This window comes from Cricetulus griseus, chromosome 5, assembly GCF_003668045.3.
Source record: "Cricetulus griseus strain 17A/GY chromosome 5, alternate assembly CriGri-PICRH-1.0, whole genome shotgun sequence".
NCBI classification, from domain to species: domain Eukaryota; kingdom Metazoa; phylum Chordata; class Mammalia; order Rodentia; family Cricetidae; genus Cricetulus; species Cricetulus griseus.
Genome location: NC_048598.1, coordinates 25,980,709 through 26,090,321, shown reverse-complemented (window position 1 = coordinate 26,090,321; position 109,613 = coordinate 25,980,709). Strand labels below are relative to the sequence as shown.

At 40.6% G+C, this 109,613-nt stretch overlaps 1 protein-coding gene and 1 pseudogene across 1 annotated transcript; both read right to left on the bottom strand.

Annotated features, from left to right (window-relative positions):
• Positions 1-56,826: 56,826 nt before the first annotated feature.
• LOC100772446 lies at positions 56,827-73,707 on the bottom strand (annotated as a pseudogene).
• A 10,130-nt stretch (positions 73,708-83,837) lies between these two features.
• On the bottom strand, positions 83,838-98,226 carry LOC100773198 (flavin-containing monooxygenase 5). The gene is made up of 8 exons (XM_027418093.2): positions 98,092-98,226; positions 96,888-97,076; positions 96,292-96,454; positions 93,687-93,829; positions 92,250-92,449; positions 88,701-89,050; positions 86,708-86,780; positions 83,838-84,558 (listed from the first exon to the last, which is right to left on the bottom strand). Exons 1-8 carry the CDS (start codon positions 98,224-98,226, stop codon positions 84,195-84,197), a joined length of 1,617 nt encoding a protein of 538 aa, XP_027273894.1. The 3' UTR covers positions 83,838-84,194.
• Positions 98,227-109,613: the final 11,387 nt, after the last annotated feature.

The following is a 109,613-nucleotide window of genomic DNA, read 5'->3' as shown; positions in this document are numbered from 1 at the left end:
TTGGGTGGGGCTAGGGTGTCTCCCTACAACTTTTCATGAGGATATCATTACTAGGCTTAAAGATCATTGGGATGCCTCAGAGACAGAATCACTCCAAAATGAGGCACCTACTCCACCCAGGTATCATGACTATTCTTCTAAGGTTGTTACTCATACAACATTAGTATACCCAGCTACCATAGTAGAAAAGTGAGCTTCTAAGAAACACCCTCAGGGATAGATGGCTTATGTATGCTAACCTATACAGCTGAAGGATCTTAAGAATATTAAAGAATTAGTTGTCTCCTATGGTCTCCATAGCCCATATGTAAAACAGCTGTTACATTCGTGGGCAGCCTTTAACAGGGTGATGCCCATGGACTGGGAAAGACTGGTAGCAGCTGTGCTTGAGAATTTATGCCAAATCCAGTGGAAGGCATTGGTTAGGTAAGAGGCAAGGCTCCTTGAGCATCAAGGCATAAAGGAAGGTTTTGAAGCCCCCCTAGATAAGATTCTTGGTGAGGGTGTTTATGCTAACCCACAGGCTCAGGCTGAATATGATGACCATATACTGTCCCTATGCAGGAAAGCAGCATTAGATGCCTGGGATAAGGTTCATGAGCCAGGAGAATGCTAGAAGCTTATACCAGAATAGAACAAGTACCTACAGAACAGCTCCACGACTTCTTACAAAGGTTAACTAGGGCAGTAGAATCACAGGTTACAGATCCGGAAACAAGATAATCAATTATATATACAATAGCTTATGAAAATTCAAACCCAATATGCAAAAGAATAATTTTGACTTTAAAGACCAGATCATCTCTGCTAGAAGAATGGGTTTTCCATGCAGCCAACATTGACTATAATGTGCAAGATACTGGAGCATGGGTAGGAGAGGCCATTTCAAAAGGTTTAAAAAGGCAACAGGAGATTAAAAGTTCTAGAGGTGAGGACACAAGGGCTTGGGAAGGAGAAGCACCCTATAGAGGTCCACATAGGTACCAAGATGCTGGAGGTTACTACTACTATGAACCAGAACCTTGGGTAGGAAGAGCCTTCCCCAGGAGACCACGAAGGCACCAGGAACCTAGATGTTTCAACTGCGGGAAAATAGGACATACTAAGAGAAATTGTAGACAAACGAATTCTAACAATGCCTCATATGGAAGGCCACTGCCTTCTGGATTGTGTAGAAGATGTGGTAAGGGCAGACACTGGACCAATGAATGTAGATCAACCAGGGACATGCAAGGAAACCCGTTAATGCTGGGGAAACCCGAGGGGGGACTCAAGAAGTCCCCCACATTGAGAAAGGTTTGGTCATTTCCAGCAGCAGTGGGAGACAATCTCTCACAGGACCAATAGATAGTTCTTTGCCTATTGTGAAAAACAATACTGCTCTAGATGGTAGTTTGAACAGAGATGAAGAATCCAATGTGACTGGACAAAATGAGAAACGCATATTTTGGCAAACTTCTATTAATGATAAAAGACCTCAGTTAAAAGTGAAAATTAATAATAAAGTTATTTCTGGCTTAGTAGACACTGGGGCAGATGTGACTATTATTACCCTCTAAGAGGCCTCAGAAATGGCCTCTTAGGCAAATGTACAATTTTTAGGAATTGGAATTCTATCTAGAGTTCGACAGAGTGTTAACTCGGTGGCCTGCATTGGACCGGAAGGACAGAAAGGGAGACTGAAACCATATGTGGCAGATATAGCTATAAATCTCTGGGGTCATGATCTCTTACAGCAATGGAATACTCAGATTAATATTCCTCCAGTGTCGGATACAAATTATGTACAATCTTTAGATAGTAGAAAAGATCTGGTAAGACGTTATGGAAAATGATTACTGACCATCCAGGCTGTACAGAAACTAGGTACAAATGATAGACCTTCAGAGGAGCCAAAGGCCCTGCCATTGAAGTGGCTTACAGATGAACCAGTTTGGGTAGGACAATGGCCTATGAACTCTGAGAAGCTAGAGGCTTTAGAAAAGTTAGTATAGGAACAGTTAGAGGCTGAACATATTGGTGAATCTATAATCCCTTGGAATTCTCCTGTATTTATATGAAAAATAAGTCAGGTAAGTGGAGAATGCTGACAGACCTGAGAGCCATAAATAAGGTAATTCATCCAATGGGCTCTCTGCAACCTGGAATGCCATTGCCTTCCTTGATACCTAAAGGATGGCTGATCATAGTCATTGATCTGAAAGACTGTTTTTTCACAACACCTTTACAGGAAAATGATAGAGAAAAATTTGCATTTACTGTACCAAATCTTAATAATTCACAGCCAGTTAGAAGATATCAGTGGAGGGTTTTGTCACAAGGAATGCTAAATAGTCCTACTTTGTGTCAGCACTTTGTGCAGCAACCTTTGGAAGTAATTCCTAAGAAATTTTCACAATCTCTTGTTTATCATTACATGGATGACATTCTTTTATCAGATTCTAATAAGGAAACTTTGGAATGTATATTTGAAATGGTGAAGGAAGTTCTGCCTAGATGGGGGTTACAGATTACCCTGGAAAAGATACAAACAGGAAGTTCTATTAATTATTTAGGATATAAGATAGACTTACAAAGAATCAGGCCACAGAAGGTACAAATTAGAAGGGATCATTACCAAACTCTTAATAGTCTTCAGAAGCTGCTAGGACAAATTTCTCAATTACAGACTATTATTGGGGTAGAAGAACATGACTTAAAGCATTTAAAAATGTCCCTTAAAGGTAAAAAGGACCTAAACAATCCGAGAATATTATCCGCTGAGGCAGAAAAGAGTTGCAATGGGTAGAAAACAGAATATTGGATGCACATGTAGATCAGATAAACCTTAATTTAGACTGTATTCTGATTATCTTGCTATCCAGAGAATACCCTTCTAGGTTTCTGATGCAGAGGGATGACACCATTTTGGAGTGGATATTTCTGCCACATAAACAGAATAAAAAGTTAAATACATATATAGAAAAGATTTCTGATTTGATTTTAAAGGGCAAATTAAGACTTTGTCAACTGACTGGAAAAGATCCAGCAGAAATTATAGTACCTTTAACTAATGAGGAAATTTCCTCCTTGTGGAAGGATAATAAATATTGGCAAATGCCTCTTACTGTCTTCTTGTGAACTAATAGCAACAACTCTCCCAAAACCGACAGAATTAAATTCATAAAAGAAGACAGTCTGGATTCTTCCACGTATTGTAAGACAAACTCCCATTTCTGGAGTTCTTACCTTCTACACTGATGTGAACAAATCAGGTAAGGCTGGTTATAAAGCAGGTGAGGTAAGTAAAGTAGTTCAAAGTCTGTATATATCTGTTTAGAAGGCAGAAATTTGGGGGACGGAATATCGGGTCCCAGGTTCTGGCCACCATAACAGTGGTGGTGCCAGGAAACTCAGGCCCACTATTGTATTGTTAATGTCAGCAGGGGTACTTTTGTTTACCATGGCCTGAGGATAATATGCCTCTTATTTGCATCTGTATGTGCCTAAGCATCTGAATAGGCCCTCACTTGGGCAGAGGGCGAGAGGTATGTGAGTTAGGACAGAAGGTGAGGAGCAAAGGGGCAAAGAGCAGGAGAGAGGAGAGAGGAGAGAGGAGAGAGGAGAACAAAGAGAGAAATGGTTGCCTCGTAGTATTAGCAGGATGGTTAAGAGACACCAGAAAAGATGACTAATAAAGAAATAGCCCTAGTTCCACAACATGGAACTGAGAGCTCTCTGAAGATGATAAGATGCCTGTGTTTGGTCTTTCTCACCGTTGGGTTCCTAGAAGTTTCCAGGTTCACACACCCCCCACTCAGGTAGAACCTCATGGCTGTCGTGGTCTAAGGCTGAGACATGCTGGGCCACAAAACAGAATTATATGCAATTCTCATGGTACTTATGGATTTATAGAATCTCTTAATATAGTTACTGATTCTCAATATGCAGAGAGAGTCGTGTTACACATTGAGACTGAAGAATTCGTTCCTGATAATACAGAATTAACTTCACTGTTTATACAATTACAGGAAACAGAATCAGAAGTAATTCTCTATACATTACACATATCCGATCCCATAGAGGTCTGCCAGGCCCACTAGCACAAGGCAATGATGAGATTGATTGTTTATTAATTGGAAGTGTGCTAGAAGCCTCAGAATTTCATAAGAAATATCATGTAAATAGCAAAGGTTTGAAAAAGGACTTCTCCATCACTTGGCAACAAGCCAAGGAGATAGTGAGAAACTGTCCTACTTGTTCCTTTTATAACCAAACTCCATTGTCAGAAGGTTGTAATCCTAAGGGTGTTTGGAGAAATGAGGTTTGGCAGATGGATGTCTTTCACTTTGCAGAATTTGATAATTTGAAATATGTACATCATACTATAGACACATTCTCAGGGTTCCAATGGGCTACTGCTCTTAACTCTGAAAAAGCTGATTCTTTTATTACACACCTTCTAGAGGTGATGGCAGTTATGGCTATTCCTGCACAAATAAAAACTGACAATGCTCCAGCATATGTCTCTACAAAATTGGAACAGTTTTTCAAATATTATAACATAAAGCATATCATCCGTATGCCACACAATCCTACAGGACAAGCAGTGGTTGAGAGATCTAATAGGACACTAAAGGAGATGCTCCACAGACAGGGTTGGAAAACAAAACCACCCAATCATAGGTTGCATAATTCTTTATTGACACTATACTTTCTTAATGCCAATGAAGCTGCGGAAAGACACTGGACTGTGGAGAAAACTGCTGAACTGAATCAGCCAGTATACTTCAAAGATGTACTAACCTCTGTATGGAAACCAGGGCATGTGTTACGATGGGGTAGGGGTTTTGCATTGGTTTCCCCAGGAGAAGAAAAACTTTGGATACCATCAAAGTTGATCAAGATTCGAGTTGAAAAGGAAAAACCTCTCAACGAGGAGAAATGACAGGTGTTCTACTATGTTATATCTCATAAACTAAACAGAAACCTCCCAAAGGAAAGGGAAGCGTTTTGCTTTTATCTTCATAGGAAAACTCATCATCAGAAGTCAAAGGACACTGCATGGGTAGATGCTTAAGAAGAGAAGGTAGTTATAACCATCAAACAAAAGGAACGTGTCATATAGTAAACGTTACAGCTGTCTCTCAGAGAACTCTATTTCTCTATTTCCTAATCCCTATTCAATTAAACCAATGCTGGATTTAGAGGTGGATTTGGCTTTCTTCCTCTAAAATCCAAGCACGTTGTTTAACTAAACTTTAGTTTCTGTATTGTATCAAGAAGTCAATTGATGTAATACAAAATAAGAGAAGAATTTGGGGACTGTCTTTGTCTTTTCTTGGCTCTTTCCTTCAAGGTGTACACCCTGTCATAATAGTTACCCTCCCATGGTTGCTTTTTCTATTATACGTACTTACACAAGCAAACATTTCTCTGCTAGCATTTGTGTTTGAGCTCCATACAGCTAATGAAGACCTGCCTGGCAGCAATCCCTGGACACCCTGGAAAGAAAATGGGCCACACCTCTTCGACTGCACTGGATCCAACTTTCTCTATTTCAACTGACACTCCGGCCAGAGGTTTGGGTACTGACTTCAATCAAGTTGAGGATTTCAAGCGAGATCTTCAATAAGCGAATCCCATCTAACATGGACTGGATAGAATCCATTCAAGACTTTCTCTATACAACATTTTCTTCCTACAGGAACCCACAAGGCTATTGCCATCCCATTTCAGCAGGAAGTAACTTGGAGGCTGCTATGCCCCCTTTCCCCTATTGTTGTCACTTGGGATAGTGTATATACCTAGTTAGGAATAGCTTCCTATTGATTATGGTTGGGGTTGGAAGTAGGTGTTCAGGCTTGGACACCGCTTTCCAATGACTTTAGGGTTCAGTTAAAATAGTTAGGATGTGACATAAGCAAATTGTTGTATCTTCTTATATTTCACCTTTATGATTGTTAATTTTGGATACTTTACACTGTCAAGTTTTAATACTCTTTTAGACTAAAAGGGGAATTGTAGGGGATGCTATAGCCATGCCTGCTTAGGGGCTGGCTACCAGTTTGCCTGACCACGCCTGCAAGGGAAAGTTGAAGAGTGAGGGATGCTTAGGTGGCGGCCATGCTTTTGCTTTTATCTTCAGCTTGCTGTACTTCTGCTGCCCTGCCGGCTGGCTAGGTGGCTCTGGAAGAAAGGCTTTTTCCTATTAAATTCCCTTGTATTTTTACCTGGCTCCATAATGGTAATTTCCCACATTACTGTACAATAAAGGAACTTCTGGAGGCATCACCATCCCTGACTATGTAATTAATGTAATGAATCTTTAGTGGTGCTGTCAGTCTTATTTCATTCTTAGTCCTATTGAATTGTAGTAACACCATACCATAAGATTCCAAAAGGCGGGCCTGGAGAGATGGCTCAGGGCTTAAGAGCAAGTGTAAAGACAGGTAATAAGCTGGGTATAGTCTATTAGCCATCTGTAGTCCCACATTGCAGCACCAATATTTAGTAACCCATCTTTGTGGGGCTTCAGTCGGATCCAGCTGACTTGCCCAGTTTGTACCTGGGAGGGGGAGTGTGGATTGCGAAACAGCAGGTAAAAGATACTAAAGAAAAGATTGAGACACAGAATAGTGTCAGGAGGATAATCCAGTGAATACTGAATGCCTCAAGTTTATTCTTCCAACATTCTAATATACCTCAACCAAAACAGGGAAAATGGTAAAAGACTTCTTTATCATGATATAAAGAGGAAACAGACTTCCTAAATCCTCCAGACATTCAGTAACCACACCTTAGGCCAAATGTCTCATTATCCGGCCTTGAGGGTTAAGCATAACCACACCTTAGACCAAGTCTCTTGTTATTTAATTAAGACATCCACGCTGGAGACCAAACATCCTGTAGTAGCCATGCCTTAGATCTTATGACTTTAACTTTGGAAGAGCTAAGGATAGTTTTGAACTCTTTGACCTTAAGACAAGATGAAGCAAAGCCAGAGGTTCAGAGCAAAGCCATTTTTATGGACTCGGACAGCATAGTTCTGTGCAAGCCTATAATCCCAGCACTGAGGAGACTAGAAGCAGGAAGGCCACTGAGGCTTACCTACCACCTCCCAGCCTCTGAGAGGGTGTAAGGCAGGATAGTACACACACACACACACACACACACACACACACACCTGAGTTCCTGGTCCAGGGAGAGAATCTACCTTAAAAAGAGTATGGTAGAGAGTGGTAGAGGTGGACATTGGACCTCCTCCTGTACACCAGCTTCCACAAATTCCCCAAAGTTTCTAATGCCACAAAATACTTTTTTATATTTTTTATTTTTTAAAATTTATTTATTAGTTCTAGTTAGGGAACAAGCTTCTTTCACATGCAAGTCCCTTCTCCCTCTCCCTGCCCTTACCTCCATCCCTCCTCCCCCACCCCAAGCCTACCCCCCACTCCATCCACCCACCACTCCCCAGGCAGGGTAGGGCCCTCAACGGGGGCTCTGCAAAGTCCACCAAATCTTCCTGTGCTGGTCCTGGGCCCTTCCCCATGTGTCCAGGGCCAGAGTGTAACCCTTCACATGGGATGGGCTCTCAAAGTCCCTTCTTGCACCAGGGAAAAATACTAATCCACCACCAGAGGCTCCCTGGAGTGCAGAGGCCTCCTTATTGACATCCATGTTCAGGGGTCTGGATCAGTCTTGTACTGGCCTCCCAGACAGCATCTGGGGTTGATATGTTCTCCCTTGTTCAGGCCAATTGTTCCTGTGGGTTTCTCCAACCTGGAACAGACCCCCTTCTCTCTTCATTCCTCCCTCTCTTCAACTAAATTCCCGATTTCAGGTCAGTGTATATCTGTGGATGTCTGTCTCTGCTTCCATCAGCCACTGGATGAGGGCTCTAGGATGGCATAAAGAGAAGTCATCAATCTCATTTTAGGGGGAGGGCTTTTAGGTTATCCTCTCCACCATTGCCTGGATTGTCAGATCGTGTCATCCTTGTAGGTCTCTGGAGATCTCCCTGGTTCCAGATTTCTTCTCGGAGATACCATATCAGAGGGAGCCACAAAATACTTTTGACTGAAGTGGCTCTGATAAATGTAGGGGGAAATGCTGACCACGCCTGCTTGGGGGCTGGCACAGGTGACGTTGTCCATGCCCACTTGGGCATGGCCAGAGTGATGTAGCAAGGCTTTAAATATCAGAGACACACGCATGGCTGAATGGATGAGCAGGCATCGGTGTGAACCTGGTTGCTGGCTCCGTTGCTTGAATACTTTCCTAATAAACCATCTGTTATCAATCTTGTTCTGGCTCCATTGCGTTCTACTTTAGATGAATGTGGTTTTCTGACCTTGTTCAGTGGAGGCTTCAGAGCACTTAGATCAGCATGGCTTCTGGTCCACTGTCTTCTGTTCTCTGGTACTTCGGTAGGTTGAACTAATCAAGTCTGTCCTTTGTGTCCCCATGGTGCTGTTATACATTGTGCTATTGCTGAGGTGTTTTGTGCAGAGTGAGCTTCAGTGCCCCATTCACTTGGCATGGTCATGTGATGCACTTTGGCCAATAGGGTGTGAGTAGAAAGGACCCTATGTGACTCCTGAGTGGAAGTTCTAAGAGGTTTAGTCTGCCTCCACGTGAACCTCTGAGAGCTGATGACCTCTGCCATGACAAAAGTGTTGAATCTCACTCTCCTTCCTTCTTGGTGTCTTACTTTTCTGTTGCTGTAAAGAGATTCCATGGCTGAGGCGACTTATAGAAAAGACAGTTTATTGGGCTTACAGTTTCAGAGGCTGAGTCCATGACCATCATGGTTCGGAGCATGGCAGCAAGTGGGTGGTTAAGGACTTACATTTTTATCGGCAAGTAGGAGGCAGAGAGCTAACTCCAGAGATAATTGCATGGGCTTTTGAAACCACAAAACCTGCCCCCAGTGAAAGATCACCTCCAACAAAGCCACACCCACTAATCCTTTCCAAATGGTTCCACCAACTGGGGACCAAGAATTCGAATAAGCCTATGGAGACCATTCTCATTCACTGGGTATAGAATGAGATTTGTTATAGATGCTCCCTGGGTGACTCAAAGGTAAATAACTATATGTAGAAATCATCACTATTTTCAAAGAACCAAGTGCTGACATGTTTTAGAGTGAGAGATCCAGGCCCCAGCAGATCTCTGAGCACAATCTCTGAGCACCCACATTCTGAACCCAGAGCCAGCAAAAGAAACACATCCAGGATCTGGAACCTGAGCCATCCAAAGATATCCCTGAATCCAGAACCAGAGAAAAACACCATGACCTTGAAACCAAAGCCAAAGAAAAACACTTGCCCCTAGAATCAGAGCCAGTTAAAGAAATACACCTTGACCCTAAAATTAGAGCCAGAGGCTAAAAAGGACCAGTGAAATAAACACAGTTTGGCCCTGAAAGCAGAGCTGTCTCTGCCTCTCATCAACTGAAACACAAAACTAACCAATCCCTGAGCAGGAAAACCCAGCCAATCCCTGAACAGGGAAGTAGCTCCCTCTAGTCTGGAGGTGTGACCTCTCCCCGACCTTAGCCTAGGGAAGTAGCTCCCTCTAGTCTAGAGGCATGACCTCTCCCTGACCCCTGATTGGCTCCTCCCAGAATCAGAAGTGGGCAGCTCCTCACCCCATAGGGAGCAGCCAATCCCAAGTCTGTGTCTATGCAGGTTTGGGATTCCCTAAGTTCTCCCCTTTTTGCCTGACCACTATAAAAACTCTCCCATTATTATAACTGAATTGAGGTTTCAGTTCTCTGAGAAGGGCAAAACAGGTGTCTCTCCCAACAACGAGTCATTTATCTACAACATCCTTGCATTCAGGGGTGAGGGAGAGAACACATACAAGGCCTAAGTCGGCCCCACAATGCCTCAAGAACAAATCCTGCAGCTTGTGCAAATATGTTAAAAAATGATAAAACTAAACCCCAGCCCATTAAAAGTATACTAATGTAACTGCTGCTTGCTTAACCAATTATGTTTTAAGTGACCTAACTTCCTGCAGTTCCTCTAGAAGTGCTCAAAAGGACTCTGCTCGTTCCTTTCATGGTCGTCGCCATTTTGTACAGGTGAATGACCTGTATGGATGCTGAAATATTAATAAACGCTCCTGGCTCTTGCATACTATTTGAGTCTGGGGCCTTCCTTTAGCGTTTTCTCGGACCCTACACTTTCTGACTCTGGCAGAAAAGCAGCAGCAAATGACCTTGCAGGTGTAATTTTAAGAGAATGAAAAGGAGGTACGTGTTCGAACGGGCTAGGATGCAGTGTTAAAGTGAGGGAGAAGAGGAAAGGGATGAGGATATTTGTCCCAGATGGACAAAGGACTGTCTATGGATAGAGGGGAAGACAGACAGGGCACATAGGCAAATGGCAGTTTATAAAGGTAAAGAGGAAAACCCTGTGTTAGGACGAGGTATTTAATTTTAATTGAGCATGTTAATTAGGTGATCCAAAGGGGGCTTTTGATTGCTGGACTTTGATAGTCAGCCTCAGGAGGAAGAAGAGGCCAAATAAGGGAATAGACTTTGGTGTCTAGTGTTAGGAATGTAATCGAATGGTTTTTAGCAGGGCAGAGGGAATGGGGAGAAGGGTAAGGCCTGTCAGCACCACATGCTCGAGTGGGCTAGTGTCCCCTAGGGTCTGCACATTGATCTTTCGTGGTTTCTCTATCTGGGATGAATAAACATGTTTGTTGTGCCTCCCTAGCAAAAAAGATTATCACAAAACAAAAACCCCACTGTCCAAAACACCAATCCTTAGTTTCTACATATCTATTGTGTGTGTGGGGGAAGTTCCCAGGAAAAAGCTGCACCTTCTAACTGAACCTTCTGCAAGGCTGATTAACGTATTACAACTTCAGTGACTGTGGATTGGGGTGTTGCAGATCTGGAGTCTAATGCCAAAGATCTTTGAGTATCTTTAGCCCTCCTACAGACATTTATTGCTATCCTCTGTGCCAGATTTTAGGGCTTTGTGGCAATTTGGAAAGTCCTTTGGAATGTACAAACAAGAGTACTGGTTTTCCAACCAACCAAAATCTCAATAGACTGTCACATCGAATCTGAGACCTATGACAGGCTTCCCTCTTGCTTCAGCCCTCCTTAATGTTATCTCCAGGGCAATTGAAATGTATCTTGATCTATGACTTATGTTCTGTTACTATGAAAACACCACAAAACTGTTACCATGTTGGAACATGGATTCTGGAATGACCTAAATCTGTTTTTCTGGGGCCTAGTTACTTATATTAGGCTTCAGAATAAACTACCTATCATTCCCTTGGATGTGAGAGTTGCATTTTTGTTTTGACAACACTGATATCCCACTGGCCAGATACTTCTAGGGGCCAGGCTTGAAGTCAACAGACATAGAAATGCATTATTCTGACACCCCCTCCCCCGGCAATGCACAATGAGGCCATGACACAGGTGCTAACAAATAACACTGCCACAAGGAAATGGAAAAGCAGGAGCCATCATTTGGTATAAACATTATATCTGAGCTCCTTCATGCAAACAAAATGTACCTGTAGTCATTTCAACATCTCCCAAAGCCTCGTCTAATCATAGCATCTACACAAAGTTCAAATTTTAATGGCTTTTATCAGGTTTACTTGGTCAGATTTATGAATTAAGAAAATGGGTTAGGGACAGGATAACAGAAACAATGATTTCATTTGAAAAATGGAGATGGTAGAAGTTTAAACAGTCATATTCATAGCAATTCTGAATTTCCAGTGGACAAGTGTTGATGGATCTGTGAGCGTAGACTGTCCTGTGGGTCCTGATTCAGATCTGTTCTGAGTGCCATGAAAATCTATTATTATGGGAGGTCCTTTACCATCATTCTCCTTAGCTCTTCTGAAGAGATCGATGGGAAATGCATCTTTCTTGTTGACAGAACCTCTTAGACTGATGGTTTCCTTCTAACAGGGGTTCGAAGCCTGCAACTCCTCTAAAATATTCTGCAGAAGCCAGGGTTTCTCTGGCTGTCCTGGCACTCGCTCTGTAGACCAGGCTGACCTCAACTCACTGAGATCGCCTGCTTCTGCCTCCCATGCTGGGATTAAAGGTGTGCACCACCTGGCTCAGAAGTCAATTTTAAATATTTCTTTTTATTTTTGTGTCTATGAGTATTTTGTCTGCATTTATGTCTGTATACCATATGCATGTAGTGGCCAGGAGAGGGTATCAGATCTCTGGGACTGGAATTCAGACAGTTGTGGGCCACTCTGCATGTTCTGGGAATGGATCCTGGGTCCTCGAAGAGCATCCAGTGCTCTCAGCTATGGAGGCGGCTCTCCAGCCCTTCCATTTATTTTCGTATCATGCTTATAGAACACTCTTTTTTTTTTTTTCTGACATAAGACTCTTAAAAATGTTTGAGTTTTCTAAGTATTTCATTCCAATTGGTATTACTAGCCAAAGCCACATCTACTGTTCTTTTGGGGACAAAATTCTCTCCCTTAACCCAAGTAAGAATATTTTGGTCATTTCAGGCTTCTGAGACAAGATGTTTAAATGTCTCCATCAATCCTCAGATGCATCTGAAAGGATATACTTGAGTCCTTTCTAAGGTCCCATCAAAGAGCATACTTTTGATCTTTAACTCTAGAAAGTGCCTAAAGTGGCTGAGCCTTTGTGACAGTCTTTTTTTTCTTATCTTTCCTGTGTGTGTGTGTGTGTGTGTGTGTGTGTGTGTGTGTGTGTGTGTGTGTGTTAGGGAAGAGTGCAGAGGGATACAGAAGGTGCTGGAACGCAGGCCCTTGAGCATTCTAGGCAAGTGCTCTGGCACTGAACTATGAACCTTACCCATATTGTTACTAAAGCCAAATCTCTCTGCGCAGCTCAAGTCTTGGCTTTCCACATGCTGAATTACAGGTGCATAGCCCCATGCCAGGTTGGAGCCGGGTTTTCCTGACCATTCTTGCAGTTTGGTGTGAAATAGTTTTGTTTTCCTAACTTGGTGTCTTCTGGGCACTTGGGGTCCATTTGTGTTGACTCACAAACCATTCCTCCCCTCATTTGGACTGTTTGCCCAGGTACTTTACCAAATGCATCTGGCAGCAGCTAGTTCACCACCAACAGTGGGACTTAAAGTCACCTCATTAGATGTGATGATGCCAGTCTTTCTGGCATCCACAGGTGAAAGATTAACCACGGCCTATCATAGCATCTTCTGCCTAACATCCCGGCTTCTTGCAATGGATGCTGGTGCCCCTGCTACCCAGTCAGAAACACGCTGTAATTTTTTTGTCTCGGCACCAGCACACTCCTAATTATGTGAGCTTCTCTCTTAGCATGACTTCTGTTGTGCACCCCAGCTCTTGACATCTTCATTATCACTTATCCCAAGACATAAAAAACATCTTTAGTAGTTTCTCTACTGCATCACTTAATTATTAAGAAGTTGTATTAACTTACACATATTTGTATAGTTCACAAAAGTTTTCTTGCCATTCATTTTTAGATTTATTGTCTTTTAGCTAGAAAAGTTCATACTGTTTCAATTTAACAAGTGTTAGAAGTCACTGTTTTGTGGCCGGTCATATGACATGTCCTGGAGAATGGTAAACATGACATTTAGAAGAATACATGTTTGCAACTGTTGGGCAGAATCCTTGTAGATGTCTGTTAAGTCCATTTTGCCCAGATGCAATTACCTCTGGTGTATTGATTTCCTGACTGAATGATCCATCCATAATGAAGGTGATGTGTTTAAGCCCTATATTGTTACTGAACTGGTTTGTCTTTCCATTCAGATTTATTAAAATGTACCTAGATGTCTAATATTGGGTTCATGTTTATAATTGTTCTTCTCTCTGGTTAAATCAACACCTCCATCATTATATCTTTATATGTTCTTTTCATACCTTGTAGATTTTAATGTTTAGTATATATACACTTTTATGTTTTAGACATATTATATTATTTTTCTTTTGATCTTTATTTTAAAGATTTAATTCCTTCATGCACTGTGTTTATGCCATTAGACATTCTGAATCTGTCTGCATAGTCACTCCTACCAGCCAGTTTTAACTTTCTAATTTTTCCCCCTGGTTACTGTTTCCATCTTTCAATGAAAAGATTCCCATTAGAATTTCTCAGAAGACTGAGTGCAAATAAATCCTCTTGGCTTTGTTTGTCTAGGGATGTCTTTTCCTCTCTTTCATTTCTGATGGATCACTTTGCTGGGTAGGCTGGCCGATTTTGTCTCTCCTTATGGTATGAATATCTCATTCCAGTCCCTGCTGTCCCGTAGGGTATCTGTCGAGAAGTCTGATGTCAGGTGAATCAGAACACACATGTAGTATTTGGGAACTCTCCCTCTTTCTTTGTGTATGTGCCTGTGTATGCAAATGTGGTGTGTGTGTGTGTGTGTGTGTGTGTGTGTGTGTGTGTGTGTGTGTGATCATGTATAACAGTCATGCATGTGTGTGCACATTTGATTGTGTGTGAGAGATCATGTGTGACAGCCATGCATGTGTGTGTGTGTGTGTGTGTGTGTGTGTGTAGACCAAAGGATGACATTGATTATCTTCAGATGCTATCCACCTTTTTTGAGAGAAGGTCTCACTGGCCTGCAATTCCTCATGTAGGCTGGGCTGACTGGCCAGTAAGCACACAGAAATTGTCTCTCCAGGTCTGGGATTAAAAGCATCTGCCATCACATTTCTTTGCTTGGGTTCTGAAGATTGAACTCAGGTCTTTGCCCTTATAGGCAATCACTACCAAGTGAACTACCTCCTATGCCTGAATTGAACTGGTTACCTGTAACCCTTTCTACGTCTGGATGTTTGCACTCTCTTCTACACTTGGGAAGTTTTCTGCCATCTCTTTGCATGAGCTCTCCACCCTCTGGCATTCTCAAAGCCCCCTTGAGCTCCAGCAATTTGAGTATTTATTTGTTCTTGTATTTCTGTCCTGTAGTATCCATGGGATTTAATCAGTTCACCTCCTTCATTTTTCTCTTTTCGTTATTGTCAAATAGCCTTCTTTGAGCTCACTGATGGTCTTCTGTTTGTTGAGTCTGATAATGGCGTCTCATGTAATAGTTTCCATTCAATTTTGAGTACTTCTCTGCTTGAAGATTTGATTGTAAAAATTGCTGTCTGACATCTCTGATGAATTAGTGAATTTTCTTAAGATTTATTTTACACACACACACACACACACACACACACACACACACACACACGTTTTATCTGCATATACATATGTGTGCCTGGTGCTGGTGGAGATCAAAAGAGTGCATCATCGGATCCCCTGCAACTGGAGTTCCAAATGGCTATGAGCTGTTGTGTGGGTGCTGGGAACTGAACCCAGGCCCTCTGCAAAAGCAGCACCTCTTAACCTTTGATCCATGCATCTACTTAATGTTTGCTGAATTTATTATAATATGGCCATTCGAATTCTCTGTCAAAGAGTTTGCACATATCCACTGCTTTCTGATCTGTTTTAGGCGCCTCACCTGTAGGTAAGGTCATGGTCCCCTGGGACTTCTTGATGCTTTGTGCTATGCCTGTTCTTTGAGAGACTAGGAGTTCATTCCAGACTCCACAGTATGGGTTTATTTGTGTCTCTATTCATCTGGAAATTCTACACAGACTGCCCTAACCCCCACCCCCAGCCTCTTGTCACTGCTCTTACTCTAACACTAGATGGTGGACTCAGTACAGATTTCCTAGAGCCATGGCTGGTGTGTTAGCAATGTTTTAGCACTAGAGGGCACCCCAAACCCATATTTGTAGCAAACAGCAGTTGGAGTTGAATTTCAGGATAGACAGGGTGCTAAACTGATTTCTGCTTATTAATTTAGAAAAATTTAAAGAGGGTATTTCATGTTGGCAGGATGGCTCATTTGGTAAAGTCTCTTGCTGCCAAACCTGACCACCTGAGTTCTATCCTGGGACACATATGGTGGAAGGAAAGAACCTACTCCCTGAGGTTGTCTTCTGATCTACACACACACACACACACACACACACACACACACACAGAGGTGTATACACACACACAAATGTTGCACACATGTACACACAGAGGTGTATAGATACACATACACACTAAGTGATTATAAAATAAAAGAAAGGATTTTCAAATATTAAAAAGGGAAGACAGAATATACAATGTGAGAAACTGTGTTGAGAGCTTCTAATCCCCAAGGCAGCTTATTTGGAACAAGATCTTCAGAAGATTGTGGATAACAGACCCTTCTCTTTTAATCATTCATTTTTTGCATTAAAACTTTTTCTTAGTTGAGCAGTGTTGTTTTGAGGTGTCCACAATATACTGTCATTCTTCAAAATTCTTGTAAATAGCAAAAAGAACATGCTGTCTAATAAGTTCTGCTGGACTCACACATGGCCTTGGCAGAGGCCGAGGCTCTAGCCTCCTGTAACTGTGTTCTGTCCAGAGTAACAAACAGTCAGAATTGAGAAAGGAATGGTAGCATCTCCTAGCCCACACTTCACAGAGGCTGCCAGTATTACAGTTCTGACAGGAAACTGAAACAGAAACAGGAAGTAAGGGATCTGGGCCACTGATGGTAAGATTATGGTAAGATTAGATTTATTAATTTTCAAAGGCAGTGTTTTTTTTTCTTTCACTTCCCTGTTTTAGTTGGAATTGGCACACCACTGCTTGAATTTGGGGTGACTCTGTATGTGGTTCTCAAATCCTTTTTCCAGGTCTTTGCATTATTATCTTAAGTTTGTTAAGGCATTTTAGGCTCTTGAAACATTGCCCTGCAATGTAAAGTACCGAGTATATGCAGGATGTGGCATCTCTTTCCCCTGCATGGGGTTTTCCCCACGTTGACACTGGTGAGTCATATGTACAAAGGCTTTGATATCTTGGGACACCTCGCAATCCCAGATCTTTTCTTTTGACTGCTACAACAATCCTATGAATAGGTGTTATTTTTGCTGCTTTACATGTAAGAAATCCTACACATAGGTAGATTAAGTGGTCTTTGGTATGGATTTGAGTGCAGAGTGTAAATAAGTCGAAACAAGAGAAGGGGTTGATGAATATATCTCTACTTTTCCTTCATTCAGATCTGTGGAAAGGGTTACAGGAGTCTATGACAGAAAATAAAGCCTGAGAGCCCAAAGGGTGTTTCAGGAGACCTTCAGGTAAAGAGGCCATTCAGTGTGAATAATTACAGTTACAGAAAATTCAGTACATTTGAAAGGTTAATTGATACAAGTAACCAGGTGTTGTAGAACTGTCCTCTGGGCATGACATGACCACTGCTCCTGAAGTCAGACCAGGTTTGATTATCATGATAGTTTGACTGTCCTTCAATAGTGGCAGAGGAAAAATACATTTGTTTCCTTTGTCATGGTCCTCTCTCTAGTTTCATAAACAATACCCACATATGAAAACATATATTATGATCTAGGATCAGATATGAGAAAGTACATGCAATATTTGCCTTTCTTAGTCTGGGTTATATCACTAGATATAATAATTTCTAGATCTATCCATTTTCTGCAAATTTCATTTTTTTCATGGTTGAATAAAATTTCATGTGCCATGTTTTCATTATCCATTTATCTGAACACTGTAATTTATGAGGTCTGACCCGGCCATCCCTTCCTCACCTATCCTGGCCATACGGAACATGGTTAATTTAGCAACAAAAAGACTTGGGATTGAATCCAGGCCCTTCACTATTTACTAGCTGCAGGACTTGAGGCAAATTACAGTGTTCTGTCTGCAACACAGGTCAATACCAATTTAACTGCAAAGGGCTGGTCACTGGCGAAAGTGAAATGCTGTCTATAACTCTGCTTCCATATGCATCCATATATGTGATGATATAGCCTTACAATGATAGGCAGCTGATAGTCCCCTCACTTCTCACACCAATAACTTTCCTAGACAGGCCAATCTTCTTGCTGGTCTCAAATATATTTTCCTCATTTACAGCCTTAGATAGTGAAGGACTAGGAACACATCAAGGAGACAGAATACCCTTCCCCCAGTCTTCATCTGTGCACATTTTTCTCTTGAGATTCTTCTAAAGAATGGCTTTCTTTTTCTCATCATTGTGTGTCTTAACATTTTACAGACACACACACACACACACACACACACACACACACACACACACTCTTTTGATTGGAGGCAAGATGAAACTCACAGGACACCAGATTATGTCATGGATTTAACTGAGTACCCCAATGAATCTAGCACAATACTAGGCATGTGGAGATTTATAATATTTAAGGATTTGAACTAAAACTAACTCATATAATGTGTGTGCATGCTCATATTCACATATTGCACATGCACTCACACATATTGTTCCAGTTAGTTGTAATTATCAACTTGAAAGCCTAGGGTTGTCCAAGAGAAAAGCCTTGATTGAGGAATTGTCTAGTTCAGATTGTACTGTGGACATGTCTTTGGGGGACTGTCTTATTAAGTTTTAAAAATTCTTACTTATTTTTTATGTGTATGGGTATTTTGCCTGCATGTATGTTTATACACCACATGTGTGTCTGATCTCCACCAGATGTCTGAGGCCAGAAAATGCAATCCTGAGACTGGAATTACACACAGCTGTGAGCTGCCAGGTGGGTTCTTGGAATTGAACTCAGGATCTTTGAAAGAACAGAGCAGTGCTCTTAACTGCTGACCATCTGGCCCTGATGGTCACTCTAGACCCTACCTTGATTATTAATTCACACAGGAGGGCCCAGCCCACTATGGGCAGCATCATCCCTAGGCAAGGGGTCCTGGACTATATAAGGAAGCTAGGTAATCATGAGCCTGTGAGTGAATGAACCAGAGAGAAGACAGCAAGCAATGTTCCTTCATGGTTTCTGCCACAGTGCTTGAATCTCCACCTTCCTGCCTTGAGTTCCTGCTTTGACTTCCATACATGATGCATTGTGAATTGGAAGTACAAGCCAAACAAGCCTTTTCATCCACAAGCTGCTTTTGGTTAGAGTGTTTTATCACAGCAACAAAAATAGAATATACACACAATAATAAATAATAAAAAGAAAGTGTGGAATAATATGACAAAGGCAGGTTTTTTTTCTAGCTTTTGTATGTATGTATTTATTTCTCTCTTTTATGGTGTTTTGAGACAAGGTCTCTCTATAGCTCAGGAAACGTGGTATTCACTGGGTAGCCTAGGCTGGCCTTTTATGATTCTTCTGCCTTAGTCTCACAAGAGCTGGGATTACAGATGGAGCTGTCACTACCATGCCTGGTTTGTACAGTGTTTTCTTGAAATAATTTGATTTTCTTTTGTTTTGTTTTTGGTCATTAGAAGACACTCAGTGGGTTTTCACTCTGCTATTTGAGATGGTTCAATTTGTCCCTTTCCAGCAAGGATCTCGAGTGTCTGTGAATATAGACACTTAGAACCTGCAGAGAACACTACTCTACTGGCCAGAGCGAATGATGCTTACCACCTCAGAGCTGCCAAGGGCAATTCTACAACAGACTGTCTGCTGTGTATCCTTGTGTCACCGATTCTGGGTCCCTTCTTCTCTCATCAGGTCTCAGTCAATGGATCTTTTCTCATAATGGTGAAGTGTGTTGAGATCTTTCTTCAGGACCCTAAGATCAGGAAGTTTTGAACACTTGGATATTCCAATATCCATTTACTCTGACATCGTATTCCACAACCACCACACCATGAGCAGTGTCTTTTGCCCAGCTACGAGGACCAAGTGAGCCATTCTTAACTCACTCTCGGAGGAAAGAGGAACCCGTGGGCCTGACTAACATCCAAGTAAATCACACCAAAATGGATGAACAAGTAATGCTATACAAAACATGTTGGAAATTTCTGAACTTAAAAAGCTGCAGTACAGTAATATATTAGTGACACACCCATTCTCTCTTGATTTTTGTAGCACATTTCATGCTGTTTTTTTTTTTTTCAAAGTTTTATAACTCTAAGAATATTGAAGTCTGGGTACATAATAAATTGAATGGCTTTTATTGCTTTCTGTCACTATGTTTCAAAACTTGGTCTGTTAAGAACAAAGCATTGCCATGCAAGTAAAATCTATACCACTTGTAATTATGTAACTATTTCAAAATAAAATTTCCCTCAAATGTCTTGTCTTGGCTTAGCAGATACATGGATAGATAGAAATAGCAGAAGCGGACCGATATCTCTCTTTATGTGTATGTACACATCTATATAAAACATAAAATGATTTATTATATTTTATGTAGTTTATTTTTTATTTTAACACATGTACACTGTGGTTTGAATCTATTCTCTTCTCAAAAATTCTGGTGTTGCTTAGGTGATAATGGCCAGAATTGAGACTTCTAAGAGTTGATTGAAGACATATGCTCTTTTCTCTAGTGAATGGGGACTAAGGCCCATGGAAAAGACTCTTCATTTAGCATTTGTCTGGTTGGCCTTTCTGCCTACCATCATGTGAAGGCACAACATCAAGGTACCATCTTGGACATGGGAGTGGCCAACTCCAGACAACTGTGTCTGTCTGCATCTTGTCTTGGACTTTTCAGCCTTCAGAATTGTGAGAAATAAAATTCCGCCATTTATAAATGCTTCAGCCCATGGCAATTCTGTTAGAGAAGCCTGGGCTAAGACAATACATGCATGCTAGGATTTAGTCATTACATTCTATGCTGAGTGTGTCCCTGGCACTTTCCCACAGTGCACACAACTCACCACTTGGAGATGTCATTGTCTGTGGTCTTAGTTTTGCTCACAACGCAGAGGAATTCATAGAAGAATGATTAGGGCTTTGTGGTCAGACAACTCTGTTCATAGTGCTGATGCTGCCTCTTACTAAAAGCCTTGGTTTTCCTGTTAGGATCAAAATGAATTTAGCAGTCCCTATCTATTGCACTGTTGTGAGGACTAAATGAAATATCCATGCAAAATGTTCAGCACAAGACCTTCACCTCTGATAGTAATTATTAGTAGCATTACATCAATATATCTTTGTTTTTTCTTTCAGATAATGTGTCTTACAATTTGGTAATGCATTTTCTATTCATCTTTTCCATAATTATTGTGCCCTTTCCTGCCTTTTGTCCATTAAGCAGTTTTCTGATAATCCATTTCCTCTTCTTTGTCATCTTTTGGCCAAATAGGTCTACATTATTATTCTAGTAATTGCAGTTGAGATCACAACTTATATCATTTGTGTGTACAAGTTGTGTGCATGTGTGTGTATGCATGTTCTAATGTGTGTATCCATGTATGTGTACACATATGGAGGTCCAAATTTGATGCTGGATGTATTTCTATATTGCTTTCTATTATGTTTATTGAGGCAGTCTCTCACTGTACCTGGAGCTCACCAATTCTGTCTATTCTAGGTAGCTACCTTCTGAGTGCTGGGATTGTTAGCTATTCTGCCTGATGGCTTTTACATAGGTCCTGAGGATCCAACCTCTGGTGCACATATGCACAACATCATTTTATCCAGTGAACCATCTCCCCAGCTCCAGTCTACCTTAAATTAGACATTTGTCACTTTTCAAACAAAGCAATGGTCCTATGGTAGTTTAATCTATTTCTTTCCCTTCCACATGTGTTATTTCCCAATATTTCATGTCTATCCATTTTATTAATGCCTCAAGAATAGTTATTCTAACTGCTTTCCACAGTATATTAATTACTTTTTTGAGACTGTGATGAAATACCATGACCAAAAGCAACTTATGAAAGTAAGTGTTTATTTTGGTCTGCAGTTCCAGAGGATAAGAATCTATCATGGTAAAGAGGGATGGCACCAAGTGGCAGGCATGGTGACAGAAGCAGGGAGTTGAGGATTCACATTTTCTATCACAAGCACAGAGCACAGAGAACTGGATGTGGGGCAAAGCTATAAATTCTCAAAGGCCACCACCAGTAACATACTCTCTCCAGCAAGGCTCTGCCTCAAGATTCCATAACCTCCACAGACAATGCCACCAACTGGGGACCAAGTGTTTAAACTGCCTGTGATGGGTGTTTCTCATTCAAACCATCACAGACTTCAGTCAGAATACCATAACTAAACTGATTAAATGCAGAGCAAATACTAGAATCCAGCTGTTCTTTCATCAAGCCAGACATAAAGGGGTTTTGCAAAAAATGCAAATCAAATGATAATCTTTTCATTAAAATGCCTTTGTTCTGAACAGAAAAGTATTTTCCTAAAGTGTGTTATTTATGCCCACATACATTGCACTATTATTTTTAAATGAGCAAGTACTGTAAATCTTTAAAATGTCCATTTAATTTCCAATTATAGTAAGTATCCATAGGCATAAATCACATAAAGAATAGTTCTTTTATGGTCTTTGACAGCTTCAGGAGCACAGAGGAGGTGGAGAGATGTCATTTTCTAGATGGTTAAAAGTTTAGGTTGGTTTTTGTGTCATTTGGATAACATATAGGTACACATATATGTGCATTTCCTTTGTGCAATAAATTGCTATATAATTTGTTTTGTAAGGAATATTACTCATTAGGGATAGCTTAAGAATATGTTTAAATATTAATGGCAAATCACTACACAACAAAACAAATCAAGGCTAGGAAGGAAATAAAGTAATCTTCTACATTTAAAACAAAAGAACCAAATAGACACACAACATCCATTACCAAATCCCCAAAGGCAGACTTTTGGATTTAGATGACTGCAAAGCAGGAAATGCTAAGATGGGATGTGTGTGTTTTATGTAACGTGAGCTTCTATCCTCATTGAATGGAAATCTGGGTCATTAACAACAACTGTTTTACTGATTGTAATTGCTGCAATGGTAGAAATGGAGGCAGAAATTAAGAATTTCTCATGGTAAATATTCATGCTGTAGTGTTACATGCAGCTTAAATATGCCAACCGCTCTTGTCTGAACTGTAAAACTAGATTCCAGTCAGAGAATGCTAATGTGAGTCACATCTTAAATTGGAGCTCAGTGGGCCCTCTAACATCCCAGAAGTCCAACTACTGTTGTCACTGTCCTTGTGAGTCATTGGTTAATAATAATAACTGGGTGATGGGGAAGGTTTTGATCTTCCTTTATTGTGAAGCCATAAAGTGCCAACACATTTGTAATGCAAATTGGAAGTTCCACATTTAAAGAGATAAGATACTCTTCTCTACTTTCAGATTTTTAACGAGATTTTATTTTTATTTTAATTAGGTGTATGTGTGGGCATGGCTTGTCAGTACAGGTCCTATGCAGGCCAGATTCAGAAGTCATTAGATATCCTGAAGCTGGAGTTACAGGCAGCTGGGAGTCTGCTGATGTGGGTGCTGGGACGGGAGCTAAGTCCTCTGCAAGAGCAGTATGTGCTCTTAACTGCTGAGCCACCTCTCTAGCTAGCCCCTACTTTTAGATCTTTAAAATCTAGTGTGTGTGTGTGTGTGTGTGTGTGTGTGTGTGTGTGTGTGTGTGTGTGTGCGCGCGCGAATGTGCACTCGAGTCCTTGGGCGTTTGTGCCCAAGTGTGTGTATAGTGGTCAGAGAAAAACTTTTGGGTGTCAGCTTTTTCCTTCTACTATGTAGGTCCTCGGATGAGACTCAGGTTGTCAGGGTTGGCAGCAGGCGCTTTTTACCACTGAAACATCTTGTTGGCCCTGCTTTTACAGTTTTGAACGTAGCAAAACAGATTTGGGGTGACTTTATAAATGTAATTCATCTAAAATCCTCAGGGAAAATGTCTGCATAAAGCTCATTTTACACTGGGGGCTTCATGCAATTAAGCTTGACTAAGACAGAAATGTATTACATCACATTCCATTGTATTTCATTGATAAAGAATTGGTAGCAATCAGAAACAAAGGGTTGAGAAAATGAAGTGTGTCCATTGGGTGGTGGCTGTAGTGAGAGATCCAACGAGCCACACCTGTGGTGCTGACCACGCCCATTTGGGCATGGTCACAGGTGTGTACATGACCTTGTGGTATTTGGTCTGGGGTCCGGGACAGTCTTGCTCTCTCTTGGTTCCGGTTGGCTCACAGACAGAATCCTGGGTGTGGATCTTCAGAGCAGGAACTTGAGGTTCATCGGTTTCTTATGTAAGTGACTTCTCCACGAATAAATTCAACTTATATTTAACCCAGTCCCATGCATCTACAGGTGTCATGTGTTAAAACCTTTCAAACTGGCATTGAAAAATTAGCATTCACGGAGGACAATTCGGCTGGGGGGAATAAAATTTAGACAATGACATTTTAAGATCGTTTCCTCATCCTTGCAATTTACAAACCATTTGTCACAGACTAAGTAGGAAGGGTATTGTAAAACTAGAAATAAATTATATCAAGTGTGTGAGGTGTTGCTCTTCCATTTTTATAGCTAAAGATACTGAGTATGTTTGCATAGCTTATTCAAGGGATCTGCTCTGATGGGGTCTTGTAGGGTTGGTTTTGGAAACTTACCTTCCAAAGCTCCTCCCTAGTAACATCTTTATTGATAAATTACTCACACAGCTCTGTGGTAGGAAGCCTTCGAAGTATTAACTACAAATCAGGGACGATACCAGAAAGAGTATGAATGGGTGGTCCTCATCCGGTGGGAGCAAGAAGTGGTTAGATGAAGTTCCTGTATTCATTGTAGCGGTCTCTCTGTAATGAGTAATGGAACCCACAGATGAGAGGGCTATTTTTTCCCACGGGCATTTTCTCTTTTATTGTGTTTTAAATTTAAATATATTTTGATCATATTCTTCCCCTCCCCCAACCAATAGCCCAGGGACCTGTTGGAAAACCAAATAATACTGGCCTATGAAGCATATTAATAAAAGTACTCCTAATGAATTTCAGTATACTCATAGATCGGTGCCTTGCTCAGCCATCATCATAGAAGCTTCCACCTGCAGCAGATGGAACAAACACAGATACCCACAGCCAGACATTGCATGAAGAGGGAGAGACCTTGGAACACTCAGCCCTAAATGAAATGTTTCCATGAAATTCATGTCCTCAGAGCTCAGGTAACCCCATAGAAGAGGAGGTGGGGAATAGTGTAAGAGCTTGAGGGAATGGAAGACATCTAGAATACAAGGAGAGGGCTATTTCTAAATAAGCATGTAGATGATACTCTGGCTATATAAACAGAAATTTAACCAGATAGTGGTTAGATTTGTGGGTTTTGCCATATTTTCTCATTTGTTACTGGAAGTATAATTAGTTTCATCTGAAAGAATTGAAATTTTTATTTAAAATGACATATTTTTGGATGCTTAGTAAAAACAGCTTTGAAATATTTTCTAGTCTTTGGGCATATTCTAGGATTGGGTTGTGTGCTCCTCACTGTTTCTCAGCATCCTTTGAATATCTTAGTTGCCCCGAGTGAGCTGTAACTAAAAGAGCATCCAGGCCTTGGGCTAGGTGCTGGAAATACAAAGAAAATGGCGATTCATTCTCTCCTACTTGTACTGACATGGCTATTTGGCTGTCTCATCGTTGTCAGAGGGAGCCCAGAAATATGTCCAGGAGAAAGGGTTCATTTCACCTCAGTTCTATCAAAGCAAAGAAGTCAAGGTGGAAGGGACCTAAAGCAGCTAGCCTCATCACATGCATGGTTAAGAGCAGAGAGAATAATTGCATGCATGCTTAGTGGTCAACTCGCTTTCTTCACTCTCATACAGTCTAGGGAACACTGCCACCCAGAGTGGCCTGGGTTTTTCCCACATTGACTACCATAGTCAAGACAATCCCCTACAGGCATTCCAGCAGGCCAGCCTGATCTAGGCAAGCCTACATTGAGACTTTCTTACCAGGTGATTTTTTTTTTTTTACATGTGTCAAGTTGACAGTTAAAAAGAACCATCACAAGGTCTAAAGAGCAACTGTCCAGCTGGAGAGAAGCTCTGACACTGGAGGATAGTCTGACTCCTGACAGCCTCCATGTTGTTATAAAGACACTCGGTTAGACCACATTGAAGAACTGAATGCTGCACAGAGAGGAAAAAAAAGGAATATCCCATACCCCCAGCTCTAGCCACCATCTGACTGCAATCTAATGAGAAACTTTAGCCAGAGCTTTCTATTGAAATAAGGAGAGGTGATACAATTTTTTTTCAGGTGCTAAGCCCTGGGTTGATTTATTATGTAATAATAGCTAACTCAAGTCAGTACCATGCATTTTTCAAATCTTGAATTATTTGTTTTTGTTTTATCCACTGGACTAAAAATCATTTAGGAGAATCATTTTTGTCACCGTGTCTTTTTCTTCTCTTTTTATTTATTTATTTTTATTGTACCCGAAGAGAGAGTGCTATGTAGAGGAGAGAACTGTTGGGTGCCTCACATAAAGCATGCTATTGACTCCACCATTGATGTACAAAGAGTGACTAACTGGCTTCTGTTCCTGACTTAAGGCTGACTTGACAATCCTGTGACGGTGAGAACGTGATATAAGGTTGGAAGAGTTGGGCTTAATCCCTGTACAGTTGTGAGTCATTGTGGCTCCTGAGGCCAAACTACCCAATGTATTAGTTTTATGGCTTCTGAGATGATAAACAGATATTAAAGCTTGTCAGCATGTGAGAGCTATGATGCAGGACAGTCTCTGGCACATACATAACCACCTCATGCTTATAAAACCTGGACCTCAGAACAGACTCTTTGGCAGAGAGAGACAAACCACAAATTCAACTTAAATCTAATTAAAAGGTTAGTTCCTTTAGGCACACATGAATTCAGCTAGGGCTCATCTGGGCTCTCGACGTCATGGTGAGAGCATATGGTGTTATTACTGTGTACACAACAAAGGACTTGGAGAACAAACCGAAACACCCTTTTAAGGAAATAATAATTATGGTAGAGTATATCTCTATGACTTCATAGTCTCTGATTGGGCGAGGCCTGTTCTACAGCAGAGGAATGCAAAGGAGAGGACTTGGAGGTAGAGGGGGACATGTTGGAGAGTGTCATTTCTTTCTCGCTTTTATTTTCTGTCAGCAGGAGGTTAGCAGCCTCTGCCTTTACCCCTGCTGCTGTGATGTCATCATCATGGGACCAGGGCTAATGAGGCTGAGGACCATGGGCTGAGGCATCTGAAACCATGAACAAACGTCTTTCTGCTCTTTGGTTATTTATGTTAGGTCTTTTGTCATAGTGACACAAAGTCTGACTAATAACACTGCATTTTTCAAAAGCATTGCTTTCCTGAAGCAGCGTCACCCCTCTCTGGGCACATGGAATGCTATTAACAGGTGCATAATTAGAAACATGTCAGTTTTAGCTAAGTAAGCTCACATTAATCACTTTCCTTTTCACACTAAATCGACTTAAACTCTATTTTTCAGATTTTAGTTGTGGTTGACTAAAATTGTATTTTCTTGTGTTTTCTACTTACCATGCCTTAAAGAAGATCAATCTTAAAAAATTGTAACAAATTATTATTTTTGTTGTTGTTGTTTTTTCCGAGACAGGGTTTCTCTGTGTAGCTTTGCAGACCAGGCTGGTCTCGAACTCACAGAGATCCACCTGCCTCTGCCTCCCAAGTGCTGGGATTAAAAGCATGCACCACCACTGCCCGTCATAACAAATTATTTTTACAAATTATATTTTCTTTATCCTTTGAGGATTTCATACATGAGGATGATACATACATTTTTATCATACTTCCTGACATCTCTGTCTTCTCTCAGACCGCCCATATCCTGCTCCTAACTTCATACCCTACTTAAAAACAGTAAACTATGGATACTAGTTAGAGCTATCCATCTGTACACTGCTGTCCAGTCATCCATAGACAGTGGGCAGTGTAGAGGAGTCCCCAGCCCTAGAGAAAGCTGACTCTCACAGAAGTGTGACAGTTAAGTTCGGTTGTCAAGTAGACTTTGAATCACCTAGAAAACATATCTATCAGCATTTCATTGAAAGTATCTATGTGTGTGTTTTAAAAATACATTTTTTTTTGTTTTTAGTGTATTGGTATTTTGCCTGAATGTGTGTCTGTGTACCATGTGTACACAGAGCCTGAGGATGGCAGAAGACATTGCTAAATCCTTTGGAACTGGACTTACAGATGGCTTTTGGCCACTATGGTTGCTGGGAACCCAATCTGGGTCCTCTGGAAGAGCAAAGCATGCTCTTAGCCTCTGAACCATCTCTCCAGACCATTAAGAGTGTTTAACAGGTTTAACTGAGAAGATCCAGCTTGATTTTGGGTGACATTATCCATGGTTTGAGGTCCTGAGCTGAGTAACAATGGGGAAAGGAGGAAAAGTCAGCTGATAGGGGCATTCTCCTTTCTTTGCTTTGGGATCGCTGCAGAGGTGAACAAGCTCTCCTCACCACAGCTACACGTTATCAGCCCATTGTCATACATTTTTCTGTCATAGTGGACTGTACCCTTAAATTATCGGCCCAAACAAATTCATTTCTAATGTTGTTTTACAACAGTTATCTTGTTATAATTAATAATTGGAAACAGTTAATACAGACAAGGTCAGTTTCAAGGGGGTTGCTGTGATAAATTGACCATAGAGCTTTTAGGTCTCTGGATCCAGGAATAGGGACTGTCATCTTGGCTTAGTCTATCATCAATTTATCAAGTCCCTGATCCTATCTACTTACATTTCATATATATATATATATATATGTATATATATACATATATATATATATATGATTAAACAAGAACAACTAATTTCTAGTTTATACAGATCCAGAGAGAATTGATTTTTTAAAAATAATATTAATTTTTATCTTTTATAAGAAGAAATGTCTTACTAAGAACTTACTATATGCTTAACTTCTTGTAGGAGTGTATGTGCATACATGTGTGTTTATGTACACGTGTGTGTATTGATCTGAATGCTCATGTGTTTATATGGAGGCAAGATGATCACTTTGGATGTCATTTCTCAGGCACCGCTATCCATCTTTTAAAAACAATATTTTTTTGAGATATGGCCTCAGTATGTAGCCCAGGCCTGGAACTTGCTCTGTAGACCAGGCTGGCCTAGAAGTCACAGAGATCCACCTGCCTCTGCTTCTCAAATGCTGGGATTAAAAGCACACACACACACCATGTCTATAATAACCATCTTCTACTTTTAAAACAGGATCTTTCATTGGCCTGGAGCTTGACAAGTAGTCTAGACTGGAGAGCTATCCCTAAGGATCTACCTGCGTGTATGTTCCCAGCTCTGTGATTACAAGCATGTACTCCATTCCTGGTCTGCAGAGCAAATTCCAGGCCTACACAGTGAGGTTCTATCTCAAAAATACTTTTAAAAGATGGATAGTGCCTGAGAAATGACACCCAAAGTAGTCTCCTGGACACCATGCACACACATGTACTTTTGCATCAAGGGTACATGTACACATGAACACAGACACTTTAATGCACATTAGCCTTGGGGTCTAATGCTTTCAAGTGTGAGTGGAAGTTTCTGTCCTGCCCAGTCCCACCGCCATATAAATAGTCCCAAATAAACACACAGAGGCTTATATTAATTATAAATGTTTGGACAATGGCTTGGGCTTCTTATTGGCTAATTCTCTCTTTATCATGAACCCATTTATATTAATCTATGTATCTCCTCTTGGCCTTGGTTTACCAGTGATGCCCAGGTATCTTGCTTCTTCGGCAGCTACATGGCATCTCTCTCGAGACTCACTCTCTGTTTTCCTCTTCCCAGAATCCTCTTAGTCTGGTAGCCCCACCTATACTTCCTGCTTGGCTATATCTTACCTGTCCATTGACTGAAACAGCTGCATTCATAAACCAATAAGAGAAACATATATTCACAGCATACAGAAGGACATCCCACACCATTCAAGGCAAGCACTTAACCAACTGAGCCATACCCCTAGCCCAACACTGAGAAGTGACGATGTCTTGACCCCTTTACATAGACTTTTGACTTACTCCATTTCCAACCTGGGCAGCTTCACCCCTCCTTAGGCAACCTGGTGGTCCCCCGCTCCTGGGAGGGACCATATTGATGCTGAACTTAGTGCAGACAGGCGATCAGAATAGCTCACTTCATCTCAGAACTGGACTCAAGCGATCCTCCTGTCTCAGCCTCCCAAGTAGCTGGGACTACAGGCATGTGCCACTGTGCCTGGCTACACAGACTTCTGAGACAGGAGATAGCTTAGCTGAGGAGACCAAAGACTTGGGGAAGTTAAGTGAGGTATTATGGTTAACAGATAAACATGGAGGCAGAGGACCATGGTTTGGGCTTTTTTTCTTTTTCATGTTCTAGCTGTGTGTCCTTAGGTCAATGAACGAATCATTCTGAGCCATGGCTTATCATTCCGGGGAACATGGATTATATTTAGTGTGCATAGGCCCTCATGAGTGTTATTCTTTTGTTTGAAAAGAAGAAAAGAGAAATGCTGAGACATAAGACATGTTGACTGTAAGTTTATTATAAGGCCCGGCAGAGTAGGGAGACTAAGAAGAGGAAAGGAACAGGGATAATGGCTGACCGCCATGGCCGGTTGCCGCAGAGAGTGTGCATAGGTGAGAGAGAGAGTAGAGAGGAAACAGAGAGGAAGCAGAGAGAGTAAATGGGCAGGGATCTGTCTTTTTAAAGGGGTCATCTGCCCCTGCGTGCAGACTTAGTTCCCATGGAACTTTGGGCTGACCAGGGTACTGCCTGTTCCACCAGGTAACAGGGGCAGGCCAGCATAATGCCTGAACCTCTCAATGAGGCTTATTATTTTCCTTCCACCCAAAGTCACAGGATTTCGTGGGTGATAGGAGATAGAATTCACGTTTCCTTCTGTAATCCTGGAGTGACTAAACTGCATTCCGAGACAGGGAACTCTTCCTTTCACTGCGTTATAACATTTCATTTCCTTTAAGTTTAATGTGCCCTTGCAATATATTTATTCCCAGTAATAAGATGGGTTTTGTTCTGTTTTCCTCCTGGAAACACTGAGAAAGTGAAACAGCCTCTGCTCTACCAGCCTGACTTTCCCCTAGTAGGTGTGGCTAATAGCTCCTGCCAGCATGGTTCTCTGAAGGAGCAAAACAGTGCTGGGCAGCATGCTGCTTCAGAAGCTCAGGGTCTGATCATGGACAAAGCCTTGTGATGGAACCCTCCTATCCCTGGTCCCAGTGTCTGTTCTGGGACTGGGTTGGCCAGATTGTCCTAGACCCACGGGAAATAATCTCATGATCATGGCATGGATGATTTCATGGAATCTCAATGCTGCTTGTTTTTTTTTTTCTTTCAGTCTAAAGTGCACTAATACTGCCAATGTTATAAGTGAACAAACAGCTTTCCCAACTTTAATCTTTTTAAACTAGTGTGGGAAGAAGGATATTTGTATCCATAATTCTTTTAAAAATTTCCTTGGTTTCAAATGATCAGTTGTGTCTTGGGATATAAGAATAATTAATGTTACCAAGCAGAGAACACCATCAACACAGAAAAATTTTAATTGGTACATGTAAGGGAAGGGCGTTTGAATATATAATTGAATTAAAAGCTCAGGGGGATTACTTATTCAAATGAGAGGCCAGTTCTGAAGACATGGTTTTGTGACTTATATTTCAGGGATAAATCTACTTTTACAAGACTTAGATCCTTGATGGTGAGAACAGAAATATGAAAAATATAAAAAGTAGAAACAAATTATGACCAAGACAGTTCTGATCTTGTAGTGTGGGAATGGATATATTATTCTATATTTATTTATTCATTCAAAAAACTGTGACACATATGATACATATAATAGAAATAGAGCTGTTTTAAGTCCAGCACAAGTACAGAGATTTCCACATATTTCTTGTTCTTATATATGTTTAGCCTCCATGATTATCAAAATCTCCTACCAGACATATTGGGTTTACGTTTTCCATATGAAACCCATAGGCCACTATTCAACTCTGGAAATTAAAACCCAAATACCTACTTATTGTGGCTATTGCCATGCTTGGGGTAGTGCAACACATATTGCATATGACCCACTTTCAAAGAAATGGTAGTTTTTGATATTTCACTTGTGATATGTAAGACAAAGCTATCCTGAGGTGTCAACATTTTCCTAACTCACGCATCCTCAACATGAAACAAACAATAACAATAATTGACTTCTTGTTTCCCCGTATGTAGAATAAGCCTTATGTTTCAGCTATATATTAAGTATGTTCTTAACTTGGAATATTCTTGTTACTGTATTTCTTTATTTTGTTTGAAAAATTCTGAGGGCTAATTCTTTAAAATATGACATATTTCCAATGTAAGTTTTGGTAAATGGTTGTGTTTATTCTGACATTTTATTCTGTCATTTATAGTTTATCCTGGATTATAACTATTAGTTAAGATTTCAAGTAGGCTTGCTAGTAGTGTTACTGCATAATAGTAGTTGCATAACTTTGCATTTTTTGTTTCTATTCTAATATGCTTTTCTTTCCATTTGGTGTATGTATAAAAGTATCTTATTAAAGCACTCAACACTGTTGACTACTCAATGTGGAAATATCAAGAGACTATGGAATTCTCAGCCTTAAATGGGACATGTATCCCACTCTCCTTCTCCCAAAGGATCAGAGGTTATAGCAGGATAGGTGGAAAGATTTTAAGAACCAGAGATCAGGGAGGGCTGCTGCAAAACAGTGTTTTCTGGACATGATAGGGCTGTTGCACACATGAACTCAAAATAATAGGGACTGTATGCACAAGTCCTGCCCAAGATTAAACCAGCCCAAATCCTCACTATTGATGATTTGGGGGCTTATTAAGACCCACCCCTAGCTGAAGAACCTATGGGCATGTTTGCAGCTGGTGAAGGAGGGTCACAGCTTGCTTTAGAACGCCACTCCTGATTAGTTGATCACGTGCTTGTGGATGTGGATGGCAGCATGCACACACTGACAGTGCGGAATGGACTCAGTGGGCTGGAGAGTACAGGAAGTTGGGAGGGATGGTGGTAGGAGATGTGGGAGGATTTGATCCAAACATTGTATTCATACATGAAATTCTCAAATAATAAGCAAAAAGGAAAAGCATTCATTCAATACCTTGCTTACTGTCTCAGATTCTACATTTAAATTCTCCATGGGTAGGGATATTTGTGTTTGAAACTTATAAGTAGTACTTAAGTTTGTTCCTTTTGCTCATTCCACCCTGTCTTGATCACTGTGATAGAGCTCCCCCAGTCTGATGGGTGTCATCATGCTGATTACTCTTAGGCTCTCTTTCTGTTCTGCCTGCATTCATACCCGAAAACAGGCACGAATTGCTCAAGGATGTGTTGGGAGGCACCTGAGAGACGATTATGCAATGCCCTGATGTAGGAAGAGATTTCCTGAGGTTTGAGATTCTATCTTGCCAAATGATCGCAGGTGGTTGTGTGAAGATGCTATTTCAGGACTCTCTTCAATATAAAACACGCCTTCAGTTCTTAAAAAGCCACAACCCCTGTTTACTTTTCATCTTGTCATTCCATGAACCCAGACCATATCAAGTGCTCTTTTAATTAAAATATATTAAGTACAGATATTTCTCAGACCTTCTTACTCAGGGTGTGGAGCACTTTGGCTAAATCCCAAAATAGGATTTTTTACAAATAGGCTTCCTTGAGATCCTTAACAGATAAACACTCTCACATTTAATATAGTTTCTTTGAAGCATGTGTCTTTTTTGTTTTATATTTTGACAAAGCTTTTCTAGTGTCTCCTGGTTGAGAAGAAGTCAAGAGCTTTGGTCTCACCTATGTCTTATTTTCTAATGTCCTAGAAACTTCAAGGCCAATGATACACTAAGATACGTAGCCTGTGTATAGGCATTATTGTCACTGGTGGAGTTGAGAAGAATTTGCCAGTGCCATTTGACTTCAGAAAAAAGCCAGCAGTCTTTAAACATTTAAGATCTGTGCTAGTTGGAACCCTGTTGACTCAAGACAAGTTGAATCTTAGCTTCCAATCGGTACAGTGTAAAGGACAGCTGTTTTCAGGGAAGGCTTCTTTCTGCTGATTACATGCACATTTGTGATAGTGATTGACTATGTTTTAATTCTACAGTTACACAAATCTTCCTCTTATTAGTCATTTGTTGAGACACAGCCCTGCTCAGCTTTGCTTTACAGGGGCCAACGCAAAGTGAAATTTTATTGATAGTTTAGTTGAAGCTATATCAAGCTTCTAAATTCAATGTCTTGATTCTGGTGGCTGTGCTCAGGTTTTTATTTTTGTTTGTCTGCACAGTATAGATGTGTGTGGTAAAGGATCAGGGGTTTCTGCTCCTAGGAAAGTAGCTTTCTGTGCCCTTGAAGACTCTCGTTCTTGACACAGAACCATCTCCCTTGAAAGAGTTTGAGAATGCTGTGAGCCACCTGTGACTATCTATCAGCTGAAACAGAGTCATGCAACACTTGTGTAACAACATAGTCCCTGCATTTGATTGTGGCTTTGTTTTGATACTATACATACTGCTAATAGAAATTTACACTTGGCAGAAAACCAATGTGTTTCAGTCACAGTTGAAGAAGAACCTGGTTCCAACTTCAAAATGGACTTATGTGAGTTTTCTTCTAATCTGGTTGTCCAGAGGGGAAGTGGACACAAGACCCCATCACTAACCTAACCCAGAAGCTACTTCCAACTCATAACTACTGGAAAAGGAAACTTACTTCTCTCCATTAGAATCTCCCTTTGTATACAAACCATACTGCAGTGCAAGCCCCATGCACAGCAGTAGATGGCAAGACAAAACAAATTCCAAAATGCATTTTTGTTACCTTAGAGGTCTTTTGCTTATATATCCCAGTTTTGTGGTTTTTATTTTTTTTTTAATGGGGATTGGAATGTATGTGTCTGCATCTTTATGTATGTCTTGTGTTTTTCCTTTGGCTCTGTTTTTCTATTTTGTCCTCTTTGGGTTGGTTTGTTTTCATTTTATCTTCTTTTTATCATTATTTTGGATGCTGAAGGGATCAATATTCATTCTAATTGGACCTCTAAGACCAAGTTCTCAGCACAAAGGAGATTTATTTACCTCAGAGTGTCCAAGGATAGGGCACAAGAGACAAACAGGGAAGGCAAGGATGAGGGAGAAGGGGAAGGAAACAAGGGACAGGGGGAAGGGTTATTTGTCCTGCGGGGACAAAGGCCTGCCTCTGGATAGAGAGGAGACAGATAGGGCACACGGGTAAATGGTGGTTTATAAAGGTAAGAGAGGAAAACCCAAGTTAAGATGAGGTGTCAATTTTAATTGGGTATGCTAATTAGGTGAGCCAAAGGGGACTTTTGATTCCTGGACTTACATGCTTTGATAGCTGAACCTTGGTAGTCAGCCTCAGGAGAAGAAGTGGCCAAATAAGAGACTAAATCTTGGTGGCTAGCTTTAGGAATGTAATCTAATCGTTTTTAGCAAAGCAGAGAAATAGGGGTAGAAGAGCAAGGCCTGCCAGAGCCATGCTTGTCATGCTCAGACTAGCTAGAGTCCCTTCAGATGTCTATTTGCTTTCTAACGAGAGAGAGAAAGCAGGGTGTGGATTTGGGTGGGTGGGAGGTGGGGATGATTAGGGAGGAGTTGGGGGGAGAGAAAACTGTAATCAGAATATTCTGTATAAAAAATTATTTTCAGTAGTAGTAGTAGTAGTAGTAATATAAAGGTGGGCTGGAGAGATGGCTCAGCAGTTAAGAGCATTGAGTGCTTGTTCTGAGGACCCAGGTTCAATTCCCAACATACACATGGAGTCTCGAAAATATCTAACTCTAGTTCCAGGGGTTCCGATGCTCTCTTCTGGCCTCCATGGTCACTGTACAAATGTGGTACAGAGACATGCATGTAAGCAAAACACTAACACACAAATAAAATAAATAAATCTCAAGAAAAAATTAAAGTTAAGACACTATGGAAATTTAAAAAATATAAAATCCAAGTCAAATTCATCCTTATAACCAACTTGCTATGATCTTTTAAATGTGGAATTGTAAGGTTATTACTGAATATTATCTAGAACATTTTTATCCTATTATTATTATTGTTATTTGAGTAGAACACACACACACACACATACACATGTTATTAAAAATTTGGAAAGAATGCAATTTATTACTTCAAAGGTAGGTCACTTACATTGCTTGTATCCCAGACTCTGGGTGGGAAAGGCCCAGGGAGGCATTTGAAGAAATCAGGAGTGTTGGATGTTGACAAGCTGAAGAGTACATGCGACAGGAAGCTTGCTCTGAAGTAGTGAGGTAGTTGTGCATAAGGAGATTTAGTGGCTAGGAGCAGGTCTTATCAGCTGAGAATAGCCTTGGAGTCTGATAGCTTTAAGCCTGAATCCAGTGACTAGATCAATCTCTAGTGCCAGTTTTCTGTCCATCCTCCACTGTGATAGAGGCTGTAAACTCAAGTTTCAGTGGTTTATTCGATGTCCATGGGCTACACATCCCTTTGGATAGATGTTTAAACCCCAGGATATCTTGAAAGTATGGATGCAGGCCTTTCTTTCACCTTTCTCAGTCTTAAGGCTGAAGTTGCCTCCTACACTCCCGATGCATGTGGGATCCTCTATACCCCAGTAAAGCATTAGTGTCACCACTGGGCTTAAAGGATGCAGCCATCACTGATCTGTCTAGTGTATAAGGCAGGTATGCCCAAGCACTCTGGGATGGCAGTGATGATGGGTTGGTGCTATGGGCCCTGGACTCACAGTAGTTCTAAGTTAAGGCCCTACCCCCACCCTCCTGTTAATACACAGCTGGTCTTTTCTTCTTACCACAGTTCTGACCACAACTTCCTCAAAGTATTCCTCATCAGCTTCCTCTTCAGTGTGGGCTGTACTTCCCCATCCCAGCATATCTGGGTCTGTGAATTCCAGTTGAAGTGAGAACCAGGCTTCTGAGTCCACACTGACCTCCAGGGTAACTACCCCCTGTCCAGCTTAGAAGATGAGGTCTTTGGGGTTTAAAAATGTAAAAAGACATGGCCTTCTTCCCTTGGCCAGAGTTTTGTCTATAAGATGTCTCCTAAAAGGATTCCTGCCTACGATGCTAGTGAGCAAGCCAGGAAGTACAAGAGTATTCTTCTACAGTTTCTACTTGCTGCTTGGTAGAACTTCTAGGTTCTAATATATCCCAGGCTGGAAACCAGATAGTCAGTAAGGAGGATCTTACACACCCAAGCTTGCTTGTATTTGCTAAGTGTTAGGACCATAGGCATGTGCCACCATGACTGGCCATGTCATGTCTTCTGTTTTAAACTTTACTTTTTCAATGTGTCAGTGTGGGTCCTAGTGCCTTGGGACTTTCTTTTTCCCTTTTGCTTGTAGCCCTGCTGGGAGTTATTCTTCTCTTTCCTTATTACTTAGCTCAGTGCTCTACTAGTGTCTGTAGTTTCTCTGCTAAAGTTGACCCGGTTTCTACTTACTGTTGACTGTTCGTCTCTAGACTATGTGTCTCGGGTATATAGATGCCTTGCTTTAGGCTCATGGAGATGTAGGTAGGTGATGTTGTCTCTACCCTCCCTATCTACTCCCTTGTTCCCACATCTTTTAGCCATTTTAAGTATATTTTAACATCTCTGTTTTTCCACCTCCATGCTTCTTCTATTTTGTCCATTTTCTGTGTAAGAGCTGAATCACAATATGGCATGTCCCTGTTTGAACCTCTTCAAAAAGTTTCCATCACAATTCAAAGTTGCCTATGTGCTCCTCCTTCTGTCTGTTTTGTTTGCCATTGCCTCATGTTCACTCCTTATTTTAAGACCTCACTCAAGTGTCACCTAAAAGGGAGGCCTTTTTTTTTTTCTTTTTGGTTTTTTGAGACAGGGTTTCTCTGTGGCTTTGGAGGCTGTCCTGGAACTAGCTCTTGTAGACCAGGGTGGTCTCGAACTCACAGAGATCCACCTGCTTCTGCCTCCCGAGTGCTGGGACTAAAGGCATGCGCCACCAACACCCAGCTAAAGGAGGCCTTTTCTATTAGACGACTCTGTTATTTATTTTGAATCACATACACTTTACCACTTTAGTGATGGTATAGCTTGGGCTCACCTAGCCTCAGGTTGACAGTGTCTGCCTTAAACCCATCCACCAAGGCTTACTTTATCTCCAGGTTCTTCTTAGGACACTCACACAGCACACTCAGCTTTGTATGCACACCTACAAGATTTGGAAGTGTAGAGGAGTTGACACCCCCACGGATGACTGTCATCTAGTAACAGATGAGACCCAGTAGCTAATCTAGTTTCTTATGCTTTGTGAAGGTAATTATAATTATACAAAGCAGATGACAGGAGAAGCTCTGGTACCCTGGCAGCGGTAATGCACACTTACATGGGCATCTTCTGCCTCCTTTTGTCACTTCTGTTCATCACTTCTGTTCTTCCTATTTATAAATTAATTGCCAGTGTGTATGAACATATATATATATATATATATATATATATATATATATATATGTGTGTGTGTGTGTGTGTGTGTGTGTGTGTGTTGTGTGTGTGTGTGTGTGTGTGTGTGTGTGTGTGTGTGTTCACGCACATATGGGTGCATGTGGGGACCAGGGTTTGATGTAGGGAATCTTCCTCTACTGCTCTTTGTCTGACATTTTGAGACAGGCTCTCTCACTGAACCCAAAGCTCACTGTGGGTGAATGGCTGGATGTGCTGGTCAGAGAGCTCCCGTGATCTGACTGTTCTGCATGCCAAGTTTTAGGTTTGCAGTCATGCGCTACTGCCCTCAGTTTTTATGTGTGTGGGAGATCGGAGTTCATGTCTTCATGCTTACATGGCAGGCATGTTACCAAATGAGCCAGCTGTCCAGCTCTCCTGTTCCTTCCTAATTAACTACCTGCACACAGACCCTTGTTTTAGCCTCTGTTTTGAGTGAATTTAAGGTAGGTTATCTCTTATAACCACCTCATGTACAATTATATTTAATTCTGTTTGTCCTTACCTTGGTTTGCTTTTAATCTAAACTTAATGCACATTGCTGCTTGATAATATTTTTATTTCACACTTCAGTGGTGCTTCTCTTGTGAATAGCCCTTCATTTGGTCTGGCAAAGGCAATTTTGAATTAACTCTAATTTACTTACTGATGTATGATAACACAATGCATTTGCATGGACAGTAACACTGGTTGGATTACAGATCCAGTTAGTGGAGACCTTGAATAAAAGAAAAATTACTTCATGTTCAGAGTCCCTGATTGAACACCCCATTAGATCAACTGTAGTTGTACATTCTTCCATGCCTGGCTGTTCATAAAAGCTAAACTTATCATCGGAGTGCTTACTTTGAGTGTGAAGTATTTTGCTGTGGGAGTAAAAGCTCAGGCTCAAAAGAAGAGTGGCTGGAGAGATGGCTCACACAAGCATGGGGACCTGGGTTCAAAAGCCCAGCATCCACATTAAAACAAAAGCCAGGTGTGCTCCTGTACATCTATAATTTTAGTAGAAGGTGAAGGCAGACAGATCCCTGGAACTCTTTGCTCAGCCAGTCTAGACAATTGGTCGGTCATTGACAAGTTCAGTGATAGACCTTGCATCGAGAGATAAGATAAAGAGCTATTTAGGAAGACATCTGACTTTGACCTCTGACCTCTACATTCAGTGTGCACTTGCATTCACACTAACATGTATGTGAACTACACAGGCACACACACAGGTAACTGTTGTCAGAAGTACATTGAAGAAGGACAGATCCGCCTGACACATTTTCTGGCTTTCCCCCTGCCTCTGAGTGTGTGATTGGCTCTCAGTAACTCCTCTATAAGGCTTTTCACAACTGTGGGGCCACTATTTTGTAGTGGATCATATAGTTTTGCAATCCCAGGAGCAGAACTGGGATCAAAATTCAAATGACAGCACATCCTCTCAGACATCTGTGCTATAGAGCCTGCTGAAGTTCCTCTGTATTAGATAATTCTGCATTGAAAGTAGCAGTGGTGGGCAGAGAGACTTGCTGGGGGCTCTGTGTCTCCTTCGGTGCCTATCAGGGTGTTCACAATCTAATCCACAAAGATCACAGGTCTTGATCTTCCCGATTCTGATGTTTGCCACTTGAGGCGGAAATGCTTAGGCCTATAGAGATAAAGACCCTTCCAGACAATAGATGCCCATTCCTTCTAAAGGGTGCAATGTCTTGTCCACATCATGGTAAGCTAGTTGTATTCCTGAAGCACAATGTCAATGATTACAGGCACATACCATCCAGGTACAGGCAGAGTGGGAGAATCTGAATTCTGGAAAGACTGCCCTGCCTGTGGGCACAAGTCTTGGGCTGCAGTTCTTGAAAATTCCTTGTGTTTGGGGAAGAAGTCAGGGACTTTTTACTAATGGCTACACTGGGAATGATTCTGAAATATTTCTTAGTGAGTAGTTTCTTAAAGTCTGTTAAGCAGACATTGATACTTCTGGTAACTTTTTAATACTATGCTTTCTAAAATCATGAAAACCTATAAATATGGACATTGTGACTAGCTGACATTAAGTGGGTTGCTTTAGCTTATTTTTTTTAAAGGTCCAGAGCCTGTTTTCCTTCGTTTATCTGGTTTGTGCCTTTCCCAGCTTTATAGTTAGCAAACTGTGTTACCAAAGGATTTCCATTAGCTTGTAAATTTTTCCTTTTCTCTTCCTCCCTCCCTCCCTCCCTCCCTCCCTCCCTCCCTCCCTCCCTCCCTCCCTCCCTCCCTCCCTCCTCCCTCCCTCTCTCTCCTCCTCTCCCTCCTCTTTCTTTCTTTCTTTCTTTCTTTCTTTCTTTCTTTCTTTCTTTCTTCCTGTTTTTTCAAGACAGGGTTTCTTTGTGTAACCCTGGCTGTCCTGGAACTCACTCTGTAGACCAGACTGGCCTGGAACTCACATCGCCCAACTAAAATTTCCTTTTCTTAATTACTCCTTTGTTGGCGTCCTCTTGAGTTGTATGTAGCATAGTCAAAACTGACAAATTGTCTTTGCACAGACTATATTTATATTCATTTACCTCTGTAGAAGAGAAAAAATGGCACGGTGAAAGATTAGGTTAACTTCCCAGTGGGAAAAATGAAAATTGCTATCAGCAGTAAAAAGAAATATTCTCATCACATCATGAAAAACATGGAGGCTACTCTACTGTTTTGAAGCAGTTGCATAATCCTCTTTATTTTTTAGCATTCACACCGTTCACGAATTACACATGACTGAGAGTGTACTTTCAAAAATGGGTTTCAAATGGAAGTTTGCATGGTGGCTGACAGTCATCTTATTTTCATCTGCTTAATAATCAGAGCCATCTTTAAATCTCCTTTGTGACTAGAATTCTTATTCTTCTGCTTTGCATTTTCCTATGTAGATGTTTATAGCACTCATGCTGTAGTTTTTTATACTTCTGAGTCATAGATATGGAAAGAGGAATGATAATAGTGGCAAGATACTGCAAGACACCATATAGACTCATAAAGGTGGTATGTGCAGGAGCGTGGGTAGGAGAAGACACCTGTTCTGTCTATATGGGGATATTGTTCATCTAATTGTCATGAAGCCAATCATTATACCTAATTACACTATTATAGAGTCACATATCTATATGAATTTAATTCAATGCTCTAAACTGCTGTCTGTATAATAGATCATATTGTCTCCTTACTCATTTTTAAATTTTGTTCATAACGGCACACCTATATCTAAATTAAAATACTTCTAAGCTATTCTCTGTTGTGTGTGTTCCTGATCTCATAGGAAGGAGCCTGAGAAGAGTCTGAGGTAAGCCAATCCTACATGTTTTGGAAGTATTTGTAGCACACACAGGTTCTCTAGTTAAGGGCACTGCATCACTGGTAGTTCTCTATGGAAGCAGAGCTGATAGAATGAGTATAAGTAAAAGAGAGTTTATGAGATTGACCCATATGATGTCATGGAAAACGTAGACATGCAGCCACGGGGACATAGGGTGGCTGAGAGAACATGAGGTGGCTGGGACAGGTCTCAGGAAAGGCTACAGCAGCTTCAGGCTATTCTAGACAAGAATACTTGTAGGGGAAGCTGTAGCCACGCCTACTTAGGCGTGGTCAGGGTGAGGTAGAGTGAGACTTTCAGGGGACTGCGTTTCTCTTTTGGTTTCACTTTCGTACTTGCTGGACAGACTGCTGCCACGCTGGCTGGCTAGGTTGCTCTGTAAGTAAGGCTTTTCCCTATTAAATACCCTTATATTTCTACTTGGCTCCGTATTAATTTCCCACTATATCTGGTTGTCAGGAGGGGGATATTGGAAACCTACACCCCATTTGGGACAGGCTGTGGGACCCACCGGGCCTGCGGCCTAGGCGGGGAAAGGTCCCTCTCTTCACAGGTACTCCAGGCTCCGAGCTGACCCATTGCCGCTGGGCTGCTCCCAGCTTGGAGACTCACATAGACCTCCTACGGTTTTACCACCGTGCACTCGGGACCAGCTTAGACTGCTGCCTACCTGCACCCGGAGGCCTCTAGCCCTTGAACCAAGTAGGTCTCGGCTTTCAGCAGGGTCTGTGCAGTGGCCTTAAAGCCGTGCCTCATTCAGTGGTTGCAGCTTCAAGGCAGTATACTCTCTAAAATAAGCGCAGCCGCTTTTGTGACCTCTCTCCTCAGCTGCCACCCACCACTGCCAAACGCCGCAGACTAACTGAACACCTGTGCCACCCACTGGTCAAAGATAGTTACTGTATCTGGAGTAGAAATCAGGTAAAATTATGGTGGAATATTTATCATTTGCAAAAATTGGTAATATTTTTGCTTATTACGTGAATTCAATGTTTGAGGAGGATGCTAATCTGCCAATTACTGGCCTATATGCCATAATGGCAGTTAGCCTGCTGGTACAAATAATACTATTAGCCAGAGGACTCAGGAACAGGGACAGAGATAACCTCACCACCTGCTTGTAGGAAATAACAGCTTTATGCAATGAGGTTTTGGAGAACAGATTAGGTCAGACCATAATTGTGCAGCAAGTGGAACAGAAATTGGATGATAAGCTTGGCTCTTTGTCCAATACGCTAAGACAGAGCTGTCTGATGAGATGCAGCGTATTTATGATAAGATAAACACAGAGAGATCCTCCATGTCTGAGGCCTTAGAGGCTAGGCTGTCAGAAGACCATGACGAGCTAAAGAATATCTGTAGCCAGCTAGAAACTCAGATAGGCAATATTACCTAGAAACTAGATGCAAAGGTGCAAAATACCCAGGATAGGATTGAAGAATTGGACAATGCCATTCAATCAATTATTGAAGCATCCAAGGTAGCAGATCAGAAATTTGAGTCTAGATTTGAATGTTTGGAAGATAATTTACAGTACATGGCTGACAGATTATATAGGTCCATACGGTTGATTGCTGAGGACTCAAAATCAGCAAATCATGACCTCCAATCTCGACTCCAATACCTAGAAAGCAGTTTCCCTACCATCCAGATGCTGTCTAAGGATGATCTATCAAAGACCTAGAAAAACATGTAGATGAGCAGTTAGAGCAATTTACAGATTCACTAACATGCTTGGAATCTTTTATGATTAAGGAGATTGAAACTTTTCATAAAGATATCATTACTAGGCTTAAAGATCATTGGGATGCCTCAGAGGCAGAATCACTCCAATCCAAGGAACCTACTCTACCCAGGTATCATGACTATTCTTCTAAGGTTGTTATTTGTACACCATTAGTGTACCCAGCTACCATGGTAGAAAAGCCAGCTTCTAAGAAACACCCTCATGGACGGATGGCTTATGAATGGCAACCTATACAGCTGAAGGATCTTAAGAATATTAAAGAATCAGTTGTCTCATATGGTCTCCATAGCCCATACGTAACTATTACATTCATGGGCAACCTTTAACAGGGTGACACCCACAGATTGGGAACAATTGGTAGCAGCTGTACTTGAGAATTCATGCCAAATCCAGTGGAAGGCATTAGTAAGGGAAGAGTTCCTTGAGCGTCAAGGCATAAAGGAAGGTTTTGAAGCCCCTCTAGATAAGCTTCTTGGTCAGGGTATTTATGCTGACCCACAGGTTCAGGCTGAATATGATGACGATATACTGTCTCTATGCAGGAAAGCAGCATTAAATGCCTGGGATAAGGTTCGTGAGCCAGGAGAACGCCTAGAAGCTTATACCAGAATAGAACAGGGACATACAGAACAGTTTCAGGACTTCTTACAAAGGTTAACAAGGGCAGTAGAATTACAGGTAACAGATCCAGAAACAAGACAATCAATTATATATACAGTAGCTTATGAAAATGCAAACCCAATATGCAAAAGAATACTTTTGCCTTTAAAGATCAGATCAGCTCCGCTAGAAGAATGGGTTTTGTATGCAGCCAACATTGACCATAATGTGCAAGATACTGGAGCTTGGGTAGGAGAAGCCATCTCCAAAGGTTTAAAACAGCAACAGGAAATGAAAAGTTCTAGAGAGGAGGATGTAAGGGCTTGGGAAGGAGAAGCACCTTACAGAGATCAACATAGGTACCAAGAGGCTAGAGGTTACTACTACTATGAACCAGAACCTTGGGTAGGAAGAGACTTCCCCTGGAGACCACAAGGCACCAGGAACCTAGATGTTTCAACTGTGATAAAATGGGACATACTAAGAGAAATTGTAGACAAATGAATTCTAACAATGCCTCATACAGAAGGCCACTGCCTTCTGGATTGTGTAGAAGATGTGGTAAGGGCAGAAACTGGACCAATGAATGTAGATTGACGAGGGACATACAAGGAAACCCGTTAAGGACAGGTAACCCCAAGGGGGGACTCAAGAAGTCCCCCATATTGAGAAAGGTCGTGTCATTCCAAGTAGCAGTGGGAGACAAACTCTCACAGGACCAATAGATAGTTCTTTGCCTATTTTAAAAAATGATACTGCTCTAGATGGTAGTTTGAATAGTGATGTAGAATCAAGTGTGAATGGACAAAATGAGAAACACATATTTTGGCAAGCTTCTATTAATGATAAAAGGCCTCAGTTGAAAGTGAAAATTAATAATAAAGTTATTTCTGGCTTAGTAGACACTGGGGCGGATGTAACTATTATTACAAAATTACAAAAATCTTGGCCTCAGAAATGGCCTCTTAGAGTGGGAAATGTACAATTTTTAGGAATTGGAACTCTATCTAGAGTTCAACAGAGTGTTAACTCGGTGGTCTGCATTGAACTGGAAGGACAGAAAGGGATACTGAAACCATATGTGGCAGATTAGCTATAAATCTCTGGGGTCATGATCTCTTACAGCAATGGAATACTCAGATTAATATTCCTCCAGTGTCGGATACAAATTATGTAAATCTTTAGATAGTAGAAAAGATCTGGTAAGACGCTATGGAAAATGATTACTGACCATCCAGGCTGTACAGAAACTAGGTACAAATGATAGACCTTCAGAGGAGCCAAAGGCCCTGCCATTGAAGTGGCTTACAGATGAACCAGTTTGGGTAGGACAAAGGCCTATGACCTCTGAGAAGCTAGAGGCTTTAGAAGAGTTAGTACAGGAACATCTAGACAGCTGGACATATAGAAGAATTTACCAGTCCTTGGAATTCTCCTCTATTTGTTATCAAAATGAAGTCAGGTAAGTGGAAAATGCTGACAGACCTGAGAGCCATAAATAAGGTAATTCAACCAATGGGCTCTCTGCAACCTGGAATGCCACTACCTTCCTTAATACCTAAAAGATGGCCTATCATAGTCATTGATCTAAAAAACTTTTTTTCACAATACCATTACAGAAAAATGATAGAGAAAATTTTGCATTTATTGTACCAACACTTAATAATTCACAGCCAGTTAGGAGATATCAGTGGAGAGTTTTGCCACAAGGAATGCTAAATAGTCCTACTTTGTGTCAGCACTTTGTACAGCAACCTTTGGAAATAATTGGTAAGAAATTTTCACAATCTCTTGTTTATCATTACATGGATGACATTCTTATATCAGATTCTAATAACGAAACTTTGGAACGTATGTTTGAAATGGTGAAGGAAGTTCGGCCTCGTTGGGGGTTTCAGATTGCCCCAGAAAAGATACAAAGAGGAGATTCTATTAACTATGTTACAAGATAGACTTACAAAGAATAAGACCTCAAAAGGTACAAATTAGGAGAGATCATTATCAAACTCTTAATTCTCTTCAGAAATTATTAGTGGAAATTTCTCAATTACAGACGATTATTGGTGTAGAAGGACATGAGTTAAAGCATTTAAAAATGGCCCTTAAAGGTGATAAGGACCTAAACCGTCCAAGAATATTATCCGTTGAGGCAGAAAAAAAGTTACTATGGGTAGAAAACAGAATATTGGATGCACACGTAGATCGGATAAACCTTAATTTAGACTGTATTCTGGTTATCTTGCCATCCATAGAATACCCTTCTGGGATTCTGATGCAGAGGGAAGACATTATATTGGAATGGATATTTCTGCCACATAAACAGAATAAAAAGTTAAAAACATATATAGAAAAGATTTCTGATTTGATTTTAAAGGGTAAATTAAGACTTTGTTAGCTGACTGGAAAAGATCCAGCAGAAATTATAGTACCTTTAACTAATGAAGAAATTTCCTTCTTATGGAAGGATAATGAATATTGGCAAATAGCTCTTACTGACTTTTTGGGAACAATTAGCAACAACTATCCCAAAACTGACAGAATTAAATTCATAAAAGAAGACAGTCTGGATTCTTCCACGTATTGTAAGGCAAACTCCCATTTCTGGACCTTCTACACTGATGCCAACAAATCAGGTAAGGCAGGTTATAAAGCAGGTGAGGTAAGTAAAGTAGTTCAAAGTCCATATACATCTGTACAGAACACAGAATTATATGCAATTCTCATGGTACTTATGGGTTTTACAGAACCTCTTAATATAGTTACTGATTCTCAATATGCAGAGAGAGTCGTGTTACATATTGAGACTGCAGACTTCGTTCCTGATAATACAGAATTAACTTCTCTGTTTTTACAGTTATGGGAAACAATCAGAAACAGAAGTAATCCTATATACATTACACATATCAGATCCCATAGAGGTCTGCCAGGCCCACTAGCACAAGGCAATGATGAGATTGTTTATTAATTGAAAGTGTGCTAGAAGCCTCAGAATTTCATAAGAAACATCATGTAAATAGCAAAGGTTTGAAAAAGGACTTCTCCATCACTTGTCAACAAGCCAAGGAGTTAGTGAGAAACTGTCCTACTTGTTCCTTTTATAACCAAACTCCACTGCCAGCAGGTTGTAATCCTTAGGGCATTCGGAGAAATGAGGTTTGGCAGATGGATGTCTTTCACTTTGCAGAGTTTGGAAATTTGAAATATGTACATCATACTATAGACACATTCTCAGGGTTCCAATGGGTTACTGCTCTTAACTCTGAAAAAGCTGATTCTGTTATTACACACCTTCTAGAGGTGACGGCAGTTATGGCTATACCTGCACAAATAAAAACTGACAATGCTCCAGCATATGTCTCTACAAAATTGGAACAGTTTTTCAAATATTATAACATAAAGCATGTCACCAGTATACCACACAATCCTACGGGATAAGCAGTAGTTGAGAGATCTAATAGAACACTAAAGGAGATGTTCAACAAACAAGCTTGGAAGTCTAAACCCCCAAAACATAGGTTGCATAATGCTTTATTGACACTCTACTTTCTTAATGCCAATGAAAAAGGACAAACAGCTGCAGAAAGACACTGGACTAGGGAAAAAACTGCTGAACTAAATCAGCCGGTATACTTCAAAGATGTACTAATCTCTGTATGGAAACCAGGACGTGTGTTACATAGGGGTAGGGGTTTTGCATTGGTTTCTCCAGGAGAAGAAAAACTTTGGATACCATCAAAGTTGATCAAGATTCGAGTTGAAAAGGAAAAACCTCTCAACGAGGACAAATGACAGGTATTCTACTAAGGTATATCTTATAGACTAAATAGAAACCTCCCAAAGGAAAGGGAAATGTTTTTCTTTTATCTTCACAGGAAAACTCATCTCCAGAAGGCAAAGGACACTGCATGGGTGGATGCTTAAGGCGAGAAGGTAGCTATAACCATCAAACAAAAGGGACGTGCCATATGGTAAACTTTACAGCTGTCTCTCAGAGAACTCTATTTCTCTTTTCTAGTCCCTATTCAATTAAACCAATGCTGGATTTGGAGGTGGATTTGGCTTTCCTCCTCTAAAATCCAAGCACGTTATTTAACTAAACTTTAGTTTTTCTGTGTTGTATCAAGAAGCCAATTGATGTAATACAGAATAAAGGAGGAATTTGGGGACTGTCTTTGTCTTTTCTTGGATCTTTCTTTCAAGGTGTACACCCTCTCATAATTGTTATTCCCCTATGGTTGCCTTTGGCAGTATGTGTACATACACACGCAAACATTTCTGCTAACTGTTTATGTTTGAGTCCCACACAGCCAATGAAGACATGCCTGACAGCAATCCCTGGACACCCTGGAGAGAAAATGGGCCACACCTCCTTGACTGCACTGGATCCAACTTTCTCCATTTCAACGGACACTCCGGCCAGAGGTTTGGGTACTGATTTCAATCAAGTTGAGGATTTCAAGTGAGATCTTCAATCAAGTGAATCCATTTAACATGGACTGGATACAATCCATTCAAGACTTTCACTATACTAACATTTTCTTCCTACAGGAACCCACAAGGCTATCGTTATCCCATTTCAGCAGGAAGTAACTTGGAGGATGCTACATCCCCTTTCCCCCATTGTTGTCACTTAGGATAGTGTATATACCTAGTTAGGTATAGCTTCCTATTGTTTATGGTTGGGATTAGAAGGTGGTGTTCAGGCTTAGACACTTCTTTCCGATGACTTTAGGGTTTAGTTAAAATAGGATGTGACATATCTTCTTATATTTTACCTTTATGATTGTTAATTTTGGATACTATACACTGTTAATCCTCTTTTAGACTAAAAGGGGAATTGTAGGGGAAGCTGTAGCCATGCCTACTTAGGGGCTGGCTACAGGTGTGCCTTACCATGCTTTCGAGGGCGTGGTGAGGGTGACGTTGTGTGAGACTTTCATGGGACTGCGTTTCTCTTTCGGTTTCACTTTTGTACTTGCTGGACAGACTGCTGCCACGCTGGTTGGCTAGGTTGCTCTGTAAATAAGGCTTTTCCCTATTAAGTACACTTATATTTCTACTTGGCTCCATATTGGTAATTTCCCACTATAAATACTGGCCAGGGATGCAGCAGAAAAGATCAGAGGAAGAAGTTGCAAACACAAGAGGAAAGGACTTGGCATATCCTCTGATCAACTGAATAGAACAAGAGTTCTCTGCACTCCCTCTATAGTATAGAGTCTCTAAGAGTTTATCAGATTCTATTTTATAGAGTATATAAGAACATAAGTTCCTAATACTTTTTTTTTCAGAGAGGAAACCAAGTCTTTCTATGTACCTTATTTACTGTAAACATCTTGAAGGGTCTATTTAATTCTCAGCAACTTTATTAACTTCCCCTTATTTATGGATGGCTCTTCCAACAGATGTGTGTATAAAATACCCCTCCCAGTTGCAAGTTGCCATAGTTGTTTGGCCTTTCTTTCTAATAAAACTCCTTAAGGTTAACTGTGCTTTTAGCATCCAGGACACAATTACTGTGCAAAAGTATGGCACTGACTAGGAGGTACTTGTATTAAGATGACACCATGTATGATGTCCCTAGCAAAATAGTACACAGAGAGGGTAACACATTTAATAGTACTGTTGTTGAAATTTCCTATGTGATTTAGATAAACAAGCAGGCAAGTTACATGACTTTCATTTTTTTTTTTTTTTGCAGGGATGATTCTGCCAATCAAGATGGTTTCTAGCTCTGTTCATGCTGCTTTGTCGAAAACCATGACCTAACTTGTATTTCTGACTTCCTCAGGAGGCTGGGATGCAGCTGAGAATTGCAGTCATCATGTCATTCAAAACATACAAGGCTCAGGACCAGGAGGTCCCACTTGTGCTATATTTATTGATTCATTACAAGTGTTGTGTAGGGTAAAGACTGTTAGGATTCACTCATCACAGGTGGGAACTGTAAAAGATGATTTTGGTGGTGGTGATGAAAGAACTGGTTAGGCAGATATACTTTGGGGTATCCTTGTGCTTCCAGGGAATGGTGGTAGTGTGTCAGTGAACTGAGATTGGGGATAGCTGCTCTGAGTCACAATCGAGCAGGCTGGAAACATAGACTGAATGGGACAGTTGAAGAGGGACGGCGTCTCATGTAGGGGTGCTGCAGTCATTCATAGATATCAGACCCCAAGTTCTTCAGCCTTTTCCCAGGTGGCTCTCCAGAGCATCTTCAGGCCTTCAGCCTCCACCCAGGACCTCTGTAGTGTTCTGAAGTTGCCAGCCTCTTTGACTGCACATTGGTGGATTTCCTTGTTTATCCTGCCTACTGATGGCCCTTGTGGGACTCTTCAGCTTCTAATTGCAAGAGCCTCACAATGGATTCCTTTCATAATCATGTGTATTCTGTTACTTGTGTTCCTTTGGTGAACTCTGCCTTATACAAGATCACAGAGCCTTGGTCAGGTGAGTCAGCTTGTCCAGTGTTACTTAGCAGTATGGGCTAAGACTAGAGTTTGAACAGTGGTCATTCTGACATTGGGGCCTAGGGTCTTTAGCAATGTATTTCTGGACTCCTCCCATGGTTTATATTTTTGGATGCTTATTGTAAAAAACGAGCTAAGGATGGTGTCATTAAAACTTTATTCAGTGAAGTATAAAATAGAGTAGCCCAAAACATTTCAAGATATGCCAATACTGCATTTATTTTTGCTGTACCATTTAAATATTAAAACATTAACTTTTTGCATGGATACAGACATGAAAATGAGTAATATGAATTTAATTTAGATGGATTATATTACAAGGGATGAGAAATCATGAACTTTCCCAGTGTCACTTGGAATTTGATACTAGAACTGAATCCCAGGTCTCAACCAGGGCCTCCTCATTCTCATTTGATGCTCCGGCCCAGAGGCCTGGACGCTCCAGCAGCCCTGACCTTGTTTGTGTCTTTGAGGCTGTACTTTCCTTTTTCTATACTGAGTCATTAACAGTGGTCTTTGAAACTGGCCCCTGGGGCGTGTGAAGGTGGGGTGGGGATGGTAGAGAGTTCTCATAACTCTGCAGCATGGGAGAACAGAAAGACTTGTTGGCACTGAGGCTTTTCATTGAGGTTTAGATAGTCAAGGAACTAGTGATAGAGGTGTAAGCCCCTTGAGCCACATGAGTGGCCAGCCTCCTCCCGCAAGGACCTCAAACTGCCAAGTTCTACCCACAGAATACTCTGTCATCACTGCTGGACCCTGCCCCCATCCTACAGAGTAAAAAGCCATGGACATGAAATCCCACCAATCTCCACTCTGGAAAGCTCCACCCCTCTGCCCAAGAATCTCTTTATAAGTCCTGTATCCTCTACAGTTTGCTGCTGTTTCCTGCCCGAGCAGAGGCAGCCACCCTCCTGGTTTGTTCCCTACCAATAAATCTCTTGTGTGAGGTTTGTTGTGTGTTGTGACTGTGGTATTCCTTGGCTTCTGGCTGCCAGGATGCTGTAATGCTTACAAGAGATAGAAGCAATGTGTCAAAGCAACCTGAAGTACAGGAGGATAGCCAGAAACTGGGCCATCAAAGGAAACAGTGAACCATCCTCCCCTTCACCTCCTGTCCCCAAGAGACTGCTACCAGTGGAGAGAGGCATAGGAGAAATAGAGTCAATAAGAGGGCACCGGAGAACTCTGGAAAACAGAAAGTTTCTGTATTGGTCGTTTTCTTAATGAAATACATAGGCATGTCACACCAGCAGGTAGAGAGCATCGTGTCTGAAGAAGAAATGGTACAAACAGTTCCGTGCGCCTGAATGTTTCTACTCAGGGAACGGAAATGAGCTTGCCAAGTGTTTTAAATGTGGCTTCCTTTAGGTTTCACGTGAAACTTTTACACCAGAGAATCTCACATCAGAATCGTGAAAGAGCTACGTATAGGCGAGTGTGGGAAATGAAGTTAACTTCTGGCAACAAGGCTGGTTCTTGAGTGCGAATGATTTTGCAAATGCTAACCCCCCCCCGATCCCAGAATTAATATTTAAAGTCCTGAATCATGACTCCCATTTTACAGATGAAGAGATGAACGTAAGTGGGAACAGAAGTCTGCTTGTCTAAACTTACGGAGCCTGCAAAACTCGGAGCCTTCTGACTCCAAAGCCAGAGCGTTTACATACTGACCTGTGCTCCTCTTACCAATGAGCACTGCAGGTCACGTGGATCGTTAGTACACACTGCTCTCAGATGTCCAAGACAACGTCAAACTCTATAGTAAAAAAGTCATGAGTCTCTTAAGGATTTTAATGGGTAGAGTGACAAACTCAGGTTCTGACTCCTCTTGAGTAGATGGATTCACTGACTCATGAGAAGACCGAGGATCCCAAATTTTGTGGCTGCCCACACTGCCTCATACTGATAGGCACCATAGCATACCATGACATGATATTCATTTCTTCCCCTGCAACACTATACACAGATAGTCCGAGGCTTAAGAATATACATTTTGATAAGGAATTCTTTTTAAAACCATGACACTCACTAATTTTATTATAGAAAAGAATAATAAATCCTGCCTGGGCCAGCTGTTGTAATTTTGGAGTTTTAGAATATTGCCCATATTTTCTGAATGGAATGGGCACAAGGCATTTAGCATTATATGAATTTCTGAAAAATATGTAGATGTGTTATTGCTGATAAATATTAATAAACTAACACATACTTGATAAGCTTACATTAATATAATACATAGGGAGTGCACTTAATATGGAAACAGTCTTAGGCATATGCTTATAAGTTTTCTGAAATTTCTTTCATGAGGTTAACCACACCAAGGCCACCAACAATTACATTTTGTTATTCTGTAGCAATTTCAGGCCAATTTCATAAGCAATAATTTATCAAATCTCATACCTGTGGTGGTTGGCTAGAGTAGTCATTTGAAAACCAACTGGATGTTCCTGTAAATTGAAATTAATGGGGGTGAATGAAAAGGGGCAGAAACTTTTATTGGAAATGTGAAATAACAAGCAAAAGAGGATTTAGCTAGAACAGGAGCATGTAAACAAAAACACTCAGGGAACAGAGCAAGGAAGGAGCTAGCCAGAACCACAGCCCTTACGGCAATGGCAAACATACTGAAAAAGAAATCAGGAAGGGGCAAAAGGGAAGAGAGCAATGGAAGAGATACCTTGATAGATGGAGCCCTTATGGGGTTAAGGAGAAACCTGGTACTAGAGAAATTTCCAGGAATCCACAAGGATGACCCTAGCTAAGACTCATAGCAATAGTGGAGAGGGTACCTGAATGCGCCTTCCCCTTTAATCAGATTAGTGATTACCCTGACTGCCATCAGAGAACCTACATCCAGATGATGGAAACAGATGCAGAGACCCACAGCCAAGCACTGGGCTGAGCTCCTGGAGTTCAGATGAAGAGGGGTGGGGATCATATGAACGGGGGAGGGGGGGTGGTCAAGAACATCATGGGGAATACCACAGAGATTGCTGACCTGAGCTAGTGGAAACTCATCAAGTATGGACTGATAGCTGGAGAACCTGCATGGGACTGAACTAGGCCCTCTGAATGTAACAGTTATGTGTCTTGATCTATTGGGAGAGACCCTGGCAGTGGAACCTATCCTGTGTTTTTGGAACCCATTACCTATGGTGGGATACTTTGCTCAGCCTTGATACAGGGTGGAGGGGCTTGGTCCTGCCTCAACTTGGTATGTCAGATTTTATTGACTCCCCAGGAAAGGCATTATCAATATGAGGAGTGAATGGGGGGGGGTGGAAAGGGAAGAGATGGGGGGAGGGAAAAGGGGAGGGAGGGGGAACTGGGGTTAGTATGTAAAATGAAAAAATTGAATAAAAAAGATAAAAAGAAATCAGAGAAAGGATCCCCTTTACAATACACACACACACACACACACACACACACACACACACACACACACACACACACACATACACACTCTCTGCTGGAATAAACTTACATATTCCTTAGGAAAACCTCCAAGCAAAGAGGAAATCAAAAGTTTCATGGACTGCTGGCCTTAATATTTGAAGTATTTAGGAACAATGCATTAATCTCACTTATAAGTCACTGGGGGAGTGGAGTATTACCCACTAATAGACAGTATTGCTAGACAGCACCCTACTGTCTGATAAACTTGACCTTCTGCACCTGAGAATGTGGAGTTCCTAGAGAAATGAATCTGATGTGGCTGCCTTATGATCTGATCTGCTAACTTTTCATGTATCAGCCAACAGTTTCCATCTCTCCTCTTTGATGAGAGACGGAGGGGCAAAGGGTCAGGTGAAGTAACAGGATCTCACTTGGTGATTCCTCATCTCCTCACCTAGAACCCTCTGCTCTACACATACATCTGCAGCCTCCCTCACTGGATTGCAATCGGTGTCCAGAGCTCATGTTTGTCACCTCTCATTATGTACCATTCTTCCATCTCCTGAATGAGTCCTTTTCTTCCTCTTTGCTTGAGTTTGGGCCACAGTTACAGAAGTCATTGTATCTCTCCTGAATTCAGAGACAAAGGAAGACACAGGAAATAAATGCATGGAAATAAAAATAACGACTTTTATTGTTGGTTATTCTGAGTAAGACTGTAGCTTCCATGGGCAACTGAGTTGGGTTTCCTCACAGTGCCCCTGAGTTGATCTTAGGATGACCCTCAAGGGAATTGAGGTTTGAAATTTGCCCACAGTGACTGCTTCACACCTGTGAGATCTGATAGATAAAAAGTGAGAGCCGTCAGATAGACAATGAGACTTTAACTTGTTGAAAAAATAATGGTTTCCTTGGACTTCACTGTCATTGGGTTGAGACAGTGGGGATGACTATGGGGTTAGTGTGGCCTCCACGTAGACAGGAGGCTGCTGAAAAGTTTGTCATACATTATGTACATTCTCAGTTAATTCTGAAATAGTTTTAATTACCTTGTGTTATTTTGGTATTGGATTTTACCTTATAAGGAAAATGGAAGGCTTTTTTAGTTTCAAACCATTGGTCCTTTGGCTGTCTTAGTCAAAGCTCTGAATGACAGAAAAAACGGTGAGCCATCATGCAGTCTCTCTGTGATGTAAAACTGGGAATGAACCTAGAAGAATGGGTACTTTTGTCCTCTCCTACACACCTTATCTTTGTATCTTTTATTTTTGAGGCAACATGTTTCTAGTTTTGAGATCTGAGGGGACTAACTAGACAAATGATCCTGTTAGCAGGCTGTTGCCAGGAAAAAAAGTGGGAAAGTATTTCTGTTCTAAACCACATATAATCTTAAAATTTTGACACAAGTTTCTTAACTTTTCACTTTTGTAAACTGCAACTTTCACAATAAATTATGTCATGTTGGGGTTAGGTATCACAGTTTATACAAAGCTCAGAGATGAATGAGGATCTGAAAACCTTGCCCAAAATTGTTTTTTTTTTTTTTTTCATACTAAACTCTTCTGGCTTTGATAAAGAGAATACAGCTCCGGGGCTCCAGTCAAACATTTGTCTGTGTGAAGCAGACTTAATGTGGTTTACTAAAAACTTTCCTGATTCCCAGAGTGAGTTTTCTTGGGGCCCAGACCTTTGGTAAAAGATGACTTCCCTCATCGAGGCTGCTCATGATCATTACAATTCCTCTAAAGGGCTTCAACCCTACTCTGTTATATATTGAGATAGAGAGACCTACAATTAAAACAACAACCATAGGGTTTTAAGTACCTGTATTCCAGAAATTTTCCGAGACTATGCCCTATGTTCATTAAAATTTATGTTGGTTGAAAAAATATTTTGAAGAGTTCGCTCAGATTGTTCCACTATCCTAAAAACACCGATTGCAATTAAGCTCATGGTGAGATGGAAAACCAGGTCACAAATAAATGCGTGTTGCCATTAGGCTACGCATGTCTTCAAGACATTTTTTTTTTGTTAAACACAATGTCTTATGAACCTCATTACTTATTTGTCTAGGTTTCCTTTTTATGGTTTGGCTAATAAAAATAATTTGTGGTTTACCTGTGGCACACATATAAATCATCACATGCTTTTATTTTGAAGTGTCTTTTATTTTGAAATTCTCAAGTTTACAAAAGAGCTGAAGGAATAATTCAATGAACATTTAAATAACCTCGAGTCACAATATGTTTCACTCTTTACTTCCCTTCCACACCCTCCTACAAAGACTTTTTCCAAATTAATCAACCATTATGGATAACTCATTCAGCACATGGTATCTTCTGCATATGAGGATATTTAGCTATAATCTTAGCACTCATCAATATGATCAGTAATCCAGTAAGATTTACCTAGTTGTCCTAAAACAGTCCACCCATATTTAAACCTTGCAGGTGGCCTTTCCACGATTATAGAAAGATTTACTGGTGCTTTTATTGGATGACATTGACTTTCCTTTAGACTATCAGTGAGATATCTTGAGGTTTTGCTCTCTTCGCTTCTCTGATTGTCTTTCATGATCACATTCAAGTTAAACACTTTTTGTAAGACCACACAGTATTGGACTTCTTATTGTGTAATACTGGTGTGAAAAGTGATAGACTGAGTTTTCAGCATTGCTTGAGCTGGTACCTGTCGGATTTTCTACTGAAAAGACACACGATGTACTTCTGAGTATTATGCTTGGCTTAACCTTTCCTTTACCTTGTTTACTTATTGAACCCCAATTATTGTTCTTCATACTATTATGTTTTGGGTAAACTTATAAGGTATGTCCTTTCACCTCTGGAATAAAGTCAAAATAAGCTATGATATATATGTATATATAATAAAGAATATATATATATATATATATATATATATATATATATTAAAGAAAATAAGCTGTTTTCAAACCCCTTACATATAAAGCTCTTGGGAGATTCATAACAGAGTAACTTTGTTTTCATTTATATCTTCATTTGTTCCCTAGCTAGTCAGTCTAATGAACGTCTTTTCCCATATTCTCACTTGGCACTGAGGTGTGCATGTCAAATAACAATGACTGGTTCTCTCTAGTGCTTGCTTCTCTCTGCTGGTGTGAGCTTAGGAATGCATCACTTGCATGATAATTAACCCAGGAACAAAGAATAAAATGACAACAGATACATGTGATCCAAAGTCATCTGAGGGTGATGTCTCAGAGTGTTTGAAGGGTTTGTGGATCTGAGTGAGGTTGGCTGCCCGAGCCCCAGTCCATTTCCCTGGCCCCTGAAGGTGGTACTGGTATGTGGTACAGGGTCCCCAGAAAATCTCCTTGGCTGGCTTTGTATCACAGAGGAAGAGAGTGAGCAGGTTGGGTTTGACATACAACTCTAAAGCAATTTCATCCATGTAGTCGACATAATGCACTTGATATATTCCTCTGAGGCTTTTCACAAACCTGGAACAAGAAGAAAATACTCAAATGCCTGAGACAGATTTCACCTGTGAGTTTCCAGTGGGTTTTTTTCCTGCTTGGTAGCATGTTTATTTTCTTTTATTCACAAATCATCTTCATTTTGTACACATACATGTTTTACTACAGGTTTTAAGGATAAGTCATACTTTATAGACATTTTAAAACTCACCAAAGGGCTCAGTAGAGTGCATAAGTATAGAAACTGTTGAACAACTAGATTAATTCTTGGAGAGATATGCACCTTTTTTCCAGGCAGATAATCCAGTTCCACTGTATAAAAACGATAAACAAGAACCTCGAGTGGGGTGGAACAGTGTGATAAATGACACTGTCTATTTCATGCTTCCTAGCTACACAAAATATCTTGTTACATTAATTTCTGGATACAAATTATGCCCTCAAATACTCTTAGGAAATAGCAACTTGTTCCACAAGCTTGGAAATTTAGAAGCCCTTGGCTAAATTTTTCTTGAGTAAAAAGAGAAACAAAACTAACATTATAGACAATTTATGAACTATTGGAACTTTTCAAAAATGTTTAGAAGATGCTAATGAGTATTTTAAAAACATAATAAAATGTGAACATCTAACTAAATGAAAAAGTTAGTTGGAGACCACAAACCAAGGCACAAGAGAGCAGCAAAAACTTATTATTTAAGGAAAATTAAATTAATAAAGTCAGGAAAAGGAGAATTGATATATAATAAAGGTAGTATCTTGAAAAAGAAAGCTGGATAGTAAAATAAGTACATTTAAAGTTATGAAGTTGTGATATGAATATTTTATCTCCTCTTCTGATCTCCCTAAGGGTGATCTTGATAGAAGTGCCCAGAGTAGCTGATAAACAAATTTGAATAACTGTGCATCTAGCTACCAGCTACTGCATTAAAGTGTTGACATTCCTATAGATTCTGAATTCAGCTATTTATTATACAGATTCTTTCTGACCATAGTTCTTACAAGCAGTGAATGACTGCTTCCTGTAATTATTTTTGTGGTCTGTTTGGAGCTTGCTGGTTGTGTAGACTAGGGCATCCTAGCGTGGTTCAGTTAGTGTAGGGACTCAGGATGCATTTGCTGGGCGATTTTACATATAACACCCTTTGTGTGATTTAACAAAAGCAATCATATCAGATCATAGTTAGGCAGAAGGCATGAGAAGAGAAAATCAAGTAGTTCCCTCTGGACAAGTTTCATTGACTTTCACAATAACAAAACTCCCCCCAACCAAGCTCCTTACCCCTTTTCCATTTTCTGTTTCCTTCTGTTGCCGGCTGTCCACTATCATGTCACTCTGTGAGGGTAACTTTTTCAGTCCTGAAAAAACAAAACAGTCCTTGAAGGACGGTCAGGAGGGCTGGGTAAGAGAAGCAAACAAAATGATGTCTGTGAAATAGAATGGTTATGGTGTCTAATCTCCACGGAACAAACAAGTCAAAGCTGTATTTAGAAAACTTCCCAGAAGGCCATTCTGTTACAATCAGCTTTAGGCTGTCAGCAAGGGGTGTCAGTTTTCTCTCAGGGAAAATAGGTTTTTGAGTTCTTTTTTCAGTTTAAATCTATGCTTAAAACTCATGACTGCTAAACACGTTAATATGGCTTTTTGGTCAAAACATAATATTTGCATATATTTATGAAATATGGTATGAGGTTTTGATTCATGTATATATGGGGTAATAATGAGCTTGGGATAATTAACGTACCCATTACCTTAAACCTTTTCATTCCTTTAAGAAGTTTTTAATTAACTTACAAAGTAGCGGGTTTGCTTATGGCAGAACAGCAGAGAGAAAATAAAGTTGGGCTCACGGTGTCATAGAGATGGTGGGGCAGGCATAAACAGATAGCATGCACCTAAAACCCACAAGAGGAGATGGAGAGATGGCTCTCTCTCTCTCTCTCTCTCTCTCTCTCTCTCTCTCTCTCTCTCTCTCTCTCTCTCTCTCTCTCTCAGACAGGGTTTCTCTGTGTAGCTTTGGAGCCTATCCTGGCACTCGCTCTGTAGACCAGGCTGGCCTCAAACACGCTGAGCTCCTCCTGCCTCTGCCTCTGGAGTGCTGGGATTAAAGGCATGCGCCACCAACGCCCGGCTGAGATGGCTCTCTTTTCAGTGTTGATCAACCAGAACTAGAATCGTGGGGAACCCAGGCAAGTGCTCTAGCACTGAGCTACACATTTGGCTTGGCAGAATAGGGAATAGATAGAAGAGAAAACTAGATGTCTTTATCATCTGAGTGTGTGGCCAGGAGCACACAGTTGCTCCCGTGAAGACCATCATACCTGTGAACACACGTGCAACCCTTCGGCTTTGGAGCTCTGATGTGGTAATGGTGGCTCCCACAGGCTGGAGCATGCAACGAAAGGTAGTGTCGGCTTCTCTAACTGAGGAGGGAAGACAGATTTAAACATTGTGTATTCGCTGTCGAGGATCTCAGAGTTGTCATCCAAGAAAGGGAAAGAGGAGGTGTAGCCCGTGTCAAAGATAACAACTTCTACAGTCTCCTCAGTACCATCCCCAAAGGTGGCTGATGTTGAGGTGAGCTCTTTCATGTTTGTCTTCACCATCACTTTTCCAGTAGTGATTCGATCTGGAAGGTCATCACCGAAGACAGACTGGTGGCTGAGAAATCTGTATATTAAGGAGTATAATAATATGGAATGAGAATGAATATTTTCATAAAGAAGCTGAAGCTGTTAGCTATTAGAAAACCACAGCAGTATTTCAAAAATTTTAATATTATTTACTACCCTCCCTTGGACACCTGATAGTGTTTATTGGTGAAAAACTAGATTTTGGACTCAGGATGGGCTTTATACTTCTATTTTTTTTCTCACCGTGACTATCTGGACAGATCATGAAACAGTTTATTCTCAGTTTCAGAATTTGTAAGGTGGTAATAATGACATGACAATCAAATCGACCTCACTAATCAAATCATGATAACAGTATATTTAGATAATGGGATTTTTAAAGTTCTTCAAAGCTGACTTAGGCATTTGTGCTTGGGATCATGTAAAGACTGACATAAATTGGTTATCAGTCTCTTTCAAGGATCTACAAGGTGCAACCATGTGACTTTAAAACTAAATCTTCACTGGGAAGTATTTGTTCTTAATGACAGATTAATGTTTGGTAATTATAAGGAATCACAAATTCCTTGCAGAAAGTCCCATTCACGGTGTGCTAGCGGATACATTTATCTTCTGTCTTCTTTTACCAAGATTACACACTCAATATTATACGACTAGGCAGGTTCTTGCTCTGTAGCTCAGGCTGTCCTGGAACACACTGTGTAGTGTGGACTGCATTTGTAATTTAAGACAATACTTTTGCCTCAGCCTCTGGAGTGTTGAGATCATAGGCATGTCGAGATCGTAGATTTTTAAAATACAGAAATCAATGTTGTGAGAGAAGGGAAGAGGACCAAGAAAGACATACAGATGGCACCAAGTTCTAAGTGCCTGGATGGGGTAAGGCATTGAGAAATGGAGTAGAGGGAGGTTATGTATGAAATGGAAAGAACCAGAGAAGAGTGAGAGGGGAGAGAAAACTAGATAAGAAGAGAAGACTGGGTTGAGGCGTGAGGAGGAAGAGAGGGAATGGATCCACAGATGTCATCTGGAACCACGATAGCTCTGGGAAGCACGGTTTCATGTGGTGGCGAGAGTAGATGGTGTTAGTAGATGATGGAGTGATGGGATGGTAGAACAGAACAGCCGAATCCAGATATGTCTGCGCTGCATGAGTATGGGTGGTCAGAAATACGAATGATGAAATTGTCCTAACTGATAGCAGGCTTGAAGGATGCTATGGAAGCACGAATTTAAATCTAGACAAGTAATAGGAAGCGGCTGACAGGTGACAATGGAAGAGGTAAGTGTTGGTGTACAGTGACACAGCGAGACAGGGTGCTGGAACTCAAGGCTGCTTCACCAGTGTGCACTCCACATGCATTCTTCTATGCCTCAGTAGGATGGCCGGAATGCCTAGTTGGCAGGAAATGACTTCAGTATTTCCAATGAAAACAAATTCTATTAAGACTTAGAATGTCACCCTTTAGTTATTCCACACACCTAACTTGAACAATCACTGATTAGCATAGTGTTTTTTAAATTGTTTCTTTAAAATTGCCTGTGTTTCCAACTGGCCATCTAAGCAATAGTGGAGAGGCTGCCCTAAATGCCCTTACGCTATAATGAGACTGATGAATACCTTATATGCCATCCTAGAGCCTTCATCCAGTAGCTGATGGAAGCAGAGGCAGACACCCACAGCTAAACACTGAACTGAACTCTGGAACCCAGTTGCAGAGAGGAAGGAGTGATGAGCAAAAAGGTCAAGACTGGGCTTTGGTGAAACCCACACAGACAACTGACCTGAACACGGGGGAGTGCATGGACCCCAGACTGATGTCTGGGAGGCAAGCATGGGATCGATCCAGATCCCTGAAGGTGGATGTCAGTGAGGAGGCCTGGGCACTCTATGGGGCCTCTGGTAGTAGATCAGTATTTATCCCTGGAGTAAGAAAGGACTTGGGAGCCCATCCCACATGGAGGTATGTTCTCTTGGCCTGGACACATGGGGGAGGGTCTAGGCCCTGCCCAGGATGATATGACAGACTTTGGGGATCCCCATGGAGGGCCTTACCCTCCCTAGGGAGCAGACGGGGGATGGGGTGGGGAATTGTTGGGGGGTTGGGAAGGAAGGGAGGGAGAGGGAGCAGGCACTGACATGTGAAGCAGGTTTGTGTCTAATTTGAACTAATAAAGAAAGTAAAAAAAAAAAAATTGCCTGTGTTTGTGTGAGGGTATGGAGGTGGGGGGATGCAGTATCCCTGAAGGCCACAAGAGGGCATCAGATCCCCAGGACCTAGAATTACAGGCAGTTGTCAGTGTCTAGATGTGGGTGCTTGGAACTGATTTCTGGTCCTCTGCAAGAGCAGTAAGTGTTACTAACTGCTGAGCCATCTCTTCAGCCCTGGCATAGTAGCTTAAAATATTTGCTTGTCTTAAATGCTGTATAGATCTTACCTGTGTTTAGCCTGTAGTCCACAATTGGCATGGTCAAACCTTGCATTTAATTTATTGTCTGCCCATCTGTTGATAAAGATGTGGGATAGAACATTGGATGATTCTGCTATAATGAATGAAGAGTGTGGTGTCCAAGGGATTCCCATTATCCCAAACTCTGTTCCATGTCCATACACTTCGTCTTGTGCTGAGGAAAACCTATAGAGGAGTGGTCACCCAGTAAACCTCCGTTTCTAATCATATTGATTTAAAATTCTGATAGCTTTGCTTTTTCATTGCCAAGGAGGTAGGAGAAACTGCACATATCACCTCACCCGCCTGCCTGCTTCTCCCCTCTTATGCTGGAACCGGCCCAGTGGTAGGGTAAAAAGACCAGCCAAAGAAACCCACTCTGGCTCTGAATCCAGAGCCTGTTAAAGAAACACACCCTGGATCGGAAACCTAAGCCAGAGAAAGAAACATTTTTAGCCCTGAACCCGGACCCCAAGAAACATACCCCGACTCTGAAATCAGAGCCAACACACACACACACGCACACGCACACGCACACGCACACGCACACGCACACGCACACGCACACGCACACGCACACGCACACGCACACGCACACGCACACGCACACGCACACTTTGGCCCTGGAACCAGAGCCAGTGAAAGAAATATGCCTTGGCCCCAAAACTAGAACCAGCCAGAAAGCTAAAAGGGGCCAGTGAAAGAAAAACAGTTTGGCCCTGAAACCAGAGCCAACTCTGCCTGTGACCAACTGAAACACGAAACCAACCAATCTCTGAGCACCCTGACTCTGAACTCAGAGCCGGTGAAAGAAACACACCCAGGATCTGAAAACTGAGCCAGTAAAAAAACAAACAAACAAAAAAACCCACTTTATCCCTGGACCCAGAACCAAAGAAAAACACCCTGACTCTGGAACCAGTGCCAATGAAACACACTGTGTCCCTAGAATCAAAGCTAGTGAAAGAAATTAGAATCAAAAGGCTAAAAAGGGTCCGTGAAAGAAACACAGTTTGCCCCTGAAATCAGGGCCATCTCTACCCTGACTAAACTAACCAATCCCTGAGCAGGAAAACTAACCAATCCCTGAGCAGGAAACCTTCTCCCTGGGAAAACCCCACCCCTAGGAATCCCTATATAAACCTCTCTGTCATTTCATTTGCTGGCTGTCCTTTCCCATCCTGGCAGAGGCAGTCACTTTCCTGGACTCCTCCTTCCCAAATAAATCTCTTTCTCAAAAGAGTCTTGGGTGAAGATCTTCATTTGCTGATTAAGAATAGAACCTTGCTGAGACGTCCCTTAGGTGGAGTTCAGCAAGGCTGAGCAGAAAAAGTAACAGCTTTTCAATGGAGCTGGATGAGATTGCAACATTTCTGCAGGGACTTCCCCTTTAGCAGATTGTACCGGAACAAGTAACATCCCCAGTGGAGGAAGAAGAGGCTAACTCTGTTAGGACATTCCCTGGGGAACAGAACAGAGGTCAGTTGTAAAGGCTCTCTCTAGGAGAGGAGCAGGATTGCTGCAGGGAGACCATCCCCAATCTCACCACAGCTTCAGGTAGCCTGGCTTCATGACAAGTCAGGACACCTCTCCTTCCAGGGGTGAGCTGTCCTACTGTGGCTCTAGCCTTCAGGGCTGTCCTACTGGGGCTTTAAGTATCAGGGCTTCCTGATAAGTCAGGGTATCTTTGCAGCTCCAGAGCTGTAACACTAACACTCTGTTACACCAGCAACATAGCACCTTTCAATTCACTTACTGTTTGTCACAGGTCTTTCTTCCCCTACCTGTGCCGGATGTCTGAAATGTGTTAGGCCCCAGCATGCGAAGGCTTTATCCCAAATAACTTATTACACTGGGAGTTATAAGTTCACCCCATGTTCCCTGAAAGCTGTGTCATTCTATCTATAATCCGCACTGATGGAGAAATAGCTGAATACAAGGTACGTAGTAACAACAAAAGCGAAATGGGAAGATTCACACTGCAAATGTTCTCTTATTTACAGATGGACAGTTTCCATATAAATAGTATAAAGTCACACAACCCAGAATGTACCTATGAGAACTAGCTCTGCTCCCTACTTGGAATTATTTAACTGAGATTTTGAAGAAGACTGCAGCTTTTTAATGAAGACACAACCACTGTCTTGCAAGGTCATAATCACAGAGATTTATGATGCTTGTATTATATACACAAAGCCTGGTGTGAGTCAGTAGACCACAGAATGGATGATTACGTACTGTGTGGGCAGAAAGTACCCGGAGTTTGAAAACTCATGTGTTCTTGGTGGCTATCTTAAATTAATATGAAAGACTAATTTTGAATGACGGAAAGCGATCTTCCATGCTCTTTAGAAGTCAGCAGCATTTGCAACCCAGAGGGCTGCTTGTTTTTCTTCCTCTTTATATTCTTAATTAGTGAGATCTCATGAAGCTGCTGCTGTGTTCCTGGATATTCCTTCATGAATCAGCAGAAAACCTTTATTCATGTCTGTGCATATTCTTCTCTGTAAAGTCACATCCGCTAAGAACACTTGGGAATTCCCTGTAGATTTAATTTCAGTTTTTAAGTATTTTTCTCCCTAGTGTAGCCATATGTAGATAATGCTGGTAACTGACTCTAGTCTGTTATCTTTCACAGTTCATTCATTATGTAGAAGAATGTCACTATTTAGGTATTTTTCTATTATTTCCTTCATATAATTCAGAAAACAATGAATAATCACCTTTCTCAGTTTTCAGCCAAAATGAGAACACCAGAGAGAAAGTCTAGACTCACATGTTCTCTGCAGATATCAAGTTTACACAAGGAGCAGAAGCAGGGTATGGCACCAAATCTGTTCAGCGACACAACTGATCTTGCTTGCCACATCTGTTCCAGAATTCCCAAAGCCAATCATGACCACTCTCTTCTCCACAAAATTGTCTTGGTGCTTGGATTCCCAGCTGTGGAGCTATCTGCCTTGGAAGTCAGTGATTCCTGTGAACGAAGAGTCAAATCTCCTGAGTCACAAGCAGAAGCGGCAAATACTTGGGCAAATTGCCTTCCTAAACTTTAAATTCATATTATATAGTCCCCCTTCTCTGTCCTTGGTCATTTATTGCTGATATCATAAAATAAGATTGTCCAAGGAAGGAAATATTCATTAGCAGCAACTCTGGCAAAGCTCAGAATCAAAGCAGATGAATGTTTCTTTTAAAATGACCAATTCTAAATTTGCCCAATGCAATCATCACGTGGCAAGAGGAGGCCATGGCTTTTCATTTCTCTCTGTTTCTGTCTGAGCAGCTATTCATCATTCTCTGTGACTCTGACTACGAGTTTCACAAATAAGCAAGACCCTTTCCATATACAACAAAAGCTGTTGTTCAAAAGAAACTGAATACAAACCATATATACAACTTTGTAACAGCCACATAAAATGGGTAAAATGATACTTTCTATTATTATTTGTATGGTGTGTGTGTGTGTGTGTGTGTGTGTGTGTGTACACTTGTGCATGTGAATATGAGCCCATGAGTGCAGCTTCCTGGGGAGTTATGAACATTGTGTTAGATTCCCTAAGAACTGGAGTTACAGACCTCCTGTAACTACCTGACATGGGTGCTGGGAACCAAACTTGAGTCCCCTAGAAGTGCAGTAAGTAATCTGAATCCTGAGCCATCTCTCCATGCCCAGTTTCAATGACATTTCTTATTAAAACATAATTTAAAATATTAGTACATAATCAACATACAAAACATTGATGAGCATTTTATACATTTTACTGCACAGTCTCTGAAACCATGTGTTTGTTTTACATTGAATGTACGTCTCAGCTTGTGTCAGATGTATTTCTTTAAAAATTTAAGAAATGGCCTTTGCATTATATTATTGTTTCCAGTTTAGTGTTTTTATGGGATTCCCGAGTGTGCTAATGAGTGGGTCTCTATTTCTTGTGCTTCCACGTGGGCTCTTTCTCTTCCATTTATTTTATTGAATTGTAATGTGTTAGTTTTTGTTTTATCTTATACTTTTATTTCATTTTTGATTATTCCTTAGATGTCTATTTGTTTGCTAACAGAAAAGGAGTGGATCTGGATAGGAGCGGCCTTGGGAGGAATAGTGAAGAGTAGAGAGGGAGGGGAAACCACAATCAGGATATATTATGTGAGAAAAATCTTCTATTTTAAAATTATTTTATTTGAATTAGAAACAAGATTGTTTTACATGTCAATTCAAGTTCTTCCTCTCTCCCCGCTTCCCCTGGGCCCCCCCACTAACACCCTACCTATCCCATATACCCTTTCTGCTCCCCAGGGAGGGTGAGGCCTTCCATAGGGGGTCTTCTGTGTCTGTCATATCATTTGGGATAGGGTCTAGGCCCACCCATCCCTTGTGTCTAGGCTGAGGGAGTATCCCTCTATGTGGGATGGGCTCCCAAAGTCCATTCCTATGCTAGGGATAAGTACTGATCCACTACAAGGGCCCCATTGATTTCTGAGGTCTCCTTACTGACACCAATGTTCGTGGGGTCTAGATCAGTCCCATGCTGATTTCCCAGCTATCAGTCTGGAAATCAAGAGCTCTCCCTTGTCCAGGTCAGGTGTTTTTGTGGGTTTCACCAGCCTGGGCTGGACCCCTTTGCTCATCACTCCTCCTTCTCTGCAATTGGATTCCAGTTCAGTTCAGTGTTTAGCTGTGGGTGTCTGCTTCTGCTTCCACCAGCTTCTGGATGAAGGCTATAGGTTGGCATATAAGTTAGTCAACAATCTCATTATCAGGGAGGGCATTTAAAGTAGCCTCTCCTCTGTTGCTTAAATCATTAGTTGGTGTCATCTTTGTAGACCTCCAGACACTTCCCTAGTGCCTGAATTGAACCTAAAATGTCTCCCCCTATTATGATATCTCTTACCTTGCTTTCCTCTATTCTTCCCCCAACTTAACCTTACTGCTCTCCCCGTCCTCCTCACCCCTCCTCTTCTCCCCTTCTCATTCTCCTAGCTCCCCCTCCCCTCCCCCATGCTCCCTATTTGCTCAGGAGATCTTGTCCCTTTCTCCTTCTCCGGGGGACTATGTATGTCTCTTTTAGGCTCCTCCTTGTTTCTTAGCTTTTCAGGCAGAGTGGGTTGTACGCTGGTATGAATGAGTACATACCATGTTTGTCTTTTTGTGATTGGGTTACCTCTTTCAGAATGGTTTCTTCTAGTTCCATCCATTTGCCTGTGAATTTGAAAATTCCATTGTTGTTTTTCCCACTGAGTAGTACTCCATTGTGTAAATGTACCACATTTTCTCTATCCATTCTTCAGCTGAGGGGCATCTAGGTTGCTTCCAGGTTCTGGCTATTACAAATAGTGCTGCTATGAACATAGTTTAACAGATGTCCTTGTTGTATGAATGTGCTTCTTTTGGGTATATACCTAAGAGTGGACTTGTTGGATCTTGTAGTAGACTGATTCCCATTTTCTTGCAGATACTGATTTCCAAAGTGGCTGTACAAGTTGGCACTCCTACCAGCAGTGGAGGAGTGTTCCCCTTTCTCCACATCCTCTCCAGCATAAAATGTCATTGGTGTTTTTGATTTTAGCCATTCTTACAGGAGTGAGATGGAATCTCAGAATTGTTTTGATTTTCATTTCCCTGATGGCTAAGGATGTTAAACACTTTCTTAAGTGTCTTTCAGCCATTTTAGATTCTTCTATTGAGAATTCTCTATTTAGTTCTGTACCCCACTTTTTAATTGGGTTGTTTGGTGTTTTGGAGACCAGCTTCTTGAGTTCTTTGTAAATTTTGGAGATCAGCCCTCTGTCAGATGTGGGGTTGGTGAATATCATTTCCCAATCTGTGGGCTGCCATTTTGTCTTGTTTACTGTGTCCTTTGCCTTACAGAAGCTTCTCAGTTTCAGGAGGTCCCATTTATTAATTGTGGAACTTGGTGTCTGTGCTACTGGTGTAATGTTCAGGAAGCAATTTGTTCAAGGATATTTTCTACTTTCTCTTCTAATAAGTTCAGTATGGCTGGATTTATGTTGAGGATTTTGATCCATTTGAACTTAAGTTTTGTGCATGGCAATAGACAGGGATCTATCCACAGCTCTTCACATGCAAGCATTCAGTTATGCCAGCACCATTTGCTGAAGATGCTTTCTTTATTCCATTGTATATCTTTAGTTTCTTTGTCAAAAACCAGGTGTTCACAGGTGTGTGGGTTAATATCAGGGCTTTCAACTCGATTCCGTTGGTCTACCTGTCTATTTTTGTGCCAATACCAAGCTGTTTTAAGGACAATAGCTTCATAACAGAGCTTGAATTCAGGGATGGTGATGCCTCTGGAAGTTCCTTTATTGTGTAGGGCTGTTTTGGCTATCTTGGGTCTTTTGTTTTTCCATATAAAGTTGAAAATTGTTTTTTCATTTTGCTGGAATTTTGGTGGGGATTGCATTGAATCTGTAGATTGCTTTTGGCAAGATTGACATTTTTACTATGTTGATCCTACCTATCCAAGAGCATGGGAGATCCTTCCATTTTCTGTTATCTTCTTTAATTTCTTTCTTTAGAGACTCAAAATTCTTACAATACAGGTCTTTCACTTTTTTGGTTAGTGTTACCCCAAGGTATTTTATGTTGTTTGTGGCAATTGTAAAGGGTGATGTTTCTCTGATTTCTTTCTCAGCACATTTATTATCCATATATAGTAGGGCTACTGATTTTTTGAGTTAATCTTGTATCCTGCCACTTTGCTGAAGGTGTTTATCAGCTGTAGTAGTTCCCTGGTAGAATTTTTCGGTTCACTTATGTACACTATCATATCATCTGTAAATAGTAAAGGCTTACTTCTTCCTTTCCTATTTGTATCCCCTTGATCTCCTTTTGTTGTCTTATTGCTCTAGCTAGAACTTCAAGGACAATATTCAAGAGGTATGGAGACAGTGGACAGCCTTGTCTTGTTCCTGATTTTAGGGGAAACAGGTTGAGTTTCTCTCCATTTATTTTGATGTTGGCTGTTGGCTTGCTGTAAATTGCTTTTATTATGTTTAGGTATGTTCCTGTTATCCTGATCTTTCCAAGACCTTTATCATGAAGGGGTGTTGGATATTTTTTTTTAGATTTTTTTTTATTATTATTAATTCAAGTTAGGGAACAGGCTTGTTTCACATGTATGTCCCTTCTCCCTCTCCCTCCCCTCACCCCCATCCCTCCTCCAACCTACCCCCCACCCCATCCACCCACCACTCCCCAGGCAGGGTAGGGCCCCCAACAGGGGCTCCACAAAGTCCACCAAATCTTCTTGTGTTGGGCCTAGGCCCCTCCCCATGTGTCCAGAGACAGAGCGCATCCCTTCAAGTGGGATGGGCTCTCAAAGTACCCCCCCACCAGGGAAAAACGCCAGTCCACCTCCGGAGGCTCCCCGGAGTGCAGGGGCCTCCCCATTGGCATCCATGATCAGGAGGCTGGATCAGTCCCGCACTAGCCTCCCAAACAGCTTCTGGGGTCGATGTGCTTTCCCTTTTTCAGGCCAACTGTTTCTGTGGGTTTCTCCAACCTGGTAGAGACCCCTTTGATCTTCATTCCTCCCTCTCTTCAACTAGGTTCCAGATTTCAGCTCAGTGTATTTCTGTGGATGTCTGTCTCTGCTTCCATCAGCCACTGGATGAGGACTCTAGGATAGCATAGAGAATAGTCATCAATCTCATTTTAGGGGAAGGGCATTTAGGTTATCCTCTCCTCCACTGCCCGGACTGTCAGATCGTGTCATCCTTGTAGGTCTCTGGAGATCTCCCTAGTTCCAGATCTCTTCTCAGACCTATAGTGGCTCCCTCTGAAATGGTATCTCTCATCCTGCTCTCTCTCCTCTATTCTTCCCCCTACTCAATATCTCTGCTCCTCCATTTCCTCTCCTCTCCTCTTCTTGTGCTCTTATTGGGGCAGCACCCTCTCCCCTACCCTCATGATCTCAATTAGCTCGGGAGTTCATGCCACTTCCCATTCCTGCGTCTATTTATTCCTTAGAGTCCTTCATGATTTCTAGTTTCTTTGGTGATTATAGGATTAGAGGATTATAGGCTGGTAAACCTTTGCTCTATGTCTAAAAATCATATATGAGTGAGTACATACCATGTTTGTCTTTTTGTGATTGGGTTACTCACTCAGGATGGTTTCTTCTAGTTCCATCCATTTGCCTGTGAATTTCAAGATTCCATTGCTTTTTTCTGCTGAGTAGTACTCCATTGTATAAATGTACCACATTTTCTCTTTCCATTCTTCAGTTGAGGGGCATCTAGGTTTCTTCCAGGTTCTGGCTATTACAAACAATGCTGCTATGAACATGGTTGAACATATGTCCTTGTTGTATGAACATGCACTATTTGGGTATATACCCAAGAGAGGAATGGCTGAATCTTGAGGTAGATTGATTCCCATTTTTCTGAACAACCGCCATACTGATTTCCAGAATGGTCTTACAAGTTCACACTCCCACCAGCAATGGAGGAGTGTTCCTTCTTCTCCGCATCCTCTCCAGCATAGGTTGTCATTGGTATTTTTGATTTTAGCCATTCTGACAGGTGTGACATGGTATCTCAGAGTTGTTTTGAGTTGCATTTCTCTGATGGCCAAGGATTTTGAGCACTTTCTTAAGTGGCTTTCAGCCATTTCAGATTCCTCTGTTGAAAAATTTCTATTTAGTTCTGCACCCCACTTTTTAATTTCATTGTTTCGTGTTTTGGTGGCTAGCTTCTTGAGCTCCTTGTATATTTTGGAAATCAGTCCTCTGTCAGATGTGGGGTTGGTGAAGATCTTTTCCCATTCTGTGGGTGGTCGTTTTGTCTTACTGACTGTGTCCTTTGCCTTACAGAAGCTTCTCAGTTTCAGGAGGTCCCATTTATTGATTGCAGACCTCAGTGTCTGTGCTTCTGGCGTGATGTTCAGGAATTGGTCTCCTGTGCCAATTGGTCAAGGGTTATTCCCACATTCTCTTCTAGAAGATTCAGTGTGGCTGGATTTATGGAGAGATCTTTGATCCATTTTCACTTAAGTTTTGTGCATGGTGACAGGTATGGATCTATCTGCAATCTTCTGCATGTCCGAATCCAATTGTGCCAGCACAATTTGTTGAAGATGCTATCTTTTTCCATTGTATAGATTTAGCACCTTTGTCAAAAATAAGGTGTTTGTAGGTGTGTGGGTTAATATCTGGGTCTTCAATTCAATTCCATTGGTCTATCTGTCTATTCTTGTGCCAATACCAAGCTGTTTTCAGAACTATGGCTCTATAGTAGAGCTTGAAGTCAGGGATGGTGATGCGTCCAGAAGATCTTTCACTGTAAAGAGTTGTTTTGGCTATCCTGGGTTTTTTATTTTTCCATATAAAATTGAGTATTGTTCTTTCAATGTCTGTGAAAAACTGTGTTGGGATTGCGTTGAATCTGTAGATTGCTTTTGGTAGGATTGCCATTTTTACTATGTTAATTCTACCTATCCAAGAGCATGGGAGATCTTTCCATTTTCTGGTATCTTCTTTAATTTCTTTCTTTAAAGTCTCAAAGTTCTTATTGTACAGGTCTTTCACTTTTTTGGTTAGTGTTACCCCCAGATATTTTATGTTGCTTGTGGATATTGTGAAAGGTGATGTTTCCATGATTTCTTTCTCATTGAGTTTATCATCTGTATACAGTAGGGTTACAGATTTTTTTGAGTTAGTTTTGTATCCTGCTACCTTGCTGGGTGTCAGATTTTGTCAAAGGCTTTTTCAATGTCTAGTGAGATGATCATGTGGTTTTTATTTCTCAGTCTGTTTATATGGTGGATTACATTGATGGATTTGCATATTGAGCCATCTCTGCATTCCTGGGATGAAGCCTACTTGATTGTGGTGGATAATTTCTCTGATGTGTTTTTGGATTTGATTTGCCAGGATTTTACTGAGTATTTTTGCATCAATATTCATGAGGGATATTGGTTTGCAGTTCTCTTTCTTAGTTGTGTCTTTGTGTGGCTTGGGTACCGAGGTTATTGAAGTCTCATAAAAAGAGTTTGACAATGACCCTTCTGCTTCTATTCTGTGGAATACTTTGAGGAGAATTGGTATTAGCTTTTCCTTGAATTTCTGGTAGAATTCTGGCCTGAAGCAATCTGGCCTTGGGCTTTTTTTTCGGATGGTAGACTTTTGATGACTGCTTCTATTTCATTAGGGGTTATAGGTCTATCTAAACTGTTTATCAGTTCTTGATTTAATTTTGGTAAGTGAAATCTGTCCAGAAAATTGTCCATTTCATTTAGATTTTCAAATTTTGAGGAATACAGGTTTTCAAATTATGACCTGATGATTCTCTGGATTTCCTCAGTGTCTGTTGTTATCTCCCCCTTTTCATTTCTGATTTTATTAATTTGCATGTTCACTCTCTGCTGTTTGGTAAGTTTGGATAAGGGTTTGTCTATCTTGTTGATTTTTTCAAAGAACCAACTTTTCATTATAAAGTCTTCTATTTTTAGTAAAAGGAAATAAATTAGAAAATGGTTTATTTAGTTTTACTTTATGTGTATGGGTATTTTGCCTTTCATGTATGTGAGTGCACCACACATGTGCATTGCTGTGGAGGTCAGAAAAGAGTGTTATATCCCCTTGAACTAGATTTACAGGCAGCTGTGTGCTGCTGCCATGTTGGTGGTAAGAACGGAACCCAGGTCTTCTGGAAGAGCAACTAATACTCTCACCGCTAAGTCATCTCTCCTGACCTTGTGTGAGTTGTATTTCTGGTGTTCAATAATAATAATACATGGCCAGTAGTTATTCTGTTAAATCATGCAAGTTTTGAATATTAGAATCTTTTTGTTTTTTAAATTGTTTTCATAAAACACCTATTTTTACTCTTGTTTGTGACTGAATAAGGCTGTGTAACACCTTTGTTTATCCATTCTCCTATTGACCAGCAAGAGGGCTGACTTTGTAAGTTGGCTACTGTGAATGAATCTGGCCATTTTATGTGTCTTTGTGCTTTTCTCATTTACCCTCGGCTGTCACACTAGAAATTCACTCTAGTTATCTCATTTGCTTTTGCACTACATTATTTGGACACATCACGTTCTTCTGCAGTTAGGTGGTGAAGCATGATGGGGACATCACATTCTCTGTGAGTCTGCATAATAGTGCTAAGGGACAAGATGGGACTCAATGACACAGAAATGCTCTCAATTCTTTTAGGACTAAGTCCTCCATATATCTATCTTGGTTTGATGGGGGTGGGGCTCCAGATTTACTCTCACCTGAGATAAATCTGAGGGGCTTTGCTTCCTGTTTTTCTACCTTCTACACTATGATCATAATCCATGTGCAAGGGGGAATGGTCCCTCTGGAGGACAACATGCAGACTCTGGTAACTATGACAGGAGATATAGCAAGCCTGGGATTGTGCCCTCTTTTCTAAGCTCTTTATTCTGTCCTGGAATGCTGTAAAGTGAACTGTGGTCACCCATGCCTCCAATATGATGTGGTCTCTGAGAAATCTGTTCTCCCAGTCAATTTCCAGTCTAGGCTTGTGGAAGAAGAAATAGGAATTCTATTCAGGTTGACGAGTGAGATATATTCTTTAACACATCTTGAATGGGAAGCCTTGCACTTTGGGCAACAAGCCTACAATGTTTTAGTGCCTGGTTTCCGCCAATGTTCTTTCCTCACTTGAAGAATCAGTAAGTGATTTTCTAACTGATCTTCACCAATCCCACATCTGCAAAGGACTGATTCCCAAAATATATATAGAACTCAAGAAACTAGACATCAAAATACCAAATAAGCTCATGAAAAAATTGGGTACAGATTTAAACAGAGAATTCTCAAGAGAAGAAACTCAAATGGTCGAAAGACATTTAAGGAATTGCTCAACATCCTTAGCCAACAGAGAAATGCAAATCAAAACGACTCTGAGTGTGGCAATTGTGTAGCTTGGTCTTTTGTGGGGCCCCTAGCAGTGGGACCAGGACCTGTTCCTAATACATGAGCAGGCTCTTTGGAACCTATTCCCTATGGTGGGATGCCTTACCAAGCCTTGATGCAGGGGAGCTTGGTCCTGCCTCAGCTTAATGTGCCATTCTTTGTTGATTCCCATGGGAGGCCTCACCACATCTAAGTGGAGACATAGGAGTGGATGGGGGGAGCCAAAAAGGAAGAGGAAGCAGGAGGAGAGGAGGGAGGGGAAACTGTGGTTGGTATGTAAAATAAATAAAAAATGATGAAAAGAAAAAAATCAGTAAGTGAAACATATGTTTAGATTTTAAGTACCTCCATGTTGGTTTGAGCTTTAGTAATGTTTCTTTTACAAATGTGAGTGCCTTCATATTCGGGCCATAGATGTTCAGGTTTGAGACTTCATCTTGATGGACTTTTCCTGTGATGAGTATGAAATGCCCTTTTCATCTCTTTTGACTGATTTTAGTTTGAAGTCTTAATTTGTTAGATATTAGGATTGCTACACAAGCTTGTTTCTTGGGCCTATTTGATTGGAAAATCTTTTCCCAACCCTTTATTCTGAGGTAACTCCTGTCTTTGAAGTTGAGGGGCAGGCTCAGGAAGAATTGAGGAGTGTGTAGTGTGGGAAGTTGGGGGCAGAGCAGTGCCTAGACTCACCTCAGGTGACAGTCTGAGGGTAGAGAGCGGAGGGGGGACAAGGGTGAGGTGTGGCCAGACTCCTAAACTCATACTATTTAAACTTTCATATTCATTTACCATGTAGACTTTTAATAGACAGCTATTGTAGTTATGAACTATTAAGGAACTCAGGAATCTTGTTTATTCCCTTTTCCTATTTTACAATTAACTCTTGACTGTTAATTTTGCAAAAAACATGAAATAGCTAACTAAAAAAATGAGCAAAATTATAAGTCCTACCAAGAAGTTATCCAGTATACTACACATGGATTTAAACTGTTTTTTAAAATATGCTTATGTGTGTATCTATATTTAGATACCCACAAAGTTTTAATGTGCTATGTAGCATGCCACCCAATTTTCAGTGAAAATATTGTAAATATATTTCTACTTATATGAAAGTTTTCAGGAAATATTTGGTAAATGAATTGGTGAATTTTAATAGCTATAAGATTTTCAATCATGTAGTATTCTCTTCTGGTTTAGAATCTTCTTGCTTGCCACTATTGCAAAGAAACAAAGGCTATCTTACTTTTCAAAAGTTCTTTTCTAAGATATGTGACAGATAAGGTTTTAGTTGGGGGGGGCTGGGTAGGAGAGGACGGGTGGGAGAAGGGAAATGGGATTGTCATGTAAAACAATACTGTTTCTAATTCAAATAAAAAAGTTGGAAAAAAATTGGAAAGAAATAAAATTAATAAATGAAAAAAAGTTCTTTTCTAATTACAAAAGTTCTGTTACTTTACTTTCTTTCTATGAAAGTAGAGCTGCTTAATATCCAGGTTATGGGACATAATTGCCTGTGTTGGATAGTGCCTGGAAGGTAGTACTTGTTCGGCACAGGGAAGTCAGCATTTTAATGAGTACTTGGAAATTTCTACTGTATAAACAATACAATGAAAATGTAATAGTTGGGGGGAGAGGACATATCTATTAAACTCTTGTCCAATTATTAGTGGTTCCCTACCTAGTTTTATGCAGTGTTATTTCACTTTCTCTAGTTTCTGGCTTTCCCCATATTTTAATGTCATATCCCTGTGGAATTTTGGTTCCAGAGGCACAGTGTGCTATGAGAAGTAAGATTTGAATCTTCCCAGGAATTTTGTGTGCCCTGTGAGGACAAAACCAGTATAGTGAAGATATGACTCATGACACCACATGAGTGTTATGAATATAATTAGCTTTTTCTGAATATAAAATTTACATTTTTTCTATTTCTGTTTCAATCCATGACAAACTATTTAAAATAAAACATCCTAGCACAAGTTCAGTCAAGCCATTTGTCCATAGTGCTGTGAATATTTAAGACCAGGTTCAGGACTGGGATGCTACCTGTTGCCTTTAGCTTTAGCTTCTTTAGTGGCTCACAGCTAAATGGCCTTGGACAAGTTGCTTGATAATGTAACTGTATGTGCTCCTTTGGTCAGATACAAATATTCTTTTTTCTCTGTACTTGGCATGTATAGAGTACAGAGAAAAATATTCTACCACAGCCACAACATTTTCAATGAAATAAGTAGGGAGTATGTATGACAATTCGGACATTAATTTATGTAACTAGTCACACGGTTAAAATTGGTATGGACTGATGGATTTAGACAGACTGGACTTGACCTCACACCAACCTTTCTGCATTTGTCCCCTAAGTGCTGGGATGACAGGCATGTGCCATCATATCTGGGTAAAGCTGGTTGTTAAAACTCCTTTTTTATTATCAGGTCTTTTCTTTGCCAGAGAAAACATCCTAAGTATTTAAAAATAAGTTTCACAGCTAAGACCTAGCCCTTCAATCCTATGCAAAGCTGGTTTGGATGTGTGCAGACATTCACAACACTCTGGTATTTCTACAAGCTTTACTCTCACCAAAAAGGAAGGGTTGTATCAAAGGCCTAAGTGTGTCCATCATTCAAAAACACCAAAGAGTTAGTTGTTTTATTGAATAAACTGTTCCTAGTTTGGAAGAACTGTTAATTCAATGAGAAGTGGCAGACTGAGAATTCAGTTATTAGAGATACTGACAGAAGTATGGTCTCTGGCATGAGTAAACCCAAGCATGTCCCTATGATTTTGGCTAGAAGATGGCATTTATAGGGTGTTCAGGACAAGAGTGACCAAGCTTGAATGTATCCATTTTATATCATGCTAATGTCAAAGAGTCAGGTACATACCCAGCACCACAATCAATTAATAAAGCTCCACATACCACAGCTTCCAGTCTGTCTGCTGGTTAACCGTGTAGGGACAACTGACTAGGTTACTCAAGGGTAATGGGGCAATCACAGTGGTTATATTCAAGATGGCTGCAAGCTGAGTCAATGCTTGTAACTAGGTCTTAAAATCTTACAGTGTCACCCCCTCCAACTTTTACAATACACCCTGGACTTGGAAGGGGTTTTACCTTTGTGCAGCAGCGTTCTGTGAAACCATTCACCTGGCTTTCAGCAGAGTCCACATCAACAGGAGAGGCTAATGCATCAAAACAGACAAGCAACACTAATGCAAGGGAAAATATCAACCTTTATTTTCCCACGAGTAGAGTAACCAAATCAATGGTCAGCATCTTTCCTTTAGAAGGAACAAGATCAGACAAGGGATTAATTTGACTTTAGCAGGTTCCAGAAAAATCAGTGTTAGAATCTATATATGTATGTAAAGATAGATGTTCAGTAGGGATTTGTAAAGGTAGAGCTACACCATCCCACAAGATGCTATTGGCAGCATTGTCAATATGCTTGCCATTAAGTGAGGCTAATTCCTTGAGAAGAAAATCTCTATTTTAATGTACCTTCAAATGTCCTTTCCTCTTGTTTTAGCTACAGCTTTCTTTGGAGGGGAAGCTGAATCCACTCAGAGGCATTTCTGGGCATGCTGTCTATAAAACAAGATGAATATTCCCTAAGGTGTTCCTATCATTTTAAATTCTTGAATTCCATCATTCTGAACATCCCAAAAGGTGCCTACCATCTTCCTTCTTGAACTATGACCTGAAACTGAGCATGCTCACAAATGTGCTCATTCCTAACAGGCTTTCCTGTAAGAACACATATTTAGTCCTCTAGATAAACCCCAACACTTCTTTTGCCCGAGGAGGTTGTTGCCCCAGAGAGATCTCCTATGCTCTCCTTTCCTGCTACAGTGGATAGATCCCTTTCCAATCTTTGATTTCTTGGGTGCACCTGTTTTGGCTGTGTATGTACTGAGATGTGAATTCACGGTGTGTGCTTAAAAACACAGCCATAGCCAGAAGGAGCAACCAACTGTTTTCCATCAGGACAGGGTCCCTGGGTGATTCTCCCCAAGTGATCATTAAAATAATATTTAGATCATCTGTAGATGTACCAGATATTTTCTTTACCCTACTCAGGACATAAACTATGGCTACACAGCTAGACTTCAAGAGGACAGATGGAAACTGAGTTAGAAGGGTCATAGACTGCTCACACTGGGATGAGAACTCACAGAACAATCTGGGTTAAACAGACCACTTGTGTACCAATCTAACTATCTCATCTTTTGATTGTTTGCAAAGGGCAAAACAGCAGCGCTGCCCTTGCACTAACTGTGACTATACAGGGTCTGGACTAGTGTGCATGGTATCAGTGGCTAGTGTGCTCCGCCACTCATATGTGATGATTATGTCAGCCACATGATTATGCCATGATTTATCAAGTGTTTAGACTCATTCCTGGGCAGTGTGTCCTTGTCACTGTCAATCTGTCATGAATAGATACACCTGTATCACACTTAACCTCCTTAAGACCTTTGACAGTGGTGATTTCATTGGCTGTCTTGTTAGGACTGATGAGATCAGTAGATCACATTCTGCTTTCCACAGTGACATCCACAGTGTATGTATTTAATGTGCTTCCCAATATTAAGAACAACTGGCTAGCGTCATGGATTTTATGATGCTCATAGCCTACTGGTTCTGGTTCTTTTCCACTTCAGAACAGTGTGACAGATTATACTGCAGCAGTAGTTCAGACATGTACCCCACCCTCAATAGACCCATGTATGTGTTTACCATACATTTTCATGTATGTAGACCACCTTCTCTTGTAGTTGTAGGGTCAAAGATACTACACAGCATCTGGGCTTTGGGGTAGTTTTGTAGGTAACCAGAAGCCATCACAGCCCACAGCTCAGTGTATTACGTGGTTGTAGAACACATACCACTGATTAGAGTAGGGAGATACATTATAGTGGATTATACTGACAAAATAAAATATCCACACAAGTCCTTTATAGACTGGCTAGTTCATATTGTCACTCTGTAAGTACTGGCCAATGGTTCCAATTGTGGTAGGCCATTGTACACCACTAGAAGCTGGTGTTCTAGGGAGGTTGTTTAGCTTCAGTTGCTTATAAAGCTATAACTAAAATTTTAGTGTCTACCTTTCTGTCCTTACTCTTAGCAGAGAGCCCACCTCATGCCATCTGTTATGCTGGTGACATCTAAGTGCATAGCATTTCTGACACCCCAGCTACTCTAATCCTTGGTTTTTGGATGCTACTTTGCTAGGACACAAAATACCTTCTTTTACTATGAACACTAGTTCACAGGGGCTAAGGCACCAGGTAGGCACCAGTTCAACTTTCCCATGTTCTGTGAGTTGTGTAGATATTTTCTCCAGTAAAGATATTTAACTTTTTCATATTTTTTTCTGATAAGAGATTGTTAATATAATTGTTGCTTCTTTGAAGAATGTTTTCCTTGGCATGTGCTTAAGATTTTTGCTGTTCTTGGCCTTATGAATTTTCATAATATCTTAAAACTTACTCTGCTCAAACCTATGCATAAATTTGCAGAATTGGGCTTAAAATTATGTAAAATTTAAAATTCCCAGTCACTTTGTTTGGTTACTGTTGCAGGTTGCATCATCAGGAGCTCCCATCACCTGGGTGGTGATCACTCACCCTCTCAGGAAGCACTCTAGGCCCTGGTAATTCACAGCTTCCCAAGTCAGTTTATTTAGTTATGGAAGCCCCAATCATTGGAATACTCTTCCAGGCTTGGAGCAGAACTCTATTTCTCTAGAATCTTTTCTTATAAACCCTAGTTTTGTCTTCTTAGATGACACAGGATTAGTACATTTCTTTAAGTGACAATTCCCCGGTGTTTGAAAAGCCAGTGCTGAGTTTTCTTTTCTTGGTGGAAATCTTAAGTAAAAGCAGGAATAAGTTCAATATGTGTCTTTAAGGAGTTCTCTCGGCAATAATGCAGACAATACAAAAATCATGCTTCATGACAAAGACGCTCTGCAGAGAGTTCAGAGATCATAGAAGGTGGTGCTTCTGGTGGTTGGGGAAGGAAGATGTGGTGTGAACTCTTACTGTGTGATGACTAAATTTAGGCATATAAAGGTAAGAATCATATGCAGATGATTTCATTTCATAAAAGTGGGTAACTTCACTGGGGAAATATATTAGAAAGAGAATTGAGTGGGCATTTAAGAGAAGTGTTGACAAAGTATTTTAATTATATTACTCCTAGTGTAAATATACATTTCTTGTAATGATATGTTACAAGAAGACCAAAATTTAGAGCAGGTCAGATGCAGAAGCATCACATTTTAAACCCTCCCAAAGATGACAATAAGTCTTAATGTATGTCATTCCCATCAGAACAAGATGGGGACTTAGGATGGTCTGCACCTACAGATGATATCTCTTAGTGACTGCTAAGAAAGTAGGACAGAGGATAGATAAGAAAGAGCTTCTGGATATCTTGTCCCTTTCTCCTTCTCTGGGGGACCATGTATGTCTCTCTTAAGGTCCTCCTTGTTTCCCAGATTCTCTGGTGGTGTGGATTGTAGGCTGGTAATCCTTTGCTCTACATCTAATATCCACTTATGAGTGAGCACATACCATGTTTGTCTTTCTGTGTCTCTATTACCTCACTCAGGATGGTTTCTTCTAGTTCCATGGATTTGCCTGCCAAATTCAAGATTTCATTGTTTGTTTTTCCCCCACTGAGTAAGAACTCCATTGTGTAAATGTATCACATTTTCTTTATCCATTCTTCAGTTGAAGGGTGTTTAGGTTGCTTCCAGGTTCCAGCTATTACAAATAATGATGCTATGAACATAGTTGAACAGATGTTCAAGATTTCCTGAGAAAATTGGGAGCACAGGGGAGGGAGATAGGAGAAAGAGGAAAGGAGAAGGGGGGAGGAGACCATAAGGGATCAGGAAGATGGAGTTGGGGGAAGAATAGAGAAGGAGAGCAAGGAAAGAGATACCATAATAGAGGGAGCCATTATAGGTTTAAAGAAAAACCTGGCATTAGGGAAATGTCCAGGGATCCACAAGGATGACTCCAAGTAAGAATCTATGCAATAGTGGAAGGGCTACCTTAAATGCTCTTCCTCTATAATGAGATCGATGACTACCTTAAATGCCATCCTAGAGCCTTCATCTAGTAGCTGATGGAAGCAGAAGCAGAGATCCACAGCTAAGCACTGAGCTGAACTCCTAGAATCCAGTTGTAGACATGATGAGCAAAGGGGTCAAGACCATGCTGGGGAAACCCAGAGAAACAGCTGATCTAAGCAAGTGGGAGCTCATGGGCTCCAGTCAGACATCTGTGGAACCAGAATAGGACTGAAACAAGCCTCCTGAACTTGGGAGTCAATTGGGAGGCCTGGGCAATCTATGGGGCCTCTGGCAGTGCAACCAGTATTTATACCTAATGCACAAATGGGCTTTGGGAGCCCATTTCCCCATAGAGGGTTACTTTGTCAGCTTAGAAACACAGGGAGGGCCTATGTCCTGCCTCAAATGATGTGTTGGACTTTGATGATCCCTCATGGGAGGCCTCACCTTACCTGGGGATTGGATAGGCAGTGGGATGGGGAGGTTGGTGGGGAAAATGGGAGGATGGGAGGGAGAGGGAACTGGGATTGGTATGTAAAATAAGATTGTTTGTAATTTAAATAAAAATTTATTTTTTTAAAAAATGGGCTTCTGGCAAGTTCTAATTAGTACAGCTTAAAATGGAAGATTACCTGTGATTTGATGTTGGTTGTGGCTTTAAGTATGGTCTACATGTATGCTAGGTTTCTGGTTTTCAAAGAGGGGGCCAATGAGTAAGACCATTCATGGAGGAGAAGAAGAAAGTTTTGACTTGCATTAAAATTTTGTTCTAAATCTAAGAGTAAGTAATACATATGTCTTACTTTACTTAATACAGGGTTTGATGGTGATACAGGTCCTATGTCAAAGGTTCAAGGCAGAAGCCATTTATTGTGACTCTAAGGAACGATGAGAGTTTGGACACCGGACTCTCAGTTCATCTTTTTTCCCTCAGTACATTGTAGACTGTGGCAGTTTGCCTAGACTGGGGTAGATTTGTAGGTTAGATTACGGTAGCTCAGTAAAATGATTCATCACAAAAGGTATATGTGGCATTCACAATGCAACACAGGCAGAAGAAAGTCTGAGCTGACACTTCTCTTATTCTCAGTGTGAATTCAATAACAGACGTGTATGTCAACAGAACTTGACAATTTGGTATGTGGTCCTTTCTTCTGCTACCATAAGCCAGGTGCCTGGAAATTCTACCAGCCCTGGACTTGTGATGTGACTGAGGCTTCACCAAGCAAAAGTCCATCCTATACTGCTGGTGACTCATACAACCTGCATCCCTGGAGCTTTCTTCCCAGCTTGTGAGTAATTCCACTAGTCTCTTTTCTCCAGATGTTGTTTATGGCCTTTATAGCTAGCCAAGGGGTGGGGCCTAGTGAATGCCATTCTTTTCAGGAGCTTCCTAAGCCTTTCAAGTTTCATCATCTTCAGTGTTAGGAGCTTCTTGCAGCATCCCCCCTGCCACCTCCTTTCAGGAAGGAATGTTTTAGGAAGAGCCAATGAATGATGGAGAACTGTTTCATAGTGAATGGTCTCCTGCAATCTCAATGTTCCATTGCATCAGGACCAAGGCTGTCATGGTAAGATATTTTCATTACAGTATGTGGTCATTGATTAGAAGAATCTCCCATAGAAACCTCTCCCACTTTTTAGTACATAAATCATTGTAGAAACTAAGTTCTTAAAATTATTTTTTTATTTTGAAATCCTCAGGTTTACAAAAGGGATGAAAAGATTAGGACTATGAACAGCTGTACAACTTTTAACCAGAAATTGTCAGGCTTTCACATGCAGATAAACTTATATATCTATTGCAAATAAAATATATGTATCATAAGCATATTCTATTGCATAAACATAACATTATTATACCACACAATGTTATTACTAATCCACTATTAGTATATCTTAAAATTCCCTCATTTGTATTGGAATTATCATTCAGTTTTCACATACTTTCATTTGATCATTATAACACTCTCGTTTAGCTTTCATTTGGAATGGAGCCAAGACTTATTGGGAATGTTGACCTTTCTTCATTTCCTCACATTCTACAATTTCATGCAAGCTAAGCATTCCGACAGCAGTACTGGACAGTAATATCAGCCGTTCTAGAGCATCAAATCAGGAGCTGCAACATATCATGTTGACAGGTCGCATTCTTACAAATAGAGATGTTTGATTATGTGATAAGTTGATGAATTCCATATTTTTCTATTGAAGAATCTTTCTCAAAAGGGCCAGTGGCTAGTGCTGGCATGTGGTAGTAAAAAGCATGGATAAGAGGCTGTTCCAGACTGCATACACATTGTCACCCTGTCTTAAAACTAACAATCAACCAATTAACCAACCAACAGATGGAAACAGCTTTGATTTTCTGGGGAGGGAGAAAATGATTTGAGGCCATAGAATGTACTTTTAAGGTTTATTCCTGGTTACATATTCTCTCTGTTCTTTTATTAAATAAGGTTTATTCCATTTTGTTTTTGTTAAATAAGGTTTGTTCCTGGTTAAATAATCTCTCTGTCTTTTAGTAAATCAAATCCATATCACTTTTAATTATTATTCATGGTCTTGTTATATATAAACTTCTCAAATTACTTTTGGAATAAAATGGAAATAAACTGTGCCTTTTCAAACCTCTCCTCATAAAGTCGTTATTGAAGTAATTTTGTTCTACTTTTGAAAATCCGTTTGTGAACTAGTCTAATAAAGATGTTTCCCCATATATTTCATAGATCCTAAGCTATACAATTTAAATAACAATAGTTTACTCTCGAGCTTTATAAATATCCAGGTCAGTATGAGGTTAATGACTTGTGATATGCATGACAACTAACACGGAAATGGAGAAAAAAATAACAACGCAGATACTTTTGACCCAGAGAAGACCAGAGAGGGAGGCCTGGGTGGGTTGGAGCACACGGGTTCTCAAGGGTTTGAGCATTCTTTCTCTCTGAGTGAGGATGGCTGCTCGAGCCCCAGCCCATTTCCCTGGCCCCTGGAGACGGTACTGGTATGGGGTGCAGGGTCCCCAGAAAATCTCCTTGGCCAGCTTTGTATCCCAGAGGAAGAGAGAGAGCAGGTTGGGTTTGACACCCAACTCCGAAGCAATTTCATCCATGTAGTTGATGAACTGTACTCGAGCAGGGTCTCTGAGGCTTTTCATAGAGCTGGGTGAGAAAGGAAACATAAGAATCAGATTTCAGTCTCTGTTGTTCCCTGAGTTTCCAGTAGAGCTTGCTTTTATTGGCTTGTTGATTCCACACTTTTACACTCATTAAATCTTATATATTTGCCTCAATTTCCTTAGCACACTATAGTATCTTAATACATGATGTAAGTCCCTGAGGCTTTAAAGGTCCCAAGTACTCAGCTGAATGACTGACACATATAAAAAGAAAACATTGAATGACTGGATGAAGTCTTTTATCTGGATTCCCCTTCTAGATACAGAATCCAGTTCCGTGATATGAATTAAATTAGCAAGGAATATATAAGTCACAACGTATGAAACTCTATTGCTCACTTAAAGTTTCCAAGCTACATAAGCTATCTTTCCCGTATAACAATTCTGTGCACAAATTCTTCCTTTGAATATTCCTAGATAATCATAAGTGACTATTTTTAGAGGACCAAATACTTGAAAATTAAAAGCCTCTCTGCAAGCAGCACAGTGGCACTTACTTGTAGTTCTAGGACTGGGGAGGCTGAGGAAGGAGAATCATCATGAGTTCAAGGTCAGCCTGGGCTACATAGTGAGTTCAAGGCTAGCTTAGGCTATAAAATGAGTCTCTATACCCAAACTAAATAAGAAACCACTCTGTTAAATCATTCTTGGGTAAAAGAGACACAAAATAGAAAGTGTCACAATTTAAAAAATATCAAAACTTTTGAAAATGTTGGGAGGAGATACATTTGTATTATTTCAGATAATTATAATTAAAAAGTCAATGAAAGTAGCCAAATAAGTTAGAAAGAAATGTAAAATAAGGCCAAGGAAAACAGTGCTAAAGTATTAAGTACCAAATTCTTGGCTGCAAGGGTAGGACAGTCATCTTTGGCTTTTCCTAACTGTGAACCTTAGTGAGTATCAGTATCTACCTGCCAGGCAAGATAGGCCCACAGGTGCAATAACAGCAAGACTGTTGTGGGGGAGCCCAATCTCCCTCTGATTAGATCTGAGGCCTGCTCCACAGGAAGAAATTCATGCCTCATACTATAAACCCAGTAAAACCCCCATGACTGAAGGGTTTTGAGGCATTAGGAGAGAATGTACTCTTGTGTAGTTAGATTTGTGCGACTCCAAACTGCCTTCTAAATATTTATGTTTGCACTCATAATCAAATACCGCTACTCTCAGCCTTCATCGGACAGTTTCTCTTTGTAATGGGTGGTGATGGATTCAGGGACTCATGGTGCTGAGAATGAATGACGGCTGAGTGCTCAGCCCCAAACAGGACATTTGTATCATCTCCTCTAGGAGAGGAGTTTTAGGAGACTATCAGGGAAGAGGGGGAAGGAAAGAATGTAAAACCAGAAGATGAAGAAAAGGGCTGCAAAATGCTGTCTTCTGGATATCGCGAACCTTTCTGCGTTTGTTCTGCCACTTTAATTTCTTTAACATTATACAGGTTACATAAAGTGCCTTTTCATACAAGAATATAATGGACCCCTTGACCTCACTACCCTTTATTTTATTTCCCCATACCGCCATTAGTCTCCTTAGCTGCCCAGATTGTTTTATTGCTATTTTCATGTTATCAACACAGATGAGTTTATGTATCTATAATGTCTTGGACTCACAAATGACAAATACAATACAATGTCTTTTTCATTTATATCCATATTCCTGCAAATGATATAACTTATTCTTGCTTATGGTTAAAATCTTCATTGTGAATATAATGCACATTTTTGCTATCCCCATGGACATCTGAATTGTTTCCCTAACCTGGTTACTGTGAATAGGGAATGTAATAGATACTGATATGCTATGTTGGCCTGGAGTCTTCGGGTAAATACTGAGAAGTGGTATATCTGGTAGGTCTATGTTGGGAGGTTTTAAAACCTCTATTCTTATTTCTACAGCAGGAAATGAGAATTGATTCTATTCTTCATGTCGGCTTGGTGTTCTGTGGTTATTTAACATGTCATGTCAGGTATTTGTTCCACAGTCAGACCCATGTTTAAAAAAAAAAAACTCAGCATGATATCACTGAACTAAGATTACCTTACTGGGCTCACTTAGGTGTAAACTATAAAAAAATCAAATATCCCTCTCTGAACAGGTTTTGCTTAACAAAAAATTAGGTTTCTTACTCTTTGGTCATTTTTTGTTTCTTTCTATTGATGTCAGCCATCATGTCTTTCTTTGAGGGCAACTTTTGCAGTCCTGAGAAAACAAGATACAGACATTGGAGGATTGGCATGAGGACCGAGGTACATAAGCAAACAAAAAGGATGTCTTTGAAATAGAATAGAATAGAATCATCATGTCTCGGCACAATTTCCAATCAAAGCCTTGTGTTTAAAGAGTTTCAAAGGAAGAGAATTGCCTTCCCATCATCATGCCCAGGATGTCAGTCAGGGAATTCAGCTTTCCCTTTAAGGTAAATAGATGTTTAAACTTTTCCTAGTTTAAATATACCCTTAGCATCTTTCAAAGACCCCCAAACTATGTTGGGACCTGACTCAAAGTTTCTCTTATCTGAACATTGCTTAGCACTGAGCTTACATCCCAAACACAATTTTTTTTCTGTCTTTTGAGTTAAGAACATTTCTTAGTTTTCATTGTGCACCCCAAAACTACACACTGATGGTAGATGTCCCCAAACTGCAATAACTACAGTTTGAAAGGAGAGCAAGTAATTGCAAATGGAAATTCTATATATGTGAATGTGTCAGGGACAAGGAAAACACAACAGGTAGAATGTTAAATAACACTAGGAAGGCAGAGCAAGTGTGATAGGCTTGCTCCTGTAAATTATCTGCCCCATTGCTTCCACCTGTTGCCAATATCTGTTAGTATCTGCAGAAGTATGGCCTGCACACAAGTACCTCCAGTATTTCCAAACACATTTCAAACATGAGTGTGCAAAGCAGGAAAGAAACAGAACTGGAGAACTGAATTGAAAGGTCATGTAGGACTTTCAATTACTACTGTACACAAATGCACACCTAGAAAAACATCAATTATTCTTCTACACATATACCAAATGGACATGTGCACATCCTCAGTGAAGCACATGTTCAGGCTTGTCCAGGCATTACTGTCTATAGTAATCCTAAGTGACCTTTAACACAAAAAGTTGTAGACATATGTGTACATACACCCATATATTGAATGGAAAAGAATATGGGGTGCTGTATATTAAGTGAAGAGAATGACTGTAAAATGAGGATTCAGTTCACAATATTGTAGGAGAAAGAAGCCAGACACCATATAGTGCATATGCTCCCAGAATTCCTCCCCAGTTCTTTCATGTTGCTATGTCCTCCAACCCCTTTACTATATTTTCACGTGTGTTGCAAAATCATAGGTTCCCATTTAGCTTACACATGCACTCTTCATTTTGGCCAATCCTTCTCCCACACACCTTTTTCCTCCCCCATATCACTCTACTATCTTCTTGAACTTTCCTGCCCCGGTATTCACATAAGCTATGATTCCGTTTGCACAGAGGAAGAAGATAAAATGACTTCACTACACTTCTGATATGTGTCCCATGTGGCTTGTCCCTTGTTTGTTCTCCAACCTTAGTCAATTTATGTTTCCATAAAACCTCACCCCAAGTTAAGTTTCTGCTGAAAAGTAGCAAATGAATAGGCAGTTGCATTAAAATATAAATAACCTCATTACAATTTTTTTGGTTTTATGATTTTTATTATTTGGGTGTTTTCATTTTTAGTTGAATTCTTTTAGAGTGAAACATCACCCTTAAGAAGAGCCCAAAGTAGTTTCTTTATTTCACTATTATTATTATTATTGTTATTATTATTATTATTATTATTATTATTATTATTATTATTATTATTGATTTTTTCAAGACAGGATTACTCTGCGTAGCTCTGGCTGTCCTGGAACTCAATCTGTAGATGAGAGTGACCTAAAATTCATAGAGATCCACCTGCCTCTGCCTCCTGAGTGCTGGGATTAAAGACATGTGCCACCACCTCCTGGCTATAACAGTTTATTTTTAATGGTGAAATTTCAGATAATGAGAGAGATCAACAGAATAGAAGACCTGTGAATGACTCTTAAATTTGCAGAGCATTTGGAACATATTGTATTCATGGGAAGATCAATACATACCAGCAAACACTTGCACAACCCATCGGCTTTGGAGCTCTGATGTAGGGATGATGGCTCCAAATGGTTGTATGATGCCAATGAAAGCTAAGGTTGGCTTCTCTAATGCAGGAGGGAAGACATACTTAAACATGGAGTACTGGCTGTCCAGAATTGTGGAGTCATTGTTCAAGAAAGGGAAGGACAATGTATAGCCCGTGGCAAAGATGACAACATCTATGCTCTCTTCAGTGCCATCCTCAAAGATAGCTGATGTCGAAGTAAACTCCTTCACATTTGGTTTTATCTGCACTTTTCCAATAATGATACGATTTGGCAGGTCATCACTGAAAACTGTTCGGTGGCCAAGAATTCTGAGTATCAAGAGATGAATATACAGCTTCTTAATAAAAACATAGAATAGGCAAAATCCCTGGAAATGATTGCATAGCTTCAACAATTTTTATTCTGCTTTTCAGTATTCTGTGTTCAGTATTCTGCTCCTCAGAAAGGCAACGTAGCTCATTAGTAAAGCCTGGTTTTCTGATTCAGAATAGAATCTCGATAACTTTCTCAGTCTCCTACCCATTGGGAGACCTTGGACAAACCATGAAACTCTTTGATTTTACTTCCCTAATTGCAAACCACTAATAAACACCGTATCAGACTTGTTAATACACGCTAAATTTTTTAGATAATAATATTTTTACAAGGAATAAAATGTGTTAATTGTTTATTGAGACAGATTCACTATATAGCCCTCGGTGGCATGGAACTCACTTTGTAGCTCAGGGAGTTTTTGTACTCACAGAGATCTGCTGTCTCTGCTTCCTAAGTGATTGAATTAAAGGTGTGATCTACAAAGTATGATAATTTTTGATGTATTTATTTATTCTTGATAGTATGTAAACTCAGTTGACATTAACTAGTCATTAATATTTTTGATTTATTGTATTTATTTGTGTGTGTGTGTGTGTGTGTGCGTGTGTGTGTGTATGCATGAGGATGTAGAGGTCAGAGAACAGCTTGTGGAAGTTAATTCTCTCCTATTACCATGTGGGCTCCAGATTTGTCAGGCTTCGTGGCAAGTGGCTTTATTTGCTGAACTATCCTGCTAGCCCTAGTTGCAGCATTTAAGAATGCATTTTCAATGAGAATGTTTGTGATCAGGACACTAAGACCTTTGGTAAATTTTAGCTTAAGGTTTCAGGTATGAATTAGTAGAAGGGAGTCACATTCCCAGGGTACATAGTACATAAGTAATATTTTTAAACATATTTCATAGATTGTGAATAATTTCTCCATAAAAAGGAACCTGTAGTCATACATATGACCTAAGTTCAGAAAAAATTATTTATGCATTCTTCTAGATATCTATTAATATTGATTTTCTGTTTTCAGCAATTCAAACCTTTATTATATTTTTCCTGGAATAAAAAAAAATCTACATTTACTTACTTAGGTGTATGTGTGCCATCAAGAGTGCCACAGTGTATGTGTGGAGGTCAGAGAGTGACTTGTGGGAGTCAGTTCTCTCTTTCCATCATGTGGATTCTGAGGACCAAATTCAGGTCATCAGGGTTGGAAGCAGGTGCCCTTACCCACTGAGCCATCTCTCCAGCTATGGGATTTAAAATTTTATTACAGGAGCTGCTTAGGATGAAAAGAAAACAGGACTGAGAGTGAGCACACAGTGACATCAAACCTTAGATGTCTTAAGGAGGAAAGAAGACAAAAGTAGAGGAAAAGTGGCCATAAACTTGGAAGACCTGGAGAAGGAAGACATGGGATGAGAGGATGAGACCAGGCCTGAGAACTGGCTGGTGTTGAGTGAGGCAAGAGAAAAAAAGCTTAGAATTCTCAAATACATAATGAGCTTTGGAAAGATGTCTATAAACATTAGAATCTTCAGTGGTAAGGGTTAGGAGTCATGAACACAGGATAGGGCGGAATGGCAGTGCAGGTGAAAGGCTGTGAGGTTGTTGTGTGTGGATAATGAATTGTCCTGGTGGTTGATGATGGATTTGAAGTTAAGCATGGAATCAGGAATCAGAGTTTTTAATTTAGAGAACAGACATGAAGTAGTTGACGGAAGATGGAGAGAGAGTGGGAGAATGTGGCAAAGTGACCCTGTACAGATTTCAAAAATAAGATAAATTTTAAAGTCTCTACTTCCCCACTCTGCACAGCTTTTCTTGTACTTTAGTGGGATAACAAAGAACCCTCAGTAGGAAGGAAATAATTTGGATATTCCCGTGGCAGAAATCATGCTGTCACCCTTGGCGCCTAGGTGTGTTACAAATGGAGCTCCTTAGATGGCAAGGCCCTTTGGAGAATCCCACCCATTTGTCAAGGACCTATGGATACAATGCTGCAAACTCCTGAGCTGATTTTAGGGAACTCATGGGCTTCAGGCTTCTTTAACTTTTGCTATGCTTATTCTTATGGTAATTCTTAGTTTTGCCTTGTTAGTTGGGATTATGTCTGAGTTTACAGGGAACAAAAGCCTCTACAGAAAAACTAAATTTCTCTGATCTGTTACAGAAACCAGTTTCTCCAGTTGTCCCTGGCTGCCTTGGCAGTCATCCTGAGGAAGCAAGAGGAACTCACTAAAGTTAATGATTATTGCTTATTCAATACCCAAAAGAGATAAATATAGTCCAAAGAACCTAAGAATAAAAAAATGATTTCTTAAAAGTTGACATTAAAAAACCTTATAGAGACAGAGAAGGAAAAAGAGATAGGACATGAAAGGTCAGACATCTCTCTGACACCAAGACATGAACACTTACTTTTCCAATATCAAGTATCAGTAAAATAATCTAAAATTCTCAGTTCCTTGAAAAGAAAAGTACATGTATACATTTGCAAGAAGACTAGAAGTTCAGTCTCCATAGTTAAAAGAGTTAGGTATTTATTTTTATAGCTTATAAAGAATAAGATTATGACTGCAATCCAGATAATAAAGGTGACATACAGATTACTCAGAAACTGGTATACACCTGAAAATGTTATCCTAGGCATCACAATATACTTAGCTGATCTCATATTGTTAAGAATTAATCACAGGGCTTAAATCTCTTACTTTGTAACCACGTGTTTGCTGCTGGGAAAGGCAGAGTATGAATAAGATGTACCTGGCTAGATATAAACATTTGGCTTGCTATATAATGATATGGGGTGAAGGTCAATGAAATCAAGGGAGTAGGAAAGAAGAAGAGAAACTAAAATGTTAGTGATTCTTGGAAAATGATTAAAGAGAAATGATTTGAAACTGTTCATGTTTGAATGTATTAGAATTTGTGCAAATAAAGACGGCCTGAGCTAGTTGGGGCCATCAGTTTGAATGACAATGGTGGTCAGACTCCTCATTTTTCACCGACTTCCCACATCCATCCTTCAGCACAAACCCCCCCCCCCCCCGCTGGAGCTGGACTCTGGACTCTGGCATTCCCCATAAGAGAAATGCCGTGATGAATTAAAAGAATCGCTTATCACATTCATTTACTTATACATTTAATTGACTAGTGCAATAGCTTAAAGATATTGTCTGTTTAAAATTCCAAACTTTACCCATGTTGAGGCAGTAGTCCATAATTGGCATGGTTAAACCTCAAGTTTAACTTGTTCTCTACATATCTGTTGATCAGGCACTCAGGGTAGAACTTTTGGATAGTTTTATTGTAACGAGTGAAGAGTGTGGCATCCATAGGGTTCCCATGTTCCCAAACTCGGTTCCATATCCATGCCCCTTGTCTTGTGCTGAGGAAAACCTTCAAGAGAGAAGTGGTTGCCTGGTGAGTATTTAGTTGCAAATCACTCTGGTCTTAGATCCTTGGAGTATTGTTTTTTTTTTTTTTTTTTTTTTTTTTTCATTTGTCAAGGGAATGGAATCGACTTCTTGTATTGCATTGTCCACCTACACAGCTCCCTTTTCCCTGCCCCTACTTTATAAAGATATCCAATTACTGGAAGTCATTTCAGTTAATTTAATGTTTGTCATGGGCCTTCTCTCCTTGTGATGTTTGTTCCAGCTATGTTAGATGTCTGGAGTATCTGAAAGTCCCAAAACATGGGAAAAACTCAACAACAACACAATAGGTTTTCACCTTGAGTGTTAGTTCATATTCAGGCTCCACATAAGCTCTTTCAGATGATATTTCAAAGTGATGGAGAAACATGTGACTAAAATGTTTTGGATCAAAACAAGACAGATACAGAAATTCACACTGGGGTTTTCTTACTTTTACAACCGGAAAATTACAAACAAAAATGTTTGTTGTGCAAAAGAAAGGAGCATACATTTTGATAAATATTTTGTTCTATTTTGTGTCATTTAACAAGACCTTGAAAAGAAAGGTTTTTTTTAAGTCTATATTACAATCCCTTGAGTGATGCCATTGTCACAGAGATCTGTGGCTCTTTCATCTAAGAATCATGACATGATTAACTTATTTTACAAAAAGTGTTCAGTATTGGAAATCCTGTGTTTTTCTATAAAGTATGAATCAAAATAAAAAAGTTAATTTTGAATTGTTCGAATGATGCTCCATGCTCAGACAAAAGAAGGACTTCTCCACATCCTTCCCTACTTTTTATTTGTTCATAGTCAGTGGAGTTCATGGTATTTTTCTTTTTCTTAACACCTTCACACACAGATCAACAATATGTTTATAATACTCAGATTTGTGTATATTGATTGCTCTTTAAACTTCATTTCCAACATGACAACAGTGTCTTCTGTAAAATTAATTTCTTTTTGAAATGTCCCATTTAGCTACCTGTAGCTATTTCTGAGTTAGCAGACTTCCATAACTCCAGTGCTTTATGGACTTGGAGTATTGTCACTTTGGAATTCTTTATTCTCTTATTCATATTTAGTCAGCAGAAAAACATGTCCTTGCAGTCCAAATGGGAACATCACTGCTAAAGTCAGAGAAAGTCTAGACTCATGTTCTCTGCTGTTACCAGGTTTACATCCAAGAGCAGAATCAGGGTATTACACCAAACCTGTTCAGCGACACGACTGATCTCGCTTGCCACATCTGCTCCAGAATTCCCAAGGCCAACCACGACTACTCTCTTCCCCTCAAAGCTGCCTGGGTGCTTGTACTCCCAACTGTGGAGATATCTGCCTTGGAAGTTGGTGATTCCTGTGAAGGAAGAGTCACAAGCAGAAGTGGCAAACACTGGTTGGTAAACTTCGTTCCTAAACTTGAAGTTCGCGTTACTTAATTCTCTTCCTTGTTTTTGGATTTTATGACACTATAACAGAATATTCTCATCCAAGGAACAAAACAGTCAACAACAGTGATTATATGGCTAAAACCAAAATCAGAGCAGATTTTTTAAAGGAGCCAATAAAAATATAGCCATTTAAGATTTACTCAATGTGTTAACTTCTTGTCACTTTGTAATGTTATTGTGTTTTTCTAGTTTTCTATTCAGAGATATGATACTGTTTCTTCACTTTGAAAATTCACAAATTTGTAAAGATGCTTAGCAATGTACATCAGTGTTGTCCAAAAGCAATTGAATGCCAACCACATATTCAGTTTTAAACTTCCCAGATGCCCAGAGTGCTGAGAATGATTGTAATTTTAATTCCATATCTTACTTAACCCAGGATATTTTGAGATGATAATACATTGTTGATGTAAGGTTAATAATGAGATCCTTTGTATGCTTCTACTGTGTTTTCTAAGTGTGGCGAGTAGTTTACAAAAGAAATATCTTAATTTTATACCCTTCACATATCAAAGGGTCATCAGTGACATCTGGTTAGTGGCCACTCTTTTTAACACCATACGCTTGGCATATTAGAAGTTTCAAGTCATTCTGGAAAAAATTATATTTCAACAATATAATTGCCATAAATTACAAAGTTCCATGATATATAATCTGCCATTTATTGAGTGTGCCAAAGACTTGTAAAATATCTCCAAATCTCTCCTCTGAATACTACTTCTATTGTTTTATTAAGTCTTTACCATCATTTTCTCTTAAATGGACTGTTTAAAGTCTTTCTTATTGATGCTCCTGACTCAGCCATCTTCCTCTATCAATTAATGTCCCACACTACAGCAAGACTTACCTTTATAAAGTGCAAACTTGATTATATACTTGCTTTTCCTACACGCATGTGCATACGTGCATACACAAGTACACACAGACACACAGACACACAGACACAGACACACAGACACACACACACACACACAGAGAGAGAGAGAGAGAGAGAGAGAGAGAGAGAGAGAGAGAGAGAGATGCTTCTCCATTGACTCTTACATGCTTCTCCCAACCTATGCACTGTAAGTATGTGCTAATCCCTGAGCTGTCCCCACATTTTCCCCATTTGCTGCTTTTTACACATTGCTTCCTCTTCCATGAAAGTCTCTCTCAGATCTTGTTTGTCAAAGAACTCTTACTTCCAGTTCAAAATTTATTTATATTACTAGATCTTCCCTGACTGTTCTATGAGCTTACGATATCCTATGTTGTGTCCCCTCTGCATAAACACCTTTGTCCAATACCTATGATAGGATAGGCATTAAGAGTAATTGAAATAGACTACTGGCAAAGGAGGGCATTTTGGGGTGAGGTAGAAACCTAGTGCAAGGGAAACTCTCAGGATCTACACGGATGATCCCAGCTAAGACTCCTAGCAATAAGGGATATGTAGCCTGAAAAGGACATCTCCTATTCAACCATGTAACTTTCGACCTACAGTCTGTCCTGCCTACTGGATGTGCTGGGTTAAGGATGGCACAGAGATTGTGGGAATGAGCAACCAAGGACCAGTCCAGAGTGAGACCTATGCCACCAGAGTGAACCCACCCCTGACAGTGTCTAGAGTGCCAGAACCCAGAGGCTGGATGACCCAGAGGACCTAGGATAAAACCAAACGTGACTGGAAAAAAAATGTCTGCATGATGATGCCTAATGCCATTCTGCTGTACTCATAGATTTGTGCCTTTCCCAGTTGTCATCAAAAGGCCAACAACTGATGGGAACAGATGCAGAGACCCACAGACAGACATTAGGAGGACCTCAGGGAATTCTGTGCAAGAGGAGGAGGAAGGATTATAGGAGCCAGAGGGGTCAAAGACACCACCAGAAAACCCACTGAATCAACTAACCTGGGCCATAGGGGCTCACAGAGACTGAACCGACAATCAGGGAGCGTGCATGGGACTGACCTAGGCCCTCTGCATGTGTTACAATTGTGTAGCTTGGTCTTCTTGTGGGGCTCCTAACAATGGGAGCAGGGGCTGTCTCTGACTTTTGCCTGCTTTTGGAACCCAATTCCTCATGCTGGGTTGCCTTGTCTGGCCTCAATATGAGGGGAGGTGCCTAGTCTTACTGCAACTTGATATGCTATGTTTTGTTGATATCCGTGGGAGGCCTGCCATTTTCTGAATAGAAATGGAGGAGTGGATGGTGTATGTGTGTGGGGGGTAGGTGGTTCTAGAGGAGAGGGAGAAGGGACTGGGAGAAGAGGAAGAAAAGGGAAACTGTGGTCAGGATACAGAAATTAATTAGTGAATTAATTAATTGATTGAAAAGCAATAGAATCCTAAGAGTCTTCTCTCTCTCACACACACAAGAGAAATACCTGCAAAATCCTGTAAAGGAAAATGCTTCTCCGTGTAGTGACCACTGCAGACCATTATCCCATCAAAGATGTACATTTTCTGCACCTCATCAGCTTCCACCCCAACTTCCCACTGGCCAGAGGATGAAAAATCAGGGCGCTTCCTTATACTGCACACCTTTGTCTAGGAAACAAGGAACAAAGCCAGAGTTCTAGGACATTTTTATCCATTCTTTTTCCTGTAGAATTTTATGTTTAAGTAGATAAAGCAGCTCTATGCACAGCTCCTGAGTGGTTAGGATTTGTGTGCACATAAAATTCCTAAAATGACCATTTCCCAATTGTTATGGCTTCTTAGAGCACCAGTGCATTGATTTTTATTTCCTATGCCATATATTTTTACTTTATAAAATTAGCCAAAAGTTGGAATTCAGGTTCCATCTGGGACGGTGCTCATCTGGTGGGGTTCATAAGACAAATATAATATCTTCATTAATCATGAAAGTGGTGGAGACATGGATGGGAAATGCAGATTGATACCCCACTCCAGCTGGCTCTGGATGTACAGATTTTGCCTTGACCGATGAGCAGGAAGTGTGTGGGGTTTCACTTCTTACCTGGAACTGGATGTGTTTCATGAGCCCAAAGTGCCCGGCGTACATCCTGAGGTACTCCATCATTTTTGAGTGGTGCATGTAGTTGGGGAAATGGTCAGGCATGGGGTAGTCGCTGAAAGCTGTCATCTCCTTGGATGTATTGCAGGTCAAAGATTTGTATATCCCAGCCCTTCCACTTTCTGGTGTCTTCTAAAGGAAACAAACCAACCCTTGGCTTCCAGAATGTGTTAGGGGTGACCAGAACCGTGGTGTTTGGTATACTTTTCTTTGAAAAGTCATGATTTGGTTTTCAGATTTTGTAATAGTAGTCCAGCAGGATGAGGGCATTAGACTCATTTTCTGATGAGGGTTCTCTTGCTATAATTTCATTTGTAGTGACTAACTCCATTGTAGCAATAATTATTTTACAACAGGAAACAGATGACAGGCTTCAAGAAGGCACACAAACTGAGACAAGATTAGAAAAATAACCCAGAGTAGGTTTGGAAGGGAGACTCCCAATGGGTAAAATCTGCCTCACAACAGAAGGGATTTTGTTTAAGAGAATGTAATAGAGATAAAATGCTTATATGATTTGGGGCAAAAAAGGCATGCAACTGTGTGGTATATTAAAATATAAAGAAATAATAATGGCAACAATAAGATAGATGTGGTGAATTCATAAGAACAGTTTTTAATAATCATGTATTATGCTTCACTAAAACACATTAAAGCTGAGATTTCCCTTCCATCCTTGTAACTTCTGGAGACACTATGAGATAGACTCACTCCTTAAAGTTATTATACAGGACTCTGTTTGTAAGGAAGCACACCTTTCTTGGTAGAGACATGTTTTTCCAGCAATTAATTAACAACACAAAACATCATATAGGTCGATTGCATGATACGGAAGAAAATGCCATAACTAAAAGCAAGTTTGCTAGAGGGAAAATACTTTTGCATGATCTTTTGAGTTTCAACACTCTCATGCAAAATTTGCATATATCAATATCCTATGTATTATCTGTGGGGTTGCCAGGGACATGAAACTGAACAGGATCATGCTTATTCTACAAGATATCTCAAATTTATTTAAATGTTTATCACTCATTTGGAAAGTACATTTACGAAATAATTTATATTATCAGGTTTATTTATTAGTTGAATAGACGCAACTCTCGTACACATAGATGATGCCATACTCTGAAAATATTTATAAAATTACCTCATATCTCCACAGTCCTCCAATGTCACTGTTCTTTTCAAAACATGTGGGTTCTAGTCCCTCCTCCAAACAGCACTTAATGGCACCTAGTCCGCTGACTCCAGCGCCAATCACTGCAATTTTTTTTACTGCCATGGTCTCTTGAATGAAGAAGAATTATTTCAGTGTGCTTTTGAGCAACAAAGCCAATGTTCATTACTATGTCAGTGTCCCCCCTTCATTTTAGCATTGATGTATTTTTGGGCCACAACTTTAACTGCCTCTATTATACCTTCTATTATCTTAACACATATATTCTATTTTAATTATATATTAGATAACTACTTTTCTCCATTTCAGAACACTATGCTCCCACATAGTCAAACAACAGCAGATGGAAAAATCTTCTTAAAATGTACATTTCTACTGAACATACAGAGATTTTTTTTCTTGTCACTATTCCCTAAACACCATAGTCTAAAATCCATTTAGAGAAGTTGGTGGGTATTAGCAGTAATGCAGACAAGATTTAAAGCCTGTGGGAGTCTAGGGATTGACTATAAGCACACATGATGCTGTGCACATTGGAAGTGAGCCCCTGAAGATTCTGATGTCTGAAGGGAATACTAGAACCAATCACCTGCAGGTACAAGAGATGACTGTGTGATCATTTTAAATAGAACATTTGGTCAAAACAAGATTTTCTTCAATGAATGTCAAGATGATTATTGTAGAGACATCCCAGATTTTACTATACTACTAAAGCTTGACTTTAAAATAGTCATGCTGTGAGCTGGGCATTGGTGGCCCACACCTGTAATCCCAGACCTTGGGAGGCAGAGGCAGGGGGAGCTCTGTGAGTTTGAGACCAGCCTGGTCTGTAAGAGCTAGTTCCAGGACAGCCTCCAAAGCCACAAAGAAACCCGGATCTCAGAAAAAACAAAACAAAACAAAACAAAAAAATGAGTCATGCTGTGAAACAAATGCTTACTAATAGCTAACAAGGTGTACAAGGTTGCCATAAATTTTTGTTGGCATGTTGTCCCGAGTCTTAGAAATGGAAAATAATGGAAAGATTGAATAATAATCTATCCATTGGGTTTTAGGTTTCTTGGGTGATGCTTATGGGAAGACTGAGATAGCCCAGGGACCTAAGATAAAACCAATACCGTGGGTATAAAAAAACACAAAATACAACACAACATAAACAAATAAAAACCCATAGTGATAAAATGACTCCTAATGACATCCTGCTACACTAATATATCAGCACTTTGCTTTGCCATCATCAGAGAAGCTTCCTCCTGCAGCAGATTGGAACAAATATAGAGACCCACAGCCAGATAATACGCAGAAAGTGAAGACCTTGTAGCACTCAGCCCTAAATGGGTTGTCTCCAGAAAATCTCTCCTCTGGGCCAGGGAACCCCAAAGTAGAAGAGGTGTGACGAGTGTAAGAGCCGGAAGTGATAAAGGACACCAAGATGACAAGGCCTTTAAATCAACATGAGCAAAGCTTATGCCAACTCACAGAGACCGCAGCAGCATGCACAAGGCCTGCATGAGTCTGCACAGTCTGTCTCTCTAAGAAAGGACCTCTTATATTTATCCTTCTAATAGTGAAACCATTATGTGCATCAAGGCATATAAAACATGGGTTTTACACACCAAATTCCAGCAACTTCCAAGATTCATACCAGTGTTCCCCAAGCCTTCTGCCCACTTTCTCCTTCCATCAATTCTACATTCAAAGAGCACCACACCTCTCAGTGGGTCAGACAGGAAACAGATAGACCCTGAGGAGAGCAAGAGACTAAGCCTTTTTATACTACCTGAAATATTTTGACTGGCTGCCCCTTGTGGTTATAAGGTACAAGATATTGAGTCTTAAGAAACAAATCTGAATGTTATTTTCATTCTTCAAGATGCCCAATGCAGTGTTGGCCCATGTAGAATAATAAGCATTGAATTTTCTAGGTTTAATTATAGGCACGCCTTCCTCATGTTCCTTTGATCTTATGCCAGCTGTTTTAGGCACAAATGTAGACTTTAAACCTTGCTCTGGACAACCAGATGTTGTCAAGTTTCCTGTAGCCAATGTACCAGTAAGTTCCTAATACCATATGTCTGTAAAGTATTTCCTGGGACCAGTGCCTCTCAAAATACAATCAACAGGACACATTGAAGATTCTTTAGTGGGTTCAGATAAGGTAGTTTCTTTTGCAGCAGTCAGGGTAGTCATAGATTTATGCTGAGTAGGAGTGAAAAGAAGCAGAGGGACTTTTATCTATTTACCATAGTATTCCCCATTAGTCTCATCTTCTCTCCCAGTCCCTGAGGGAATTGTTTCCCATTTCCCCATTACATTCTTTTGTTATTCTTTTGTGCCTAAATCATCACAAAAAACCCAGCAGCCTAAATCAGAAGGTGTTGGGTCCCCTGAAACTGGAGTTACAGATGGTTGTGAGCCACCATGTAGGTGCTAGAAATTTAATGGGATCTTTTGCAAGAGCAGCCAGTGCTCTTAAGCTCTGAGCATTCTCTTAAGCTCCCATACATTCTGGTTCTATTTTATTATGGGATGAGGAATGGTCCCCACTTTTGGCAAGTAAAAGGCTCCGTTGTCTATTTTGGAAACTGAAGCAAGACCATGACCCTTCTGTCTCTCACTGAGACTTTTTCTTTTGTCCTTAAAGGGAATGAAGCATATGGTGGTTATCCATACAAATGATAAGTTATCTGAAGAATTCATTCTTCCAGTTTCAAAGTGCCGTAGAAGAAGAAACAGTAATTCTGTTCAAGTTTAAATGTTAGTCATGTTCTGTAGCTCAGAGTGAACAGAGAGTTGTGTAATTTAGGAAATAAAGCCATTGTGATGTCTTAATGCTCTGCTTTCTTTCTATTTCTATTTTTAACTAGTAAGTGATTATATAAATACATGTGTGTATGTATATATATATACACACATATATGTAAATGTATATATGTATATATAATCTGTTTAATTATTTTTGAATCTTGATCTTTGTGGAATTTTCCATATATAATTTTCAGCAGCATATTTAGATTTTCCCTCTATTATAAGTAAACAAGAGCTTTCTTATTTTTGCATCTTTTCTTAATATAAAGTTACCTCTCCTTTATCTCCTTTCTGTCTGTATCTGGTGTGTCTATTACTCCCAGGCTATAAGAACACAGGCATCTCTCTTGGAATGGTGCCTAGGGTGTCATATCTATTTACTGGGAAATGAGTCTATTGGTTCCCTACCTTCATTTATACATTCTTTTCACCCCATTAATTATAGTTTCTGATTTTTCCTCTTTCCTTAATTTCGTGTCCATATGAAATTTTGATACAACAGATTTGTTATTAAACAAGCATAAAGTAAACAGAAAGTTTATATATTATGAGGAACATTTGGTTGGAACATCAAGGAAATGCATGTGCATTGATGCAGCAGTAGGTATGGTGCATAGTAAAACCTAAGTGCCAAGTTGAGAAATGCTACATTACCAGAATATATAGCTGGCATTTATTTAATTTGTGTTTCAATCTAGGAAAACAAAACTATTTTAAATCAAGAAATCCTGGCAATTCTGAGCTATAATTTTGCAGCTGGGGAAGAGTTGAATTCAATACAATATGAATTTAGGGAAAGGGAGTTAGAAGAAGAAGTAGCTTGCCAAGCACAGTCTCCGAATGTCCCCAGCGTAGGGTTGTCCAACTTACGGTCTTTAATGGGTGAGGTTGCCCTTTAATGGATTCAGCAGTGTTGATTTCTCTATCCTTAGTCCCTCAGGTTTGGGTTGCTTATGTACCCAGGGACCGTCAGCAAAGCTGCAGTCTGCTCTCCTTGGCCAGTCCTTGAGGGCCCCTTCTCAGGTGGCTGCTCACTCTAGAGACGTTAGGCTGCTGCTAGTTCTCAGGTGGCTTCTCACTCTAGAGACATTAGGCTGCTGCTAGTTCTCAGGTGGCTTCTCACTCTAGAGACATTAGGCTACTGCTAGTTTCTTCCCACCCTCAATCCTCTTTTATGTTTATCTCCTCCCCCTTTTTCCCATGAGAGGGCAGGATCTTTCTACAAGCTCCCAGAAGGACCCACCCTTTTTGATTCTTAGGAACAAAAAAAAAAATCACGATCACTGCAGATAGAGGTAAATTATTTCCACACAACTGCCAAAAATCGCTTCCAAGAAAGATTTATCTCCAACTTCCTCTTTTGGGGCTTCCAAGCACAATTAAATTCTCCTTCGCGAATCTCATCAGGATACTCCCATCATAAGCACCGCAGAACTATTTCCAATAGGCTATGCTCTTTACTTTGTGTGGTTGGGGTCTCTAGCCCTCGCAGGGCACTGATATACAGAGGCAGGCACAGAGGCAGAGGCATAGGAAAGGCATAGGACTCACTGTAGGATTTGTTGACACGGCCATGCCAGCTGATGAGTTCCACAGCAAGCCCGAGACCACGCCATGCTGCCAGAATCCTCAAAGCTGGCTCATTAATGGCGGAGCTTTCCATCTACAGTTGGATTCTCTGAAATCCAGGGAACTGCTGCTTTAACAAAATTTATTTTATTAGTTTATACTAGTTGCACAAAAATTGGGTTTCAATGAGACATTGACATATACATATGAAATGTCATTTGTCCATCTTCCTCTCTACTAGTCTTTTAAGTTTTAATTAAGTTTTTGAAAATTTCATGTGAGTACTGTATTTAAATCATTTACACCTCTCCTTCTTCCCCTTCAGCTCCTTCTGTGTCCCCCCATTCCCTATCAAATTCACAATCTCATCTTCTTTAATTATCTTTGATACATACACATACTTTTTTAATTTTTATTTTGAAATGGAGTTAGGTCATATGGGTAATAACACTCTCCCCAAGAGTCATAAACTAGCAAAACTCCCAATGCTAGACATTGGAAATATCCTTTTGAACTGTTGGCCATAGGAGTCTCAGCGACTCCTCAATCAATATAGGCAGTTGCTATTGTCCTTGGTAAGGATACCACAGAACTTAACGGTAAGACCCTATTGTTGAAGATACCATACTTTGACCATAGAACCTGGAGGAATAGTGCTGGAACTGACCTTGAGGCCTTCTCCCTGTGGGCTGGTTCTCATGGTATCTGAAGGTGTTGTGCAAACTACCATGGAAGAAAAGCAATCAGTAGTCCTACCCAGTATTCAAACCTGTGAGCTACAAAAGTGACCTGTTTGGTAAGACATCCCCAATGGTCAATAGTGGCACTTTTATCTTGAGGGTAACCCACAGATGTCTATTTATACTTAAGGGCACCCAACAGGAGTAAATCTACTGCTGTAACACTGTAAATCTAGACAACTATTCTCCCTAGAGGAGAGCCTACTGCTGCCATTTCCTCAACCAATATAACTTCTAACTAAATATATTCTAGGGCATTAAGCTTATATCCACAGATAAATGTACCTCTCATTCCTTATCAAAGGAACTTCTTTTTGCAACAGATGGAACCCACCCAAGACAGATATCCACAGCTAAACAAAATGCAGAGAAAAAGTGACCATGCTGTGCCTAGCCCCAGTCCATACATCTACAGTGAAACCTGTATACCCAAGACTCATGGGACATCACAGAAGTGGGGATGGAGAGATTTTAAGAGCCAGAGGACCAGGATGCCAGCTGCAGAATAATCCCTTCTAGACATGACATGAAAGCTGTACCCACAAAGTTGCTATTTTAATTGCTGGAGTCCAAAATCACAAGAATTTGGAGTTCTGATGTTCAATGGCAGAGGAGTATTCCAAGTCAAGGGCAAAGGATCACTTTGTCTTTCCTTTGCACTTTTGTTCTATGGATGCCCCTGGCCAATTGGATGATGGTTTGCCCTCTCTGAAGTTGGGTCACTCCAACTTAGTGGGCACTTGAGTCCCTTACCGGTCTTTGGAAACACCTTCACAGACACACCTGAGTTAGTTTGATCATGTTAATCAAATGATGAAGTATCAATTTCCCATCCAGCAGAAGAGGAATTGGCTTACTTCATAGTGAACTTTGAGAACAATACTTCGCCAGCTCAGCATCCTTTAATCCAGTCAAAGTGACATGTAAAACTAACCACCATTTGTTAACTTGGCATCCATATGCTTTTCCTTAAGCCATTCTTAATCTTCAATTAGGCTATTCTAACTGTACCGAGATTCACTGAGATGTATAGACTTTGGATCTGGTTAATTTTTTATAATAAAGTTTATAAAAAACAAATGAAATCAATGAAAATGTAATTGCTTCACTTAACATGCTATGATTATTCTGTTGGTGACAAAGAACATTGAACCATCCCCAAAAGAGGAGGCACAGTACTTGGGTGATGTTGCTTATCTCCTGATGTCCCCAACCCCAAATGATGCACACATAATGTAAAACTAGTGCTTAGGCATTTATATAAATATTATGCACATGATAGAATGATAAGCACAACTAAAATAAATCTATGTTGTATGCACATGAACACATCCACACAAAAACATATTCATAACAAAATAAAGAGAGAATACTTGCAGCAATTGTAGTACTAGTTTTTGGAACTGTCTTCTAGTCATGGTCATAACTGGTCAGCACCTAGAAACTTCTGAGGCAGCGAGTTGGCCTGCAGTCTTTCTTGCCTACATGAATCTTTATGAAATCAGATTCACAGGATTAGCCAAGGGTGCCAGTCATGGGCTCCAGGAAACTCTGTATTCTTGCTATACATTACAAGTTGTGCAGCTTCCATGGTAGGCTCTGAAACAAAAGCTTAGTCCCAGGTGTGGCATGGTGTCACCAAATCCATGCCAAGGGTTCAGTGTTATGAAGCTGTCAGGACCAGGTTGATATAGTGTTTGCTTGCCAGCCCATGGATTCTTGTCAAGTCCAGTCAGCATGCAATCTGTGGGTTCACAGAGGCCTGCTGCCAGGGAAAGACCTTTTCTGGATAATTTGGACCAAAAGCACACAAAAATGTCTGAAAAAAAGCCTTCCAGTCTTCCCGAGTTCTATTTAGAGACTCTAGATTCTCCTTAGGATCTGATTTGATAGCACCCCAAAGTCTTGTTCTTCTCAGCCCACAGTCCTAACTTCAATCTCAAACCCATTGTCTATATTTTCAGCACTCCTCTAGAAGTGGGCCTTGCAGGACTCCAAGGGCTGGTCTTGTCCTCAGTTTTTCTTAAGACCGGGGTGCTGGTCTTGTCGGTGCTGGTCTTGTCCAAGTGGGATATGGGGCTGTCATCTATGCATTATCATAACCTTGGTGCTCTCTGGACCACGATGCACACCTACCTCTTCAGAGCTGAGCCTGGCTATGGAGCCACTGATCTCAGAACTCTGACCTGCTTCTATGTTGAGAGGCTTTTTGGGTACAGAGACTTGCTGGCTGAGTAACAATGGCATAGCTTCTGGTCTAGTCCAGGAGTTGGCAATGGAGGTGTCCTTGGGGGTGATTAAGGTATACAGCGCTCTAAAAGGCATAGATGGCTCCTTTTTGTGGAAAGGCACTAGTCAGTGTCAAGAGTGAAGCATCTCTCTGTCCATAAGTTAGTCTACTGCTGTTCCAAGGGTTTGCATCTTGGCTTGTAACAGAATCTTCACCTGGCCTACTTGGGTAGCCTGGCTCTTGATGGTGAAGGCTCAAGAGAAGTGCAGGGTGAAGGTTGACTCCTTGGAATCCCAAATGCTCCATGTGCAGCCTTCCAGAATAATGTCATCCATGGACTTGAGGCTGTTCAAGGACTCCCAAGTAGAACACTATGTTGCCAAGCACACGTGTCCAAGGTGTTGGTAAGGCAACACCAATCTTGTACATGTAACTAACCTAACTTGCCCTCTGGGACATTGCAGGTGGCACATGGCAGATTGTAATTTGCTCACCTTCTTGGTGAAGCCAGAACCTGGGATCAGGGGTTTGGAGACCCCAGAACATCTCTGAGCTCCATTGGTTTTTGTCTGGCTCCATCCTAAAACCATTATTCTCTGAGTTCAAACCCCAGGTTGTCTGGGACATGATCAGTACTCTGATTATGCTGGGTTCATCAGCAGGGAAGGTAATTTTGTTTTAATTCCAGTGCCTGACACGGTGAAGGTGTTCAAATTGCAACTGGCATGGAATCTCAATACAAAAAGATCTGACATGCTTTCCAGGTGATTGGGGGGATCTTGGGACTCAGAATGACCCAATACTAGCACCCCGACTACTCACATCTGTGAAAATCTCATTACAGAGCCATTTTAAACTTCCTGTGACAGGCCTGGCTAGAAGTAGAGGTCTCAGGTCAGACTAATCAAGGATGATCTTAGCTATAGTAACAATAGCAGCCCTTTATCCTCTGGTTGAATAAACCAACCCTTTGCTACTCAGTGTTTTTTCCACTCACCTTCCACTTGAAACTCAGCTGGCCATGTTTTGTACCTGGTAGAATGATCGACATATTCTTTTTAAGAAATCTGAGTAATTTATAGTCTTATCTAAATCATGTTGTAATTTCCATTGACCTCAATCACAGGGGTATCCAAATATTAAATGCTGTGGCAAGAGATTGCCTGTGCTCTTTCTTATCTATGTGGTTGAGTAGTATTCTGATATCTCCCTGTAGTCTGGATCCACTACTTCATCTAGCGTGGCATTGCTTTCTTAGATTGCTGAGTCAGAGTCAACAGGAGGAACCCTAATGGGAATACCGAATTGCAAAAAGAAATCATTCCCTTCTAAAGAACAAAGATATCTAGGTCAGCAGAGGCTAAAACCATAGGATCAGGAAATAAATATTTATTCATTGGTCACTATGAGTAATGGTAACTGGCCTACTTCTCATTTCTACTCTCTGATTCTCGGACTTGTGAATCCCAGTTATGGAGGAAATGATTCATTGTATGAGGCACTGATTTAAATCAAATGCAGTGAGGCTCCAGGGTAAGATGGAAGATCAGGAACTATGTAACACAGAGGAGAAGTGGAGTCACAAGACATGGACGATTCTATGGAAAGGCAGAACCTCAGACATCACAACAGAGATATCATGGCAACTGAAAAGTGGAGAGAAACAAGCTACACAGTGAAAGGAAGGAAGCACCCAGTAGCTTCCCACAGAAGTGGAAGAAAATATCACCCACAAAGTAGGCAAAAGTTTCTGGTGAAAAGAAAGTAGAAGTCTCTTACAGAATAAGCTCATGGTTCTCAAAACCCTTAAATCCAGTAGGGGTGTTTGCTGTGCCGCTGAGTCCTCTTGTGTGGCAGCTCACCATTGGAAAGGAAATCCATTTTGTCACTCCTTATGTCTCAGAGGGCTATGACCACACACAATCTTGAGAGAGTGCATATTGTTTGAAAAATGAGCTACCAAAATGAACCAATAATGAAACAAGGATTAATCAAAAGTCAGAGCATGAGGACACTCTGCCACTAAGTCTGTGTAGGAGATGGTTGTGCCAGGCATGGTGGTGAGAGAGAAGGCTGAACTGGAACATGGGAAGAAGTCTAGGTGGAGGAGACTGAGGGTGTGAAGGGCTTGGTAGTGGGAGGCCTCTCATTGTAGTAGGCAGCAAAACCCATCACCTGAGGATACCTCTGGAAAGTGAATGCTGCAAGCCTCTGCAGGGTGGTTAGCCTCAGTAGCTGCTTCTCTGATGCATGATTAGTTGCTGGTGAGAACTCTTGAAATTTATGTACCCCAGAGCACTCAATTTCCACAGCCTTCACCTTCCCACATGAGGTTTGATGCTAGGTGGGAGCTGAACGCAACGAGACGAATCCTGCACTACAAATCTCATGGTCATTTGTTCCCCTCACCCTTCATCACACTTGGATAGCAGCTCTTGCCTGCTATCAGCAACTAAAAGGAGTGTGAATTTGAGAGTCTCTGGAGTAAGTAGGAAACCGACCAGCCCATAGGACACAAAAAATAAATGAAGCCAATACTGGCTTCTGGTACTCAAAGAAGGGAGGATCCTAGGGTGACTACAGATCTACTAGGCAACTGACTCTTGCCAGATCTGGCACCATCATCTGTCCAGACATAGGAAAGGCAATGAGTTTCCACTCTGCCTGGTAAATGCCAGTACTGGAGGAGACATAAAGAAGCTGAAATAACACTTCGTCTTTTCTTCAACTCTTTTTTCTTTATGCATTCATTTTGTTCTTTTTGTAATATTTCTTAGTTTTATTTTTATTTAATTGAAAAGATTTGTTTATTTGTGCGTGTGTGCATGAGTGTGTGTATGTGTATTCAATGAGGACAGAAGAAGGCATTGGATCTGTTGGGCTGGTGTTGCAGGTGGTTGTGAGCGGTTACATATGGGTGCTGGGAGTGGAATTCTGGTCCTTTGAAATAGCAGCAAACTCTTCACTACTGAGACATCTCCCCAGCCCCCTTACTTAAAGCAAATCCTTTCTGTCTTATCCTTCCTTTCTTTTCTTATATCTATCAACCTTCATTCATTTGCTTTTCCTACTGATCTCTCTCTCTCTTCCTAGTATGCTTCTCTTTCTACTTTCTTTTTCCTCCCCTTTATTGCAATTTCCCATTTCCTCTTTCTTTTTCACAGAGTGGTTGGAATGAGAAATGCCCCTCATAGATGCATAAGTTTGAACACTAAGTCTCTATTTACTTAGCAGTGCTGTTTGGGGATGCTCAGGACCTTCAGGACATGGAGTTTTGATGTAGGAATTACATCACTGCCAAGTGGCCACTGTTTTCTATTTCTGTCCTCTTTCTGTGTGCAAGTGAAAAGTGATTGCTCTGCTTCAGACTGCCAAGGTAGCCTCACAATCCTGATGTCATCCCTTCTCTGTGATGACGGACTGTACTGTACCCCTTTTAGAACTGTAGCAAAAACAAACCTTTCTTCCTTAATTTTTTCTGTGTATTTTATCATAGCAACAGAAAAGTAGCTAATATGCCTGTCCCCTTCCTTTATGTATTCATTTCTTATTTTCACTTTTACTATAATTAATTTTAACATCATGCCTTATGCTACTTGACTTTGTTGTTTTATTTTCCATGTTATTGCTAAAGTGGTATAGTTGGTTCCAGTGCATTTTAACTGCATTTGACATCTAGTTGGTTTGGTGGTCTTGCTTTTGTACAGTTTGTTTCTTCTCTCTGAGTTAGAGTAGAGACTCAGCCAATAAGGAATGGCTGCTCACTCAGAAAACCCAATGTTGTACGAACTGGAACAAAAATATAAGAAATACACAAAAATGTCAAAACAATATAACTCTCCAAAAGGCCACAGCAGTACCTCAGTATGCACCGCAGAAGATACTGAATGGGGAATCATTCTTGCCTTTTTAGGACTTGAGGTACATAATTTCTTCTTGTTGTTTTTAACCTTTCTGGTTTTAAATGTAAGAAACATGGGTTTACAAATTCCTCTTAAAATAGCCTTAACTTCTCAAAAGTTCTGGTAATTTGTGCTTTCATTATCATTTGATTCTAGTAATTTTAAAGTTTCTTTTCCACCAGGTGTTAGTGGTGCACACCTTTAATCCCAGCACTGGGGAGGCAGAGGCAGGCCAATCTCTAT

Coding starts and splice junctions, on each gene's coding strand:
- LOC100773198 (XM_027418093.2), bottom strand. CDS start 98,226: ATGGCAGTAAAAAAAATTGCAGTGATTGGCGCTGGAGTCAGCGGACTA. Junction 96,455..96,887: donor TGAAACACATCCAGTTCCAG/GTAAGAAGTGAA, acceptor CTTGTTTCCTAG/ACAAAGGTGTGCAGTATAAG. Junction 92,450..93,686: donor TCAGTCGTGTCGCTGAACAG/GTTTGGTGTAAT, acceptor TCTCTCTTGAAG/GTTTTCCTCAGCACAAGACA.